The sequence below is a fragment of the Wyeomyia smithii genome, chromosome 3 (assembly GCF_029784165.1).
Source record: "Wyeomyia smithii strain HCP4-BCI-WySm-NY-G18 chromosome 3, ASM2978416v1, whole genome shotgun sequence".
Taxonomy (NCBI): Eukaryota; Metazoa; Arthropoda; class Insecta; order Diptera; family Culicidae; genus Wyeomyia; species Wyeomyia smithii.
The window spans coordinates 267,018,153-267,140,080 of NC_073696.1; the positions used below are offsets into that span (position 1 = coordinate 267,018,153).

The 121,928-nt window shown below is 39.0% G+C and overlaps 4 protein-coding genes across 4 annotated transcripts; 3 read left to right on the plus strand and 1 right to left on the minus strand.

The window, feature by feature from the left end:
- Positions 1–344: 344 nt before the first annotated feature.
- LOC129730148 (calcitonin gene-related peptide type 1 receptor-like) lies at positions 345–63,012 on the minus strand. Its single transcript, XM_055689231.1, has 10 exons — positions 62,880–63,012; positions 49,066–49,237; positions 29,530–29,695; positions 29,352–29,442; positions 20,013–20,104; positions 18,955–19,081; positions 2,487–2,588; positions 1,656–1,774; positions 1,145–1,325; positions 345–1,046 (listed from the first exon to the last, which is right to left on the minus strand). The coding sequence occupies exons 2-10, from the start codon at positions 49,217–49,219 to the stop codon at positions 777–779; spliced, it is 1,302 nt and encodes a 433-aa protein (XP_055545206.1). The 5' UTR covers positions 49,220–49,237; positions 62,880–63,012; the 3' UTR covers positions 345–776.
- A 21,450-nt stretch (positions 63,013–84,462) lies between these two features.
- Positions 84,463–86,870, plus strand: LOC129731863 (uncharacterized). Its single transcript, XM_055692221.1, has 3 exons — positions 84,463–84,603; positions 86,387–86,759; positions 86,836–86,870. Exons 1-3 carry the CDS (start codon positions 84,546–84,548, stop codon positions 86,840–86,842), a joined length of 438 nt encoding a protein of 145 aa, XP_055548196.1. The 5' UTR covers positions 84,463–84,545; the 3' UTR covers positions 86,843–86,870.
- Positions 86,871–86,957: 87 nt separating this feature from the next.
- Positions 86,958–88,600, plus strand: LOC129730475 (uncharacterized). The gene is made up of 2 exons (XM_055689820.1): positions 86,958–87,054; positions 87,119–88,600. The coding sequence occupies exons 1-2, from the start codon at positions 87,006–87,008 to the stop codon at positions 87,502–87,504; spliced, it is 435 nt and encodes a 144-aa protein (XP_055545795.1). The 5' UTR covers positions 86,958–87,005; the 3' UTR covers positions 87,505–88,600.
- Positions 88,601–96,308: 7,708 nt separating this feature from the next.
- LOC129728160 (uncharacterized) lies at positions 96,309–97,642 on the plus strand. The gene is made up of 2 exons (XM_055686576.1): positions 96,309–96,465; positions 96,547–97,642. The coding sequence occupies exons 1-2, from the start codon at positions 96,417–96,419 to the stop codon at positions 96,960–96,962; spliced, it is 465 nt and encodes a 154-aa protein (XP_055542551.1). The 5' UTR covers positions 96,309–96,416; the 3' UTR covers positions 96,963–97,642.
- Positions 97,643–121,928: the final 24,286 nt, after the last annotated feature.

Genomic DNA, 121,928 nt, shown 5'->3' on the forward strand with positions numbered 1-121,928 from the left:
ATTTACTTGTAGAGCCTTGATAAAGAATATATATTATTCGAAACGTCGGTGTAAGAGAAAAATATCGTTTTCTTTTCACATTTTAAAGACTGCGAAGCCGAAAAAAACTCCCCTGAGTAAACTAACAGTCGATAAAAAGTATAGTTTAAAAAAAAAGAAATTTAAAAAATGGACGGGCTTAAGAAAATGGGAGGCCGAGAAGTTGAGGAAAAAAATTCTTTTCAAGAGATACATGCTTAAAAAATCCGAAAATTAGTTTCAAAATCCCAAAAAAAAATGATAATATTACTGAAGCGAGCTGGAAAATATTATATAAAGTTATCAATTTCATCCCATTCCATGGTACTGGGACTATAGTTCACTCTATACTAGTAAGAAAATGTTAAAACCCAGTTTTCATTATTTTACGTTTTATCAGCGTCGCTTGATCTTTGCGATCGTTTAATATTGGAACTGTTAACTCTATCAAACTAGCACATCCTAGTATAGGAAACATTTCTTGGATGGGAACAGTAAATTTGAGAACAGTTATATCCTCTCTACTTAGTGCTCGTGGACGAATGTCGCTCATACTATAGAGCTATTTGCAATTATTACATACCATCCGCTCCCGTGTATTTCGTAATCAGTTCGCAGTCAAACCAATGATGAACCGGATCGGACGAATCATCCACAACCTGTTTGAAGCATCGTACTTTCTAGACAACCCCTTCGACGTATTCGCCAACGATCTCGTGACTTCCAGTTGTTCGCGTTCCGCGCCGGAAGCCCAACAGTCATACCACCATATCGCGGCTCTGCGTTGCCTGATGGCCACCGTTGAAACTCTCGCGGTACGGATGCTCCACCAGATCGGGCAGAAAGCGGCTCAGTTGACACTTGACTGCAAAAATCACGTCGTGATTGGCGAAGCAGAATAAACAGGACACCGCTGCACCCTGCAGGCTAATCAACACTGCCGACGTGATCTGATAGTAGCGCTCCAGCTCGCATCCCTTATCCGGCCGGAACGGTAACAATATATGCTGCAAACCGAAAAGCGGGATCTGTATATGGAAACGAGAAGAGAAAGTAAAAAACAATGACACACGCATATTAGACCATCTAATGGCCACTGTCAGGCTGTAACGGAAACCGAACTAACCAAAATGAGCGTCGCCCGGGTAGCCTTCTTCAGTCCTAGTGGGGCTGGATTGGGCGAGGTGGAGCTGAGCTTCGTCAGCAGCACCCGAACCACATTGATAAGGAATATCAGAGACGCAATGAGGGAAATGCAAACCGGTACCGTGAGTAACCACATGGCGTGACTTTCCTCCATCCAGCAGCTAGTGTCGGGGTAAAATGGAAAAGAAAGAACAAAAAACAATGCGGAAATGTGAACGAATGCGTTTCTCATTAGAAAGTATATTGTACGTGCACACATAATCGAATAAATTTTCATTTCAAGCCTCCACCGGAGTTAGTGTTGGTTAGTCGCACAATGAAGGGCAGAAAAATGGACCACAAAAACGACAGCCAGAGGCGATTTGTGCGGTAAATTATCTTACACCTAGCTCGGAGGGGGGAAACTGACTTCCCGGTACACACCAGTTACTAGTTAAACTAACTGAGCTAATTAAATGAACGCAACTTCATAAGCAAAATTGCATACTTACTGCTCGATATCCGCCGTGTATTTTTTGCGAATCGTTGCATACACCGAGACCAGCAAAATCGGTAGAATCCAGCCAACGATGAAAAACCAGCGCATTGCAATAGTATCCTTGATAAAAACCTGCGGAAAATAAATACGGCAAACTGTGAACCATTGCTTTCCGGGACGAGCACGTTTATATTTTGTTTAACCACATTCACATATATTTTCCCAACAGCGGATGGATGGCATAATCACGATGCACATGAAAAAAAACCGCTCACAGCATCAACTTCCGCCGTCTCGAAGACAGAGCGCGGCAAAATGACAAATGCGGATATCGACTCTACCTTTCTAGTAGAAGCTGAGGAGTATAAAATGCATTTTTCGTTTTATTTTTTTTTTATTCTCGCTTTCCTACTCAACTCCGCACATCCGTCTACTGCCGACAATCTCGTTTGTGGTGACTTCCGCAGCAGCGAATCTGTCTTGTCGAGTTTTTTTTTCCGAGCTAAATTGACGGAAATGATCTTATTTTCCAATCACCGATACGCTGAACGGACAATATGGGACCGATTGGTTACACTGTGACCGGGTATAATCTTTGTCGGGTAATGAATTCTATCACGCAACCGTCACTCAAAATTACGAAGTTTGCTATCCGCCATAGTGGATAAAGCGCCTCCATCGATTTTAAAGACGAAGAGGCTGCATGGTATTTTTAAATCCACAGCTTTTTTGCCTTTTGATCGCACTCGATAATTGTTCAATCCAACAATTTTAAAGTTTGACTCCCTACACAGTCGACCGACTTTTAACCTTCAACCGGAAAAGAAAGTGAAACTTTACTTACTATCACTAGCACCAGATGCAGATGGAGTCCTTCGCAAAACATCCAGAAATAGTTCACCAACATCAGATAGTTCAGCAGAATATGTAAACTAATACACCAATACTGGAGAAAAAGATTTGAAAAATAAACAATCAGTAGAAAGTCTTTAAACCGTTAAGTGGAAAGGTATGGAACAAAATGGCTGAATTTATTCTTCGTTCTGAGCTTGTATAAATAGAAACGTATAAAAACTATTGCCGAAGGTCGTGACTGAAGCAATACGCGTTAATTGAACAAACAGTCCTTAACGTGTTAAGCGAACGAAGACGACGATGGCGACATTTTTACGCTTTGTTATCCTCATCGTGCTTCGACCGTTACTGCAATTAATGGCTCGCTTTATACTATTCCATCGAACCAGTTGTACAGTAATGCGTACTTGCTCATTTACCTAATGGCTGGTGACTTTCTTCGCTACATCGCTTTTAGCAATCTAGTAAACTAAGCTGAACACAGCCAAGGTCAGAGTTAATGGAACCTTCAATAGGGAACTTTTAAATACACTAGAATGACTAATTTGCTGAAAAGTACGAGTATTTTTTCAACCTCTTGGCGACTGTCCAAGTGGAAAATGTCTCAACCCCTGAAGTTTCATAAATTCAATCGCGTGAAACTTTTTCCCGAGAAAAGCGAAAAGTAATTCAACGGCCAAACCTCCGGGACTTGTTTGTCTCGCATCGGGACTTTCCCCGAAGAAGCATGTTTTCGTTGTCATACATGATGGAGAAATCAAAGTTCACCTTCTATAGAAACGAAACATGGCTCCGCTCCATACGGTTCGGTGGCTAGTTAGACCGTAACGACAACATCGATTAACTTCCAACAGCAACGATTACGATAAGTGGATTGTAGCAGTTGGTTTTTTCGAAAGAATAATATTTTGAGTTTCGATTCGTTTTACTCTCATGAAGGTCAAGAAAATTTTGTTTTGATATCCACAGGTCTGAGGCATGAACTTTTCCCCACATATCCTTACACCACATAGGTAGAACACACACGTGTAACACATTGCTTGGCAGCTATTTTTTTTACAAAGTTAACAGGGCTGAAACAATTTCACAGCTGTGGAACCGCAGACCTGAAGATTGTTAGTATACCTCTGCATCTCTAACAACTTTAATACCCCCGTTCACACTACCTCGCATATCACCTGATATCAGGCGATTCGTGCTATCGAGGCCATATCACCATCCATATTACCTGATATCCCATACAATCGAGCTGTCAACGGATATCACCTCGACTACATGCTATCGTGGATATCATGTTCGAAAACCAATATTTTTTTTTTTGTAAGATTTGGACCACTGCGACCATTATTTTGATCTTTTGTGGTATACCTCTTTTTTAGTCTAGGTACTCGTGGCAGACATATCACTATTGATGGAAGTGATCGTCGTTGTCCTATCGCACCCTTTCTCCCAATTAGGCACTGTATTTCGTTTGAAATGTATTACCTCATTAGGATTCGCAGACCAGACCTCAAAAGGCTCCAAAGTTCCTTTTCCAAAGGCTCTTATTCTGCGCTGTATTAGTGCACTGCAGTGGCATAGCAAATGTTCTGCGGTTTCACATTCGAACCCGCAGAGACGACAAATTTCGTCATCTGACTGACCAATTTGTTTCAAGTGATGCTTACTTGGACAGTGTCCTGTAAACAGTCCGGTAATTGTCCTTAGTCCCTTTTTATTTAAACTAAGCAATTGCTGGCTTTTCTTGACGCTTGGTTTTATAAAGCGTTTAGACTGGCGTAGCCCTACTGAGCATCTCCAGTTCTCTTGTATTGTCCTATGTTCCCAGGTTTTCAATTCTGCTTTCAAGGCGCTTGATGACACCCTACAGAACGGTTCTGGGCCAATGAAATCGGTACATGACCCCTGTCTAGCTAACGTATCGGCTTTTTCATTGCCTTCCACTCCGCAGTGACCAGGAACCCAGTATAAACATACTTGGTTCCTTTCTGCCAGTTGTTTCAGTGAAAGGATGCACTCCCATACTAGCTTAGGGGTACATGTGAAGGCTTTTAGTGCTTTAAGTGTTGCTTGGCTATCAGAAAAAATGCATATGTTAGCATGCCTGTATTTCCTAGCCGAACAGACTTGTGCACATTCATAAATTGCAAATATTTCGGCCTGGAACACTGTAGGCCAACGGCCCATTGGTATCGAGATACTTATCCCAGGACCATTTATACCTGCTCCGGTTGAATCATTCATTTTTGAGCCATCTGTGTAAAAGACGACAGAGCCTTGTCGGATGTTTGGGCCACCTTGTTCCCAAACTTCCCGTTCGGTCTCTATGATTTTGAAAGGTATTTCGAAGTTTGCTTCTGTTTTCATCCAATCTTCGATACCTGGTATATGTTTGCTCAGCTGAAAATGTTTGAGGATTGCCAGCTGGCCTGTCTGATCTCCATCAGGTACTTTTTTAAGGCGTGTTAGTCTCAATGCACTTTTTTCCGCCTCTAGTTGTACTACCTGGTGGAATGGTAATAGATGCAGAATTGCATCTAAGGCTTTCGACGGAGCACTTTTCATTACTCCTGTAATTGCATTACAAATTAGCCTTTGCAACTTGCCAAGCTTGTTCTGCGTTGACCTTTCTTTTGTTTTAGGCCACCACACTAGCGAGGCATACGTTATTCTTGGTCTTATTATTGCCTGGTACAACCAATAGATCATACTTGGCCTTAGACCCCATGTTCTGCCAATAGCTTTGCTACATGCCCAGAGGGCACTCGTAGCTTTACCGATGACATATTCAATATGTGCATTCCAGCTGAGTTTCTGATCTAAAACTACTCCAAGATGTTTAGTCTCAGTGGAAAGCTGCAGTGTAGTCTCGCCCAGCTTCAGGCTATCCAAGTTGTACCTTCTTTTCCGGGTGAAGGGAATAATGGTTGTTTTAGAGGGGTTAATGGTCAGCCCCTCTTGTCTGCACCATTCTAAAGTATAGTTTAGAGCTAACTGCATTCTCTCCGATACTGTACTGTCGAATTTTCCCCTCACAAGAATCACAACATCATCGGTGAATCCGACAACTTCGAAACCTAGCTCAGTTAGGTTTCTAAGTAGCTGGTCTACAACCAATGACCACAGCAAAGGCGATAGAACTCCACCTTGCGGGCATCCCTTAGTTGTGTTCCTTGTAAGGGTAGTATTACCCAATACTGCAGTTATCTCACGACTATTCAGCATGGTTTCAATCCATTTTGAGGTATATGTATCAAACCCATGGTGTCCCATTGCGTTCAACATTGAGTGATGGGATACATTATCAAAAGCTCCCTCTATGTCTAAGAACGCAGCGAGTGCGATTTCTTTTGTATCTATAGATTTCGCTATTTTTGTCGTTAGCATATGTATTGCATCCACTGTTGACATGTTGCTTCGATATGCAAACTGATACCTACTCAGCGGAGAGGTTTTTAGGAACGTTGATTTAATGTGATAGTCAATTAGTTTTTCCATAATTTTTAACATAATGGAGGTTAGACTAATTGGTCTGAAGGCTTTTGGAAGTGTTTTGTCGCGCTTCCCAGCCTTTGGTATGAAGATCACTCTCGTTTTTCTCCAGTTGGTGGGTGTGTAATTAAGTGTCAGGCTTGCCCTAAATATCTCGGTTATGAATGGAATTATTACCCTTCCACACCGTTGAAGCATTATTGGTAATAATCCATCCAATCCCGGGGACTTATAGGGCTCGAATGAGTTGATTGTCCATTCCACTTTCGATTCTGTGAAGATATCGCAGGCTATGTAATGCGCATTTGTCCTAGCGATAGTCGAACCAGCACATGGCGCATTTGAGTCCTGCGATTCTTCTTCTAGAATGGATCGTGATTCTGGGAAATGTTTCTCCATCATAACATTGAGTGTTTCAAGAGAATCGGTAGTAAAAGTACCGTCGTCCTTCTTTATTCTGCCCAAGCCATTTGTGTGATCTTTGGAAAGGGCTTTGTGTACTCTTGCAGCTGCAGGGGTGCTTTCAATTTGTTCACACATTGATCTCCATCCCCTCCTGCGTGATTTCCTAATTTCTTTATTGTATTGCGTAAGGGACTCTCTATAAGCATCCCAATTTGAGGTTAACTTGGCCCTGTCGAACAACCTTCTAGTTAACTTCCTCAGTTTTTCTAGATTTTTGTTCCACCAAGGCGCGTCTTTGTTGGATACTCGCGTCTTGGTTGGACAGCTTTGGTTATAAAGGGCTATGATTTTATTCGTGAATTTTTGTGATGAATCCTCCAGTTCTTTTATTGTCTGGATTTGCCCTTCAAAGGTAGATTCATCACGAACTATTTTTGAATGAAAAAGCTCCCAGTTGGTTTTTCTAGGGTTTCTATAAACTTCCGTTACTAAGTCCCCTGCGTTATAGTCAAACAAAATTTGCTTGTGATCCGATAGAGAAATCTCATCAGATACATGCCAGTTGACGATTTTTTCCGATAGTTTAGCGCTCGATAAGGTTAGGTCGAGCACTTCTTGTCGAATTGCATTTACAAAAGTTGGATTATTACCTCGATTGCATATATCAATATTATTTGTTAGTATATATTCAAAAAGGCACTCACCTCTTTTGTTTATATCTGTGCTTCCCCATATTGTGTGATGGGCGTTTGCATCACACCCAACGATGAACTGCTTATTTTGCCTCTTGCAGTGTGCTATAAACTCCTGTACCTCCCTGGGAGGGGCTTCTTCTAGTTCCCCTGGGAAGTAGGCGAAGGCCACCATTATTTCTGCTTTTCCCCGTGTCGTTGGCAGTTCCACTTGCACAGCAACTATATCCCGTCCGATGAATTCTGTAATTGGCGTATAGTTGGTATTACTACTTACCAAAAGCGCTGCTCTTGGTGCATGCGCAGAATCATCATAAAGGAGCTTACCCTTATTTGTTGAAAGTCCTAAGACTTTATTTTTGTTCACCCATGGCTCTTGGACAATAGCCACGTTGATGTTCTCTTTGGTGAACCTGCGACAAAGGATTTTGCTTGCCCCTTTTGCATGATGCAGGTTCACCTGGATGAACTTAATGTTCTTGTCGTCCATCTCGGTACAGCTTTGCTCCCGGGGGCTTCTTTCGCTCCCCCTGCGTACGGTGATTATTCAAGGGTACCATTGAGTGCTTGTTTTGCTCTCCCTCGGGTGTGCTCCCTTGAACAGGCTGTTTACACCGGTTTTTGCTATCACTCGGTAGTGAAGGCAGAACTTTTTCGGCGATTACAGCATTATTTGTGGATTCAGGCCTGGCGCTTTTGAAATTTCGACCAGCTTTGATTTTCCGCGGGTATATAATTCCGAATTTATAATTCAGTTTGTAGTTCCAATCAGCGATTTTTTTCGCTGACGCTTCGTCTACTGACAGGATAAGCTGCACATGATTCTTGATGGGCTTGCGCTTTAACACCCTCCAAGAATCAGTGGCAATGTCGTTATGGCCTTCAACCAGAGCCAATATGGTTTCATTGTCGTTACTCTCAATTTTGGGAAAGAAGACAGCTAAAATTTCTGGTCTCGGGATAGATTCACTATCAACAACCATCAGATCAGCTGTTTCCCATGGCTTGATACTCGGAACAATTCCTTTCAGCCAGTCTGCAGTTTCCTGGTTCTGGACTCTTCTACTAGTTCCATCATGGTAGTCAAGAGCCGATACATCGGATAGTCCTTAGGCATCAGTCCAACCTTGAACTGGCTAAGGACTTCAGTGTAGGTAGGAGGCGCTTCAGGTTTACCGACCGGGCTATTTGCAGTCCCAGGGGTATTACCTCTGATCACCTCCATCCGCCTATTAAAAAAAACCAATAATAACCACAACTCAAACAGTTGGCAACACGGCCAAAAGACTTTTGTCGCAAGTTGCGCGACTCGCAACCCTACAAATTTCGAACTTCGCGTTGCATGCGAGAAAAAAGCAAGGAATTTTTTTTGCTATTTTCTTCCCGCACATGTTGACAATTGCATATGAGAGTTCCCGTTGCTGCGAGCCAACATCTCTATCCTAATCCCATTGCTCTTGTTGTCTTGTTTTAGCTTTGACCTGTTTTTGTTTTCTTCTCTTTTCAATTAACAAAGCAAATGTCAAATCATATCAGCTCACTCTAATGTGAACGCTCGAGGTGATATCCGATATCATCTGGCGATATCACCGATTTTTGTGCAATATGTCCCTCAATGAAAAACGTTGATTCCTATTTCAAGAGCTCGAAAAGTCCGGTCTTTTGCCTCAATTCATAAAATGTTGCGTGGCAGAGTTTAAACAAGGCCTTAAGAGCTCTGAAGAAAACGGTGAAACAGGGCTAGTAGCGGATTCAGAGTAGAACACTCTGTTCGCGATATTTGTTTTAGATTCATGTTGTAAGTGACATTTTGAAATTGATCCAGCGACCCAAAAGGATATGTTACTGGTCTCAGTTGGAGGAGCTGAGCATTTTATGAGTGTAAGTATTAGGGTGGGTAAAAGTGTACGGTTTTCCAGAACCAAGTTTTTTGTTTTTTTTTTTTTGAGGCCCCAAACAACTCTGAACTTACCGGAAGTCAATTGGTTTTGTCTCCGCTTGGCGCATTGTATTTAAAATTTTTATGAAAATTCATATGGGAAAACCTATTTTTTGCATTTACATTTCTAGACAGCTTAATAATACTCTAATAATGCACAACATCATGTAAAAGTATAGTATTTTAGATGCCTAACAACTTTGCAGAAGACTATGAAGAGCTAGGATATCCCTAAGAAGAGCTACTACAGCTGTTCGAAGTTGAATATGTCGACTTAAATGCAAAAAATCTTGTTTTCTGCCAACATTACCAATGTACCGGCGTCAGTAGGATTCCCATCAGAAATAACCTGTCGTAACGAGTTTATACACTCAGTTGGATCAAGCAAACAAATTTAGATCAATATTCTAAGCGTAGGAAGAATCTACAACGTGTTTCAGAGGTTACTTCTGCTGGAAATCTGACTGACGCCGGTACATTGGCAGTGTTGGCAGAAAACATGATTTGCAACATAAATTTCGACATAATCAATTTTGAACAGCTAGTATTTTTTTGGGTCACCCTAGCTCTTTAGTGTCTTCGGCCAAGTTGTTAGGCTTCAAAAAACCTACCATTTGAAGTCATGAAACGTATGGTTTAAGCCATTTTACAAATCTCCATATAAATTTGAAATGCAGTACGCCAAGCGGAGACAAAAGTAATCGACTTCCGAAAAATTTAGGATTGTTAGGGGCCCCAAATAAAACCCAAATGAATAATAAGGAATCTGGCTTTCTGTTATCAAATTTCTTTTTTTCCATATAACGATTCCCCACCCTAGTATGTATGTATGTTTGTGTGTGCATGTGGGTATTTGCAACTTTTCAATCTCATGGCTGGACCTAGTCTCAATCCTAGCGTCAAATGAGAGGTCTAGTTAATGAAATTTTTTTTGCAAATTTTACTATCAAAAACATAGTTTGCATCATAAATGATCAAGATAAGACAAGAAAGTAATAAAAATGACCCTAAACAGATAAAACAGTAAACAATTAGAAAAAAAACAATTTTTTTTCTTAGTTTGATATTCACTACGTAGCTTGGCTTGACCCCCCACCCTCCCCCTTGTCACATTTCGTCACAAAACTGCAAACCCTCCCACACCCTCCTTGAATGCTCTGTCATTTATAAATGTTCTCTAACTGAAATTTGACCAAAATTAGTGTCAAAGAAACAGGCTGCATCTCAAACTTTCACCTAATAAAATTTATGAAGTTGGCACTTGTGGTTCGAAAGTTACATAGATAAACGTGTAGAAAACAGTAATAAATAATATTTTTTAAGATTTATATACTTTCTAATGTAATTTAAAAAGTACTGCAAATACCTTCCAAAAGTAACCAAATTTTTAACAATTTTTGTCAAAGGTAATTAAAGTTTAAATATATGAGAATAAATCATATACCGTCGGAGTTGAAAAAAAGTAATTTGTATACCCCCATGAACACATACGATTCGCATAGATTCGCTAGTATTCCTCACATTGGATTCGTGAGCATCCTTAAAAAGGATTCCTGAAAAAAGAATCCTCAGGAATGTCTTGTATATGGCTCTAGGTTTCTTGAATAAGAATCGTGACTGGAAATCCTCTGGATCGTGTTTGCGATTCGATTCACGATTCCGTCACCGTGTTAATCGGTATCCTGGGGATTGTTACTCAGGATTCTCTGCGTGTTAGTAAGGGTATGAATATTCGCATGAATACCGTACTGCATCAAATTTAGAACACTTAAGCTATGACGTAACTTCTTGCACTGAAAAATCAACGAAAAATAAACTCTCTCATCGATCTTAAAGGTTTAGCATGTTGGTTATTTTATTGTTGTTGCAATTAGGTGCAATTTATATAGATTTAAACACGTGCTGTACAAGAAAACAAGGAGAATTTAGAAATCAGCTTTGAATCAAATTCCCAACACTTCAACGTTATCGCTGAAGCAAGTATTAGACGAAGCAAATATTTGTTATTTTTCAATACAGATTTTATTTTGTGCAAATAAAAATCGTACCAAAAATAGCAAATATTTGCGTCGTCTAATACCTGCTTAAGAGATAGATAGGAAAACCGTCTGAATACTGACTTTCCCTTTTTCAACGCCTGCTGATTCCCCGAAAGTGGCTCTACAGAAAAGAGCTATACATCACTGGGTGCAGGACATTCCGAAGAACGAAATGGTATATAAGAATCATTCTTTTTATCACACTAGCTATATAAATTTCAGTTTCAATCAAAACGGTATATCTGTATATAAGAATCTGTGTAGATATGTTTGTATGAATGAGTATGTATGTTGGTATGCGTAAGCTCCAAAAGTCATCATCACGGATTTCAAAATGGCATTTGAGGTCAATTTCTAACCTCTAGGCATCATCCCAGGTCGGACAATGAATGTGGGCACGTTGTACTCCCCGCATTTCTGCCGGAAAGTGAAGATATGATCCGCAGTAGCGTGTATTTGTGTGAAGCCCGCTTGGTACTGCCCTACGAATTCTTTTACTAGAGAAGAAAGACGGCGGAGCCAAATTTGGGAGTGGACTTTGTAGGCGACGTTGATCAGCGTTATCCCACGGTAGTGGTCCTAAGGATATCGGAAACTTTGACACGGTTATCGTCAGTAGGCATTCAAAGGCTAACTTCTCTTCCGCCTCCTTCCATTGCTCCGCCTGTCGATCACCTCGCGCTCGCTTGTGATCAGGTTTCCCTAATTGTCCCTATGCATATCTGGACTCGGTGTGTAGCCCTCACGGACTTGATTTACGTTTACTTCTTACGATCCTAATCCTTCTGCTGGCATTTCCTCCCATTCAAAATCGTGGTCAACTCAATTCGAGCTTGTCGCCCCCGTTCTCCCTCGTGACGATTCTTAGATATCTTTTTCAAGCCAGTTTTTTCCTCTCCATCGCTTGCTACTTCGTCAAGTAAATACGCTGAATTCTCGGCCGACTAATTTTTGGCCGAGGAGAACGGTTTTGTCGTGTGTGATACACTGTCGATAGTCTTGAGCGCACATGTAGTGGTATTAGGTGGAGATCTGAGTCTACAGTACTGGACAAAAAAGTACGCACCTGAGCTATGTTCAAACTTTCTTGTTTTAGGTAGAAGCTAAGGCAGATGGATAATTAAAGTGTTCTAACAAAAGACAGTACTGGAGGTGTACTTTCTGAAAATGTTGGATAAAGCGACATGAAACGATATATAACCTCAAAAAGAGCTTATATTTGGAAATTGTCATTTTTCTGGTGGACAAAATAAAGTACGCATTACAGTGATTTAACGTTCAAACTGATTTTTCTTCATTTTAGTATTTAGTTTGGCCGCCTTTAGCTTCAATCACGGATTGCAGGCGTCGAGGCATATTTTTAACGAGGTTTCCAATATGTTGGGAGTCGATATTTGTCCAAGCTTTTTCCAAAGCTTTAAACAGTTTGTCGCAGTTGGTGACATCTCCTTTGTCTTTGATCCAAAATCGATCACAAATTTTCTATCGGATTTAAGTCCGGGCTTTGTGATGGCCATTCTAATAGCTTGATACGTGAAGCACGGAGATACGAAGTGGTTTTACGGGCGGTATGCTTAGGATAATTGTCTTGTCAAAAAGTAAACTTCTTCTCTAAGAGATATTTAAATCAGCATTTTCACGAATCACTCGGCTGGTAGCGAAAGGATTTTTAGCCACTTCTCGCGAAATTCGGCGATCATCACTAGTTGTAGTTTTCCGTTTCCTTCCTTTACCGGTCCGATCGGCTACGTTTCTTTGTTCTCCATGTTTTTCGCATATATTTCGAGCTCCTACTTCACTTAAATCGTATTTCCGAGCAATTTCTCTATAAGAAAGACCTTCTTGACGGTTTTCAACTTTAAGTTTACGGATATGTACGGATATTTGCTTTTTGCCCATCTTATCCTGTTGTCCCGCGCACTAATAATGATAAACAAATAATCTAACACATTGTTCCGATGATTTTTTGCAGCAATAGGAATCTCATTGGACTTACGAGTGTCCTACAACACGATAAAAAAAATTATCTAAGCTGAGAAATTATAATCTGATGATGATATTAAGAATGCATACTTTATTTTGACCAAGCGAAAATAGAGTTTATTTACAATTATGCTTTAGTGTGATTAAATATGCAATTCTTTGCCAAAATCAAGATACCAACCGTTAGTATATTAAAAAAACTACTACTTATCCGAATTCATCGAGTTCATATACCTTATATTAAAAAAGATACAGGGAGTTCAACATTAGGATAGTGGGTGCGTACTTTATTTTGCCCAGTACTGTATGTTAGTACCACGAAAGGAGCGTTTATTTATGATGTTCGAGAAAAACCGGGTTTCAACCCTCTAGTGCCCAGTGCCGCCTTTAGACGGTAGACAATAGATTGTGTGCACACAAACGCCTCCGAAAATGGAAAACATTATGACATTCACTGGCAACGATATGGCATCGATTTCGAATCTACTGAAACGTTTGAATTGTAAAATCAACAAAAAGTTGTGTTATTTTACTACTTCACATAATGGTTATTGCGTCTACTCAAATAAGCAGAATAAAAGTTCGAACTGCCCAGCTTTTAACAAAATCACAACAACATGCACTGTTTAAATCAGCAAATAGTTAGGAGTGACCCAGAGCATATCAAAATCAACAGAACATGCTTTTGGAGTCGAAATAGAGAAAAGCTAATACGAAAAAACATCTTTCATAGCAGAACATATTCGCCGCAGAGAATAAACTTCCGCTCTCATGGTCACTGTGCCAAACAAAAGTAGCACTGACATACAAAAGATTAGATTCGTTTTAGGCAACTTGTGCGGTGTTAATCTCCCGGCAGACTCGTGACTTATCGTCACATACCGAACGAGTTTGCTCGTGGCCACAGGAACACTGTTAGTAAACTGCAGCCTTTCGGGGACAGTAGCTAGGAGGTGGGATTTTCGAGAACGTATGATGTTTGTTCAACCAATTTTTTACCCTGACGGGTCATTTCCCAGTTCACATCGATTTAATCAACCTGTGCAAGGTCGATTTTGTCCCAACTTTCGTATGGCTATTCCCTACATTACTCATCCGGAACCAACCCTGAACACCTTCGGCTTAAGGCTGCCAAAAACTCCCCATCTGCAGTGCCAAAGCTACCTAACGTATGTGAAACGGTAGTTTCTGCAGTGTCAGCTGTGCTGGTCGGTGTTAATTTAAGCGCTATCTAAATTCACACCCCCGCAAAAAATTTTAATGTTTTTCTGCTGGACGCTGAAAAATCCTCACATTTTGCTTTTGACGTAGAATACGTCTTACGGCAACAATTACAGGGACCCAATTTCAATACAGGGATCTAATTTCAAAACCGAAAACATCGAGAGCGTCACAAAAATTGTCCAATTTCAATCGTCTTAAACCCAGTCAGTTTCCAACCGATTTCTGTCATTTTTGCAGCAATCGATTGGAAAATCATTTGAGCACCCGTCCAAATGCAGAAAATCTGATTGTTTAAACTATTGTAATATTGAAAATTGTTGAACATTATCGAAACGCAAATGTCGACTTTTGATTGGTCGCTTGTTGCCTTTCCCTAAAAAGGACGACAGAATGGAGTACCTAGTTAGCCGGGAATACACGCTTTGGGCTATATAAGAGACTGTTTCTCCTCAAGCGTTTCAGTTTACTAGCAGCAGGCAGCAGCAGCGGACATCAACACCGATGGCAGTAGGCGAAGTGGATCAGCAGCGGGTAACAGCGGCGGTGGTAGTGGTCAGCTGCAGTTCTTACCTCTTTCAGCTCGGCTTCCCTTCGATTTGAGTTGGACCCCACCAGCGGTAGTCCGATTAAGATATCGTTGGGTGAATACAACCCGAAACTGAAAGAGACTTGCACCGCCAGGTGGTTTGAGAAGCCACCATCATCCAGCGTATGTATAAATAGGATGTGTGCACATAACGTGTGTGAATATTCGTAGCGTGTGTCCCTAATATATAAGGTGTAATATATAAGGTGTGCTTCTATAGAGCGTGTGGCTAGAGTGCGTGGATTGCTATATAGCGTGCGTGGCTAGCTGTATAGCATGTGTGTATGTTTATAGCGTGTATGTGCATGTCTATAGCTTGTGTGGCTTGCTATATACAGCGTTGCTAAACGAGCGAGAAGCATAACATATCCACTCCTTTCTGCTTGAGAATTAGATGTGTGCTACGCTTCTCCAGTCGTTCGCACACACACCTTCGAGACACTCTTTATTATTCACGCACTTGCCAGAGCAGCAGCCAGCATACAACCGCTCGCAAATTCTCTTCTATCTTTTTACTCACGCCGAGTACGCGAGTACTCGAATAAGAGTACTTGACTAGGAGTGCTTGAAAAAATGTGCCCGAAAACGAAAATGCTTCGTTCACCGACTCACGCATGCGGTTTGTCAATCGCTGAACTGATGCCAAGCAGTTTTGCATCGTGCACCGACAGCCGAAAGTGGGGTGATAAATCTATATAGAATCGCATGCTTGAACGTGTAGGGTATCGGAATACCTACTCGCAGTGATGCCACATTTTTATCTGTATTTCGAATCTCAGGAAATCTCCTTGGTGATATTTCAATCTGTATAAAATTCTGCATATTTACTCAACATATCCCTTAGAAGAAAAAAACGCAACATAGTTTGTTCATTGACTCATTTATGCACACGCTTACACGTAACATATAAATATAATGAAAACTCTAACACGCTCAATAGCATTTGAGTTCATTTTCGATTTTCAACTATATCGAAAAGTTCATTTCGCGACCTCATGAAAATCAAAAAAAAACTGTATAGTTCTGTACTATTTCTAGAAAATCTGTAATTTGTATATACAGATATCTGTATGAAAAATACACAAAAAATCTGTATAAGAACTGATAAATCTGTATATGTGGCATCCCTGCCTACTCGTCGAAATATTCTTTTTGCCACTCCGCTTCGTCGTGCCTTGTCACTCCGTATCGTCATAATGCGTTTTGACGGTCTTAATAATCACCTCCGCTGGTTGTGCTCGCGAGAAAGGGAGGTACTCGCGAGTGGGAAAGTACACGAGCGAGAGTGTGTGTGAGAAAACTCGCAAGCATCAACGCTCGGTAGTGTGAAATAAAAAAAGTAAAAGAGAACGAGAAACAGTACGACAGGAGTATCTCTAGTGTGAGATTTTGGTAGCGGCGAGAACGCCACTTGGAGTATCGCATGCTTTTTGCGAGCGAGTTTAACAACGCTGGCTATATAGCGTGTGTGGCTTGCTATATAACGTGCGGCTAGCGTGTGTGGCTTGCTATATAGCTTATAGCATGTGTGGCTTGTTATATAGCGTGTGTGGCTAGCAGTATAGCGATTTAAATTTTCATATATACATAATTGCTAATAAATCACCTCATGTAGAATTTAATTATCACTATAAATCATCCAAAACTGAATAAAAAATTTGCCATGTTGAAAAAATATTTACTTGTCAATAAATGGCATTGACAAACACAATTAACCTCAAAGTTTATCTGAAGAATTTCTGAGCTAGTGAGCCTGAATCACATAATTTTTCGCGCAAGTCTCACTTATTGCAGCAATCAGTTGTAAAATTATCTACGCTATCGTAAAATTCAGAAAATTGTTTTTGGAACTGTTATATAATAGATGGAGAATGCACTATTTGCCCTTGTCTATAGCCTCTTCGTAGCCACTGCCTAAATTAAGATATCTTAGTGCAACTTGATACAAAGCCACAAAACAATTCAATTTCATTCTTGTTTTGGAAGTGAAACCGCGATGCCGGCTACAGAAGTAAACGTCATCTAGAGCAAAGAGATTATTTAATTAATTAACCCCAATTGAGTGTATTCCCAAACCTATTCCAAGAAAAACATTGACATAAGACAGGCTGTCGTATTCTACGTTACCTCTGCGGTAGTGTCTTATAAACAACCTCTTCAACTTTTTTCCATCGAAGAATGATTGTGAAATTAGATATAAATTGAATTCTAGTGTTTGACCAACATCAAAGACCCCTATGAGTTAATAACATTTAATAAGTGGTTATTGGGGTTGCAGTTCTGGGAAATTTGTTTGAACACTACATTGGAAACCTGTCCGGTGGTGTGAGCATTACAATATGCATCTAAGAGCAATTATTTTCTACGTGCTTGCATTTTACAATATGACACGTTACCCGCAACTTTGCAGCTGTAAAAAGCAGTGAAACGTATAGAAGAAATGCGGGACCGCTCGTTTTTTATTATTATTCGTTTCCAGAATGGAACGAACTCATTAGCCCTTGTTCATTGTGATTTTTTTTCATCCTTTCTCCCGTTGCAATGCGACGAGCGACGGGAGTGTTTTCTTCAAGTTGGTTGCAATTTCTAAAGGATGAATATTACATTCCCGTCACGCGTTGATTTGCTGCTTTATGTAAACTGTGCAAGTTAGTGTTTTTTTTTCTGAATGCATTGCATGCATTCCGCACTGTGATGCTCGGACCACAACCGTCAGCGAGAAATAGTCGAGTATCAAATTCAAGTTCATTGAATTCATTCAATGGAAATAAAAAAAGGTCATATTCCCCCGATATCTGGAGAAAGTCTGTAGAAAAGTTGACAAAAGAAAACTTCCTGCACCTGTTGGAATGAATAAATTTATTTTATTGCTGAGATTGCCCGCTTTCGTTTTCTTCCTTTTTATATTGACTGCACAAAAGGACAATGGAATTATCTGCCGTCTGGCAAAGCTCCCGTCGAAAAGCAATTCAAAAATGCAACTTCAAACAGCTTTGCTTCACTTAGCGGTCATTTGTGTTCATTGTTGTTCTTTTTATTAAAATGCGCTTCTCTGATAGACTGCGTTAACTGTTTAACTGACTGTTTTAATGCGCTTTTAAAATGCAGTGGTGGGCACCATTCCTCTAATTCGCTAATTCGCTAATTAGCGACGCTAAAATTCAGTTAGCGATTTAGCGATTTCGCTAATTTTTGAGCTGGTTAGCGAAACTGTTAGCGTCGCTAAAATTTTGGCCTTCGAAACGCTAATCGCTAATTCGCTAAATTTTGTAGAGAAGCGACAATAGAAATATTTAGTAAAACTGTGAATTGCTGATGGCGTACGTTAATTGCTTCGAAAGATGAACAAACGAAAGTTACTTTTGTCAGTTTTTTTTTGCCTTAGAATGGAGTTCCAGTTATCGTACAAGTCACAGGAGCTTTTTGAAGAACAAGCACAAGGTCTAGATTGAACTTTCGGCACGACAACTTTGGTTCTTTTTCGATTCAGATAATAATTGAATTTTTATGAAAACATTCCTAAGAGTATCTATTTTCAATGCAAGCTAGATAACTTTTGTTATTCTTGTTTTTACAAAATCAAATATGAATACCGTTTCGTGAACCTCTTACTGTAAATAGCTTTCAAAAGTAATTGTTTTCGTTTGTTTAACCAAAACAGATCAAAGTGGTCCAAATCTTACAAAACACGAGCAATGAATATAGCGATATAACAATTTACATAATAAAAAGTTAGCGATTAGCGATTAGCGAAAGTTCCGCTAATGTGGGTTTAGCGTTTAGCGTTCAGCGATTATCGAGCTAAATTTTCCGGTTAGCGACTTAGCGATTAGCGTCGCTAAATTTTCGGTTAGCGGTGCCCACCACTGTTAAAATGCATCGCAACTTTGCAACTGGACGACTATAATTGTATATTATTATTCAGTCGGAATTAGGTAAACGATTCTTCAACCTTTGCGTCAACGTTTCGATCCTAGTTTGGTTCATGCTTATTTGCTATGGGATGTAGCGGAAATTTTTAACTTTTTCTTATCTATATTCTGATTCATAGTGGTAACTATAAAATTTATTAAGAACGTACAAAGTGCACAACTCACCCCATTCCGGTTGGCCACCTCCGGATCCTCGACGACGAATTTGTACCACACTATCCAGAAGATGCAGCTCAGCGCCAGAGATATGAACAAATTGATGTGAATACGGATGCGGGTGCACTTGAGAGTCCTGCGAAAAACGGATAAAAAAAATTGCAGTCGATTTTTCTAGCGATCCGATTTACTTAAATATTTTGTCTTGTCTAGAGAAGTTAGATCATAACAAACATGTAGCGTTCTTGGTTCATCTTCGGTGCTTCGCTTTATAACACCTTACGACCGTGTCAATTTATTCGCCTCATTCACAGTCACAGCCAATTCACCGGGATAATAAAACCAATAAAAATGAATAATAAAAAAGCACATGCATTACATAATCGTCTGTCAAAAGACTGCTCGTAGTCGGTAGGAACCTGTCTGGTATCGAAATCGAACCGACACTGACAACATATCCGTTTTCGAGCTCAACAGCATCGAAAATTTATGTGCATTTTTCATGCTGCCATTTCGGGGCAGTAGTTTTTTCCCAATTTCACAAGAACATAAAACAGTGTACGGAAAGAAAGAAAAAGAAAACAACCTTCGTGGATGAGGTTGTAAAAGAAAATCTTCGCTTGTTGCTTGGATAAGGTACCTATAGTCACTGCTTAAAAATTTTGCGAAATTACAGCCTGGGGACTATTTTCGTATTCTGAGGTGTAGCGTGAAACGGTCATAAAAGGCTATTTAAAGACGAAACAAATGTGCCTAGATTCCACCAAAGCCGAAGAACTTAATGCTGGTTCGAAACTTTTAAATCGTTTGATTCATTGATTGAAACTCTTCAACAGGAAAGAAGAAAAAAAATCAAAAGAAACTCAAATTAAAATCAGGAATCGCTCGTTCTCGATAAATTCCGCTTTCCTGAACATGCTTGTTAACCTGGCTAATGAACCTTTTTGCGCTGTTCCAGGGAAGACGAACGCAGCTGATAAAGCAAATCAAACCAAAGCGGATTCTAGGAACTAACGAACAAAGTTGCAAATGATAGCAACCGTGGAGACGCGCGGTCGCTCACTTACCTGAAGCTGAAAAAAACGCACAAGGAAACGACGAGCGTAACGAGTGACACGGTGTAACCTCCAATGTAGAGATCATTCACCAACCGACGGAACTGCGAAAGCATGGGAGGAAACAATTACAAATTAGACCTTGAGTTGAATTGTTAGATGCTATTGATTTTCACTGTTTTCTTATTTTAAATAAATAATACAACAATATTTTTTTGTATTTTGTATTTTTGATTTATAGCTGTACTATCATACAACATTTTTTGGTAAATTTTATTTTTTCTCTTTTCCTCTCTTTTTCCTGTATTCATTTATCATCTCTTCGCAACTTTTTCATCCTTACTTTCTATCTCCATACAATTTCCTCTCCTCAAATAATTAAATATAGTCGATTTCTAGAATCTAGAATCTAGAAGCTAGAATTTTTGAATTCACATTCACAATTATAATAAAATAACTTTTCAACATAACCTTTTACGTTTTTACTTTGAAGTTTCTAATATTATTCAGTCTAACATTAGTTTCTTAATTCTGTTAAACTAACTTAAACCATTTTCTCCGCTTCCTCTCCCAAATCCCATAATTTTTATTTTCCACTTTCTTTACTTTCTCCTATTTTAATTTTTCTTACAATTTCCCTTTACTGTTTTTCTTCCTTTTTTTCTCTTTTTTTTTGCTTCTTATTTTCTATTTTCCTTTCCCTTTTTCTTTCTCTCTCTCTCTTTTCCTATCATTTCACTCTCCATTTTTTCCATTTCCCATCTCTTTCCTTTTTATATCCTTTTCCTATTCTTTTCCATTTTCTTATCCTTTTTACTTTTCCGATTCGTTTTGCATTTTCCTATGTTTTTCCTGCCCCTATCGTGTTTTATTTTCCTATCCTTCCACGTTTTCATATCCTTTTCACTTTTCATATTCTTACATTTTGTAACCCTTTTCCTTTTTTTTTTCTTTTTTTCTATTTGTTTCCTTTTCCTATACCTCTTACTTTTACGTACCCTTTTTTTCTTTCCCTTCCATTTTTTTCATTTCATATCCTTTCTCTTTTTGCAATTCTCCAATTCGTATAATGTTTTCTTTTCCTATCTCTTTTACTTCTCCTATCATTCTTTTTTTCCTACCCGTTTCCTTCTTCCTATCATCTTTCCTTTCGCTATCGTATTGCTTTTCATTCCTTTATTGCTTATACAACCGTTTTCTGTTCTCTAATCCTTTCTCTTTTTCCTTTTCATAACCTTCTTCTTTTCATATATTTTTTCCTTCTCATACCCTTTTTCCTTTGCTATTTTTTTCTATTTCCTATCCTTTTTTTCTATCCCCTTTCATTTCCTAACCTTTTCATTTTTCCTGTCATTATTCCTATTCTAATATTTTTTCTATTTCTTTCTTTTTTTCTTTTCATATCCTTTTCCCTGTTTCCGTTTTATATCCTCTTTTCCTTTTCCTATTCTTTTTTCCTCTTTTTGACCCTTTTCATTTACTCTTCTTTAAACCTTTTCACATCCTTTTTTCTCTCCCTGTTCTATTTGCTATTCCTATCCTTTTTACTTTTCCTATTCCTTCTCCTCTTCTTCAATTTTTGCTATCTATTTCTTATCCCCTGTCTTATCTCTTCAAAACTTTTTCCTTTTCTTATCTCTTTCCCCTGTTTAATCGCTTTTCATTTTTCTATCCTTTTTCCAGTTTCTTCTTCTTTCCGTTTTTCTTTTCATGTTTTTTTTTCCTCTTCATTTTCATATCCTTTTTATTTTTCCTATTTGTTTACTCTTCCTATACTTATTCCTCTGCCAACTCTGTTACTTTTTCCTATTCTTTTTATTTTTTTTATCCGTTTTCATTTTCCTATCTTTTCAACTGTTCTCATCTCTTTTCCTTCCCCCATCTTTTTCCTTTTTCTATACCTTTTTTCTTTACCATTTACTAACCCTTTTCCTTTGCATTTATTTTATTTTCTTACCCTTACCCTTTGCCGTTCCCAACTTTTCTTCTTTTTCTTATCCTTCTTCCTTTTCATATCCTTGTTCTTTTTCTTATTCATCTTTCTTTCCGTATCCTTCTTTCTTTTTCTATCCCTATTTTTTCCATCCGTTTTCTTATTCTTCTCTTTTACTATTCTTAGTTCATTTTTCATCCATTTTACTTTTCCTCTTTTTTTCCTTTTCTGGTTTTTCTTTCTTTTTCCTATTCATATCCTTCTTTTCGTATAATTTTTCCTTCCTATCTTTTTTCCTTTTCCTATTCCTTTTCTTTTCACTATCCATCTTTTTTCTTTCTTTTCCTAACTCTTTTCTTTTTTTCTCTTCCTTTCATTTTGCTTTTTCCTATTCTTTTTCTTATCATTTTCCTTTTTTGTCTCTTTTCCGTTTCTTATCCTTTCTGATTTTCTTATCCCATTGCTTATTCCCATTTTATCTTTTCCATATCCTATTTCTTTTATCTATTTCACATCTTATTTTCTTTATCTGTTTCGTATTTTGTGTCCTATTCATTTTCCATTTCCTATCCATTTTCCTTTTCCCATCCTTTCTCTTTTTCTTTAATTTTCTTTTTAGATTTGGCTTCTTTTTCTTCTCAAGTTTCCTTAATTTGTTTTCCTTTACTATTTTTTTTATTCTCTACAATTTCTTTTTTTTTCAATTTTTGTCTTGCATAATTTTTCAAAGTTATTATCTCTTGCACTTTTTGCTTTTCGCTGCCGTTTTATTCCTTTATATTTTATCCTAATTTTGCTTTTAACTGTCGTCTTTTTCCTTTATATTTTATTCTAAATTTCTTCGTCATATAGTTTTTTTTCTTATTTTTTCATTGATTTTTCTTATTATTTTTTTTTTTTTTCATTTCACCTATTTTCGTTTTGCTTGTTCTTCGTTCATGTTTTCTCGTTTTCTTGTACCTCTTTTCTTATTTTGTTGTTATTTTTTCCCTCTTATCTCTCATGTTACAGTTTTTCTTGGATTTCTTTCGTTTATTGATTCTTGTTTATTTGTATCTTCAATTTTTAATCGCTCTTTTTTCCATTTTCTTGTAAAAATAATTTGTTTCTCATATTTCATATTGCTTTATGTGTCTTTTTTTTTTCTTTTATAATTTGTTTTCCCTTTTTCTTTTTCGTTATTGTTTTAGGATTAAAAAATTTTGCATATTTCTCTTTTCTCATCCTTTTTTTCCCTTTCCCTTTCCCTTTCATTTTTCTTTTCTGTACCCTTTTTCCTTTTCCTGTCCTTTTTTTCCTAGCCTTTTTCTTATTTCTATTCTGTTTTTATTCTCGTCCTTTTGCTTCTCCTTATTCTGTTTTCTTTTGTCTATCCTTTCTCAATTTCCTATTCTTCTTTTATTACCTATCCTTTCTCTCTTTTTCATCTTTCTTCCATTTCGTATCCTAATTTTACTTCCCATTTTTTTACATTTTATCCCTTTTTCCCTTTTCCCATTCTTTTTTTTTATTTGTTTTCTTGTACTCCGTTTTCCTTTCTCTTCCATTCCCACTGTCCTCCTCAATTCAATCCTCTTTTTCCAATTTTTTTCCTCTATAATTGTTAAATGTTGTTATCTCTTGCACCTTTTTTTTCTACTGTCTTCTTCTTTGTTTATCTTTCATTGATTTTTTTTTTGTCATATCATTTTTCTCTGTCATTTTCATGTCATCTGTTTTCTTTCATTAAAAGGTTGTTCTCCTCCTCTCGTTCCATGTTTCCCATTACATTAGATTTTTTTCTGTTTTTATTTTAATTTTTCTGTATTTATATCTTTAATTTTTTTCGCTGTTTCATGTTTTTTATTTTCCTTGTAAATATTGCTTTATGATTTCAATTTCTATTCTCCTGTTTTGTTATTCCTTTTTGTCTTTTTGTATCATCTTTTATCCCATTCTTTTATTATCTTTATTCTATTTTAACTCATAAATATTAATCATTTATAACCTTTTTCAAATTCTCATCCTTCTTCCTTTTCTAATCCATTTTTACTCTTTTGGGTTTCCTTTAATATTTGCTCTTGTAAACCGTTTACCGTTTACTTTTCTATTTTTCATTTTTCTTTTTCATTTTCTTTTTCTTGTCTCTTTCACTTTTAATTTTTGCAATTTTTAAAATTTTTAAATTTTTTTTTCTCTCGCACATTTTTCTTTTGACTGTCTTCCTGTTCCTGCTCCTTTCATTTTGATCCTTTTTTTTTCGTTTTTTGATTTATATCATTCCGTCGCGTTTTGTTAACAATCTTTTTGTTCATCTATATTTCATTTCATTTCAATTTTTGTCTTTCGTTTTTGTCTTTAAAATTTTGTTTTTGATATTCAATTTTCAATTTTTTCTCAATTCGTTTTTTTTGTTCGTTGATTTTTATTTTACGTCTTTTTTTTCCTTCTCCACTATTATTTTTTTCTCTTTTCTTCGTGCATTTCAAGGTTTTTTTACTGCCTATCCATTTTTTCTTCTCTTTCTTAGACCTCTTTTTTCTGTTTCCTTTTACAATCTTTTCTATTTATATCCTCATTTTCCATTCTTTTTACAAATTTGATTTTTTTTTCATGTTCAATATGTCTTTATATTTATTCTTCCAGTCTACTTTTCTGATTTACTCCGAATTCCTCATTCTGCTTTTCCCTCTATTTATGCATAATATTATTCTTTTAAAATTTATATTTTATTTTTCTTATTCCTTTTTCCTACTTTGTTACCTTATAATTTTGCATATTAGATTATTCTTCTGTATTCATTTTCTGTTCTCCTGATTCGTTGTTTCTTATCGTTTTTCTATTTTCATACTTGTCATTTTGTCCATGACATGTCATTTTGTCCAGCTGAACTCTTTTTCCCCCTTTTACTTACTTACTTACTTTACTTTTTTGGCTAACGGACCGTTCACCGGTCCAGGGCCGAACGAATTAGAGATGTCCATCTTCTTTTGTCTTGAGCAGCCGTTCTCCAGTCTCCCCGTACACCAGCAGATCGTGCATCTTCTTCCACCGCGCACATCCACCGCGTGCGAGGCCTACCACGGAGTCGACGGCCTCTTCCTGGTTCTCTACTGAAGATAGTTTTGGCGGCTCTCTCGTCAGGCATCCTGGCTACATGTCCAGCCCACTGCAGCCTGCCCCGCTGTATTACCTTTACTATATCAGCATGTTTGTATACCTGGTACAACTCGTGATTCATGCGTCTGCGCCACACTCCGTCTTCCAGTTTACCGCCAAATATCGATCGCAGAATTTTACGCTCAAAAACTCCGAGCACTCGTCGATCAGCTTCCTTCAGCGTCCATGCTTCATGTCCGTACAGGGCCACCGGGAGTATCAGCGTCCTATACAGCGCTAGTTTTGTGCGAGTTTGCAAACTACGGGACCTTAGCTGGTTACGCAGTCCGTAGAAAGCCCTGTTCGCAGCTGCAACTCGTTGTTTCACTTCACGGCTCATATCGTTGTCACATGTCACAAGCGTACCAAGAGAAACGAATTCGTCAACCACTTCAAATCGTTCCCCATCTATCTCCACCTCAGCACCAACACCACGGGGACTCCCACGCTCTCTGCCAGCTACCATGTACTTCGTTTTGGCAGAGTTAATGACAAGTCCCAATCTCGCTGCTTCTCTCTTAAAAGGTACGAAGGCCTCCTCCACGGCCTTACGGTTGATACCGATGATATCGACGTCGTCCGCAAAGCCAAGAAGCATGTGAGATTTTGTGATTATCGTACCGTTTCTTTCGACGTTTGCTCTTCGTACTGCACCCTCAAGATGTTAAACAGTAGGTTGGAGAGCGCATCCCCCTGCTTCAGTCCATCCAACGTTACGAACGCGGCTGATGTCTCGCCAGCTATCCGCACGCACGATTTTGATCCCTCCAGTGTCATACGACTCAGCTTTATTAGTTAGCATGATCTGCCACAGCTCGTTTCTTTTCACTGAGTCGTATGCCGCCCTGAAGTCCACAAAAAGATGGTGAGTCGATAAGTTGTACTCCCGGAACTTATCGAGGATCTGTCGCAGGGTGAAAATTTGATCCGTCGTGGAACGCCCTTGTCGGAAACCAGCCTGGTATTCGCCAACAAAAGATTCCGCTAGCGGTCTCAATCTGAAGAACAGGATACGGGAGAGCACTTTATATGCGGAGTTGAGCAACGTTATCCCTCGATAGTTGCCACAATCCAATCGATGACCCTTCTTATAGATAGGGCATATGAGGCCTTCCAACCAGTCGTTCGGCATTTGTTCGTCCGCCCAGATTCTTAGTATTATCTGGTGGACCGCATAGTACAGCCGCTCGCTTCCCGCTTTTAGAAGTTCGGCCGGGATACCGTCCTTACCTTTGCCATTTTTCAGCTCATTAATCGCCTTTTTCACCTCCTCCTGTGTTGGTGGCTCCACAGCTTGTTCGTCACTCATAATCGTCATCCTGTTCCTGCTCTGCTCATCCGGTACCTCACCGTTCAATAACGCCAGAAAATGCTCCTTCCACCTGGCTGCAACCGTCGGTTTATCAGTAAGCAGGTTGCCGTCCTTGTCATTACACATGACCGGCACCGGGAAATTCCTGCTTCTGACTCTGTTGACAGTTCTAGAGAATCTCCGCACGTCGTTTTGAGCATAGCTGTCCTCTGCGCTGGCGAGCACCTGCTCCTCGTACTCGCGCTTCTTCCGACGGTGGGTTCTATTTTCAGCAGCTCTTGCCACCCTGTACCTCTCTCTGTTCTGACGCGTAGCCGCAGTGAGCATGCGGCTCCTGGCACGGTTCTTCTTATCTGTCGCTCTCTGGCACTCGGCATCGAACCAGCCGTTAGGCTGCCTTCCACGCGTCGTACCTACCACCTCTTTCGCAGTCATTTCGATGGCGCCGTGAATACTGCTCCACAGCCCATTTATGTCTTCCACTCCTTCCTCCTGCTGTTCTGCGATCCGTTGATCCAGCTCTCTGGCGTATTCTGCTGCCACGCCATCAGCTTTCAACCGCTGAATGTTGAAACGCGTCGTCCTCTCTGTGCGAGATTTCAGCACGTTCGACAACCGTGCGCGGATCTTACAAACGACGAGATAATGGTCAGAGTCAATGTTTGGTCCCCGAAAGACTTAACATCAGTAACATCCGAAAAGTGCCGGCCGTCAATTAGTACGTGATCGATCTGGGAGCAGGCTTCTCCATTTGGATGCCTCCAGGTGTGTTTCCGAATATTCAAACGTGGAAAATAGGAGCCAATGACCGGACGGAAGAATTCCTCCCTCCCAACCTGTGCGTTTGCGTCTCCGATGACGACTTTTACGTCGTGTTTTGGGCACTCGTCATAGATTCGCTCAAGCTTGTCATAGAACTCATCTTTGACTTCATCGGATTTGTCGTTTGTCGGTGCGTAGGTGTTGATTAAACTGTAGTTGAAGAATTTGCCCTCAATCCTCAACACGCATATACGGTCATCTACGGGCCTCCACCGGATGACTCTTGTTTTCTGATTTCCCAGCACTACGAACTGCTTTGCCGCCACTGTAGTAGATGTGGTACTTGAAAGAAGTGCGTGCAATAGGGTCTACTGCACGGAATTCCCTTTCTCCGGAATTTGGCCACCGAACCTCCTGAATCGCTGCGATTTCGACTCCCTGCCGCTGTAGTTCTCGAGCAAGCAAGCCAGCCCGCGCCGGTTCATTGAGAGATCGGACGTTCCAAGTACCCAATTTCCAATCGTTTACCTTAATCTTTTTCCGTGTTTGTAGCCTAGGTCTTTGCCGATTGATCCGTTCCGTATTTCTAGAATCCCCCTTTTATTGTTTTTTAATCTATTTTCTGTTACTGTTACTGTTAGCTGTATACTCTGAGACAGGCTTTTGAACTGTCAACACTTTCATTTAATTTTGCTCCTTTTGCGTGAGTCATAGTACGTAAAACGATCGTCGCCTCTCACACAAAGAATTGGATTGTTAATCGACACTCGCGCATCAAAGAGATGCACACTGTCATTCGTTTGGCGATGTTATTTAATTAATTAATATTATTACAAGATCAATGATATGAGTAATTTCAAAAATCTCCGCAAACAACGAGCGTAATTCTCATTTCTAAAAAAAAAATGTAAAGATACTTTTGAAGAAAAAAATATTTAGACAGCGAGCCTTTCCACCGTCAGAGAAAAAAGAAGACGATTATCGCAGTGAAAAGTGGTTCTACCGTAACCATTTACAAGCCTGCTCTTGGATATTAATCATTCTCGAACAGTGAGGATGAAGAAACAAATGCAAATTTAATTTTCTAATTATGTTTTAACCGAGGCCATCGAATTAAAAAGAAAAAAATCCTTTGAAGTATAACTATCAAATCTTCCGGATAATCGAGTTTGTGTATTCGAAATTATCATAAAATTAAAAAAAAAATATTGAAATAAAGTAAAATACTGATACATTCAATTTTTATGGAACTAATAATATTAAGAAAAAAATTTTACTTAAGTTTCTTTTTTCTTTCCTCATTTTTCTAGTTATAATTCTCCAATCTAACTAATAACCAAACCCAATAAATCCAAGTAGTTTCCAAAAGATGTTGATTCAATCACCCTCCTAATTATACTCCGACAATAATAACAGTTAACTGACTTATGGTATTTCACCCAACAAATAATTGATAACCCCTCACCATCGCATTCTGATTGATCAACATTACCCGTACAATAAACAAATTGTCGCTGCCACCCAATGGCCTCACGGGTCGAGTGGAAGTTAGACATGCACAAATAACCTGTCCACATTAAGGGGGAAAACTCTATTCACCTTGAATAGAATATTCTTTCCCTAATGTAACCTAAATTAACCGCCGAGCCAATAACCCGAACGGTCACAATCTAACCGGAAATTTCCGAAGCACGCCTGTTAATGTGAGAAAATCATCACTCGATTTATGATGGGACTCGATGGGACGCGGTGGGTGCTTCTCAAATATATGCTCATACCAAATGCATATAATGCAAATGAAATTTATACTGGTGTTTCTTAGGCTTGGAATTTTCCAGCAAATGGTTATTTTTGCTTGCCAATTTAGACAGATTCCATGAAGTGAAACACCTTACAGCAATGTTAATTTCTGGCTTTAATCATTATTTTTATTGTGACAAGCAAACAAATATCGTGAAATGTTTATGTTACTGTTTTCTTTATGCGAAACACGCCCTCGTCGATAAAGCATTGTCTGCGAGGTGTATTTTTTTAGAGATTGCTTCTACAATTTACTCGGCGTCTCCTTCGACATTCATCTGATCGAATGAAACTTGTATTCCAACAACAGCTCCAACAGATATCAATTTTAAAATTACACGGACAGCAGATACGTGCCCCAACAGAGCCACCGACTTTAATTAAAACCAACTTTTGGTATGCTTACCTGCATGTCATCTGCATCGATGCAATTGGTATAATTGGACCATTCCCGACCGGACTCGGGATGTACGAACCAGGATCCATTCGAGTGGCAACTATAAATGATGACACGTGCCGTGGCGAAAATTAACATTTGTGATAAACAACTGAATTATAGAAACAAAAAAAAAGTACTAACTTACACGCGATATGCTAATCGATTCGAATCGAATCCCAACACGAAATTAGGACAATTGTTTTCTGCGACCGTTCCAGCTGGCTGAGAGTTCCAGCATGTCCAGCCATCGAAACGTCGGGGACAGAACAGTTGCAACGGCTCCTGGTTGCGGTTTGTACTCGTACGAGCAGCTGCAGAAAAAAGACAACAGAAATAAATTACACTCTACTTCAACTGTTACACATTGTCTCAGGTTAAGTCATTCCTCCGAAAGGATAATTCAATCTACGTGTCCTGTTCAGCTTAGATCAGTCTAAGGATGGGCTACAACTAATACAATTTTCCGCTCACAACAAACAAAGGCAAGGAGTTTAATTTCCTGTGCTCGGAAGCCCTTTTCAATCTACCGTGTTCTGAAAGCAACAGTTGATATGTTGTATCGGGGTCCGGGGATGTTCGATAACGATAACTATCACCGGATATTTCTTTTTGTCAATTGCTTTTCATTTAAAATGAAAACCTTTTTTCTCGCTAACTCGCTCTCAAGCTTTGTTTGTCGAGTGTCTAAGCAAATACTTTATTTCCGCAAGACAATTGATCTGCCAGTACTAAGCCTGCACCCCGCAGAGCATTTCCCCATCTGTTGCAGCACAAAGTTTCAGCCAATATGTAACGCTTTTCCCCGGAGTCCGGTTCGGAAAAGTTTTTACTAGATCGAGTGACTATGTGCCCAAGTGTGGTTTAGCTAGCTTTCGAATGTAACAAACGAGAAACATCCATATTTGATGGCAGTACAAAGGCAATCGGCAGCACCTCCCAGGGCAGTGCGTCTTGAACTGTCCTACAGATCAGACGTTTTTTCGGTTGCTTGTGGACTGGTCTCTGACTGCCTATAGCTTCAAAGTTTGTGTTTTGACAGTGTGTCTTTTAAAGACTACCTGAAAATTATTTCCCATCAGTCTTTCTCAAGACTACCTACTTTTGAATTTAACATTTGTTTTAACTTTTTTCGTATCACCTGAAATGGCTGGACGGAAAAAGAAACCTCGCATCGCTGCGGGGAGGAAAAGAGAGGCATCTCTTTCTGACACTTCGAGTGTCTGTAGTGACAATCCTTTTGATATTTTGCCTGAGCAAGAAGCTGGTGAAATGGAAGTTATTACTAATGAAACTATACAAAATATAAAATCTTTAAAAAAGGAGAAAGTTCCACCAATTGTGGTAACTATTTCTTCTGAATTAAATATATTCAAAAAGGAACTTTCAACGTTTGTTTCTGACGTTAAAGTTACCTATCAAATTGGCCGTAGAGGTGATTGCCGCTTATTAGCCGACTCAGTAAAGGGTCGTGATCGTCTTGTTCAGTATTTAACTGACAAGATGTACAAATTTTTTACATATGACACCAAGAACGCCAAGCCGTTCAAGGTTGTCTTGAAAGGTCTCACCAACGATCAAACCGTTGATGAGATCAAACTTACTTTAACAGAATTACTTGGCATAGCCCCTACCCAAGTAATTGTAATGAAACAAAAATCACGAGGCGAAAACAGTCAGAGAACTGGAATTTCCCTTGTTAATTATTTAATTCATTTCAACCGCAATGAGGTTAACAACTTAAAATTTTTTGAAAAAGCACATGCTTTGTATAATGTGCGTGTAAAGTGGGAAATTTATAGGAAGTATGGCGGAGGTGAAAAGCATATCACCCAATGCCGTACTTGCCAACGTTATGGCCATGGTTCCAAATTCTGTAACATGAACCAAAAATGTCTTAATTGTGGAGACTCTTCTCACAAAAAGGACACATGTCCCGTGAAAGAGAGTAAAAATTTTCGCTGTGCGAATTGTAACGGCAACCATATGTCAAATTTTTATCAATGCCCAGTCCGTTTAGCAATTGTTAAGGCAAGGCAAGGTAAACAAAATTCAATTTCTCAATTAAAACCAACTTCAAAACAAAATTCTCCAAGCGTACCAGTGACGCATAGTTTACCTACTCCTTTGCATACCCGTTTAACTTATGCACAGGTTACAGGTAGTTCGAACATTATACCGCCTAGTGTTGGTAGTTCGAAAATGACCGTTAATATGGGTAAGCAAAACAGGCTAGAAAATAATTGTACACCTATCACTCCAGCTAATATTGCTGCCGAAAATATTTTTTCTAATGTCAACTGCCTGGGGCCTATTACGGCAGGTAAACTTTCTTTTTTGCAACAGGCAATGTTCGATCTTATGAACGCCATGTTGCAGGCAAAATCAATGTTTGAAGCCATTCAAATAGGCACAAATTTTACTATTAAAATTGTTTCTAATTTAAAATTTAGCAATGATTTTAAATAAAACAATTAAAATATTAAATTGGAATGCTCGCTCATTGAAGGCCAATGAGAATGAGCTTTTTAATTTTTTAACAGTAAATAATGTGAATATTGCAATTATTACTGAAACATTTTTGAAACCTAACATAAAATTAAAATATGATCCCAATTACGTGGTTCATAGATATGATAGGATTCAGGGTTCCGGCGGTGGAGTTGCAATTGTTATTCATCGCCGAATCAAACATCGTGCTCTCCCCCATCTTGAGACGAAAGTTATTGAAACCAGCTCAAAAATGATTTTAAAGGTGATTTACAAAAACTCACCAGAAATCGTTCGAAATTTATCATAATCGGCGATTTTAACGCTAAACATCGTTCATGGAATAATTCTCAAAGTAATTCCAATGGCAAAATTTTATTCAATGATTGTGCTTCAGGATACTATTCTATTTTGTCTCCGAATAGTCCTACATGCTTTTCTTCTGTAAGAAACCCTTCAACAATTGATTTGGTGCTAACAGATCAAAGTCATGTATGTAGTGATTTGATCACACATGCTGACTTTGATTCTGACCATCTTCCAATAACTTTTTCTTTATCACATGAATCAGTTTTAAACCCTATGAGCTCTGTTTTTAATTATAACAAGGCTAATTGAGAAAGATACAAAACTCATATTGAGAGAAATTTCAATAATGAGCTTGATTTGCAAAACGGAGTGAATATTGATTCCGCTTTGGAAGCATTAAAATGTGCAATTGTTGATGCCAGGAATTATTCTGTTCCAAAGGCTCAAGTGAAATTTGATTCATCAATAATTGACGAAATCTTCAACTTCTAATTCGTTTGAAAAATGTCCGCAGACGTCAATATCAACGTTCTCGTGACCCTGTTTTTAAAACTATTTATAAAGATTTACAGAAAGAGATTAAACATAGATTTACTCTTCTGAGAAATCAAAATTTTGAGACTAAAGTTGAAAAATTGAAACCATATTCAAAACCATTTTGGAAGCTGTCGAAGATTCTTAAGAAACCTTCAAAGCCTATTCCAGTTTTAAAAGATGGTGAACGTTTTCTTGTATCCAATGAACAAAAGGCTCAAAGACTTGCTCAGCAGTTTGAGAGTGTTAATAACTCAAATTTGAATTTTGTGAGTCCAATTGAAAACGAAGTCACGCGTCAATTTGATTAAATTTCTTCCCAGAATTTTTTACCTGCAGAAATAATTGAAACTAACTTGAATGAGATTAAAACAATTATTAAAAATTTCAAAAATATGAAAGCACCTGGTGACGATGGAATCTTTAATATACTAATCAAACATCTCCCTGAGAGCACAATGGAATTTTTAGTGAAAATTTTCAATTGCTGCTTCAAAATCGCATATTTTCCCAAATTATGGAAAAATGCAAAAATTACTCCCATTTTGAAACCGGATAAGAACCCAGCTGAAGTTTCAAGTTATCGACCAATCAGTTTGCTTTCTTCAATAAGTAAACTGTTTGAGAGAATTATTCTTAACAGAATGATGTCACACATCAACGAAAATTTAATTTTTGCAAATGAACAGTTTGGATTTCGCCATGGGCATTCCACAACTCATCAATTGCTCAGAGTTACTAATATGATACGAGCTAACAAATCTGAAGGTTATTCCACTGGAGCTGCTCTTTTAGACATAGAAAAAGCATTCGACAGTGTTTGGCATAAAGGTTTGATTGCGAAATTGCAAACTTCTAATTTTCCAATTTTCCTAATCAAAATTTTAAAAAATTATCTTACTGATCGAACTCTGCAGGTTGTCTATCAGAATTCAAAATCTGATAGATTTCCTGTCAGAGCAGGTGTACCTCAAGGTTCAGTCTTGGGTCCAGTCCTGTACAACATATTCACTTCAGATCTTCCTGATTTGCCTCCAGGATGCACAAAGTCATTGTTCTGCGATGACACAAGCATTTCCGTAAAAGGAAAAAGTCTTCGTGTCATATGCAGTCGATTGCAGAAAAGTTTAGATATTTTTTCTTCCTACTTGCAAAAGTGGAAAATCTCTCCCAATGCTTCTAAAACTCAAATGATAATTTTTCCGCATAAGCCTAGGGCTTCTTTCCTCAAGCCAAACAATAATCACGTTGTCAAGATGAATGGGGTTATTTTAAGTTGGTCCGACAAGGTTAAGTACTTGGGACTAATTTATGATAAAAAACTTATTTTCAAAGAGCACATTGAGAGTATACAAGCCAAGTGCATCAAAATACGAGATGTTTATATCCTCTCATTAACAGGAATTCTAAACTTTGTTTAAAGAACAAACTTTTGATTTACAAACAAATTTTTAGACCAGCAATGCTTTATGCTGTACCGATCTGGTCAAGTTGCTGTTCAACAAGGAAGAAAACGCTCCAAAGGATTCAGAATAAAATTCTGAAAATGATTTTGAAGCGTCCTCCTTGGTTTGGCACACTCGAATTACATAGACTTACTGGTGTTGAACCATTAGAAGCTATGTCAAATAAAATTATTAACAATTTTCGACAAAAATCGTTGCAATCCTCAATTGCTACGATAAGCTCTCTTTATATCCAATAAGTTAGCAATTAAGTTAGTTGTAAGTTTACTTCCCCTTTTCTGACAAGTAGGTTTAAATCCCTACGAATGATAAGTCCTAATTGCGAAAGCAAACAAATCCTAACAATTAAAATTACAAATTTCTAACAGTGTTGAGAAGTCACCATTTGTGATTGGACACACATACTCATTATTTACTAATATTTATCATAAATACTTAAGCTACTAACAAATCCCCCCTTAAAAAAAAAAGCACCTCCCAGGGCGAGGAACTTTACTGACCACATCGAGGTCGTGTACATTTGACCTGTTCGTAGTGCGATTGTTCCTTGCAGCGTGGGCTACTTCTTCATCGGTTTATTTCGAGGAAAGTTAGCCCAGCAATGTGGTTTTGGGTAATGTACTCAGGTACGGTTGGATTTCTTAGTTTCAAGAATTTTTTTTTTTTTTAAATGTAGAGAACACGTTTCATTATTACCCTTCATTGAGCAGATAACAACGTTTTCGAACTATATTTATTTTATAATCGTTCGAAACTAATTCCCCATCAATCTGAAAACTTTCCTCATTGCAGTCGTACCGTGGCAGAAAAAAAACTTTTAAGTACGAGTTAAGAAGTTTCATTGCAAATCCTGGAAATAAAATCACGCAATTTTCACATAATCGTTTTTCATCAACACCTCGATAGAATGATTGACTTGGACATTAGTTCCAAAACGGTTGGATCTACAAATCCATCATACTCCCGAAAAAAACATGCACTTCCTTAGTGTGGTGGGCTAAAACAAAAGAGGCTACTGCGAGAACAAAGTTAGCAAAGCTTCAGTATTTCCATAACGACAGCAATGCGCAGCACTCCATTGGAAGCGTTGAACGCAATCCTTCACTTGCTGCCTCTGCATGAACTTGTGCAATTAGAAGCAGAAAGGAGTACTCTGCGGCTCAAAGCCTTGAAAATGTCTTACTGGATGAACTTGTCGGTCATCTGAGTACTCTGCAATACTTCAAAAGAGGCCCAGTAATGAGTAAGAACATAGACTGAATGAAACCTATCGATAAGACGACATTCCCTACAAACCACGTTCCTACTGGGCGTGCGGAGCTTACATGGTTCGTCAGAGGTCAACGGTATTGCACACGGATGGATCAAAAACTGGTGTGGAAATCTTTGGACCTGGAGTTCAGATATCAGTGGCAATGGGTAATTGGCCAACAGTATTTCAAGCAGAGATTTACGCCATAATCGAATGAGATAACGTTTGTCCGAATAGATTAGAAACATGCGAATGTTTGCGCATTTATCTGATAATCTATGTGCCTACTAATGATCGTTAAAAATTGTCTAGGAGTGCGTTCCCTCTCTGAGAAGGCTGTGTCGTATAAACTCTGTCAATTTGTACTGAGTTCCAGATAGATGGCAATGAAAAAGTTGACGAAGTGTCCAAAGAGGGTTCCAACTCTCAATTTATTGGTCCAAAATCTTTTTAATGTTTCTCGCATTGTAAAATAAAAATGGAACTTAAATACTGGAAGCCAACTGGATGGCTATCAGAAGACATCACCAGTCAAAAAGAGTAAGACCAAAGGCAAAAATTACAAAAAGACTTTGGGACCTTAACAAGAAGGTTCTTTGTACCTATACAAGAATATTAACTGGGCACTCTGCTCGAGTAATTAGCATTAAAAAAAAACATTAGTCGAGTTCAGGATGACACTTGTCGCTTTTGTAGCATGAAAGGTGAAATCTCGGAACATAAATAGATTTTGATTTCTCACCAAGGTTTGCTTGCAGTCGAGTGAAATGTGGTCTGCTAGGCCTGGAAAGATAGTTGGCTTTATAAATCACATTCTACCTGACTGGGAGCGTACCGAGGCAACCGGCCATCCACTCGATCAATGGTGACTGGTTATCCTATATAGTACGTATAGCAATGGGGATATACTACAAAAGTTCCAATAAAAGGACGCAGTAGTCTAATTCCACAAAAAAAAGGTTTACGAACTGAGTATTTGATTTTTAAGACGGCAAATGCATTCAATTTTTTTAGTCTTAATTCTAAAATACTTCAAAAACGGATGCAAATTGATCACTGTGAGCATTTCGAGCAAAACATTCAAGCTTTCGTGAAAAATGACAAGGACGGTGTCACACTATTTTCCCGAGTGGGTAGTAAGGAATAGAGAAGGTTCATGGGTGGTCTTCCGGCAGTTAACCGGAACAATTGCAATGGCGGACGAAAACATGCGTGTAGACATGTCTTTGAGTTTTTTTCGTTTTATTTATCAATTTTCGCGACAAAATTGTTGCAGTAGATCTTACGCTTCAGTTTTGCCATGAAACTCTCAATGGGGCCAGCTAGGGCCGACGTCAGATCCAGCCAGTATACCGCGCTTTCGCCCTTATGGTATTTCTTGATGAACGACGCAACTTCCGGCAGGCACTTCTTATCATAAATTTCCTCATTCACGGCCAGTCCGGAGCGAAAGAAGAGCGACTTTGACATCCCCTTCTCGTTGATTGTCAGCCACAGCAGCACCTTCTTGGGGAACTTAGTGTGACAAATAAAATTCACCTCGGTGGTGCTCACTTTCTTCATGGAGGAAGTAAAATACGAAGTGCCCTACCAGTCGTTGTCATCCATGTTCACCAGGTAATTTTTATAGTTTGGGCGGTGACACCAACCTCCCGACCAAGCGTACTCAGCTATGTAAACATTTTTCCCTCGGTCTTCCTCTTCAGCATCCTTTGGAGCTTCTTATCGTTCAGGGTCGTTGGCCGTTCGGAACCGGGTTTTCTTTCGATGTTTTGATTCTTGTCCAACAGTGATAAGGTATTGTAAATGCCGAAACGGACGTATCTGGTGTCCACAAAGTGTCGCACGATATCCGTTTCTGACGCGGTGGGGTTACGTTTAGTTTTTGCCATCACGGTTAGAGTTCGAGTAAAATTTTTTCTGCTGACTTATGGATTACTAAAGGTAAACCTATGTAAAATCAATGCGGTCAATGCGGTCGTCGATGCTTCTCTCGTGGAAAACAGGATATCTAGTATAAGCTGTTTATTCTGACATTTTGCTTACGGATTTTTTTCAAGACCTATTGAGTTGATTCGAAAGGTGTTTTAGGATTGATCGTTGACTAAACTACGCAACGGTTAATAAAATCAGCACGTGCGTTGCACGGTTAGCAGTATCGCTAATGATTGCAGTAAAACACTTAATCTCCTAAGTTATCTCTCTTTATTAATCTTTCGCACTCATTTCTCTAATGCAACGCAGCCTGTATTGAGGATGAGTGATGTGAGTGCGCCAAACCACTGTTTTTCTGATGCCGTTTTGTAACATGATAGCAATTGATATAGGTTACTTGCTGTCTCTCAACCTGCCTCTAGCTTCAATACTCTCAAAATTCACTTTTTTATTCATCAAAGAGTCAGAGAAAGTACCAAGATGTTTAAGCTCGCGTAAGTTAAGTAAAACCGCGCTCACTGACGACAGATAATCTTACTGTGGAGCATTCTCAGCTGTCAAATCTCCGGTTGGTAAAAAAGGCGGAATTTCTTGACCCCCTTTTCTTTTCAATTGCATACCAAGCTTGCAGCAGCAACGTCGCGACGCGTCGTAAGGGTACATAAAATATTCAACGTTTCTAGAGAAGGATGGGCCGTCTGGCAAAGCGTTGCAAACCAAAAATTTCAAGGACTATAAAGGTAAACAAACTTATATAAACTGCTCGAAATTTAGGTTTGACTGCAATTACATAAAAATAATTACAAGACATACATTTTTTGTAAGAAATGTGTTAGTCAAAAACAAAATATTTATAAGAAAAAATGTTTTGTTTTGATTCGATTATATACAGAATTTGATTGTTTACAATGCAATTCCACAAAAAATATCTCTGTATTCATATTTTGCTATCAGTTTTTGTTATTTTTTAAAATCGCGACTTATATTTGAAAAGTTGTATAAAAGTACTTTGTAAAAAAAGGTAGTGATAATTCCACGCATTTTTAGCACTAAGGCAGTTAGTAAGTAGTAGTAGACAGTAATTTTGTCCTTCCAGAAAAAGCTTACACCGTGAATCAATATTTTTTAGAAAGAACACAAAAATATAACTATAAAATTAATATCCCTTTTATTATGATTCTAATTTTTTGTCCACAAAAATCACGCATTGTGGGCTAACCAGGGTTGAAAAATTTCAACGCTTTTGCATGAAAGTGAAAAATAGCCATCTTGAATGTCAGTCCTTTTTTCTATCATCACAAGGAAACATTTCGCTTTTATGCAATATTAATTCTCTCTTACTTCTTTTTTTCATTATTCGTAAAATAATGAAAGCCAACTCATCCGTCAGGCGCAGTGAAAATGTTTTAGTTTGATATTCACTGTTTCAAATTTTCTGAAAATTTATTTCTCTGAGTTTCATTGTGCGAACTAAATGTTGTAAACTCGGTTTGTGTGCTGTACATTAGCATTTCGCGACTAGTGATCTAGAGTAGACTAAACGATTATGACAGCTCGTTCCAAGAAAGAAATTCTAGTGTGCTTGAAAGGGCGCTGCGTTCATTAGAAGTAAAAATTTAAAAAGATTGACTGTAATTTTCACAGAATACCGGCAGTGGAAATGATTTTTATCAGGCCTGGGGCTAACCAATAGTAGTTTAGTGACATATGAACAGGTCTGAAGTATTTCAACCTCTTCTTTATAAATCAATATATCTAAATAATGACGAGCGATAGAGAATCGGTGTCAATGGATAACTTTTTGAAAATTATCTGAACTTTCATTTAAAAAGATTAAAAATAAATGAATTCGAAATCCTACACTGAAAAATATAATTTTAAAAACAAAAAGGGATTTTAAAAATATGTATTATCCTGGAACTTTTTCAAATGAAGATCTTACGATATACAACAGTGGCACTCTCAAGAAAAAGTTTTTCTAACAAAAACCTTTTCGTGTACTTTATACCCAACCGCAAAAAAACAGTTAAAAACAATAATTCATATAACCGGACAATGGTGGGGAGCCCACCCAGGAGACCTTATAAGGCTTTACCAAACAACGATATTGTCTGTCATTGAGTACGGGTGTTTCTGCTTCCGCTCCGCAGCAAACACACATTTGATCAAACTGGAGCGAATACAATATCGTTGTTTGCGTATCGCCTTGGGTTGCATGCAATCGACCCATACGATGAGTTTGGAGATCTTAGCTGGAGTACTACCATTGAAAACCCGCTTCTGGAGTCTGTCTTCTCGTATTCTAATCAAATGTGAGGTCTTGAACCGTCCCGTGATTGAAAATTTTTAAAGGTTAATCGAACTTAATTCTCAAACCCGTTTTATGACATTGTATTTCAATCACATGTCCCAAAATATTAACCCTTCTACGAATATTCCAAATCGTGTCGACTTATCAAATACTTCTGATTCTACTGTGCTTTTCGATACATCCATGATAGAAGAAACTCGTGGAATCCCGGATCATTTACGCGTGCAGCAGATCCCTAAAAAATTTTCCAATAAATATCGAAACATCAACTGGGACAATATGTACTACACTGACGGATCACTTCTTGATGGGTCCACTGGCTTCGGTATCTTCAATAACAATTTAACCGTCTCCCATAAGCTCGATAATCCTGCTTCTGTTTACGTCGCAGAATTAGCTGCAATTCAGTACACCCTAGGGATTATCGAAAAAATGCCCACGGACCATTATTTCATCTTTACGGACAGTCTCAGTTCCATTGAGGCTCTCCGATCGATGAAAGATGTTAAGCACTCTCCGTATTTCCTGGGGAAAATACGGGAACATCTGAGTGCTTTATCCGAAAAATCTACTCAGATTACCTTAGCGTGGGTCCCTTCTCACTGCTCGATACCGGGTAATGAGAAAGCGGACTCTTTGGCTAAGGTGGGCGCAACAAACGGTGATATTTATGTAAGACCAATTGCCTTTAATGAATTTTTCGCATTTGTACGTCAGAATACGATCATCAGTTGGCAAAATTCTTGGACCAAGGGGGAACTGGGAAGGTGGTTACATTCCATAATCCCCAAGGAATCGACGAACCCGTGGTTCAAGGGGTTGGATGTAGGTCGGGATTTCATTTGCGTGATGTCCCGGCTTATGTCCAATCACTATAGATTTGACGCGCATCTCCGTCGTGTTGGGCTCGGGGAGAGTGGTATCTGTGCCTGTGGTGAAGGCTATCACGACATAGAGCACGTTGTTTGGTCATGCCCTGTACACCGTGACGCCAGGTCTAGATTAATAGCTTCCCTGCAGGCCGAAGGTAGGCAGCTGGCTGTTCCTGTTCGTGATGTCTTGGCGAGCCGTGACCTATCCTACATGTCCCTTATATACGTTTTCCTGAGATCCATCCACGCCCCAGTTTAGTCCTATCCCCTTCCGCCTACATCCAACCAAACGACAAGAACACGTTAAGACCCCGGATCCGGAAACAGCAATCAGACCCGCACGATACTCTCAAGGCCCGATGAAAACAACCCAATATGCCAGTCCGTAATATCTTGGCCCAGCAGCGGAACAAATTTAATACGCTGCTTACCTATGGCAATGAAAACCATCAAACAGCAAACCTGTGCTTTTAATGCAAAATATTCTAGCTTTAAGATAGATTTAGTTTCAGCTCGTAGTCGGCAGCGAGGATAAAAAATTTGCTTTTAGTTATTAAGATACTTTAGAAAGTAAGCTACCAGATATAATTGGCGCCGTTAAACATTGAATTGTATTTGTGCCGTGTCAAATAAACTATAGATGAAGAAAAAAAAAAAATTCATATCTCGATGGTTTCTTACCGCTTTTCGATCTTTAGGTCTCAACGAACTCTGAATGCATTTTAGTTTATTGGCAACAAATCAACCTTAAAGAAACTTGATGTCAAGAAAAACTCTACGCGTTGCAAAAATGTACATTTTGAAACAAACTAATAAAATCCGAGTTATTTCCAGTGTAGGTTGGTCACGCCAAGTTTTCAGGTTAAACTAGAAAACTAGAATAGTTCTAGCAGTTCTGGCCATTTACAAATAGACAAAATATTGCCTGTTTCAATCATTTTATCTACCCCCTGTAGTCGAACTTTTGGAGTGCTCTTTTTTCTCACTTTGTCGACCAGTGTTACATAGCAAAATTTCATCCAACTGACAGTACTTAGCTGTAACTTCAGCAAATTCAATTACTGGTAATTAGCATTGGAATTTTACTGCACATTTTTTCTAACAAGACATCACAGTTTAAGCGGGTTTGCTTCTAATTAAACAAACTTGTTTAATATATTTTAGTAGGTAACGCATTATGCGTTTCAGGAATCTACGATTCCATGCAAACAAATGTACTTCATTGGAACTCTCCCACAGAAGCATAAGTTAGTAGCCTTATTTTTTTCAGTGACAGGGTTGCTTATGCTTTTAGCGAGAAAGGGCTACTTGGTAAGCTATGCGGGCTACGATTCAAAATTTCGTGGGCTTCAAACTATGAAAAAGCAATGTTACGACATGTTCTCAATTTTTTCTGTTTCCTATTCGTAAACTATTCTTATTTCTACGTCGTGTTCAAAAATAAATAAGCTTCACAAAAAATCCGCGAGAGTGGACTAAATACGAAAAACCTCAAACCGACGCGATTTTCGGTTTTTTATTAAGAGGATTTTAACCAACGTGCTACTTATACCTATGCATTTATTCTCAAAGACGGTTTTATCGGAAACAAAGATTTTTTTTCTAACAAAAGAACTTTTTTGACGCTACCTATAATGCGTGTGGTAAGAAATTATACACAAGAGCGTTGTTCTCGACTCCTAAAAATGCAAATGGGACGGACTTGCAATGCGCGGCAGTTTAGGTAACCATGTATTTGAAAAGTCAATTCATTTGACTTCCAGAGAGGGAAAGAATCTAGAACCATCAGAAGAATCTTGGCTTAGTACACATATTACGTAACGCATTCGTAACGCATCGAGGTATGAGTCATACCGATATGATGCAATCGTCGTTTATTCATCACTTGTGCACTTCACGAAGTGTACAGGCCATGACTAAACTTGAATCCTCCCAACCCATAATGAAATGATGATATGGTGCATAGGTTTCTGGGAGAAAACAAACACATGACTAGACTACATCAGCTCTGAGAAGCGATTCGATCGTTGCGTTTGTCTCTCCATAGGCCGGTAGTTAGGGGAAGAAAGGATAGCAACAGGAGAATATCATGTCGCCTGAACAGCAGCAAAGGTTGGGTGTGGTGAGAGGGAATGTGTGGGGGAAGGGACTTCTTTGGCAGCGGTTGAGTTTAAGCGAGAGTAGGAGGGCATACATTGTCATTTTCTTTCTTTTTCTGACAAAAAATCATATTCATGAGTCAAATGAATAAGGATATAACAAGTTCTGATCCCTCTGTGTAACAGAGACGAACAATTTCATATACCGAGTTGTGCACATTGAGAACCACGTGTTGTGGTGCACACTAATGAATAGAAATATATCGTAAAGAGGAAAGCAAAGAGAGTGCACCAGCACCGATACTTTGTTTTTCGCATACTGACGACGATTTTAACGCATCTTAGGCTTGTTTTATGTCTATTCATTAATCGCTAGAGGTGATTTTTTCCTTCGCTGGGTATGACTGTACTAGTATTGCCATGATGATTCGTACTGCTATTGGTAATATTTTTCAGAATGCTGCTATCGTTAAAGCAGTACAAGCAGTAATCAATACTGATGGTTTTGGTACTGACTAGGTTAGGGCAAATATGAACTGATCGATTCACTATCATAAATCCGGTCATTCAAAGACATCGTCGAATCAATGACAAATAAAAAGACATTGGATTTGTTTAAAACATTTTGCATTTAACGACGATTCTGGTTTTATTCATATGCTTTCGGTTTCACGTTACTGGCACCAGCGTCAGTAAATTCTGTTGCAACAAGGCTCGCTATTGGCTGTTTCGGTTGCTGACGGTGATTAAAGATGCACGAGCCTTTGATACGCACCGACTTGCGAAAGTTACTTACCTTACCTTACCAAACAGTCCCAAGCCGTGGTGTGGCCTTTGCTGTACGTAAGAGTCGTCTCCATTCCACTCGGTCCATGGCTGCAGTTCGCCAGCTCTGCAGTCTGCGTAGGGTCCGCAGGTCGTCTTCCACCTGATCGATCCACCTTGCCCGCTGTGCACCTCTCCGTCTCGTCCCTGACGGATTGGTTTCAAGAACCATCTTTACCGGGCTGTCGTCTGACATCCTTACAACATGCCCAGCCCACCGCAACCTGCCTATCTTAGCGACGTGAACGACAGATGGCTCCCCAAGCAGCTCCTGCAGTTCGTGGTTCATTCGCCTTCTCCACACTCCGTTTTCCATCTGTAGTCCACCGAAGATGGTACGCAACACCTTCCGCTCGAAGACCGCAAGGGCGCGTTGGTCCTCCACAAGCATAGTCCATGTCTCATGCCCGTAGAGGACTACCGGTCTGATCAGCGTCTTGTAGATGGTTAACTTGGTGCGGCGACGAATTCTACTCGATCGGAGCGTCCTCCGGAGACCAAAGTATGCACGATTTCCTGCCATAATGCGCCGTTGAATTTCTCTGCTGGTATCGTTGTCGGCAGTTACCAGTGAGCCCAGGTACACGAACTCATCAACCACCTCGATTTCATCACCACCAATTTGAACTCGAGGTGGGAGGTTAGCACTGTCCTCTCGTGAATCCCTTCCTTTCATATACTTCGTCTTCGATGCATTGATGACCAGTCCAATCCGTATGGCTTCAGCCTTTAGTCCGATGTACGTATCCGCTATCTTCACAAAGGTCCGAGCCACAATGTCGATATCGTCGGCGAAACCAAACAATTGAACCGACTTTTGGAATATCGTGCCACTAGTGTTAATCCCCGCTCTTCTAATGACACCTTCCAGGGCAATGTTAAACAGTAGGCACGAGAGACCATCACCTTGCCTTAGACCTCTTCGGGTTTCGAAGGGGCTCGAGAGTGCCCCCGAAACTCGAACTACACACATCACTCGATCCATCGTCGCTTTGACCAACCGCATCAGTTTGTCCGGAAATCCGTAGTCGTGCATAATTTGCCATAGCTTGTCCCGATCGATTGTGTCGTACGCTGATTTAAAATCGATGAACAAATGATGTGTGGGCACGTTATATTCGCGGCATTTCTGCATAACCTGCCGAACCGCGAATATCTGATCCGTGGTGGCGCGAGCACCCATAAATCCCGCCTGGTAGTGCCCCACGAATTCCTTTGCAAACGGTGATAGTCGACGGCACAGAATTTGAGAAAGTACCTTGTAGGCGGCGTTCAACAGAGTGATTGCCCGGTAATTGCAGCACTCCAGTTTGTCGCCCTTTTTGTAGATGGGACACACAATACCCTCCATCCACTCCTCCGGTACTCGTTCTTGCTCCCAAACCTTGACAATGACCCAGTGCACGGCTCTAGCCAGTGTTTCTCCACCGTATTTCAATAGCTCGCTGGGAAGTTGGTCCACTCCAGCAGCTTTATTGTTTTTCAGCCGACCATTCTCCTCCTCCACCTCCAGAAGATCGGGGGCTGGAATTCTGATGTCTTCTGCTCGTGCACCAAGATCAATTGCCATACCGTCCTCGCGCTCTACTGCATCGCCGTTTAGATGCTCATCGAAGTGCTGCCTCCACCTTTCGATCACCTCACACTCGTCTGTTAGGAGGAGGTGCCATCCAAGCTCCTGCACATATCGGCTTGCGGCACAAAGCCTTTGCGGGAGCTGTTCAGCTCCTCGTAGAACTTCCGAGTGTCGTTAGCTTGGTACAGCTCTTCCATCGCTACGCGATCTCGGTCCTCGAGCTGGCGCTTCTTCCTTCGGAGGACTGAGTTTTGGCTGTTCCGTGTCTGTCGGTATCGTTCCACGTTCGCTCTCGTACGGTGTTGCAGCATTCTCGCCCGTGCTGCATTCTTCTCCTCGACTAACCGTTTGCATTCGCCGTCAAACCAGTCATTTCTATGATTCGGGGCCCTTGTACCTAGTAGCGCTACTGCAGTGTTACCTATGGCGGATCGGATGCTTTTCCAGCCATCTTCAAGAGTAGCTGCGCCAAGCTGCTCTTCCGTAGGTAGCACTGCCTCCAGCTGCTGCGCGTGTTCCTGTGCAGCCTCGGCGTCCCGCAGTTGCTCAATATTTGGTCGCGACGCTCGACTTCGGCGGGTGTTATACACCGTCGATAGTTTTGAGCGCATGCACACAGCTACTAGGTAGTGGTCCAAATCTATATTCGCACTGCGGTAGGTGCGAACGTTGATGATGTCGGAGAAAAACCTGCCGTCGATTAAAACGTGGTCGATTTGGTTCTCTGTCTGTTGGTCGAGTGATCTCCAGGTGGATTTGTGGATACCTTTGCGGGGGAAGAAGGTACTTCGGACTACCATACCACGGGAGGCCGCAAAGTTTACGCACCGATGGCCGTTATCATTAGACACGGCATGCAGGCTATCTTGTCCGATTACCGGTCTGTACATTGCCCCCCGTCCTACCTTAGCATTCAAGTCCCCAATAACGATCTTCACGTCCCGTCGCGGGCAGCTATCGTAGACCTGCTCCAGCTGCGCGTAGAACGCTTCCTTCTCGTCGTCGGGTCTTCCTTCATGTGGGCAGTGCACGTTGATGGTGCTGTAGTTGAAGAAGCGGCCCTTTATCCTCAACTTGCACATTCTTGCGTTGATCAGCTGCCACCCTATCACGCGTTGGCGCATCTTACCCAGTACTATGAAGCCGGTTCCCAGCTCGCTGGTTGTGCCACAGCTCTGGTAGAAAGTAGCCGCCCGGTGCCCGCTTCTCCATACCTTCTGTCCTGTCCAACAAAGTTCCTGCAGCGCTACGACTTCGAAAGCAGAGCGATTTGCAGTTCCATGTCCCAAGTTTCCAATCGTAGTCCTTATTTCGTTGCCTAGGTCCATGCCGATTGTTCGGATCCGTATTATCTCTTACGTTGTTTGTAACATGTTGTTTTCCGGGGCGGCTCGTTGGGCCTTCCCCAACCCCTGTCTCGCCGGGGGACCATCGTGTCAGCTCTGTTTAGAGTTCCACGCTGCCACCAGGACGTTAATCAGCTGCTCCTAACATGGAGATCAGACGCAGTTTTGAGCCGCACCATCTTGGTGAACAGACGCTCGGGTTGGCGAAGCATTTCCTCCACCGCCGGAATATGGTTAACGCGCCAATGATCGCGTCGCACCTTCTCACTTAGCTATTGTCGGATGACAACATTGCCCAGGCAACACCAACCAGTTGTATCCATGTTTCAACCGGCAGTCTAGTGTAATCATATGACTCGTGGAGGTGTGAGATAGGAACTTGTGAGGGCCGAAGCTATGTTTGACGCTCCTTCCATTTCAACTCACCATTTGATGCCCAGACTTGCGAAAGTTACCAACGGCTTTTTGAGCTCCCCAAAACTGATCGCTTGCTCAAAACCAAAGTCTACCGAAACACCACGATTTTGTGTGTATCATACATATTCTGATTTCGATCTCTGTCAATGTATTCATTGCGCAACTGTTGCGTTATCCTTTTGACACATTTGTTGTGCAAAGCCAAAGCATTTAATGTGCGATTTGAGAGGACACATCGGATGATGTAAGCTTGAGCTTTTGCGTGTACATACAAATTTTCACATCGTAATCTGTAATTTCAAAATCTTTATGGATAAGGAGATATATATCGGCTCTATTATCGTCATGTTTTACCTATTATCGTCCGGGGTATTAATGAAGTCATAGAGAACTAATATTTTGCAGAGAGGTACTCTGCATTATGAAGAACCATCATGCAAGAAATTAACGATCTAGGACATCATTTACCCCCCTGACGATAATAGGTAAAACCTGACAATAATAGAGCCGATACCCAATATGAGTGCGTGACAAATTTTAGCTGTTAATTTCAAATAGCAATTTCTCGAAATGTTTGCGGAACAAGATTCAGATAGTCTGTATGTAAGCAAATCACGTCGATTGGAGAAAGTTTAAAAAAAAACTCCTCAGTCGGTTAAAGCATCCTCATCATAGGGTAACCGCTCCTATATTCATCTCAGTACCTATATTCATTTTATCACGCCTTTTTGATCAATTTATCGTCAAATTTTACTATATTTTCAATGTAAAACTTTCAGCCACTTGAGAAAATCGGGGAACGAAGAGATTTACTTCCAAAAATTTGTAGAAATTTGACGATAAATTGGACAAATGAGAGAAATAAGATGAATATAGGTGCACCAAGCTGTTGGGATAAATAATGGAGCGATTTCCCTAATAATCCTGTATTTTTTCTCTGCTAAAGAAACTTTAATCAATCTTTTTCATGTCAAAGAAATTTTCGACTCATGTGATGCGATTTCTTTCAGCAAGGTAACTTAAGGTAACAGCCGATGCATACTTGTAGGTTCTGCAGGATGTTGTCGTCCGTGAAGAAGGTTGCTGACCGTCATTTTACTTTTCAACAGAACGGAGCAACTGCTCATAGTTTCAAGGAAACACAGAAATGGCTTTCTGAAAATGTTTTGGAGTTTTGATAGACGGAAAGTTAGTCCTTCATTGAGCGGGATACCAAGAGAATGCCTCATACCACACCTAGGCCGCTCAGAGCTAAGGTTATGAAGGTGATGGTGATCTATGAATCGGAGCATGATAAAATATGCATGCGGTAGTTTCCGAAAGTATCTATCAACAGTCATTAAAAAGGGAGACGATTTTGTAATGAATTTGTTTGGTCAAAATCGTTTCCCTGTGTTGCTTGGTATATTTAAAGCATATGATGGCTGCGTCAGGTTTTCTTTTGTATCTTTCGCTTTTCGCTATCAAAAAAGCTCCATCTTGCGTGAAAAGATACAAAAAACAAGGTTTTTGTATGTAGATTGAGCGATTACTGCCAAAATAGAATTATTTACAAAATCTCCATCCGCCCCAAATAAACTTTTTCACAACATTATTCACTTTTACAGCAGTTGTTTGCACAAATCCATAAACTCTTTCTATGGACTTAAATCCACAAATTCTGAGAAATCCTGAACAATCTCCCGCTACTGTATTTTTCTCGGAACTGTCATTTTATTTTTTTTCGTCTCAGGGTCGCCTTCGTTATCTTCTGCACTATATACAGTAAGAAAACATGAAATACTTTAGCGCAGTCATGAGCAATAAAAAAAATATTCTACACCCTCTCATCTGTTGCTGTACTCCTCAACAGAGTAGCTATCCATTTTTTCACTGTCGACGGTTGATCAAATCGTCTTCAATAACAACAATCATTTCAGCTCTTTAAGCTGAGTTTCCTTCCGAGAAAGCATAAAAGCGTTGCGAAGTATTGCCATACGCCGGTAATTGGAAGTGGGTTAATTAAACGACAAACAATGTATAATCGAAGCGTTTCATTGTTTCCAGTCTCGAGCACAACAGTATCAGCATCTGCTGAGGTAGAAACATTAATTGCTTCAGTCCTTGGAAGAATCAACGCAGCAGTGTCATATTCTGCTTTATCTGTACAAAACACTGTGCTGTTACTTTACACATCATCGCACATAGTAACAAGCAGTTGCCTAGTTATAGATGTCTATTTTAGAACAGTTTCCACCCTATCTACTATTTACCTTGCTTAATGGCCAAACCACCAGAATTGTTTCCCATGCAGCTGTAGTAGAGATGCCGCATCAGGGCTTCCGGATCGGAATACTTCAACCGATCGTACTGGATACCCTCGGCAGCAGCGTCCTGTTCGCTCATCGTTGGTTGGAATCCGTTCATTTCACTGGCTGAAATTATCTAAACAAAAAAAAAGAAGAAAGAATTGGCTTTACTAACCACTTTTTTCCGAGCAACCAAACAAACAGTGCCACTAATGACACTAGTAGGTATAAATCTTCTTCTAAAATCGGGCTTGTTTGTCACTTTAAATGGGACACCGTCCTCAATCGCTGACAGGCCTGACTGTTGCTCTTGATAAGGGATGCCCGTACCGTCGTACAATTAATGGAGAAATGTTGGCACGAGAAAAAAAACTCACACGTACCTAGATGCAAATGGAATTTCAACGTTGCCGCCTTCTCGGAAGTATTGAATCATTGCATTGATTGCAAAACGAGGAACGATTGAGGAACGCGAGAAAATCTTCTTATTTGCTTGATTTTCACGCCATCAACTGGGACAGGAGTGGGCAAATTTAAAACTTTCTTTTTAGCATATCGATCGCATTGGATCAGTGCTACTGACAATCTTGTTAGCGCCATCTCTTCTAGCCTCAGCCACTCAAAGTTTCTTGGAAAAATTAATACTATTATTGATTTGCTTCCGCTTATCCGATGGAAATATGTGGCAAGTGGCTTATAGAAAAAAAATACTGAAGACGATGGACAGAAAAAAAACTAAATGCATTAGCTGGAAGAGATCCTCATTGAAGCTTGATGTTGCCGAGCTTATTTTACACGGTCTGTGAGCCAGGCAGATTCTTTGCTCTTCAGCGTAGGGTTCCAATCTATCCTCTCACTACCGAACGGCGGCGAACAAAGTGTTTTCTCGCACTTTCCAACAAATCGTTGCCATCGATTGCTAAAGATATTTTCTAAGAGCTGGTAGAATGTGGTGGCTATCCTGTTTCCGTTTTCTTATTATACAGTTGCACCATTTTACACAATTGTTACACCAGCCGTGGGAGTGAGATTACTTCGCCGGAGTCAGCTAATGCTTACGAATGAGAATTCTCTGTTCTTTTTACAATGCGAGGGATGTAGAATTTTTTTCTGCTTTCATGGAGCATTTTTATGCAAGCTTTTTGGCTTACGAAATTGGGTAGAAATTGTAACAAAAAAATTAAATCGAGACCCGGTCATTCTCAGTTTGTTGATAATAGCAATGTTTGGTTTCCAGCAACCGTCTCATCAAAAATTTCCTTTGCAAAAAAAAAATTTCTGATCTTTGCCGAAACTGAAATTTATAGAATTACTCGATTCGAAGCTTTTTAACTCAAATCACTCAGTCCTCGATACTGTGCATGAATCTTCTGTAGATTCTCAGAATAAGCTGATCAACTGATAGATTTTGTTTCATTTTGAGTATCAGGCGAGGTGCTGCCGATTGAAATTTCTCATTCTTCCGCTCTCTCATTTTAGTTGCAGGAGAGAAAATATCTGCCATGCTATACAAAATAACCGAAAAAAAAAAGATGAACTGAACTTCGGATCTAGAGTAAAATTTAATAAACTGAAAGAAGAAAGAATAATTTCTGTTTGTTGACTTTTTCTACTGCCAGTTTTTATTAGCATATATCCAATATTTGTTATATTTTATGAATTTCACACTATTCCAAAATTTTCAAATTCTCAGTGCCCTGGCAAATTCTGAAATATCTGACTATTAGTACCCTGATATCTTGAGTTTGCTGTTGGCATTACTAATCTACAAAAGTTTTTTTTTGTTTTTTTTTTTTGCTTAAACTTTATGGATATCTTGCAAAGTATTGTGAAACGCTCGGTTCTTTACGACTCTTAAATTTTTCAAATTTTTACCTGAACTCAATTTGTAAGCTTTCTCATACATTTCATAATATTAACACTAGCCTCCTGATATTCTAATGTATCGGAGGCTAATATTATGAATTCTGGCTAATGAAATGTTATTCCCATTTTTGTGCGTGTTGTTTTTTTGTTTAGCTGAATTTTCTGCTTTCAGTTTTAGGCATATTTTTTACAGTATGCTAACTGGTAGCGCTCTGATGATTTTCAAAACTTTTAAAGATTAAACCTGACTAAAGAAGCTTTTTATTATTTATTTCCATTTATGATTGTCAATTATCTTTATTTCAATTTATTTTTTTAGTGCCTTCGAGCAAATAATTATACGGCGTACACCCTTTTTAGTCCTAACCAATAAAGTAAGATTTTCATCCCGGTTTGACAAAAAGATACAACTTAAGGGCTTCTAATTTGCTCACTTACACGGCAACATCACATTCCGCAGGCGAAGTTTTTGTGCCGAAAGCCTCACGGCATCGTACCCCCTAGCTTAGTTACTCAATGAAAAAAATTATAATTGGGTACTTCCAGGTACGGCCACATGGAGGCGCTAGGTGGGAACTTGGGACAACCAGAGCTGTGTTGGGCGCTCCTTCCAGGTTGCTGACCCCGTTTCATACCCTCAAAAATTATGCGGTGCAACAAGTTTCTCGCTCTGACTCCTGTCCAAGATCTTTTTTATGTATTTTCATGTAAAGTTAAACATTTCCGTATTTGGACTCTTTTTACCTTGATGGAAGAGAAAAGCAGCATTTTTTTTTCGTGAAATCATATTTGATTTGATTTCGTTGAAAGAAATAAGGTTCTCTCTGCCATTAAAGTGAAGAAAGCCAAAATACGCGAATTTACATTTTTGTTAGAAAGTACCTAAAAAAATCGTAGAACGAAGTGAGAGCAACTAGAGTTTCGGATATTTTGTTACACAGTGTAATTTTTGAGCCGTAAAAATAAAAGAACTTCTCCCAGGAGATTTTAGCGGATGAAGTGGAGCAAACTCTTTTATTTTATACGGCACAGTTTTTAAACAATAACAATATTAAAGATTAAATCCAAATTAACATAATGAAAGTTAATTCAACTGGGATCGCGTCCAAATACATTCACAAACTTTATATATCAGAGAAATTAGGTTTCAGACTTAAACAAAGATAGAACTTTCAGCTTTTGAGTCAATAATCAATCAAAAAGTGAGAGGATAGAAGGATAGAAGGCATACTTTTGTTTTAACCTCTAGGTTATGTATCGGTTTTGTTTTACTTGATTTAATTCATTATGGCGTAAAGGCGTTCTGAAAAATAGTCAGACAAGTGCCGTTTAGAGGATAGCTTAATGAATGATTTTCAATTTCTTCGTTGAGAAACTTTTTTGAAAAGTTAAAGTTTATTCCTAAATTTACTTATTGCTTGGAAACAGAAAATATTGCTTGAAAACTTCAAATCCGATTGAAATTGCGACGAAGATTAGTTTCTATGTAATCTTTGAAACAATAAACACACTGAAAAAAATCAAAGAAAATCATATCGTGATGATTTATTCAAACATTACTTTCATTTATCTCCTTTTAATTTTTTTAATATAAGATATTTCCTTCATTAGTACGGAATATAGAAGTTTTCAAGCATTTTCGATCATATGTCAAGTTTCAAAACAGATTCTAAACAGTATTTTCAACAAATTTGGAATCACTAATTTTTTACCAAGTGTAATTCCATAAAAAATATTGCAATTTTATCATTTTTTTCAAATTTTTATTTTTATTCGGATAAACTTTGCAAATGTTTCTATGGAATAAACATGTCAGTAATTTTTTTTCAATCACGACTAATTTTTGAAAAGGCTGAAATAGAAGTGATGATTGCAAATGTTTTAAAAACCACAATTTTTTTATCGGTGTGACGTCTTCAGCAAAGTTTTTTTTCCTCTGTGTGGACTCATCACTGCGACCAGAGACATTTTGATCTATTGTGATATTGCCCAGGTGTTTTCTGTACTCCGCACTTCACATTATTGGCAGTATCACTATTGAAGTAAATGATACGCCTTTTTATTTATGTCCGTGCTTGTGTATGAGAGTTTACCCTTTTCAAGCTTACTGCTCTACTATATCGAGCCTCCTTCTATCCTACCAATATCGCCAAATTACAATTCCCTGAACTGAGGCTACACCTAACGTTCCTCTTTGGCCAGGTTTATTCTAAGAGGGACTTATTATGTCAAGAGGAAGGAGTCTTATCGAAACCTCGTTCCTCCTACCAACACCGCGTCACAATCACAATTTCCTGAAGAGGCACTCAATGCTTCACCTCTGTTTTACTATAAGTAGGACTTATATTTTGTCAAGAGGAAGGAGTCTTATCGAAACCTCGTTCCTCCAGCCAAGACCGCGCCATAATTACAATTCCCTGAAGAGAACTATCATACGTTACGCAGAACAGTTTTATTATAAGAGGGACTTTTCTGCTAAGATGAAAGTCAGCAAGGATACTATAGAATTCAGCTTGAAGGAAAGGTATGTAATGGAGAGACTGAGAATAAACCCATGTTAAAGTCCTTTGACAACCAAATGGCCTGATTCTACTAAGATTCGAACACACGACCACTCGCTTATCAAAGCGGACTCTGTGACCTTGCGGCTGCGAAGCTCCCCCTTCAGCAAAGTTATGGGTGAATATTTTGTCTTTTCGGAAAAATGAACTCCGTAAACAAAATTTCTTTTTGAGAAAAATGAATCAAAACAATAATTAAAATTTAATTATCATAAAAAGCTATTTTATATACCCAGTCGACACCGGCTCCACAACAACAGCACCGAGTGGTACGAAAACTCAAAGCAGTCAACTTTTTTCATTTACTCTCCAAATACTGGTTTTATTGACGTTCTATCTCCAGAAGGAATTCATTATATAATTCGAGATTGAAGCGTTTGTCCTTTTCAGTCATTGCCTGATATGCAATTCAAAAAGACATATTTTTAAATTTTCGACAATAACTCGATCTATGTAGAAGCAATCTTTTTCATGTCTTCTACAAAGTTGTGTGCTTAAATGATAAAACAATACATGCTGCACATTTTTACCTTCTAAATGCTACAGTTTATTACACACGGTGCTCCCGCAGACCGTTATTATAAAAAAAAATTCACCGAAGAATCTGAGTACACCATTCGATTCGTTATGACGTCCAGTATGTCTGGTCAAAATTTCAAAATCATAGTACGGTACATTTTTGAGTAATGTCCTTTTGGAGGTTGTAAAGTACAAAATAGTGATATAAAAACGACGAAATACTTATTGTAAAGCACGTTCTGCAACCACCATTTCATGAAATAACTTCCAAAATAGTTTTACACATTCCAAGGGTTATATTTCAAGACATTACCATTTGGTGGAAAGATTTATTTGAAAATCCCACAGTGCACAGTGGTCTAAACTCGAAAAATCGTGATCGTCCTAGATTTGACTGTGAAAAATTGATTTTATGTACTCAATGTCTTCAGCAAAATTGTTTCATAGAACAAGGCCTTACTTTTAGCGTTTCTAGTTTTTCGATCAATCCACCTAACAGTTAGATAAAAAAAATATTTTTTCTAATTTTCAGTATACCAGATTGCTCCCTTCGGCAAATTTGTGGAAAATTTCAAAAGAAAAACAATTGCTGAATACTGCGATATCCTATCTGTACGTTGGACACGACAAAATAGAGTTTTTTGTGGAACACCTCTCCTCAAAATTAGTTTTTTGTTTATAATTTTGTCTGTAATGGTCAAAACAATGCAAAATGTTCTATGATTTCATTCATTCAACTAAGATTCTCTCACGACTTCATAAAATTTATTGTTTTGACAATCATCGAAAAAGTTATAGACAAAAAATCTGATTTTAAGGAGGCATTTTCCACAAAAAACTCTATTTTGTCGTATCCAACGTACAGATAGGACATCGCAGTATTCAGCAATTGTTTTTCTTTTAAAATTTTCCACAACTTCGCTGGAGAAAGCAATCTGGTATATACAAAATTAGAAAATATAATCAATAAAATAAATCTTTCCACCAATTGTTAATGTCTTGAAATATAACTCTTGGAAAGTGTGGAAACTATTTTAGAAGTTATTTCATAAAATGATGGTTGAGAAATGTGCTTTACAATAAGCATTTCGTCGTTTTAATATCACCTTTTTGTACTTTACAACCTCCAGAAGGACATTTCTCAAAAATGTACCGTACGATGATTTTGAAATTTTGACCAGACATTCTGGACGTCATAACGAATCGCATGGTGTACTCAGATTCTTTGGTGCATTTTTTTTATAATAACGGTCTGTGGGAGCACCTTGCAGATTAGTTAATCTAGAACCTGGGTTATTTTCGCATCAGAAAAGCTCAAATTTTCATTTGATGCGCATGATAATAATTCAGTAGTATTGAAGGTGTTCGTTTCTCTTTCTCGAATCTGCGTCGCTCCGCCTTCATTGCAAAAATCTACGCTCAACTCGATACAAAAGATTGCGTGTAGAAAATTCAACTTCATTCTTGTTCTTAACACGGCAAGAGGAGCCTTCATACCTGTGTTAGATAAACGGTGTATAACAGGCGTAGTTAAGTATCTTAAACAAGACTTAAAAACGATATTTATATTTGACCTACGTCACCATTTCATACAACCTCTAGGGCTGTTTACCTAGGTATACACAGGTTTACACAGGTATACATAGGTATGCACAGGTTTTTGAACCATTCTGATTTAAGGGTTATTTTTGAAAACGGGCTATTTGTTATAGTAAGTGACATTTCTAAGAAATTGTATCACTGTATGTTGTCTACAACGAGTTGCAGAAAATTGATTTCTCATTTTATCACCAGATGCAGCAAACATTATGTTTGAACTCCGCAAAAGTTTTAAATGCTAGCGAGGATTCCTAAAGTAAGTATTTGTACATAAATATAAAAAACTTAGTCTTATTTAGCTTAATATTGCTCAGAAACTTTAGAACTTGCAGTCTAATTGAAGTTCATGAAATTCGTTTCTCGCTGAATCTAACAGAAAACTAAGCAATTTTGCATACTTCTGATTCCAAAACTATATACAGGGTGTTAGGTAGCTCACCTAAAATCCTCTAAGGGGTGATAGAGGACCATATTTGATGAAAAAAATCCTTCTATGCTTATGGTCAAAATTCAACTACTGCAGAGTTATTTTTTAAAGGGGGGGATTTGTTAGTAGCTTAAGTATTTATGATAAATATTAGTAAATAATGAGTATATGTGGCCAATCACAAATGGTGACGTCTCAACACTGTTAAAAATCTGTAATTTTAATTGTTAGGATTTGTTTGCTTTCGCAGTTAGGACTTATCGTTCGTAGGGATTTAAACTTACTTGTCAGAAAAGGGGAAGTAAACTTACAACTAACTTAATCGCTAACTTATTGGCTATAAAGAGAGCTTATCGTAGCAATTGAGGATTGCAACGATTTTTGTCGAAAATTGGTAATAATTTTATTTGACATAGCTTCTAATGGTTCAACACCAGTAAGTCTATGTTATTCGAGTGTACCAAACCAAGGAGGACGCTTCAAAATCATTTTCAGAATTTTATTCTGAATCCTTTGGAGCGTTTTCTTCCTTGTTGAACAGCAACTTGACCAGATCGGTACAGCATAAAGCATTGCTAGTCTAAAAATTTGTTTGTAAATCAAAAGTTTGTTCTTTAATCAAAGTTTAGAATTCCTGTTAATGAGAGGATATAGACATCTCGTATATTTGATGCACTTGGCTTGTATGGGGCCGTTCCTAAACCACGTGATCATATTTTGATAACTTGATAACTAAACCCCCCGTACCCCCCCCCCCCCCCCCCCGTGGTCTTTCGTGGTAATTTGGCCAACCCCCCCCCCCCCTTGCAACTTTAACCACGTGGTCTTTTCATTTATCAAGTGCCAAAAATTGGCTTGAATTTTTACAATTTTATCATTAAGCTTTCAGTACATTCTATATTTCTGAAATGCAAAAGCCTCATTCTTGATTTGGTGGCTTCAATATATTATAAGTCAGAGAAAAAGACCACGTGGTCATTTCATTAACCCCCCCACCCCCGTGCGTGGTCTTTCGTGGTCTTTTGATAAACCCCCCGTCCCCCTCTTTATGACCACGTGGTTTAAGAACGGCCCCTATACTCTCAATGTGCTCTTTGAAAATAAGTTTTTTATCGTAAATTAGTCCCAAGTACTTAACCTGGTCAGACCAACTTGAAATAACCCCATTCATCTTGACAACGTGATGATTGTTGGGCTTGAGGAAATAAGCCCTATTCTTATGGGGAAAAATTATCATTTGAGTTTTAGAAGTATTGGGAGAGATATTCCTTTTGTTCCTTTTGCAAGTAGGAAGAAAAACTATCTAAACTTTTCTGCAATCGACTGCATATGACACGAAGACTTTTTCCTTTTACGGAAATGAACTACTGCAGAGTTGGTTAAGCAGACAGTATGAGCAGTAGGGAGAGCGAAAAATAAGCGGACTGGAAATATGATACAGATTTGGGAAAATATACCGCATCCCGATGGGACTTGAACCCGCAATCTTCCTGTCTTCGGCATGATGTTTTGACCAATTAAACTACGGGGCACGGTGGTACTGTTCCACAATCTATATCGTATCACATTCCACTGCCGACTTATTCTATTGCTCATCCCTAATTACACACACTGCTGTGCAAGCGTTATTTATAGACTGAAAGGAATGTCTCATCACACACAGAAAAGACATTCCTTTCAGTCTATAAACAACGCTTGTATTTTTTATTGAAAATTTCGTCAATAGTGTCTTAAAAACGTCAAACTAGAGAAAAAAAGGCACTTAGAAAGGAACAAATGTGAAATCGAATGTTTTCTGAGAACTGAAATGCAATTTTCTCTCTGAAATGTATGACAAACATGGATTTTGTTGTTAACTGAATCAAACATTGAAATCCACTCTTCAGGTTGTTTTTTGACATCAAACATCTAGCTTTATTAGTTTAGCTGCTATTTTACTTAAAAAGCAATAAGTCGCACCTTCATTCAGTGTTGTAAGGATCACATTTTTCTGCTTCACTGTGTTTACGTAGACGCGTCATTGAAAGAAGGCGCAGCTTATTGCTTTTAAAGTGAAATAGCGGCTAAACTACAAGAGTTAGGTGCTTGGTGTCAAAGAACAACTTGTAGAGTAGACTTCAATGTTTAGTTTGATTAACAACAAAATCTATGTTTATCGAACATTTCAGAGAGAAAATTGCATTTCAGTTCTCAAAAAAGTACTACCCGAACATCAGGCTTGTTGTGTTGTCTGCTTATTTCACTACTATGCGGGTTTCGTTGTTTCTCCCACGGGAAACAAGGTGTCTAGTATCAACACTTTATTCTCACGTCGGAAACCGGAGAAATACTGTTTTAGATTATGGATCGAAAGGTTGCATCGAAAGTCTATGGGAATGGATTTTTTTATCAGACCTGGCTCTAGGAACAAGGATACAGGACAATTGAGCTGAAATTTTGCATGGAGACTTTTTCGCGAGCATACGAAGCTTTTGAAAAATAACGTTGAATGAAATTCTAAAAATCGGTTTATTTATGTCATACGATAAACAACAACTCGAATATTGTTTTTGAATTGAGCATTGACAGAACTACACAAGAGTTCACCTAGACAGGACGTGCGTTGTCCGGTAAGCTGGTATCACTGGGGACAGTAGGAAAACACTTAATCTTTCACGTTGTTCCTACTATTTTCCATGATAGTCATTTATTTGGGTTACTCTCTATCTATCAAAATTCACATTTTATTCTATCAAAACAAAAAAGTTTGGTTACTCATCTGCCTTCAGTCGGGAATAATCGAACTTTCAGCTCAACTTACATACAATTTTAACATTTGATACTTAACCAAAAAGGTGAATATTAAATTGTAAAAAATATTTACCGGCTGTTTGCTAGGCTGCAAGCCTCCACTACATATTAAGAGAACTTCGATCGGTGTCTATCTCTTGCTGAAAGAAATCAGGTCAGTTTGGACACATCGATAACCACACTCACAGTATTACAAGCATAGACTAAGCAATGGGTAGATAATGGCACATCGCGAAACAACAAAAAGTGCAGTTGTCTTTGGTTGCTTCCTTGAGGCACACCACAGCAAAAATTCATAATTCTATGATCTTTTTATAGATACTGAAATTGTTTTTTTTTGTCACTTTCAATTCAAATGAAACTTTGCGATTGCTTTACCAAAAGATAACACAGAAGAAAAATATAATATGATGGTGAAATAGTAAGTTTCATTAAAATGGTTTTCTCGGTGACCGAGTGTATTTTTCTCAACATTCTGTCGCTTCATTACCCAAAAAAAACTGTTTCCGTTATTGTTGAGGTTTGTATCTCCTCCAGGTAGAGGTACACTGTAATTCAATTCCACCTGAAAGCTATTCAACATCACGAGCTTTTGGGTAAAACAACTTCCAATTCGGTACCTTTTCATCACAGACAATATCAGACAATAAGTCGTTCGGGGAAATATGTAGTAGCTAGTAATCTATTTGCAGAGAAGATTACTATTGATTCCGTCCCAGCTCTCGAGTTTCATCAGAAATCACGTAATGCTAAAATCTGCGCGCTTTCTTTCTCCAGCTGTCGAAACCAAAGGCGGGTCGTCGGTCGTTCGCCTATCAATAACAAAATGAATATAAACTGAAACGGATTCGGAGGCAACAACATTTGCCGTCCGGATTGATTTTTACCAAATAAGAAAGTGAAAATCTGGCGTGGGACACAAAAACCAAATAAGAAATGTTATTGCAACCGGTTTATTAACAGCGTGATTTGCTCCCTATCCCAACATTAATGTTTCGGTCCTTTAAGAGCCATTGGACTGAGTTGGAGTGACAGCTCGATTTTTATTACTACCGAGTCCAGGACCCGAATCGATTTGCTGCATTTTTTTTCCTCCACCCATCAAAATTCAATCTATTCTGCCGTCAAATTTTCCGCACGATGAGATATTACAATAATACAGTGCGACAAGCCCTTATTGGGCGTAGAAGAGGCTCGTCGTCCGAAACGAACAAAAGTCATCCCCTTCCTACAAGGACAGACATCCAGTTGATATTTGAATCGAAAGGATTCGCATTGATCCGTGATGGCAAATACTCGAGGTGGCAGCGTCTTGTTTTCGATATCATTGATGGCTGAGTGAACTTAATAAGCGGACCACAATTCGAAACACTTCAGTGGATATTTATTGGTAGCGGAGCTTACACGGATACGGTGTTATCACGTGCGTGTAAAAAAACCGCACTCTTTTTGTTCGATCACAGCTTAGCTTAAGCTGTCGAAACGACATAAATAAAAATGTTATTCTCACCGGCGATAACGTGCTTCGAGGGACGAGTGTGCCGGGCAAAGTGTATTGTATGTTCAAGATGTGACAGCAGCAGAGCTGTAATCTAGTGCTATACTTACACCAAGGGAAATATCAACTTCAAAATCAAAAATTAAACATGGGTTGACTACCCACAGTACATTTTATGCCATTGTTGGTCCGCGCAGTTGAATTTCAATTATGCATGAAAACCGCTTCCCTATTCAGTCAGAAATTCCCTTGGTTCAATCTAAACGACAAAACGCGGAAAATCTCGTCCGCAGAGAAACTTTATTATTTAACCCAGAGGACAAACAACTTTAATTAAGAACTGAAGATCTCTGGGTGGAAAAATCAAACATCGATAATTATTACCTGCTGTCGGTTGAATGGAATCTTAGGCGAACGCTGGCTGCATTATGCAATTAACAGCTGTGACGATAATTATTGCCTTTCTGCAACTGGGTCTGGGCCAGTTGATTGATTATTTCGTTCTTCATTGACTGTTGGCTAGACTCAATTAGTCAATTTTGGGTTTTTACTAAATTCTTGGCAACTTTCAAGTGTAAATCACGAAGCGTACACTACCCAGTAGAATTGTGCAACAAGAAGGCAGGACAATCGATCGGTTTGTCACGTTACATTCTCAACCTGTTTTGCTATGAGTAAGGGCAGAATCAACAAATTGCTGATAGGATTTTTCCTGTCTGCTTTGTGTCTTTCAGTACCCGTCTTGATATAAAGCATCTTTAAGCTATAGTCCCCAAAGTCCGCAGCAGCTGAGCAGGGCTCCAAGCCTTTGTGTGAAACCTTTTTCAGTACTGCCTTTGTTGTGTGCCATCGGTAGAATATTTACCACATTAATCAAATTACAGTCCATCGAAGGATGACTCGAATCGTTACAACCCAGCTGATAGATGCTTGCCTTATCTTTAGCGAACGCAACTGTGTGCATTTATGGCCTCAATTTCCTCGGACTGCTGGAATGTTTGTCCGGTGGCAACATGTTGCGCAGCACATTCGGAACGAACTCGAATGCACAGAAGAAAAATACCTCATTTCATTCATTAATAAATGTTGACCAAATGCTGTCCTCTGCAAGCATCAACTAGGAACGATTGACTGCAGTTAGGCAACGACCTGTCACAATCGAGCATTCCCAGTTTCCAAAATTAACCTCGTCCACTAAAATATGTGCCTTTGGCTTATGATATCGAACATAAGGTTAAAAATTTGGAGTTCAGAAATTTAGACGTGAGACCATGGTTTCAGGCTCTGGGCTAGTGTTTTACCCTGTGTGCCCAGTATAGTGGAGAAAGACAGCAAAAGGTCAGTAATCAGATTTAAGCGGTCATTAGCATCAAAATCAGCAGCAATGCTGATTTCAATTCAGACCATACCGTTATTTGAGTGGCAGTCCTAAAACTAACGAACAGTAAGCTCAAATTCAATTTCTAACGCGAATGTGCATGAACAAAAGTGCATTTCATTCGCAAAACCTCACCGGAAGTGAAGATGAAAGCTTCCCTAAAATCCAACCTGTGTAGCAGGAAATTCAATTGCTTTCACTGCACTCGCGATTATTCCCGGGATGCTGTCGACTCGAGTGGACAACAACGGCGGAAAAAAATAGTGACCCGAAACAACAATGCTAAAACCTTTTTGCACACTCCCAGATAAATCAAAGTACTTCATTGGATTGCAGCTTGTCCGTTAACGAATAGTTGCTGTTTTTCACTAGGGCAAATTGATATCAGTTAATGTTTCTAATAAGCCAATCGTCGCCGGTTCGAGTCTCGGCTTGGGAGAGGCTGTTAGTGTCAGTAGGATCGCAGAGCAAGCCCCGCAATTGTCCTGTACACTTAATAGTTGGAAACAAGAGGTCGAGTTCCGAATCTGAATGTTGCACCAAGGGTTTGCTTTTTTAGGGGATCGGTTCTATTATCGTCAGGTTTGTCCTATTACCGACTGGGTGTGTATGAAGTCATAGGAAACTAATCATCATTTACCTTCCTGACGACAATAAAACTAAGCTGATTGCAATAGAACAAATCCCCTCCATCCAATAATACTATCAGAATTATATTACAAACATCGAACGATCCGAATCACATTGAAAACACGACACAAATGGAGCAAATAAGCTGAAATAGCAAATGTAACGAAATGCCGTTTGCTTTTAGATAAAGCATTTCTAATATTTGAATTATTGTAGCGTTCAGTAATTTCATAGAATGGTTAATATATAGCAAAATACTACTCCCCCACTTCGAATTGAAAGCGAAATTTAAAAAAAATTGATGCTCTATCAATTTGAGCTGTTGTCGACATTGTATAGTAAACAAATTTTCGTACCTAGTCGCACCATTTCTACCTGTTTCGTCTCTTTTTCCTTCGATCTTGATTTTACTACCAATTGAATCCGCCTTTTAATTCCTTTTCATATAACCTGCTAAAAATTGTAAAATAAAGATTCACACTACTTTTGAACCACCCCTTTGTTGTCTACCTGAAACGTTTTTACAAAAAAACACCTTGTTTTTTGCGTCTTCTGTTGAATTCCCCTAAAATAATCACTTTCAGTAACAATCCGAACCACCGCGAACGGAAAGACCTTTCTATTTGCAACCCGAACCGGTCGGCAGACGGAGTACTACTGAATTTACTTCCTGTCGACACCCAAGATCACAGCATCCTAGAGCCAACAAGGTAAACGCCAAACTCTCCCCCTTCCCGGTTCCTGACTGAGCATCATCCATCCAGCATCATCATCTGTCCAGCAGCAGCAACTGGTGAACTTGAAGGGAAAAGCTTTCGCTCCAACGCTCTCACACACGGCGAGCAGGCGAAATATATAAAAGGATCTCTCTGTTTATGTTGCATAGCAGCCGGCATTTTCGCGGCACGTGCCACCAGTTGAAATGGCTGGCACGGCTAGACTTACGATGGATAAATCGACAAAGTTAATTGTTGGTTTCTCTCTTTTCGAGTTTAGCAGTGCCACACATACCATTTTTAATTCAAAAATTAATTTCCTCTACGTTGACGCTTTTAAAGATTCAACAAGCAGTGACTAAGACTCAAATATATACTTGTTATCGTTTCACACCTTTGTTAGCCATTTGACATTGTAACTGCTATTCGAAGCCCAATTTATTGTGGTACTACTCAAGAAAACCGATTATCAAGATCATAAATATTTCAGTGATGATAATGTTTTTCCGGACTTCTGCCAATGCATTTTATCAGCGGCTTAGCATGTGCAAATGTCACGCGTTCACTTCTTGGAAGAATGTTTTTCGACACAATCAGGATGCATTTCAATTGGTTTCCAATAGCCAAAGAGCTGCTGATTACTTTAATCCAAACAAAAAAGATCAAGACTCAGCTACATATGTCAACAGAGCTAATTGATAAAAGGCTTTGTGCTTGTCGGAGAAAAGACTTGTGGGCAGTCTCACTTCAACGGGTTTTCCTTCACTAAAGGAGAAAAATGAAAGTCATTCATTAAAAAATACAGATCAATATTAAATGTGCTTTTTTTTTGAAAGGTTGCACTTTCCCAGGCATCTACTCGGCGTGTTCCAGATCCATTAAAACTGACTTTTGTGCTTGACTCTCTTTATTCTTATAACCTCCTAGCTAACTACCTGAAGACTGGCGTGTTGGTGGTACCCGCCACGCACGTTGCAGCTCCAGAACAGTCTGAGAGGCGTCTGCAGCAGCCGCACTTCAGATATTCGGTTCGTCGCACATCCTCCAGACTAGGTTGTCCGGAGTAGTACCTGGCCCGCTCACTGCCATCATATCGCTCCTCGCACGTACAAAACTTGGCCATGCGAAGAAGACGTGCTCAGCAGTTGCTCTTGTTTACAACCACGCACTCAAGACACATGGGGAACCCAGCCTATTCGAATCTGTGTAGATTTTGCATGAAGCAACCATGGCCTGACAGGATCTGTGTCAGGTGGAAGTTCGCTTCATCATGGTGCCTCCCAACCCAACCGGAATTGGACTCTTCCCGCTGCCATCCGGACAACGAGATTGACCTTCTGGTCCTCATATGCCCTTTGTGTCACGGTGGTCGAAGCATTCTCTGTCCTCCTTAACGGCGACGCTTAGGGCATCATGCCGGATAAGACACAGATTGCGTCGTATGACACTGTACGGTACGCACTCGAAACCTCTAGGTACATGAGACTGTTGGTTACTTTCCAGTTTGCCACGATAACTATTAGTACCCAGATCTAAGTATGGACGAAACCACGCTGGTAAAAAGTTTTCGCTTGCTTATTTTTTCGACAACTTTAAGAACATATACCTAAAATAAAAAGAGGCAAGTAGAATCATGATGTTAATACCTTTCCTCGAAGTTTAGCTCGAGTCCACCTAGTCTTTGTTCTATACGTTGTGAAAGTTATCGAAAAAATATGCTGAAATGTGCTATAACTTTGCAAGGAAAAGTCCTGGAGATGTGTAGTCTTCAACAAAAACGTGTGTTTTGTATGCCCAAATGCTTCTTTAGAACAACGTTTTCTTGTAAAATGTAACTAACAAAAGTTAAGTACAAAAAACTAACTTTTAAGTAATTTTCATAGAATATACTCTGTAAATCTGAACCCAATAAAGATAGGAATTTTATTTGTTGAGCAAAGTTTCATATTTTTGCACGATCTAAAATTTTGCCGAATAAACCTCTTAACACAAAAAAGTTAGTATTTTTGATATTTGAAAACCTACTGTAATATATGCTCGTCGTACTCTAAAATGGGTGGATTGGGGCAAATGGACCCTTAAGGAGTTCATAGTACTTCAGCTTATCTTCAAGGTAAAGTATTGATAACATGATTCCACTTGCCCCTTTTCAACCTATACTAGTCATCGAAAAAATAAGCTGAAATATGATATAATTTTGTAAGGAAAAGTCCTAGAGATATATGACCTTTGGCAAAAATGTGTGTTTTGTGTGCTCCAACAATTCCTTCAAACATTACTTCCGTGTAAAATGCAACTGACGAAGGTTAAGAACAAAAAACTAACTATTAAGTAAGTTCCCTGTAATATACTTCATAACTTTGTACCGAAAGAAGATAGGATTTCCATTTGTTCAACAAAGTTGCATATTTTAGAATCTTCTACAACTTTGCTGAATAAACTATTCTTCTATCTCTTAACACAAATAAGTAATTTTTTTTATTTTCAGTATAGTAAACTCTTCATACTTTTTGACAATTTGCGATTATGCGGGTAATTCATACAAACAATTGTTCCGAAAACACTTTAAGGCTAGGATAAAGGTAAAAGGCGCTATGAAATTAAGTTCCACTTTTTTCTTGTCATTCACCGCCTTTTTCTCCTATTTACGATTTTTAACAACCGTGTTATGATGCGTTTCCTGGAGCACATCCAGTCTTCGACCTTGCATATACAGTGCGCGGGCGTCAACTCGACCTTCTCGATCAACACGCCGTAGACCTCTAGCGTTATGTTATTTGCAAAACCGACGGTCAGACAGGGAACTTGAGTTTCAACACACCGTCATGCATGACATTACACAACACCAGCGTGGACCTTCCCTTTCGGAAACCGAACTCGTTACTTGCCTGACCGTTCACACCCTCCGTGTACTTCACCAGTGTGTTGAAGATAATCCTCTCAAGCACCTTTCCCGAAGTGTCTAGCAGGCAGATCGGCCCTGGCGGTTTCCGAGCCTTCGGCAGTGAGATCAATCTTCGCCGCTTTCACCTTTCCGGGAAAAGGCAGTCATCTAAGCACCTCTTTATGACTGCCTGAAACAACCCGGTTTCATCGCCAGCGCGCCTTTGATCTTGGCCATTACCTTCTTGTAGGTGTCACTCCACGGATTCGTATTGGCACTCGCGCATAGGTTATCGAAGCAGGCCCTCTCGCTTACCCTAATCACACTCTTCATCGCCGATCTTGCAGGACTGAATGCGGCGCGGCGCTCAATCCTCTGTTCGTCTGTTCGCGCACGCTGCATCGTCCGTCTTGTACGATGGCACACACTAGGATGGTCAGCTATTGCTTCAGTCCTCCAGTAAACTGGTGACTTTCCATTCCTAGATTGGCGAGTCCTAGGCATTGTGGGGTCGCACGCCCGCGATAGTATGACAACTAGTTGGTCAGCAGTCGGTTAAAGCCAACTCCCCCCTCGCTCTCTGGTGTTGACTCTATCCGTCACTTACCGCAAACCGGCTGGTGGTCACTATTGGTGTTCTATCGTCTACCCTGTATTTCGTGATCAGTCCTGGGTTGAGCTCCTGAGTTGAGCTTTGCCAAAGCCTCCAACAGGATCTGACCCTCTGGTTCGTTGAGCGACTTCTCCACTCAACAGTTTAAGCGTTGAAGTAACTTCCACCACCAACGGTGTTAGACCCGTCAACTCCATGGATAACAGGCCGACCATCTGGGTGAACCTTCCGGTAGGCCAACACGGCAGAGCATAGCAACTGCAGTAGAACACTCCATTCACCTTGTCCACTGTATACCCTTCGTTTGAAGTTGAAACAACCTCCTGAACCGGAAACCTACTCCTCGTCCATACGGCCGCTGTACTGGACCTATCCGCGACCCAGTTACCGTTTCCGGGAGGAATACAGTTGGGGTCCGATACGATGGCGAAGTCTGACAGCGACCTAGTAACTACTTAGTATAGCAGCTGCTGAGCCGCGAAGCAGTGGTTTAGATTCAGATGCGCCGCCCTTATACCCGTGGTTTCGTAGCGGGCAGCTAGAGCCTCCCAGAAAGTGTTTGGTGTTCCGTTTTCCAGAGCATGGTATACTTGGGAGACTCCTCGCAATCCTTCGCTTTATGTCCTGCACCACCACAACGCCTGCATAACTGACTCCTTTCGAGCTCCTTGCAGGTGCAGGACTTATGTCCTCCTTCAAAGCACATGAAACAAACGTCCGGTTGCTGGAGTATACCCAGGGGGCATACTGAACAGCCGATCTTTAGCTTGCCTTTTCTCAATGCCAGGTTTGCATCTGCCGATGATAGTCGAAAAGTGGCCACCTGAGCCCTCGCTGGACCTTTTCGGAGCCGGATTGACTCAGTGGCCACCTCCAACCTGCACTTCTCTTTGAAGGCTTGTGCATCATCGCACCCCTCGGTGATTCCTTCCAGGTTTTGAACTAAAAAGTCAACTGCCTTGTGGGAAGCGCTCATGTTCTTCACATCCTTTCGAAGCTCAAGAGTCATCTTGCCAGTGCGAGATCGACGAATGCTCCGCACATCCGCCCCTTAATCCTTGAGCTCCTCATTTTCTGCAAGACTTTAAAGTACTCAGACCCGTCAGTCTTGAGTATGAGAGCGTCTTCCTTGCTCTTCGCCTTCTTGACCTTTGGTAGAGTGTGGTCACCACTCCGTCTTGGCGGTTGTTTCCGTCCTGGTCTTCTTTTCCTGCCACAGTAACCCATTGATTTCCCGCAGTCGCCGCTCCGGTCGACGTTCCGACCCTTGAGCCTGTTAGTGTGCTAGCTTGCGAGGCTAGCTCCACCAACCGTTTTTCTCCCATTATCTGCTTCATACGCTTACTGATCTGCCAGCGAATGAGGGGGCATCGTTATGAATAGATATTTTGCTGCGTGATAAAAATGATAAATTTTTTCAACATCAGACGAGCGGACGTTCTCAGTGAGAGATGCTACGCTGGATTCTGGGAGCACGAATACATCGCCTGGAGCTCTGGCTGGTTCTTTAACATTCGTTCACATGAACACTCGGGTCTAGCCCAACTCCGGCCGTCATCTCGAGAAGCCACATATGACAATCAGTGCATAAAACGTGCGAGGTGATCAGGTATTTAAAAAAAAAAAGAATCCAGGACGGGTCGGGTACGGGTCGGGTACGGGTAGTTGAAAACAAAATTTTTCGGGTTCGGGTCGGGTACGGGTATTTCAAACAAACCCGGCTTCGGGTTCGGGTCGGGTACGGGTTTGAAAATTCTCGATGAGTCGGGTACGGGTCGGGTACGGGTAACAAATTTCCCATACCCGACCATCTCTAGTAGTTAACTAGGAGGTTATAAAAGTAAAAAGGGTACTGTGGAATGGGGTGAAATTGATCAGTGGGGTGAAATTGATCACATGAAAATTCGTGATAAAAAATACTAGTCAAAAGGTATTGCTCTTACAACACTAGGCAATGTTAATGTGTCCTTAAACGCAACTTTTGCATGATTCACATACCTGTCAAAGCTAACCCTTGCATGCCCGGTGCAATTTTTCATATTCTCGAAAAATTCTTCTAACTCAGTCAAAACTCAATCATTTTTTATCAAACAAGTTTCCAAATAATAAAAAAAGTATTGAATTTACTTAAAGTAATCTTAGTTGAGGGTTAATTACGTTAAATTTGGAGAAGTGAGTGAAGTTCGATAAAAGCTCTAAAAATGTAATTTTCAACAATGATCATTCCATATCATTAAAGAAATACTGATGAATTCGCAGGAAACCAGAAAGATTTTAATTTCAAGCTAGTTTTTAAGCTTTTCCAACAAACCGAATTGAAATCGGTCTAACGGCGATCAAATAAGAGCAAATTTAGCAACAAGCAGCCCGTGAACCAAAATAAACAAATTTTAACCTGAAATATCGTTATTTTCGTTTCCAAACTAGCTTTAAATGATATTTTTCAGTACAGAAATCATCATTTATCTTCAGTAGGGCGCCAATCATCGTATGGAAAAAAGTGACCAGAAAATTTAAAAAAAAACCCTATACAAAATGTTCACCTGCTCGAAAAAACACCCTGTGCAAAATTTCAGCTCAATCGAACTTAAAATGGGGTGGCGCAAAGCGATTGAAGTTTGGCTTTTCTGAAAACCGAAAAATCACCCAAAGGGGGGGTACGTGAAATTTCGGTTTTCGAAAAAAAATTTGTTGATGCCAAATGACTTAAAAACGCATGAAACGTCGAGAATTGGTGTCATCTGAAAAAAATTTTTTTGCAAAAATTTACTCTCTGGGACTTTTTTTTAATTGTGGAAGGCGGAGTTCAAAATGTTTAGAATTTATCTTTTGAAATTGATCACTAGTCCCTCTTAATAGCTTGTATAATGATATACACTATAACTAGCATCGAATACATTATGTTTCATTAGGGTGGCTCATTTATTCGACATAGGGTGGTTCATAATATTGTGTAAAAATGAGTACATTTTTCACTTAATACCAATAGAAAAATTCCTGAAAATATAATATTTGTTATATCATTGTCGTTAGGGTGGCAATGTTGAATTGGAAAAATTATAAGTAAAATGGCAAAATATTACAAAACAAATTTACAAAATGTATCAAACTACTCTGTGCAAAAAAAAAATATCTCAACCAAAATTAAGATTTTGTCTCGTGGAAAATGTTGAATGCTTCCATGCCATATGCAAAATCACACACTGGAGCTACATGGAATTTTAATATTTGAAAAATGTTTTCGATTCCACTCGTTTTCCACTTGCACTCGTCTTTCGAATGTTGTACCTTGTACCAGACAATTTATTCGTTTTATTTACCACAATAATGTCCTTTGCCAACACTTGATTGAACACACAGTGCTCTTGCTTATATAATAGGACAAAAGACTGTATCGATGTTATTCAGTGATAATGAGAGTATAGGGATCTCAATCAGATAGGCAACACAATTGACTCGTTGTTTCTGGGTTTGCGTCGTTTTGACAGTTCGACCATAAATTTTCTGTCAAGTTTACATCATCAGAACGTGAACGTGCTCATTGGCTGAAACTTTACATAGACGTTTTCATAGGTAAAATATGTCATTTTGTGCTATTGGTTTAATTTATAGAAACACAACTCATTTTTGAAAAGATATTGGAAAATGCTATTTCGGATAGATATTGATGATTGCAAAAATTTTTAGAGCCAACACGGTTCGTTTGAGCGGTGTGACATCTTCGGCAAAGTTGTAGATAATTGTTTTGTTTTTCAAAAAAAAGATATACACACTAAAAACAAATTACTAATTTAAAAAAAAAATATAAGAAAAATATTAATTATTTATCGAAAACAGCCCATTTAAAAAAAACTGATTTTAAAAAAAAAACTACGAAAGTTTACCTGAACAACGAAACCGGTTCTGGAGAAATCAGAAAAAAAAGTTATATTTTTTAATTATTTTTTTTCACAGGGTACTTTTTTTTTGGAGGAACAAAGTTATTATTTACAACTTTGCCAGATACACTATGCCAATCAAATAAACCGTTTTGACTGTAGAAATATTCTTGATTCCTCATAGAGTGCTCTAATGGAAATAAAAAATATGTCTACAGTCGAAACGGCATAGTGTTTTCGGCAAAGTTGTAGATAATATTTTGTCCTTCCAAAAAAAATATGCCTAAAAAAAATAATTGAAAATAATTTTTTTTTTCAAAAAATATTTTTTTTTCAAAAAATGATAATTTATTTTTCTTGATTTCTATATGATCGAACTGGTTTCATTGTTTAAGTAATCTTTCGTAGATTTTATTAAAAAAATCAAGTTTTTAAAAAACGAGCCCTTTTGAATACTTAATTTTTAATCTTTCTTCTACAACTTTGTCGAAGACGTCACACCAATCAAACGAACCGAAGAGTTTTTTTTTTTATTTTATACTCATTTTTCACAATATTATGAACCACCCTATGCCGAATAAATGAACCACCCTAATGAAACATAATGTAATAGATGCTAGTTATAGTGTATATCATCCCAAATTATGGAAAAATGCAAAAATTACTCCCATTTTAAAACCGGATAAGAACCCAGCTGAAGTTTCAAGTTATCGACCAATCAGTTTGCTTTCTTCAATAAGTAAACTGTTTGAGAGAATTATTCTTAACAGAATGATGTCACACATCAACGAAAATTCAATTTTTGCAAATGAACAGTTTGGATTTCGCCATGGGCATTCCACAACTCATCAATTGCTCAGAGTTACTAATATGATACGAGCTAACAAATCTGAAGGTTATTCCACTGGAGCTGCTCTTTTAGACATAGAAAAAGCATTCGACAGTGTTTGGCATAAAGGTTTGATTGCGAAATTGCAAACTTTTAATTTTCCAATTTTCCTAATCAAAATTTTAAAAATTATCTTACTGATCGAACTCTGCAGGTTGTCTATCAGAATTCAAAATCTGATAGATTTCCTGTCAGAGCAGGTGTACCTCAAGGTTCAGTCTTGGGTCCAGTCCTGTACAACATATTCACTTCAGATCTTCCTGATTTGCCTCCAGGATGCACAAAGTCATTGTTCTGCGATGACACAAGCATTTCCGTAAAAGGAAAAAGCCTTCGTGTCATATGCAGTCGATTGCAGAAAAGTTTAGATATTTTTTCTTCCTACTTGCAAAAGTGGAAAATCTCTCCCAATGCTTCTAAAACTCAAATGATAATTTTTCCTCATAAGCCTAGGGCTTCTTTCCTCAAGCCAAACAATAATCACGTTGTCAAGATGAATGGGGTTATTTTAAGTTGGTCCGACAAGGTTAAGTACTTGGGACTAATTTATGATAAAAAACTTATTTTCAAAGAGCACATTGAGAGTATACAAGCCAAGTGCATCAAATATACGAGATGTTTATATCCTCTTATTAACAGGAATTCTAAACTTTGTTTAAAGAACAAACTTTTGATTTACAAACAAATTTTTAGACCAGCAATGCTTTATGCTGTACCGATCTGGTCAAGTTGCTGTTCAACAAGGAAGAAAACGCTCCAAAGGATTCAGAATAAAATTCTGAAAATGATTTTGAAGCGTCCTCCTTGGTTTGGTACACTCGAATTACATAGACTTACTGGTGTTGAACCATTAGAAGCTATGTCAAATAAAATTATTAACAATTTTCGACAAAAATCGTTGCAATCCTCAATTGCTACGATAAGCTCTCTTTATAGCCAATAAGTTAGCAATTAAGTTAGTTGTAAGTTTACTTCCCCTTTTCTGACAAGTAGGTTTAAATCCCTACGAATGATAAGTCCTAATTGCGAAAGCAAACAAATCCTAACAATTAAAATTACAAATTTCTAACAGTGTTGAGAAGTCACCATTTGTGATTGGACACACATACTCATTATTGAAGTAGAATACTTCTCTCAGGAAGTTCGGCTACATAGGGATGTAAAATGAAAATCCAAAACCGAAAAAAGTGAGAAATATGTCCAATTTCAAATGCTAATAAATCGATAAATTTTCGATGGATTTCCTTCGTGTTTGCAGCAATCGATTAGAAAAATTTCTAAGATTCCTACCAAATGCAGGAAATTGCAATTTTATTATTCGAACTATTGTACTATTGAAAATTGTCAAGCCTTGTCAAAACGCAAAATTCGACCTCTGATTGGTCATTAAACGATTGCGTTCCCAAGCACGATCAACAGAGTTATAGACCTAGTAAATTGGGAATGCATTATTTGGCCTATATAAGAGCCTTCGTCAGATATCAAACAGACATTTCATCAGATATTAGATTGAACAACTGAAATTTGAAGAACACAAATGAATATTTGAAGAGTTAACATTTTCTCGTTTTGCGCTATAATCCAAAATAATTATCTTCATCTACATGCTGATACTCTGACTATTATTACGTGTTTGCGCCGCTTAGTGATTGGTTACGGTTATGCAGAACGAAAATGACGGCGCGATACGATTCGGCAAGATGAAATGTGTTGAAATGTATAGTCCTACTTCGCCGTAAAAAGAGCTGTACATTTCACCACGGTAAGGCGAATCGTATCGCGCCGTCATTTGCGTTCTGCATAACTGTAGCCTTCGTTCCGTTCCTGTTTATTGATGTCGTTTTAATATAAATTACAATACTGCCAATGAACGGTCAACGTTTATTTACTAGAGAAAACACAGCCGGGTTATCTTTCTTGTAAAAGTATTCTACTTCAACCTTGCGGTCGTGGCTTTGCATACAACCCTCCTGTGATTTTTACTAATATTTATCATAAATACTTAAGCTACTAACAAATCCCCCCTTAAAAAAAAAAAAAAAAATATAGTGTATATCATTATGCAAGCTATTTCGAGAGACTAGTGATCAATTTCAAAAGATAAATTATAAACATTTTGAACCCCGCCTTCCACAATTGAAAAAACGACTAAGTCCCAGAGAGTAAATTTTTGTAAAAAAAATTTTTTTTCAGATGACACCAATTCTCGACGTTTCATGCGTTTTTAAGTCATTTGGCATCAAAAAAATTTTTTTGAAAACCGAAATTTCACGTATCCCCCCCCCCCCCTTGGGTGATTTTTCGGTTTTCAAAAAAGCCAAACTTCAATCGCTTTGCGCCACCTCATTTAAAGTCCGATTGAGCAGAAATTTTGCACAGGGTGTTTTTTCGAGCAGGTGAACATTTTGTATAGGGTTTTTTTTTTTGAAATTCGAGATGACCATTTTGGCTGGCACCCTAATCTTCAGCATATCGAAAAAAAGCACATTGCCAAAAGAATGTATGGATTTCAATGGTGATCAATTTCACCCCAAATTACCTCATAGTACCTTATAGAATTATCGAATTTATTCAGTGCGTCTTGAACTGTCCTACAGATCAGACGTTTTTTCGGTTGCTTGTGGACAGGTCTTTGACTGCCTATAGCTTCAAAGTTTGTGTTTTGTCAGTGTGTCTTTTAAAGACTACCTGAAAGTTATTTCCCATCAGTCTTTCTCAAGACTACCTACTTTTGAATTTAACATTTGTTTTAACTTTTTTCGTATCACCTGAAATGGCTGGACGGAAAAAGAAACCTCGCATCGCTGCGGGGAGGAAAAGAGAGGCATCTCTTTCTGACACATCGAGTGTCTGTAGTGACAATCCTTTTGATATTTTGCCTGAGCAAGAAGCTGGTGAAATGGAAGTTATTAATAATGGAACTATACAAAATATAAAATCTTTAAAAAAGGAGAAAGTTCCACCTATTGTGGTAACTATTTCTTCTGAATTTAATATATACAAAAAGGAACTTTCAACGTTTGTTTCTGACGTTAAAGTTACCTATAAAATTGGCCGTAGGGTTGAATGCCGCTTATTAGCCGACTCAGTAAAGGGTCGTGATCGTCTTGTTCAGTATTTAACTGACAAGGTGTACAAATTTTTTACATACGACACCAAGAACGCCAAGCCGTTCAAGGTTGTCTTGAAAGGTCTCACCAACGATCAAACCGTTGATGAGATCAAACTTACTTTAACAGAATTACTTGGCATAGCCCCTACCCAAGTAATTCTAATGAAACAAAAATCACGAGGCGAAAACAGCCAGAGAACTGGAATTTCCCTTGTTAATTATTTAATTCATTTTAACCGCAATGAGGTTAACAACTTAAAATTTTTTGAAAAGGCACATGCTTTGTATAATGTGCGTGTAAAGTGGGAAATTTATAGGAAGTATGATGGAGGTGAAGAGCATATCACCCAATGCCGTACTTGCCAACGTTATGGCCAAGGTTCCAAATTCTGTAACATGGACCAAAAATTTCTTAATTGTGGAGACTCTTCTCACAAAAAGGACACATGTCCTGTGAAAGAGAGTAAAAATTTTCGCTGTGCGAATTGTAACGGCAACCATATGTCAAATTTTTATCAATGCCCAGTCCGGTTAGCAATTGTTAAGGCAAGGCAAGGTAAACAAAATTCAAAACAAACTTCAAAACAAAATTCTCCAAGCGTACCAGTGACGCATAGTTTACCTACTCCTTTGCATACCCGTTTAACATATGCACAGGTTACAGGTAGTTCGAACATTCTACCGCCTAATGTTGGTAGTTCGAAAATGACCGCTAATATGGGTAAGCAAAACACGCTAGAAAATAATTGTACACCTATTACCCCAGCTAATATTGCTACCGAAAATATTTTTTCTAATGTCAACTACCTGGGGCCTATTACGGCAGGTAAACTTTCTTTTTTGCAACAGGCAATGTTCGATCTTATGAACGCCATGTTACAGGCAAAATCAATGTTTGAAGCCATTCAAATAGGCACAAATTTTACTATTAAAATTGTTTCTAATTTAAAATTTAGCAATGATTTTAAATAAAACAATTAAAATATTAAATTGGAATGCTCGCTCATTGAAGGCCAATGAGAATGAGCTTTTTAATTTTTTAACAGTAAATAATGTTCATATTGCAATTATTACTGAAACATTTTTGAAACCTAACATAAAATTAAAATATGATCCCAATTACGTGGTTCATAGATATGATAGGATTCAGGGTTCCGGCGGTGGAGTTGCAATTGTTATTCATCGCCGAATCAAACATCGTGCTCTTCCCCATCTTGAGACGAAAGTTATTGAAACTTTGGGAATTGAAGTTCAAACTGAACTTGGGATTTTATTTATTGCTGCAGCATATTTACCATTTCAATGCACACGCGAGCTCAAAAATTATTTTAAAGGTGATTTACAAAAACTCACCAGAAATCGTTCGAAATTTTTCATAATCGGCGATTTAAACGCTAAACATCGTTCATGGAATAATTCTCAAAGTAATTTCAATGGCAAAATTTTATTCAATGATTGTTCTTCAGGATACTATTCTGTTTTGTCTCCGAATAGTCCTACATGCTTTTCTTCTGTAAGAAACCCTTCAACAATTGATTTGGTGCTGACAGATCAAAGTCATGTATGTAGTGATTTGATCACACATGCTGACTTTGATTCTGACCATCTTCCAATAACTTTTTCTTTATCACATGAACCAGTTTTAAACCCTATGAGCTCTGTTTTTAATTATAACAAGGCTAATTGGGAAAGATACAAAACTCATATTGAGAGAAATTTCAATAATGAGCTTGATTTGCAAAACGAAGTGAATATTGACTCAGCAGATCGCACTAGAAACTATACCTTCCTTATCACTAGCTTTCGGATAGCGAGAGAAGTCGTTCTGAATAGGCTTTCTCCTATCTTTGTCAGTTGAATGTACATATAAGCCATACGCAGCTCTTTCGAGAGTTCAGTTGAAATAAATTATCACATAGATACACATCTCCGGGCTTTTTTAAGCAGAAGAATTTCGGTCAAATATAATCGTGTTCAGTAAAACGTGTCTTAGAAAATTCAACAATTTCACATTCCATCCGAGCAGCGAAGTCCGTCGCGCAATCAAAGATGGTGAACGTTTTCTTGTATCCAATGAACAAAAGGCTCAAAGACTTGCTCAGCAGTTTGAGAGTGTTCATAACTCAAATTTGAATTTTGTGAGTCCAATTGAAAATGAAGTCACACGTCAATTTGATTTAATTTCTTCCCAGAATTTTTTACCTGCAGAAATAATTGAAACTAACTTGAATGAGATTAAATCAATTATTAAAAATTTCAAAAATATGAAAGCACCTGGTGACGATGGAATCTTTAATATACTAATCAAACATCTCCCTGAGAGCACAATGGAATTTTTAGTAAAAATTTTCAATTGCTGCTTCAAAATTGCATATTTTCCCAAATTATGGAAAAATGCAAAAATTACTCCAATTTTAAAACCGGATAAGAACCCAGCAGAAATTTTAAGTTATCGACCAATCAGTTTGCTTTCTTCAATAAGTAAACTGTTTGAGAGAATTATTCTTAACAGAATGATGTCACACATCAACGAAAATTCAATTTTTGCAAATGAACAGTTTGGATTTCGCCATGGGCATTCCACAACTCATCAATTGCTCCGAGTTACTAATATGATACGAGCTAACAAATCTAAAGGTTATTCCACTGAAGCTGCTCTTTTAGATATAGAAAAAGCATTCGACAGTGTTTGGCATAAAGGTTTGATTGCGAAATTGCAAACTTTTAATTTTCCAATTTTCCTAATCAAAATTTTAAAAAATTATCTTACTGATCGAACTCTGCAGGTTGTCTATCAGAATTCCAAATCTGATAGATTTCCTGTCAGAGCAGGTGTACCTCAAGGTTCAGTCTTGGGTCCAGTCCTGTACAACATATTCACTTCAGATCTTCCTGATTTGCCTCCAGGATGCACAAAGTCATTGTTCTGCGATGACACAAGCATTTCCGTAAAAGGAAAAAGTCTTCGTGTCATATGCAGTCGATTGCAGAAAAGTTTAGATATTTTTTCTTCCTACTTGCAAAAGTGGAAAATCTCTCCCAATGCTTCTAAAACTCAAATGATAATTTTTCCGCATAAGCCTAGGGCTTCTTTCCTCAAGCCAAACAATAATCACGTTGTCAAGATGAATGGGGTTATTTTAAGTTGGTCCGACAAGGTTAAGTACTTGGGACTAATTTATGATAAAAAACTTATTTTCAAAGAGCACATTGAGAGTATACAAGCCAAGTGCATCAAATATACGAGATGTTTATATCCTCTCATTAACAGGAATTCTAAACTTTGTTTAAGGAACAAACTTTTGATTTACAAATAAATTTTTAGACCAGCAATGCTTTATGCTGTACCGATCTGGTCAAGTTGCTGTTCAACAAGGAAGAAAACGCTCCAAAGGATTCAGAATAAAATTCTGAAAATGATTTTGAAGCGTCCTCCTTGGTTTGGTACACTCGAATTACATAGACTTACTGGTGTTGAACCATTAGAAGCTATGTCAAATAAAATTATTAACAATTTTCGACAAAAATCGTTGCAATCCTCAATTGCTACGATAAGCTCTCTTTATAGCCAATAAGTTAGCAATTAAGTTAGTTGTAAGTTTACTTCCCCTTTTCTGACAAGTAGGTTTAAATCCCTACGAATGATAAGTCCTAATTGCGATCCTAAACATTAAAATTACAAATCTCTAACAGTGTTGAGAAGTCACCATTTGTGATTGGACACACATACTCATTATTTACTAATATTTATCATAAATACTTAAGCTACTAACAAATCCCCCCCATTTAAAAAAAAAATTATCGAATTTATTTCATGAAGTAGACGATAGAAATTTCACCAATAGCCATAGAGGTTTACTGGGGCACATACCAGTACTTGTTTTAAAATTATACTATTTCGGGAAAAATGTACATAAAGCTAGTTAATTGGAAATTGTTATAAAAATTGATCAATTTCACCCCGTTCCATGGTACATCACGCACAAAAGCCACTCCCCGACGTAACACTTAACCGTCGTTCCGAGAAGACCAGGGCTGGAGACTGGAGGGGTTTTAGTGGGTCGGGACAGGGGTCAGTAGGTGTCTGGAAGAGTGTAACTACCCCAGCAACTCTCTCCTAGTCTCATCCCCACACCCTGAATTCCCTTCTCAGGTGTCTGTCCGCAGATTTCCCCACCACCTTGTAAAAAAAAAAAAATTTAAAAAAAAGTACTCCACCGGAGATACTTGCGGGTAATTATTGCTTTTGCGAGGAGTCGACCACCCAGTGTCCGATCCTCACCACTCCTAGGCGATCTACCGCTAATGCGCTATCCTGAATTGTTCACCCTTTGTACAACGCCGTCTCTCCGTCCGTTTTTGTAAGTCCGCGGCATTTGTAATCACTTCGACAAAAGAATTTACTTTAAACTAACCTAACCATATCACGCTGAAAAAACTTTCCATTTTCCCCCAAACAGAACGCCTTTTCAAAAGCGGAATTCCCTACTATTTTCTATAAAACTTATCGTATACTCTAGCATACTGCAGCAATATTGCTAGTTAAATTCAATGGTGAGCCGTTCGTCAAACATACAATCAGTTTGAGGTGAATAACTTTTCTACAGGCATCGTAGCGTCTTACGGTCTTCAAAAGAGTTTTTTTCCAGGAAAGTTTCCTACAAATGTCATGTAACAATATGTTTTAAGAGCCAGTTCGCGAAGACCGTAACTAGGTCTTGTTTCGAAGTTCTCCGATCGGACTGAAACTTCCAGGGTTTGTTTATCTATATAATAGAACAATGTTTTGCATAATGTCAGATTTTTTGAAAAGGGGTAAGTGGGGTAAAAAAGCACGTCAAAAATTGATGTCCAAAAATTGCTAAAAACTTAAAATTGATATAACTTTGTGAAAACTGAATCGATTTTCATGAAAATTGGCATGTTTATTCTAATTTTTAAAGAAAACAAAATGAAAGTCATAGGAAGTTGTTATCGAGAATACATGATGAGATATTCGCATTTTTCTAAAAAAATAAGGTGATTTTCACAGCAGTTTTTCTCTTGCCAACAGATCTAAGATTAAAATCCAAATGATACGTTTTGTAGTGCAACTCAAGAGCTTTCATTAGATATATTCGGAAAATGCGCCGTTATAATGATGCCTGAGAAAATCCAGTTTTTCTATAGCATGTTATTGACCATCATTTCGAACCCATTGTGCGAGAAGCGAAACTCCGTTTTGTGTCGTTGCTCTTCCATTGGGCTATAGTTTTCAGGTTATGTTTGTTTATGGACTAATGCAATAGTTTGAAGAATTTGAGGTTTTTGGAAAAGGGGTTAGTGGGGTAAACAGGCTCTTCAAAATCTTATATGTATTCAGAAACTGCTCAAATCGTAAATAATTACGTACTAATGCAATAGTTTGCGGAAATTGAGGTTTTTGGAAAAGGGGTTAGTGGGGTAAACCGGCTCTTCAAAATCTTGTTCTGAATACACTGCTCAATCCGCAAAATCGGCTTATTCCTGAAGTTACACGATGAAATGAGAGGTTAGTTCTGGTTATTTGTTCTACCGATAAATACATTTCCGGTTTGAATTGCCTTATTCCTGCTGAAGGGTGTACTTTTGACCTCATTCCTTTATGAGTATCTTCCGGTGAAGCTTTTTTCCTTATGGTAATTTAATTTTTAAAGGGCACATTGAAAAAAAAAGCTCAACAAAAAGTATCGCGTGGCTTTGTTGACATTCGTTCATTCTTTTGTTGGATTCGAAAAAACCTCTCATTCCATCGTGTAACTTCGAATGTAAGCCGAGAGTATTTATTTTACGATTTGAGCAGTTTCTGAATATAATATTTTGAAGAGCCTGTTTACCCCACTAACCCCCTTTCCAAAAACATCAAATTCTTCAAACTATTGCATTAGTCCATAAACAAACATAACCTGAAAACTATAGCCCAATGGAAGAACAACGACACAGAACGGAGTTTCGCTTCTCGCACAATGGGTTCGAAATGATGGTCAATAACATGCTATAGAAAAACTGGATTTTCTCAGGCATCTTTATAACGGCGCATTTTCCGAATATATCTAATGAAAGCTCTTGAGTTGCACTAAAAAACGTATTATTGGGATTATAATCCTAGATCTGTTGGCAAGAGAAAAACTGCTGTGAAAATCACCCTATTTTTTTAGAAAAATGCTAATATCTCAACATGTATTCTCGATAACAACTTCCAATGACTTTCATTTTGTTCCCTTTAAAAAGTAAAATAAACATGCCAATTTTCATGAAAATCGATTCAGTTTTAACAAAGTTACATCAATTTTAAGTTTTTAGCAATTTTTGGACATCAATTTTTGACGTGCTTTTTTACCCCACATACCCCTTTTTAAAAAATCTGACATTATGCAAAACATTGTTCTATTATATGCATAAACAAACCCTGAAAGTTTCTGTCCAATCGGAGAACCTCGATACAACCTCCCTTGTAAAGGTGGTTGCGGTTCTCGCGAACTGGCTCTTAAGGAGCCAACTGAACATCTCTAGTGAATAAGTTTTGAAAAAGTTTATTTTCCCATATAGAAACTTTAAAAATCGGGCGCAAAAATATAGTTACACCGATCGATCTGAAAAGTTACACGGTTGTTATAGGACCCATAAGGAACACGAAAAGTGCATGGGAGCTGAAATTTATTTTTTCCCACCCTAATAGCGCATCCCTCACTAAATACAACACAAAGGAAAAAGGAAGAGAAATATTAAGAGACAGCGCTCTGTGCTTCTCATGATACTGAGGGAGCTTTCGATAACACGTCCTTCGTATCAATTTACATGGCTCTACGAAACAAAGGAGTTGGTAATACTACAATGAGCTGGACCAAGTAATGCTTTCGAGCAAGAAGATCACAGCTGCATTGGAAGATACGTCTGTCACAGTAGAGTCAGTGAGAGGGTGTCCTCAGGGGGGAGTTCTTTATCCACTGTTATGGTCACTGCTGGTACCAATGTACCATCAAATTCTCGTGCAGGACGGCAGCATAAAGTATAAATACAGCATTTTGAGTCTCGCGTCTTTATGTACGCTGTTTTCTGTTGCAGCTTGCGGCTTTGGCTGGGGTAATACAACATTCTAGTACATGTACCGGTAGAGGTACAGGACTTCGGACCAAAGAGCTGATCTTAAGACATATTTTAGTGCCACCAAATCCAATGCTGTGTAACGAAGAAATATTACAACTCTGCCGAAGGACGATCAATACCACCGTTACAATGCCGCCGATGAATAATCAATATTTATAGAAAATTCTTTCAGGTCAAATAACTGGCACTTTTGAGTGCCATAATTTGTTAAAGAAATGTGTCAACTTGACCTTTCGTACTTGTTTCTTGGTGTTCGTATTTGAAACATAGCTGCTTTTGACAAATATACAAATTGGAAAACCGAAAACATTTTGAGCGTCACGGAAATTGCTCACTTTCGAATGGTTAAAATTCAGTTAGTTTCCAAAGGATTTTCTTCAATCTTACAGCAATCCCTTGGAAAATTTGCTATGCGTTTACCAAGATGCGGAAAACTGTGATTTTGTGATGCTAACTATTGTATAATTGAAAAACGTAGAGCCTTGTTGAACCGGCAGAGCAGCAGCTGATTCTAGCGCAGCAAGGCTGAGCAGGCGACTCATTCGAGCGCAGCATTCCACACGAACCAACCGGCGGACCGCAGCACTGCAAAGCATTGCTGAACATGTACGGACATGTTAGTAATTTTGTCTGGATTTATCGTATCGCGTTAACTGTCAGCCATTCCGGTAACTGCTAACAGCTGTGAGTGTGCTGGTAGCAATTCTTTATAATTCGTTAAACATCCGAACAGTCAAATATGTTAAAAATGACAAAAATGTTAAAATTTTCAAAAATATCCGATACGGTCAGATTTTTTTACGCGGGTTGCCTTTGCCAAATTCAAAAACGGTACAAAATATCAACCTCATTAAAATCACGTTTTCCGTTTTGGGACCCAAGTAATCATATATCTGTTTCGAACAAAAATCACAATTTTTGGTGTAAATACTGAAAATTTATAACATTGTATTTAGGCCTTTAGAATGACCACTATCATATTTAATCGAAGATCAAACGTTCTTTCGTACGTTATTTTTTCAACATGAGTTATTCTCTTCTTACGCGTTTCCACACGAATTTGGAACGTTCTCCTCGCGTAAAAAACCTGACTGTATGCCGAAATTGTTGATAATGGTAAAAAAGTCAAAGAGGAAAAGCTTTTCAAAACTATCCAAATTGTCACAAATGTCAAAAGTTTCAAAAATAGCAGAAATTTTAACCGTAGACCTGCGTTAGGATTTCTTTAATTCTACTAATCTGGCGTCAGAGAACCGTCTTCGATCTTCAAACTCCACTGATTGTTCATTTTCTATTGCGACTTTGAAGCTCATTCGCTATTATACCATTTGAAAAATCTTCATCCCTTGATCTTTTCGAAAAACGAAAAAATAATTCGCCCGATAATTTTTGCAACCGACTCGAGATTTCAACGAAATAAAACATTTTTTTTTTGTTTAAAATAGTGCTGAAAAAAATTCGGTCTAAGATTTTCACTCAATTGGTATCTTGGCTAGAATCATACTTAACGGATCGTGCACTTCGGGTACGGATGGTTGCGTATCACGGTCATTCAAAAAATAAGTCCGGTGTCCCACAGGGCAGCAATCTTGGACCGCTACTATTTATTCTATTTCTCAAAGATGCTGTTTTAAACTGGTGAAAGTTGACGATTTAAAGTTATATGCTGTTATACAAATGCAGGAGGATTGTGACCATTTACAAACGTGTCTAAGTTTGTTTGTTGATCGGTGCCATAGAAACAAATTGATTGTTTGCGTGGAAAAATGTCAAGTCATCTCAAATCAGTAAAATAGTAAGTTGAGAGGATCGAGAGGAAAAATAGGAAATATCTACGAATCGATTCGATTAACCATGAAATTAAATATAAAGTTAAATCTATTTATTTAATTCAAACAGTGTTCAGTATTTAACAACATTCTTCGAAGTCGGAAAGAAAGCTGACGAATTCTTTTCGATAAACATAAATGGATCACTGTTGGAAGTAATTACCTTTTATACTGAATATTATCCATTATCTTCCGACGACGAACAAAACATTAATATCTATTGGATTCAGAATAAAAAATGAAAACTTCTGCACGTTACGATTTAGGTGGATTTATCGACACTGAACGATCTATAAGACATAACATAAACTAAACTGCATCCTTGATAATTAATCCGATCAGAACGCGTTTTGGTGGCTCTATTTCTCGCTGGAATTTCGTGATAAGCTGCTTCTAAATCCAACGGAATAAAACTTGTCAGATATCGGTCTCGCAGGCAACACAGTACAGCACTAGCACATGACAATTTTCGATGTACTTGTAAGTTGGAAAATATGTCATTGTCATCGCCAAGCTAACGCCAAAATTATTTTTATAATTTATGACAACCAAATTTGTTCCATCAATCAAAAGGTGGATTGTACTATAATTTAAAAGAGATAAAAATTGTTTACAGAGCAAAAGAGCTAAGGAAGTACAGACCAATCTATGCTGTATCAGTGTAGTTCAATGCTGAAGTGCATGTAAACAAATTTCAACCATGATCGATGGTTCGAATTCAAAAAATGAATCATGATGTTATGCGAGTGCTGTTGCGAAGAAACTGCATTGTTTCATCTAAATTGAACCCAACTGGACTTGGACTTGACTCATCATCATTCATTCGCTGTCAAACGGTTGGAAGTTTTATGCAAAACCCGCTAGCGTGAATCAGCGAGCTGACGTGGAACAATACAAGATTTGCCCCGCTTCTTATAATACAAAGGTGTGCCCATTTTCCCAACGGAGTCTTTGTCGGCCATCGATAAGCAATCTGGTTCAGTAATCTCCCCCAGACGGTATTTATCGGTAGCTTACGGGGCCCTTTTAATTTCGGAAAATCATTTATAGAATCAGTCGTCCCAGGATCGCGCAATAGCTAAGTTTTATTTCCAGCAAACCGGCTTTAGGTTAATCGATTATAAGAAAAAATGAAAACGGTTGCAGTTTTGCTGGTTTGCTTCGTTGTGTGTCTAAATTATGTAACAGGTACTGCAAAGAATGGATAATTGCTGATTTATCAAAAAAAAATCTTTCGTGACAAACTTTTCTATTGTGTTAAACGAAAACGTGTTCTAACATGAAAAGTCGAGTGAAGTTATAAATTTCTAATGACGCGGCGTACGCACGAGCTCTATATTTCTTTCGTCAATGCTAAGCAACGATTGAGCTCCAGAAAAAACAGCTGTTCTGGAGTGCGTTGGTCGAAATCGAAGATATCACTGGTCAACACAAATAGAAAAAAATGAAAGATTATAGGTTTTTAGCCATTCCCGCTCTGCCACTAAATTTTTTTCAGAGTCTTAAATGAGTTTTCTCGTGAACATAACGTTGAAGCGACGAACCCGGCGAGCAATACCTATGCAAACTCCCACGGGGGTTGACTCGTTTTGGTAATGGCCAGGAGCACCAAAATTCACAGGAATGGTTGAAAAACTATAGTCTTTCGAGGGCAGCTGTTTTTAGCATAAGAGCAGCTTTTTTCGCTTTTGTCGACCAGTGTTTTCAGTTCATGTTAAAATTTTCTTTGATCCAATTATTTTTGTCGTACGAAAACTACAAACAGCTCCGGACTAAGAACATCAATGGGTCAGAATTCGTGAAACGGATCACCTAAAATCGCGATGTCAAATTTTTTAAATAAGTATTAAAAACTTCAAGAGTTTCACTCGGGAAGTTGACTTTCCAATTTTCATTGAATTTGAGTAAGTTTACAAGTTGTTATTGTCATTTGAAATTTAGGTCAAAATTGTTTTTAAACAGACATAGCTTTAAAAATATTGCATCGAATTTGATGAAATTTTCACAGCAAATGCATCCTAAGTTGTAGTTTACGAAAATAATTTTTTTGGAGAAAAAAATATTTTTTCATTAGTAACTATTTAAAACAATATGTTGAAAATCTATGTTCTGGGGCACTGAAAAATTTGAAAAAAATCACAAGTATTTTTGACGAAATTTCGAAACTGCCCTGAAAATTTCGCGGTGGTGGTATTTTTTTATCAAAAGATATGGGCTTTCAAAGTTGGTGCCAAGCGCATTTTCAAGCGAGAAGCGAGTGAGCAGTACTACTATTGACAATCCCAGTTTCAGTTATATGCAAAAATTCTGTAAGGTTTGTAAAATTAGTTTAATAGAAATGATTTTTAGTCGCAAAATAGTAAAAATATGCTTAGTCTGTTACCCAACTTAATGATGAAGACAGTATATTTTACAACTCGCAAGCCTACCTACACATTTAACTAAAAAAAATAATGCAAAATTTAGTTAGGGGACAACCGTACAGAACGCATCAGCGGGTTAAGATCGCCCGTGCTATTACTTTTAGCTATTATGGTGCACTTTTTGGTATGAGAACTGAAGAAAACTTGGTTTAGAAGCATTTCTCGCTTGAAAAATTGTGTTGCGGCACCAACTTTGAAGGCCCAAATTTTTTGATCAAAAAATATCACCACCGCAAATTTTCAAAAAAATATTTTCGTAAACTTCAACTCAGGATGCATTTGCTGTGAAAATTTCATCAAATTCGATGCAATATTTTTAAAGCTATGTTTATTTAAAAACAATTTTGACCTAAATTTCAAATTACAATAACAACTTGTAAATTTACTCAAATTCAATAAAAATTGGAAAATCAACTTCCCGAGTGAAACTGTTGAAGTTTTTAATACTTATTTGAAAAAATTAGACAGCGCGATTTTTAGTGATCCGTTTCACGAATTCTGACCCCAATATAAATCTAGGTCATAACCCAAATTTCTCTCTCCAACAGCAAACGAGCTCAAATGCATTCAATGCCATAGCGAGAATGTAACCTGCTCGGAGCCAACGGTGCAGTGTACCAGTGAATATGTGGCCACCAACATAGATATACTGATTCAGCTCAAGGCAGATATTGAAATCAATAAAAAATCCGAAGACTACCGGTGCTTTGATGCAGAATTCGAAAAAGAAAAAGGAATTATCTTCGTCAGAGGTTGCATGTACGATTACGTAGACCTGTGCGCCGGCGACGCAGTGCAGGACGTGAGCCAGAACGCCTGTTCACGTTGCGATACTGACGAGTGCAACAATGGCGCCAGCAGTTTGACGCTTAGTTTTGGTCTGATGGTCGGATTAGTCATTACTGTTAAAACATTTTTACTGTGATTAAAAATGCAATAAACGCATACAAATGTAGTACCAAACTTTTAACCCAAATTACCTATACCTTCGTAACAGGCAATAGAATTCTTATCCGAAATCATATTTCTTATCTGAACTGGACTGATGACGAACCTCAATATCGCCCAGATAACAGGGTTACTTACCTGTTAATTTGATAGTCAGAATTTAGTTGTAAGTAGACCGTTGAGTTTCGTAGTTCTATCGTCCGGTAATCTTTATACACAATGCAGGTCATTCTATTCTTTGTGGCTTTTCTGTCAGTTTACTATCAAGGTGAGTGTGTACAAATTGTAGAAATTCAGGAATCTTACCCTAAAACGATTCCAACTCTCCCTAGCATCTGCTCTTTCCTGCTATCAATGCAACAGTGTGGAAGATGGCACCTGTCCCACGCAAGAGTTAATCGAATGTAATATATACTCTACGCTAGCCGGAATGACTGCGTTGGGTACTTTGAAACCAACTTTACCCATCATTCCCAGCACCACGGACTTTCAATGCTACAAATTGATCGCGGAGCAGTTGCTTACCGGTATCACGGTCACTATTAAGGGATGTGCGTACGGTACTACGGTAGTGTGCGACGGAGTGCCCTTAAATGCCTCCCAAAAGGAATGCCGCACCTGCACCGGAGATGGATGCAACTCGGCTGCACGGTTGACAACTGGCGCAACTCTCGCTCTGGCATTATTAGCTATCATTCGCTCGTTAACACCTCACTGATTTTGTTCGCTCCAAATTGTTGGTCGCTCAACAATCACTACACTTTACTCAAACTGCGCCACTGCTGCAACAATAGATAACAGACAGATAATGACACGATTGATAATTTGGAAAGTTCATTCATACCTGCCGCACCTGTCACTCCCAGGAAAACAATAATAAACTGCGGAATAATTGCCTATCAGTGCCTCCTTTGTTGACGCTTACGAATAGCGAATTGCGAAAAAACCATGATTTCAAAAGCTAACAGTCAGGCAAGAAAACAAAAAACGGATGTTCGACTGTTTAGCATGAGTTTAAATAACGAGCGCTGCAAGGAGAAAAATTAGATTAGTAAAAATAAGTCAGACCAACTAACTGATGAGAACAATGTAACAAACTATGACAGTATAAAACAAAACGCTGATGAATCTTAACCCTGGAAAGTTTGTCTGCGCCAATTTGACTCCTCGCTTTCAGCAATTTTCACTCTTTTCTTCTAACAGTGCGTCAGTTTTTTCTCGGTTTTCCGAAATCAATAATGAAATATTAAATCCTTAATTCGGAGTTTTGTTATTAATAGATGTGTTAACACCATAATAACCATTCAACGATAATTTGTGGAGAAAAAGTTGCATTTTCAATCATTTGAAAGTCGGGAGTCAATTTGACGCATGATTATCCAGTTCCGCACATCAAAATATGATTATCTTTTCAGGGTTAATGTCTTAGATGAAATTGATGAAGATATACCTAAAATCGTAGTATCATTTGTTGCACATACGACCATATGTCGACCTATTATATTACTTTTATTATTTATATTAATACGCGAAAATTTAATCGACCATTTTTGATTTGAATGAAACTTTGCACACGTATTTGGCTTAGCAAACTGAGCATTTTTCACAGATGGAGAGATTTTTTATACCCATGAGTTACATTCTAAAAGGGTGTATGTCTTCTGGCATAGGTTTTATTCGAAACATAGTAGTCCAGAAACCGTTGGTTGTATACAAAAACTGTCCGAGAATGAGTTATAGGGAATTGAAAATGCAAAATTGTTTTGACCAAAAAAAAATTAAAATAAGCATTAAATTTCTATTTAATAAAATAAGAGTTGATTTTTTTTTATTTTTTTTTAATAAACTTGATGTTAATACGCAACTTTAAAAAGTCCAGAATGGAGAAATGAGAAATATTTTTTTTTATGGAAGATTGATTTTTGATAAAAATTCTAATTCAAACATTTTTTAAAAAAAAATTTCTGATGATTTTAAAAGATGAAGAGAGTCATTTTAAATCAAAAAGCTCTTGGTAGTTAACATTCTAAAGGCATTGGTTTTCGAGTTAGTACTATAGTATATTAGAAAATGATTCAAATTTTCAATCAAAATGATGAAAATAACGGGTGACATCTAAAATTTTGGATTTTTTTTTTACTCAATAGCAAACACGATCAGAGAGAAACGGGAGTATGTAAATGTAAACTCTCTCTCTCTCTCCCCCTTTTTATGCCAGTATTTTTTGTTTTGTTTATGCATGCTCAGTTTTGTTCAAAATGGCATCGAAATAAGGAGCCGTGTGCAAGCCCATTGTACAGTTCAGTTCAACTCCACACAAATTTCAGCAAAAAGCTCACCATAAACCATTCTTCAAGCGAAAATTTTGTGGTTTCGACTGCGTATAATTTTGTGCAAACGATAACAACAATTCGCCAGGAAGGTAAGGTAGTGAATGCCGTCCTATCGAAGATTTAAAATTCCTGTTGTTTGGTAGAATCAAGAATTGCATTCGAAAAGTCAACGTTGTTTCGGCATCATGAAAAAGATTCGTCGGAAAGCCGGTTACAGACAAATGTTTTTTTTTTTTCTCTTTTATCAAGAAGATTTTCAGCCTTCGGCTGGTTCATCTCCACTCAAATGTTAATTTATATTCAATTGATAATATATGTATCTTCATAAGAAATAAATCGATTTGCTTTAAGTACATAAACCTTTTTTCGCTGCAAGAGAAAATATTCCAAAATTTCAGTTGTCACCAGTTAATAAATAACTCTAGCCCCATGTGTGAAGTGTTGATAAAACCCTGGCTCCGAGGAGCTTCTGTATTTGAGTAAATTCCGTACTGCGTTTCGAAAGTTCGAATACTTAAGCTATGATGTAATTTCTTGCTATAAAAAATCGACGGAAAATGGATTTTCTCGTTGATATCAAAGGTTCAGCTACTTGGCCATTTTATTTTTGTTATAGTAAAGTGCTATTATGAAGTGTTTCAATACTAACTGTTACCTCATGCAACTAAAAAGCTGTGCATCACTGGATGAAGGGCAATCCGATGTGAATCATTCATATTAATTTTATTGTCTTATCATAGAATTTGTATCATGATCGGAGCAGGATGAATCATGATAAGAACAAAATATGTATCATAATCGGAACAGCCTTTATATTTAAAATTGAACTAAAATTCCAAAATGAGCATTCTCTTCAATTCTCAAGAAAACAAAGTTATTCTAACAAAAACTTCTACATGAATTGTTCCTACCTGAAATTCATCATTACATCGAGCACAGGCAAAGTGAAGCGGTGAAGTCTCACAAGTAAGCAGTTGGGATTATGATTCAATGCTGCTCCAATCAGACCTTCGCATTTCATCAATGGTTCCGACTTTGAAGCAAATATTTTGCACAACAAGTGTTTCTACATAAAATTTAAATGTTATAGAAGCATTTCACGGAAAAATATATCGCAATCTTCGAATATTTGATTCCATTATCAGTGCTTGCAAACAAGGCATGGTAGCAATGAAAAACTGCTGCCTGTGTGATAACAAGAAGTGACCTGTAACTGTCAGTGACTGTCATAAACAAACTATTAGAGCGCTGAAATAAAATAATCAGACCTAGAAGAAGAGATAAAGAAACACTACAAACCTAAAACAAAACGAAAAATTATAAAAAAAAATCAACATTATGAAGCCTTGAACAGGCTTCGAAATGGTCACGGTACAACCACTTTTTACTGCGATAATCGTCTTCTTCTTCCTCTGACGCTAACTAGGCTCGCTGTCTTAATACATTCTTGAACGAAAATGTCGAACGAGCACCTCCACCACGACGTTTTTTTCCTCAAACATATTTTGACATTTTTTCTAGAAATGAGAATTACGGGTGAGGATATTTCGGAAAATATTAATATCATTGTTCTTTTTAAAATATTTCTCAACATAAATAGAACGAAGTAGACAGAAATAGGCCGAAATGACATCGCCATACGAATGACAGTGTGAATGTTTTGGGGCCATCCACATACTACGTGGACAGCTGGTGGGGAGGGGTTGGGTAATGTCCACGGTCCATACAATTTTTTTAGAATTTATATGGGCAGTTGTCCATGGAGGGGGAGGGGGGGGGTCAAAATCGTTAAAAATCTGTTCACGTGGTATGTGGATGGCCCCTTTGATGCGCGGTGCCGAATGACCATCCTCTTATTTGTTTGAGAGGCGACGGTTGTTTTACATTTATGAGCGAAAGCCGACTGTGATGCACGATACTAGGGTTTGCAATCCCGGGAACGATTTCCTGGGAATTGCCATTTCCCGGGATTCCCGGATCCCGGGAATAGAAACATTGATTCCCGGGATCCCGGGATTCCCGAGCTCCTCGAAAAATTTTCCATACAATATTACAATAAAACTAAATATCGTATCAAAACACGAAAATTACGTCGTAGAAGTGTAAAGCAGCTTCGAAGTGTGCAGTATACGAAGAAAATATTTGCTTGAAATGACGATCAATATTTGCTTGCCGTGTAATATTAAATTATTTGCTTAAGTTGTTTGTCAAGAATTTATACTGAATAATCAGGAAACGAAAAACTAAGAAATATTTACTTCGTCTTATGTCTTTTTTGCGGATAGCTGCTTGATTCTTCTTTGTTTATTGACAAAAAATTTTGAAGCCTGTGAGTTGATGCGAAAAATCCCGTAAACCCGTGAAACCCGTAAATCAATGCGACCAGAAATAAATAAATTAATAAAACTTCAACAAACTAAAAGTACTGGACTCTTCATTTTCTAATGAAATGTAGCAAGAACTGGAATCGGTGATTTAAAAGTATTCTAGAAATCAAACACCAGCGGTGATTCAGCGATCTTAAGCTAAGTTTTACAGAAGGGAATTACATCATTTGGGCTCTTTGAAAAATTGTCAGCGGATCTGAGGCGATTGTTCGACGACATAAAAACCCTGAAACCTACTATTCTGCTAACATTTGCTACAAAAATCGATCATGGATTTCTGGAGTGAACTTGAATGAGTTTTGTTTTTTAATCCATTTTCCATGCGAATTGATAATGAAATTGTAAACGGTTGTTTGATACCTTTTATTAATGAACTTTATTTGAAATATCATTTTTGCAAAGAATTTTTTTCCATTCCCGGTTCCCTGGAATTCCCGGGAAATAAGATTTTTCATTCCCGTTTCCCGGGAAATCCATTCCCGGGAATATTGCAAACCCTACACTATACTGAAGCGAGATCAAACGAAAATGTTGAACATTTCGAAGTCTGGCCTTGGTTTGTTTTGTTTTTATGTGTAGTCTTTTTTCCCGTTTTTTTCGGGAGCAGAACACCTCCTTGGGCAATAATTACGGTGGAAAAAAATTGTTCAATTCCTCGTCATTGCAAATTTCCAACTGCGGATGACGAAGGATGGCTCACGTTTTATCATCAACATTTTTGCAGCAAAGTACTCCATGACTGCTGCCATACACTTCAGCATCAACGCGCATAATTTCTATTGCGCAGCAGACGATAAAATGGGGGTACCGCGAATTGAAGCCCAGCACGAGATTAACGGGACTACGTCTTTCCCTCAACTTTACCTCTTTTGCCACGATCAGACATTGTCACATGCAAATTCGATTGAACGAAAAAGCGATGTGACGATGAACAAAATTGCTATCTGTATCCCTGTATGACAAAAAAACGGGTGTGATTGTCTCAAACACCTACGGAAAAGACTAACGCCACAAGCAACCAGCGCCGCGTAAGTGATAGAATGTAGGAATGTGAAAAAGGGGACGAACCGCGCTGCACACTCTTTTTAGGTATACAGACGAACGTTGTGCGAGAAGTACATTAGTTTTCCGTCAACTGTATAACAGTCAACAAGCATATCATTAGGGTCGCATCGATAATAAGCGGCGAAGCAGCCAAATTCAGGTACAAAGCTAAACCAAAGGTGTTACGAGTTACACTAGCTTGAAGTAAATTGTTTCATTCCTCCTGCCAAGTGCAAATTACAAGCAGCCTTTCTCAGAGCCACAAACACGTTTTTGAAGCAATTTTGAATTTCCTTACCTAAAAATTATGATTTAAAATTTATAAATAATTTCTTAAACATCAGCATCATAAACGTGCACAGCCCTCACCTCAGAAGTACCGGAGACGTCAAGGATGAATTCTACGCGCAGTTCGTGCATGATTTCGACCATTGTCTCAAACATGATATCAAGATCGTCATCGGGGATTTCAACGCTTAGGTCGGCCACGAGGAGAAATCCAGCTTTCCACGAGCGGTAATGGCAGATGGATTTGACATTTAATGTAGGTTGTCATTTTCATTGGATATTTCCACTCAACTAGAAGTAGTTGAATGGATTTGATATATAACAATACTAGTTCAATGGAAAATGACCAACGAATTGGCCTAAGACTTATCGATATAAAACAGACAGAAACACAGATCGACCGCGTTCTGATTGATTGTCGGCACTTCTCAGACATCATCGACGTCAGATCCTATAGGAGCGCTAACGTCGACTCGAACAACTACCTGTTGACGGTTAAGATGCGCCCAAAACTCTCCGTTGTTAACAACATCAGGTACCAACGCCCACCTCGGCTAGATCTCGCGTCACTGCCGAACAAGAACTAGCTGGAGGAAGCTCCTCTCGAGGACTGTTGGAACACCATCAAAACAGCCATCATCGGGCATGTGAGACGAACTCAACGAAACGAGTGGTTCGACGACGAATATAGGATGGTGATGGATTAGGAGTTCGCCGCGGGGGCGGCTTAGATGCGCAGTGGCATTCGTCAGAATGTAGAAAAACACAGACAGAAGAAGATGCAGCAAAGCCAAATTTTCCGGAAGGAAAAATGCCGCCTTGAGGAAAAGGAGTATGCAGAGCTGGAACCGCTGCATCATTTTCAGGAAACGCGAAAATTCTACCAGAAACTCAACGCATCCCGCAGAGGCTTTGTTCCGCGAGCCGAAATGTGCCGGAATATAGATAGTAGTATTCTGACGGACGATCGTGAGGTGACCGGAAGGTAGAGGCAGCACCTCGACGAACACCTGAATGGCGCCCAGGCAGAGAACCATGGCGGCGGAGGAAGCGATCCCGTCGGTGCGACAATCGTAGAAGACGTGCCAGCCCCAACGATAGGCGATGTTAAGGATGCCATCAAACAGCTGAACACAATAAATCGGCTGGGTAGTGCCTTGAAGACGAGCTTGTAAAAATGAGCCCGGAAAAGCTGGCCACCTGTTTGCTGCGGTTCAGAACAGCTGCCGGAGGAGTGGACGGATGAAGTTACCTGCCATAGAAAGGCGACAAATTTGACTGCGGGAACTATCGTGCGATCACCGTCCTGAATGCCAAAGCTGCGTATGACACTTTCGACCGAAAAGAGTTATGAAAGAATTCAAGAAGGATTGGCCGAAAGTGGTGAAAATGGTCGGGGAAAGTGTTAAGAAACAGGTAAGTCAACCCTGCCGAAAAAATTGAAATTGAATTGAAATTGGAAAGAAAACATTCTAATTAAGTACACTTAGTAATACAATGAGCAAAAAACTTTATTTTTTTTTATTTAAGAATAAAAAAAACAAAGAAAAAATTAAAAGATAAGAGAGTTTTCCAGCTCGAAACTGTCCCTGAAAGTCGGTTTTTTTTCGATTTTTTTTTCAAGAAGACGAACTTTTCAGTACTTTTTCTAAACGAAACTCGGAGGCCGAGTTTTTCCCATACAAGTCATTACCACGTGTAATTTTTTACCATTTCGAAGACTACTAAAACCAAAATAAACACACGCTACCAGCACATGCACATCGCGCTCCATCGATTTCCTCAGCAATGGAAGGCTGCAATCAAATAAACGGATGTTACAGCAAAACCATACAAACATATAAAATTTGAAATCATCGCCTGCTGCGCTGCGACTTTTCATTGCTGTGCTTGCTGCTAGGTGATTCACTTTTCAGGAAATCATCCTCTCGCAGCAGTGATCGAAAAGACAATGAAGACTTAATTTATTCATGCTAGCTTTTCTACATTACTATCGAGAATTATACTTCCGGTTGGTGTGTCGCTGTGCTTTTGAGCGAACCAAACAACGACAACAACAAGTCGTTAAGAAAGTCATTTGTATACTTAGCTGTCGGTTGTTTAGTTCTAATTGAACTGAAACTGAAAGTTTCGTCTAAGATTCTGATTGGCTCTACATTTTTCAATAGTACAATGGTTAGTGTCATAAAATCATAATATTCCACGTTTTAGTGGACGCATAACTAGTTTTCCGATTAAATATAACAATAACTTGAACTAGCATAGCGTGAAGATAAACTATATTGTTTAGGTTCATGTTGAGAAAATTGTAATTCAGAACTAAAGCAACACTGAGGTACTTAAATTGAATAATTAATGAAATATCTGTGAGAAAAAATTATTAGATTATTATATTATTAGATTATAAATGATGAAAGAAGCGCGATTAAACGACAAATTAGTAATTAGTAGGGCGATACTAATATAAAAATATTGACTATATGATTACTGTTTGAAAGTCATATCTACGATTCTTAAAGCGCTAGTAATCAGTCATAATTTATATGTGGGCCCCAATCATTTTGCACTGCCTGCTAAAGCAAAATCCACTAAACGCGACTCACACTTGTTCCGTCATCTAGCTGGAACCAATTTTGGCTAGCGCCAATTTTCTTCCAGTGCACACCAAGCTAACCAGGACCAACCCACCAATCACCCAAAAAAAAACAACGACTGGCGTCATGCGGTCGCCAAACGACGAGTGTCGACGTTGCTACTACTACACCCCGCGTGTCGCGGGTGCGATTGTCTGGATGTGGGGATGCTGCTGTTGGCCACCAAAGGACACGACCATCGACGAAGGAGAACCGCCAAGAGTGGTAGCGATTCTTGGTGTTAATACGCAGGCGCCGGGTCTGGAATAGAGGAACACAATTGAGAGAATTATTTGATAACAACTAGTAAGTAATATATATTAATTTTATTTTGAAAGAAAATGAAGTCAGTAAAAATATCTGCTTAAATTGGGGAGTTGGGAATGATTTTTATTTTACTAATTAAATCACAAGCAAGCTCAAATCGCAACCCAAAAGAAACCTCTATTAAACTGACTCACCCGATGTAAACACCTTTCAATTTTGCCGGTTATCGTGATGTTGGTACGAGTTTTGTTTGCAATTTTTACACCTCCTCTCCATCAACTCAACCGCCAAACTCAATCAGCGTGACTCCACATCAAACATAAACATTATATATATTTACACATGTATGCTTAATAAACCTTCGAGAGCGGTTAGCTAGTTAGTTAGTAGGAAAGGGGAAAAATAAGCAAGCTTGAATCGTTACGTCATGTTGCCAGTAGCGAAAGCGGTGCCGACGGAGAGCGCCACAGAATGACTCGGAAGGGGGGGGGGGGGGGGGCAGAGGTTCTTCCACCCTTTCCACCGAAGCCAAACCAACAACTTAATGCGCGTCGGTCTGGCTGTCTTGTCAACCGGTTAGCGTACGGATCAGCATTTGTACGCCAGCTAGCACCAAGTGAACAAGTGTAATTTTTTCGCTCTCAGCACGGCACAGTAAAAGCAATAAAAACCTCTACAATGAAATACCTAGCAGTGGGAGTCATTCTAGCCGCTTTAAGCTTCCAAGGTTGGTACGAGACCGGCGACTCCGTCATGCTAATTTTCGTTAATTAAAATTTACTAATGGTTTGTTTTCTCTACGTGTTAGCAATCGACGCCCTGAAGTGTATGCAAGGCATTGAAGCCAAGAAGAACAACGGCGGCAATGAAGCTCAGAAAAATGACAAACCACTGGAAATCACCGAATGTGGTGCGGCCACTGCAGTCGCCTCGACCGCTCTCCTGGCTTTGGTCAAACCGAGCAGCTTCAATATTCCTTCAGGGGGCTACAAGTGCTACCACCTGAAATACCAAGAGAAGAACTCGGAAAGTTCGACCATCATCAAGGGCTGTATCTACAGCTCACTGAACGTCTGCGATGGCAAGTTTTCCTCCAGCAACATCAACGAAGTGTTCTGCAGTCAGTGCGATGAGGATGGTTGCAATTCAGGGGGCCGCTTTGGTTTCGATGTAAAATTGCTGGGCTTAACACTAGCGGCCTTAATTGCCTACTTGCTACAGTAGGCAGATGCTGAACCAAGCAAAAGTGATTCATCTTAACATCTACTATTAGTGCTCTCGCTCGAAACGCTTTAGTGTGCGTGTTTCTTATTTTAAAACAGTTGCTATGCATAACGTCATTTAATTCCGATACCAAAAAATAACAAAAAAACGAAACAAAGATACTACAAATAGTTCAAAACATAACCCAAGTGCTTAAACAGAAACAACAATCTCGCAGGAGACGACCGAGGCCAAAGAAGTTTTCGTTTTATGGAAAATCAATACGGCTTCGCAGCGAAAAAATCAGCAACGACGACACACACAACAAGAACAGTGAATCTCGTTTCATTTTACACTCAGTCTCAGGATCTGATGCTAACCATTTATTAAAGTATAAGCCGTGCGTGGCTGCTTTAGTGAATATTTTCCACGTATGAAAGCTACGCGGATGCGGAACAAATTTTTTTTTCTACTGATCGTTTGAATTGAATTAGCGTATAATAAAGATAATCGTCCAACCGAAATAGTATGGCTCGTAGTGACACGCACAAAAAACAAGGCAGGAAAAAAAAAGAAACACTGATAAATTGTGCCACTTTGTCATTTGAGGCTTTTTCACAAATTGTAATGATGTTGTTGTTGGTCGAAAAATAAATGATAGCGTCTAGGGAGAAAGAAAAATATATTCAAAATCGATGAAGCGCGTTCATTATTATTATTAGCATTCTGGAGACGACACTCCCCGAGGCCGCTGCGGTATGGGTTAACTTACATTTTCGTGCGTGATGTCATGCCCGAAACGAACGAAGGAATGTATTTCGTGTTTTTTTTCTTCGTCCCATAGAATGAATGATTTATCATCGAGATTCGCCGTAGGATAGACAGGGAGTAATCTTAACAAGGGGTAATAAATCGAAATAACAATAGTGTATTAGAGGCATGGATTTAGATATTTGTTCGTTCTATTACGGTGCTCAGAACCAAGTTTGGTCAGTGGACAAAATGTAATTATTTAATGTCTGCACCCTGGCAATTTACCATTCTTGAGAATTGTTGGACATTTTCATTAGTTAGAGTTTTGATTATTTAGCCTTATGACTCAGTGCCCTATAAAAAAATTTTTATTTTTAATGCACAATATAAAAAAATCGGAATTAATAGCTCCTTGCTACCGCTTTACTTCTGTCAAAACTGAATATCAAGAGCGCATAACTAATTGCGTAATCTTAATTCGTTTTTGGTTTCAAAGGCAAATTTTGGCGTTCAACTTGATACACCCGAAAAAAGACATCACAAAATCTGTCCCTATCGCACTTCGAATGCCTTAAATTCCAAAAGAGTGAAATGGAACAATCGAAATGCGGAATTTCATAGAATTTCAGAGCTTGAGAATAAAATTTTAGATTTACTATTTGAAATGAATTAGAAATTTGGGCTCAAAAATTTTGAACTTTAAAATAGTAATTTTAATTAAATAACTTGTGGTTCCACCCCAAGTGAAAAAATAATACAAAATGAAAGATTTAATTCAAAAATATGAAAGTGATAATATGAAAGAACATTGGTTTTTTAAAATCTTAACTACAAAATGAAGAATGTAAAAAACTTATTATGTACAATATATTGTGGGTGCAGGATTTCGATGTTTTATTCTTTATATTGGATCGCAGATTTTCGATTTTAATAGTAATACCGAATGAGGCCTCCCCAGCTGGTCTTGAGGTACGATGCTGGCCTAACAAGCCAGTCGTCGTAGGTTCGAATCTTGACTCGGGAGAGACTGTTGGTGCCATTAGGATCGTAGCGCTAGCCCCGCAATTGTCCTGTACACTTAACGGTTGGCTGCGAAGTCTGTGTATAGTAAAACAGAAGGTCCAGTTCTGAATCGGAAGGTAGCACCAAGGCTTTGCTTTGCTTTGCTTTACCGAATGAGGCAGAATAAAATGCTTGTGTTTGTATATCTAATGATTTATTTTGTTGGACGGTGTATTTGTTCACATTAACTTTAAAGTGCTGCATCGAGAGCGGTTTATTGCAAACAGGTGAAAATGTACGCCAAAGAAGTGATTATCATTTTACTGTTCGCCCAAAAGACGCCGAAGAAAATTGCCGAGGCCGGTTAATGTCATTTGGCCACAGTTTATCGTACCAAAAAGTCTCTACAGGATGGCACTAAGCAGCGAAAGCAAAGAAGTGGACATCCTCGATTTGCACGTGCGCAAATCGTGATCAAATCGGTCCGTGCAAAGATTTCAACCCGGTACGTTCCATAAGGAAATATGCCAAGAGTCCCAACATTTCTGAAAAATCCATGTGAAGAATCATCAAAGGAGACTTGCACGCATCTTCCATAGCTAGAATGGAACACCCCTGGAGCGGATCCTGGAGCGGATGAAGGGCTACAAGTAACTCGTTCGAAAAAATTTCTTTCTTTACTGGAAAAGGAAAAATGATAATCCAGTAATCCAACGAAAAGCTGTTCAGTATCGATGCTGTGTTCAACGGCCACACAGACCAGTTTATTCCACCGAAGAAAGTTGAGGATGTTGCAAACCAAACATCCGGCTGGTGTTGTGAGGTTTGGCTTGGTGGCGCCCAAAGGTTTAAAAATGCCACCTGGTTTCATTAATACTGGGGTTAAAATCCATACCAAAGCGTATATTGGTATTTTGAAGGACCGAATGCTTCCCTGGCTGCAGGCCAACTTCTATGAGGATCAATACGTTGTTCTACAACAAGATGGAGCACCATGTCATACGTCTATTCGGAACACTTAAAAGTCTAACATAGCGCGCATATGGCGGTCGATGCCGGAGGACTACGTTCGAAAAGCATGTTCTAGCTTCCTGCGTCGTCTCGAGGATGTCATTGCTAAAAATGGAGGAGACGTAAAGAAGATCTCGGTTGACTGCCTTCCGCAGCTACGCAGCGAAACTAATATGAGACTAATTCACGATATTTCGATAGAGATAGCTGTGTTGCATCCTGCGGCGTGGTCTCTTCTAAAACCATTCACCGCATGAAGTCATCCACACCTTTACACATTTATTCCTTACCAAAGCCCACTGGCAGTGGCAAGAAGTCGAAAAATCCAGATGCGACAGTCAAAAGTTTGAAAACAATTCACACGCGCACAACGTTAGCCGTGCTGCCAGAGCCCCAGTAATTTTCATTTTCGTCTGAATGAATGATAAATCGATTTCGCAAATAATCACAGTTTTATGAGCCTTCTTATTATCAGACGGAAGCACAAACATAAAGGTGGTCGCGACTAAAATGTATGGAGGAACTGAAAGTCATTGATATTTCTCTAAACATCTTTGTTATCAGCCAACTAATACAGAAATCTTCAATATATTGAAATTCGAGTTTAAAAATATTACTTCCTAAATTTGTGAGTGGAATCTGCAATCTAAAATGGGAAATTAGAAATTCTCGCTCGCAGTTCAAAGCTAGGCATCAAAGCCCAGAATTCAAAATCCTCAAAATCTCCAAACAAGCACAGTATAAATCCGAATATTATGTCGAAATCTATAATATGAATTAAGGAGAGAGACAGAAATGTGCGTACCTCCATAACTTTGTAATGGATTTTCTGATTTGAATGCAGTTTTGCCTTTCTCCTAGAAAGGTATAGCAATCACTGGAAAAACCGAAGGTATAAAAGTGGTCCCAATGGCCGAATGTCATATACCACTCGACTACTTTCGACGAACTGAGCATTTTCTGTATGTATGTATGTATGTGTGTATGTGTGTGTGTGTGTGTATGTATGTGCAACTTTTTTTTCTCACTCACTTTTCTCAGAGATGGCTGGACCGATTTTCATAAAATTAAATGCAAATGAAAGGTCTAGTTGCGCCATAGGTTGCTATTGAATTTCATTGTAATCGGATTTTTAGTTTAGAGGTTATGTATCAAAATGTAAAAATCACGAAACATCAATATCTCAGAAACCGCACAACCGATTTCAATAAAATTGGTTTCAAATGATTGGGCTGTCCCCAGAACCCTTAACTTTTGAATTACGTTATTATTGAACATATGGTTTAAAAGTTATGTAAAAAAAAGTTATCCTGAGGTTGTTTAAACTCACTCATTTTTCTCAGTGATGGCTGAACCGATTTTCACAAAATTAGTGTCAAATGAAAGGTCTAGTTGCCCCATAGGTTGCTATTGAATTTCACTGCAATCGGATTGTAACTTTGTCCGTTGTTAATAAAAATGTGAAATCACATAATGAAAGTAAATATATTGACTTTCTCCTAACGATCACTGGCTAATTAAAAGGTAGAAAAATGATTGAAATGGCCGAATGTCAAATACTGCTCTACTCAGTTTGACGAATCGAGCATTTTCTGCATATATGCATGTATAGGTGTTTGTGTTTGTGTGTGGGTGTGTACGTGTGTATGTGACCTTTCTTTCGCATTCACTTTTCTCGGAGATGGTCTGACCGATTCTTTCTATCTTGGTGTCAAATTAAGGGTCTATTTGCCGCTTAGGTTGCTATTAAATTTCATTGTAATCAAACTTTCAGTTTTGGCGCTGCGTCAGAATGTGAAAAACGCTCTTATATCTCAGAAGCGATGAACATAGTTGAATTCAAATAAATGGGCTTTCAAACCCTTAAACAATGAATTTCATAATGTTTAAACATGTGGTTTGAAAGTTATAGAAAGAAAAGAAACTCGCAGGCTGTTTAAAACTATAGCTACGATCAAAATATGTGGCCTCAACATCATTTAAATTTAATATTGTACTATTTCAATGTTTGCGGCCTTGCTCGGGATTGAAGTTGAAATTAAAAGTCATTTCTATCATTTCACTTTTTGCCTTTCTCCTAGAAAGGTATAGCAATCACTGCAAAACCTAAAGGTATGAAAGTGCTCAAAAGGGCCGAAAGTCGTATACCCAGTGTTATGAAAATGACTGCAAGACATGACAGCAAATTTTCAACTGATCCGGCTCTCATTGTATTGCACAGCTCTCACTGCTCCCCACACGTTCGGTGAACAGTTCGACAGCAACTGACGACAGTACACATGCAACTCCATACGGACTGTTATTTTTCATCTTAATATGTGTGTTGGTATTTCCAAGCTGTCGTAAATGACAGCCTATAATCTTCCGACATCCTTCAACACGGATCCGAGCGGGCTGTCAGGTGATTATGATCACGACAGTGAGGCCGATGAAAAAATGATAGAGAGATGGTGCGAAGCACGTTTTTTCTTACGTGGGAAATAATATCAACAATGGAAACGGTTTGCTTTGTATTCAATATGCCACCGGCCTGTGAAAAAGGAGAAACGAAAAAATGCAAGTCGACGACAGCCGCAGCCGATCAGCAGGCTGTCAACAGGAACAGGACATCCTCAAAATGAGCAAACTAGGCTGTCATGTCCGAACGAACAAAATACATGCGCAAGAATGAGCTGTCGTACGCAACACAACACCGTTTCTTTGCCTTGTTTAAGCTGTAGCTGTATGTGAGCTCTCATGAATAGCGCATTCATGAGGCTGTTAGAGTGAAGAGAGGGAAAAGTCGTCAGTCGCTCTCCAGTCATTCTCCTAAGCTTGCGTATACCACTCGACTCAGTTCGACGAGCTGAGCATTTTCTGCATGTGTGTGTGTGTAACGCACTCCCAATCTCACTCGATTTTCTCAGAGATGGCTGAATCGATTTCAATGAAATCAATTGCAAATGAAAGGTCTAGTTGCCCTTTAAGACCCCATTGAATTTTATTGTAATCTGATTTCTAGTTTAGAGGTTATGTATCAAAATGTAAAAATCACGAAACATCAATATCTCAGAAACTACACAACCGATTTGAACAAAATTGGTTTCAAATGAACGAGCTACCTAAAAACCCTCAACTTTTGAATTTTATGAAGATTGAACATATGGTTCAGAAGTTATGGAAAGAAACGTGTTCTGGAGACTGTTTAATCTCATCAGAGTCATATGGAAAGTCTTGTTGCCCCATAAGACCCAATGATTTTTTTTGCGAACGGATTATTGCTTTTCCTGTTATGTTTAAAAATGTGAAATCCAGCTATGAAAAGGAACATATTCCGAAGACTACATAAACTCACTCACTTTTCTCAGGGATGGTTGAACCGATTTCTACAAAATTAGTGTCAAATGAAAGGTCAAGCTGCCTCATAACACCCTATTAAATTTTGCTGTAATCGGACTGTAACTTCGTCTGTAATGTATTGAAACGTGAAAATCACGAAACTTCATTATCTTTGAAACTACACAACCGATCTGAACAATATTGATATCAGATGAACGGGCTAGTGAGGGATATACTGATGAATTATGATTGAACACGTGGTTTCAAAGCTTGGCTCCCCCATACGTTCCCTTTTCATTTGATTGTAATCAAACTTAAGCAACCATTATGTTTCAATTTGTAAAAGAACGAAAGTCTTTTATCTCAAGTATTACACGACTTATTTGAACATAACTAGTGTCATACAAACGAGTCATCTCTCAAACTTACAAATAACAAACTTCATAAAAATTTGATACACTGTTCAAAACTTTTGTAAAGAAAAGAAATTCAAAGACTATTAAACACTATAGCTGCTTTGATCAATATATATGGCCTCAGCATGATTTAAATGTGGTATCGTACTATTTGAACGTTCCCGATATCGCTCGTGATTAAATTGTTTAAAATTAAGAGTCATTTCTTATATTTCGCTATTTCTGAAGCACTAACATTACGTCAAATTTCATATTTTATACTTTAATTACAACATCAATATTTTAGAACCCAAAGAGTGAATATACCTTTTTGGATTTAAGCATTCATGTGAATCTATTTTTACAAATAATAAGTTTGAATGAGAAAGGCTGAGACTGACCGCTAGGTGGATTAATTTAGGTTTTTTTTTTGTTTTGTTTGTCTTTATACAAAGAAAGTTTGTACGAAGAGAAAACCTGGAAAATATTGAAGAAAAAACATTGAGGAGAAAAATAGTGTTTCTACAGAAAGCATTCGTAAGGAGAGAAAGCCATACATCGCGCATTGTCAGAAGGCTTTGACAAATTTTCAGTTGTTTGTTTATCAGTTGACAGCTTCTGCTTTTAATTTAATAAAACGTTATTAATAGGTTGTTGGACGGTGAAAAATAATTACGAGGTTCGTTTATCAATTTAAAGTCCATTTTTTAATTTATTGTGAAAATTTCGGTGAGAAAGGTGAAGGGAGAGTTTGATTGGCTCAGGTAAGTAATGACCGGTGCTGATTTCTTCTGATTATCTGATTACTCCAAGGTATTTGATTTATTCAGCTCAACAGCTACAATATTTGAAAAGCAGTATGCCGAAAAGCAGTAGCAATTCTCCGTGAAACTAGAAGCTCTGAGCAAAACACTGCAGCAAATGAACAGCTTCGGGAACGGATGACGAGAATTCGTGCACGACGAACTCAGGTGGAAGCAGAAGCACAGGTGAATGCTGGACCGCAGGACGAACACAATTTGAGATCTAACGCCAATCGCCGAAGAACAATAAGCGCTTTGAACATCCAATTGCATCGCGCTGCGTTCCAATATGACTGCACAACTGACTACAGCAAACTGCCATGCGTTACTATTGGACCCATGGATTTGGTATGCCAACATTGCAATGCTCTGAAATTTCACTCGGAAACAGCAGGATTCTGTTGTGCAGGTGGCAAAGTGAAGTTGCCACCACTGGCTCAACCACCATTGCTATCATTGTTGACTCAAGACTCGCTGGAAGCAAAACATTTTTTAACGAATGTTCATAAGTATAATAGCTGCTTTCAAATGACGTCTTTCGGAGCGAATATCGTTGAAGAAAGTGGATTCAACCCAACGTTTAAGGTATATTTTCATTGAAATAATCTATCTTTGAACAGTGGACAGTGAAAATATAATATATAATCGAAACGTTGTTAGTTGGTTAACGTTTTAACGGAATTATGATTTCCTCTGTGCTAGGATTATCTCACCTATTTTTATCTTAATCAAAAACCGTTTCAGATTCAAGGTCAAATTCACCATAGAACAGGATCGTTATTGCCACCGATAAATGAAGATCATAAATTCCTTCAAATATATTTCCTTGGAAATTTTGAAACAGAAATTGATAAGCGTTGTGCCATCAACCGTGCTATGAAGCGTCACATCATTGGAGAACTACAAGAACTTCTCCACGAACATAACGCTTTGATTCGGCTATTTAAAACGGCCTTGCAGGTTATGCCTTCTGATGATCATAGAATTGTCATCAAAGCAGATAAACGTCCAACTGGAAGTCATGAACGGCAATTTAATGCACCTACTATGGATGAAATAGCTGTTGTGATTTCTGGTGAAAACGCAGAATCCCGTGATATCGTTCTAAACCGCACTGATGGCCAATTGCAACGTGTCTATGAAACCCATCGTTCGTACGACTCATTGCAATATCCACTTATGTTCTGCTATGGAGAGGATGGATATCATTTCCAAATAAGAATGATTAATCCATCGACAGGTGAGTACCTATTTAAATCATGTTTAATAAGTTTGAGTACAATACTAATGTATTTTGTTAAAGGCGAAGAATCAAACAAGAAGGTCAGTTCAATGAATTTCTACTCATACCGATTGATGATAAGGAAGGATAGTGATAATCATTTACTGCGATATCATCGACTGTTTCAACAGTATGCGGTGGACATGTACGTCAAAATTGAGACTGAGCGCTTGAACTTCATAAAATTCAATCAAGTCAAACTGCGGTCCGAGGAGTACGTTCATTTGCGAGATGCAATAAGTTCAGATGGGAATGTCCACGATATTGGTCGATTGACAATTCTTCCATCCACTTATGTCGGAAGTCAAGATATGTGCAAGAACATTCCCAAGATGCCATGACGTATGTGAGTCATTACGGCCGCCCAGACCTTTTCATAACGTTTACATGTAACCCGAAATGGACGGAAATATCTCAGTTCTTACTACCCGGCCAGACATCGAGCGATAGGCATGATATCACCGCACGGGTATTCCGGCAGAAGGAAAAATGTCTCATGGATTTCATTGTTTAGCAGAGGGTGTTTGGCGAAGTGAGATGCTGGATGTACTCCATCGAATGGCAGAAACGAGGTCTTCCGCATTCACATACGCTTATATGGTTGGTATATTATTATTTTTATTTACTATTTGTAACATTTCACCTACTAACAGGTTGGTTGACAAAATACGTCCTGAACATATCGATAACATAATACATGCGGAAATCCCGGACACAAATATAGATGCAGGACTATTTGAAATTGTTAAATCACATATGGTCCAAGGACCTTGCGGTCAACACAATCCAAGATGACCGTGTATGGTTGGTGATAAATGCACGAAACGATATCCCCGTCCATTGCTCGCCGAAACTATTTCCGGAAATGATGGATACCCCCTGTACCGGCGGCGTTCCCCCGAGGACAATGGCCAGTCGTTTATAATGAACCTAAAAGGAAGTAACGTTGTTGTTGACAACAGCTGGATTGTTCCAATTTCACCGCTACTCTCCAAAACCTTCAAAACTCACTGCAATGTTGAATTATGCAACTCGATCAAATCAATCAAGTATGTTTGTAAATATGTGAACAAGGGCAGCGACATGACCGTTTTTGGAATTGCTGCTCCAGATGCGAACGACGAAGTGACACGATATCAATTGGGCCGTTATGTGAGTTGCAATGAAGCAATTTGGAGGATTTTTTCATTTCCGATTCAAGAACGCTTCCCTACTGTCGTCCACTTGGCTGTCCATTTAGAAAACGGACAACGTGTCTATTTCACGGAAGCAAACGCAGCTCAAAGGGCCGAACGTGCCCCGCACACAACATTGACAAGTTTTTTCACTATCGGCCAGAGCGATCCATTTGCCCAAACACTCCTATACTCCGAAATCCCGCGGTATTATACATGGAATGCGTCATCAAAAATGTTCCAGAGGAGAAAGCAAGGGCAAGAAGTTCCCGGATACGACAATGTTTTTTCCACCGACGCACTAGGACGAATCTATACTGTGAATCCGAAAAACGATGAGTGTTTTTATCTTCGTCTGCTGTCCATGGATTGCTTCGTCTGCAAATATAATGATTATATAGCTGACGATATTTTGCATCGAGTTCGTACAACCACTCTAAATTACCAACTTGAAATGGACGATGGGATACACAACGAGGCGTTGCTCTTGATTGAAGACATGTGTTTGCTCATGAGCGGCAGTTCGTTGGACAAACTAGGCATGGTTGTACCGAATCGTGCAATGCACGATGCATTGAACCGAGAGTTAGAACGTGAACGAGAATACGGTCGAGACGCATTGAACCAGGCAGTTAGAACAAAAATTCCGTTATTGACTAACCAGCGAAAGGAAGTATACGACACATTGCTGAAAGCGGTTGACGAGGGAAACGGAGGCATTTACTTCATCGACGCGCCTGGCGGAACTGGCAAGACGTTTCTGATTTCATTGTTGTTGGATTCAGTAAGATCGAGATCGGAAGTTGCAGTGGCTGTTGCATCCTCAGGGATTGCAGCAACATTGTTAGAAGGTGGTCGTACAGCTTTTTTTTTTAAGGGGGGATTTGTTAGTAGCTTAAGTATTTATGATAAATAATTAGTATGTGTGTCCAATCACAAATGGTGACTTCTCAACACTGTTAGAAATTTGTAATTTTAATTGTTGGGATTTGTTTGCTTTCGCAATTAGGACTTATCATTCGTAGGGATTTAAACCTACTTGTCAGGAAAGCGGAAGTAAACTCACAACTAACTTAATTGCTAACTTATTGGCTATAAAGAGAGCTTATCGTAGCAATTGAGGATTGCAACGATTTTTGTCGAAAATTGTTAATAATTTTATTTGACATAGCTTCTAATGGTTCAACACCAGTAAGTCTATGTAATTCGAGTGTACCAAACCAAGGAGGACGCTTCAAAATCATTTTCAGAATTTTATTCTGAATCCTTCGGAGCGTTTTCTTCCTTGTTGAACAGCAACTTGACTAGATCGGTACAGCATAAAGCATTGCTGGTCTAAAAATTTGTTTGTAAATCAAAAGTTTGTTCTCTAAACAAAGTTTAGAATTCCTGTTAATGAGAGGATATAAACATCTCGTATATTTGATGCACTTGGCTTGTATACTCTCAATGTGCTCTTTGAAAATAAGTTTTTTATCATAAATTAGTCCCAAGTACTTAACCTTGTCGGACCAACTTAAAATAACCCCATTCATCTTGACAACGTGATTATTGTTTGGCTTGAGGAAAGAAGCCCTAGGCTTATGCGGAAAAATTATCATTTGAGTTTTAGAAGCATTGGGAGAGATTTTCCACTTTTGCAAGTAGGAAGAAAAAATATCTAAACTTTTCTGCAATCGACTGCTTATGACACGAAGACTTTTTCCTTTTACGGAAATGCTTGTGTCATCGCAACAATGACTTTGTGCATCCTGGAGGCAAATCAGGAAGATCTGAAGTGAATATGTTGTACAGGACTGGACCCGAGACTGAACCTTGAGGTACACCTGCTCTGACAGGAAATCTATCAGATTTTGAATTCTGATAGACAACCTGCAGAGTTCGATCAGTAAGATAATTTTTTAAAATTTTGATTAGGAAAATTGGAAAATTAAAAGTTTGCAATTTCGCAATCAAACCTTTATGCCAAACACTGTCGAATGCTTTTTCTATGTCTAAAAGAGCAGCTCCAGTGGAATAACCTTCAGATTTGTTAGCTCGTATCATATTAGTAACTCTGAGCAATTGATGAGTTGTGGAATGCCCATGGCGAAATCCAAACTGTTCATTTGCAAAAATTGAATTTTCGTTGATGTGTGACATCATTCTGTTAAGAATAATTCTCTCAAACAGTTTACTTATTGAAGAAAGCAAACTGATTGGTCGATAACTTGAAATTTCAGCTGGGCTCTTATCCGGTTTTAAAATGGGAGTAATTTTTGCATTTTTCCATAATTTGGGAAAATATGCAATTTTGAAGCAGCAATTGAAAATTTTTACTAAAAATTCCATTGTGCTCTCAGGGAGATGTTTGATTAGTATATTAAAGATTCCATCGTCACCAGGTGCTTTCATATTTTTGAAATTTTTAATAATTGTTTTAATCTCATTCAAGTTAGTTTCAATTATTTCTGCAGGTAAAAAATTCTGGGAAGAAATTAAATCAAATTGACGTGTGACTTCATTTTCAATTGGACTCACAAAATTCAAATTTGAGTTATAAACACTCTCAAACTGCTGAGCAAGTCTTTGAGCCTTTTGTTCATTGGATACAAGAAAACGTTCACCATCTTTTAAAACTGGAATAGGCTTTGAAGGTTTCTTAAGAATCTTCGACAGCTTCCAAAATGGTTTTGAATATGGTTTCAATTTTTCAACTTTAGTCTCAAAATTTTGATTTCTCAGAAGAGTAAATCTATGTTTAATCTCTTTCTGTAAATCTTTATAAATAGTTTTAAAAACAGGGTCACGAGAACGTTGATATTGACGTCTGCGGACATTTTTCAAATGAATTTGAAGCTGAAGATTTTCGTCAATTATTGATGAATCAAATTTCACTTGAGCCTTTGGAACAGAATAATTCCTGGCATCAACAATTGCACATTTTAATGCTTCCAAAGCGGAATCAATATTCACTTCGTTTTGCAAATCAAGCTCATTATTGAAATTTCTCTCAATATGAGTTTTGTATCTTTCCCAATTAGCCTTGTTATAATTAAAAACAGAGCTCATAGGGTTTAAAGCTGATTCATGTGATAAAGAAAAAGTTATTGGAAGATGGTCAGAATCAAAGTCAGCATGTGTGATCAAATCACTACACACATGACTTTGATCTGTTAGCACCAAATCAATTGTTGAAGGGTTTCTTACAGAAGAAAAGCATGTAGGACTATTCGGAGACAAAATAGAATAGTATCCTGAAGAACAATCATTGAATAAAATTTTGCCATTGAATTACTTTGAGAATTATTCCATGAACGATGTTTAGCGTTAAAATCGCCGATTATGAAAAATTTCGAACGATTTCTGGTGAGTTTTTGTAAATCACCTTTAAAATAATTTTTGAGCTCGCGTGTGCATTGAAATGGTAAATATGCTGCGGCAATATATAAAATCCCAAGTTCAGTTTGAACTTCAATTCCCAAAGTTTCAATAACTTTCGTCTCAAGATGGGGAAGAGCACGATGTTTGATTCGGCGATGAATAACAATTGCAACTCCACCGCCGGAACCCTGAATCCTATCATATCTATGAACCACGTAACTGGGATCATATTTTAATTTTATGTTAGGTTTCAAAAATGTTTTAGTAATAATTGCAATATGCACATTATTTACTGTTAAAAAATTAAAAAGCTCATTCTCATTGGCCTTCAATGAGCGAGCATTCCAATTCAATATTTTAGTTGTTTTATTTAAAATCATTGCTAAATTTTAAATTAGAAACAATTTTAATAGTAAAATTTGTGCCTATTTGAATGGCTTCAAACATTGATTTTGCCTGCAACATGGCGTTCATAAGATCGAACATTACCTGTTGCAAAAAAGAAAGTTTACCTGCCGTAATAGGCCCCAGGCAGTTGACATTAGAAAAAATATTTTCGGCAGCAATATTACCTGGAGTAATAGGTGTACAATTATTTCTAGCGTGTTTTGCTTACCCATATTAACGGTCATTTCGAACTACCAACACGAGGCGGTATAATGTTCGAACTTCCTGTAACCTGTGCATAAGTTAAACGGGTATGCAAAGGAGTAGGTAAACTATGCGTCACTGGTACGCTTGGAGAATTTTGTTTTGAAGTTGGTTTTAATTGAGAAATTGAATTTTGTTTACCTTGCCTTACCTTAACAATTGCTAAACGGACTGGGCATTGATAAAATTTGACATATGGTTGCCGTTACTATTCGCACAGCGAAAATTTTTACTTTCTTTCACAGAACATGTGTCCTTTTTGTGAGAAGAGTCTCCACAATTAAGACATTTTTGGTCCGTGTTACAGAATTTGGAACCATGGCCATAACGTTGGCAAGTACGGCATTGGGTGATATGGTTTTCACCTCCGCCATACTTCCTATAAATTTCCCACTTTACACGCACATTATACAAAGCATGTGCTTTTTCGAAAAATTTTAAGTTGTTAACCTCATTGCGGTTAAAATGAATTAAATAATTAACAAGGGAAATTCCAGTTCTCTGACTGTTTTCGCCTCGTGATTTTTGTTTCATTAGAATTACTTGGGTAGGGGCTGTGCCAAGTAATTCTGTTAAAGTAAGTTTGATCTCATCAACGGTTTGATCGTTGGTGAGACCTTTCAAGACAACCTTGAACGGCTTGGCAACCTTGAATATATTAAATTCAGAAGAAATAGTTACCACAATAGGTGGAACTTTCTCCTTTTTTAAAGATTTTATATTTTGTATAGTTTCATTATTGGTAACTTCCATTTCACCAGCTTCTTGCTCAGGAAAAATATCAAAAGGATTGTCACTACAGACACTCGAAGTGTCAGAAAGAGATGCCTCTCTTTTCCTCCCCGCAGCGATGCGAGGTTTCTTTTTCCGTCCAGCCATTTCATGTGATACGAAAAAAGTTAAAACAAATGTTAAATTCAAAAGTAGGTAGTCTTGAGAAAGACTGATGGGAAATAATTTTCAGGTAGTCTTTAAAAGACACAATGTCAAAACACAAACTTTGAAGCTATAGGCAGTCAGAGACCAGTCCACAAGCAACCGAAAAAACGTCTGATCTGTAGGACAGTTCAAGACGCACGGGTGGTCGTACAGCTCATTCCGCGTTCAAGCTGCCATTGAATCTCCAACTGAATGACGAACCGACATGCAATATTTCGAAAAATTCAGTCATGGCAAAAGTGTTGCAGAATTGTAAAATTATCAGCTGGGACGAATGCACAATGGCAAACAAACGAGCATTGGAGGCACTAGATAGAACAATGAGAGATCTACGAAGCAACGCAAGACACTTTGGAGGGGCACTTATTGTGTTGGCAGGTGATTTTTCTTTTATTTCATCAATCAAGTAGGTATAGAACTAATATTCAGGAACATAACTTCTAGGCGATTTTCGACAAACGCTTCCCGTTATTCCGCCATCAACGGCAGCAGATGCAATCAACGCTTGCCTTAAACTCTCTCATTCGGGCGTTTTGTGAAGAAGCTGAAATTGACAACCAACATGCGAGTACTGATGCAAAATGATTCGTCCGCAGATGTGTTCTCAAATCCATTGTTAGCCATTGGTAATGGGGAAATACCAATCGATGTTTGCAACGGATTGATTACACTGCCGCCGAATTTCTGCCATTACACAACGACGAAAGAGGAACTGATTAATAATGTATTTCCAAATATCGTACACAATTATACAAATTACGATTGGTTGAGTGCACGTGCTATTTTGGCAGCAAAAAATAAAGGTGTCGATGAGTTGAACTTCGCAATTCAAAATGCAATTCCTGGACATTTGTGTCAATTCAAGTCAGTAGATTGTGTGACTAATCCTGAAGAAGTGACCAATTATCCAACGGAGTTCCTAAATTCATTGGATTTGTAAAAAAAGATGATGATGTAGAATGTAATTATATTAAAACAACATTTTATTCAATAACAAATAAAAACTAGGATGCAATTATAAGAAACCAAAATAGACGGAATGACTCATTTGAATGAGCATCATGTCCCATTTTGCGGCATTTGAGTAGTTAGAAATATTAACGATATGTTGAGGAAGGGGTATTTTTATTTTTTCTGTCCTGATTTTTGGTGTTAATACTTAATTTAATACTTTTCATGTAGATTAGATGTAAATAAGTTACTCAATTAGTTATTCAACATTCAGCAATTTGGAGGAAATTCGCCACAAAATGTGAATCTATCTAATAAAGTATTCTGTCATATGGAAGTGGTAACACCGTTGATAAAATGTCCTTCAGCAAGTCGTGTTGAAAAATTGCGAATAAATTAAGAATGCAACAATAGAAACACAAACTGTGATTAATGGATTGCTTACCCTATATTTGAAATTAAAACCATTTTTTGGCGAAATGAAATTTGCCGGGTCAGCTAGTAATGTACTTACTTTACTTTACTTTTTTGGCTAACGGACCGTTCACCGGTCCAGGGCCGAACGAATTAGAGATGTCCATCTTCTTCTGTCTTGAGCAGCCGTTCTCCAGTCTCCCCGTACACCAGCAGATCGTGCACCTTCTTCCACCGCGCACATCCACCGCGTGCGAGGCCTACCACGGAGTCGACGGCCTCTTTCTGGTTCTCTACTGAAGATAGTTTTGGCGGCTCTCTCGTCAGGCATCCTGGCTACATGTCCAGCCCACTGCAGCCTGCCCCGCTGTATTACCTTCACTATATCAGCATGTTTGTATACCTGGTACAACTCGTGATTCATGCGTCTGCGCCACACTCCGTCTTCCAGTTAACCGCCAAGTATCGATCGCAGAATTTTACGCTCAAAAACTCCGAGCACTCGTCGATCAGCTTCCTTCAGCGTCCATGCTTCATGTCCGTAAAGGGCCACCGGGAGTATCAGCGTCCTATACAGCGCTAGTTTTGTGCGAGTTTGCAAACTACGGGACCTTAGCTGGTTACGCAGTCCGTAGGAAGCCCTGTTCGCAGCTGCAACTCGTTGTTTCACTTCACGGCTCATATCGTTGTCACATGTCACAAGCGTGCCAAGATAAACGAATTCGTCAACCACTTCAAATCGTTCCCCATCTATCTCCACCTCAGCACCAACACCACGGGGACTCCCACGCTCTCTGCCAGCTACCATGTACTTCGTTTTGGCAGAGTTAATGACAAGTCCCAATCTCGCTGCTTCTCTCTTAAAAGGTACGAAGGCCTCCTCCACGGCCTTACGGTTGATACCGATGATATCGACGTCGTCCGCAAAGCCAAGAAGCATGTGAGATTTTGTGATGATCGTACCGTTTCTTTCGACGTTTGCTCTTCGTACTGCACCCTCAAGAGCGATGTTAAACAGTTGGTTGGAGAGCGCATCCCCCTGCTTCAGTCCATCCAACGTTACGAACGTGGCTGATGTCTCGCCAGCTATCCGCACGCACGATTTTGATCCCTCCTGTGTCATACGACTCAGCTTTATTAGTTTCGCAGGGAAACCGTGTTCCAGCATGATCTGCCACAGCTCGTTTCTTTTCACTGAGTCGTATGCCGCCCTGAAGTCCACAAAAAGATGGTGAGTCGATAAGTTGTACTCCCGGAACTTATCGAGGATCTGTCGCAGGGTGAAAATTTGATCCGTCGTGGAACGCCCTTGTCGGAAACCAGCCTGGTATTCGCCAACAAAAGATTCCGCTAGCGGTCTCAATCTGAAGAACAGGATACGGGAGAGCACTTTATATGCGGAGTTGAGCAACGTTATCCCTCGATAGTTGCCACAATCCAATCGATGACCCTTCTTATAGATAGGGCATATGAGGCCTTCCAACCAGTCGTTCGGCATTTATTCGTCCGCCCAGATTCTTAGTATTATCTGGTGGACCGCATAGTACAGCCGCTCGCTTCCCGCTTTTAGAAGTTCGGCCGGGATACCGTCCTTACCAGCGGCCTTGCCGTTTTTCAGCTCATTAATCGCCTTTTTCACCTCCTCCTGTGTTGGTGGCTCCACAGCTTGTTCGTCACTCATAATCGTCATCCTGTTCCTGCTCTGCTCATCCGGTACCTCACCGTTCAATAGCGCCTGAAAATGCTCCTTCCACCTGGCTGCAACCGTCGGTTTATCAGTAAGCAGGTTGCCGTCCTTGTCATTACACATGACCGGCACCGGGAAATTCCTGCTTCTGACTCTGTTGACAGTTCTAGAGAATCTCCGCACGTCGTTTTGAGCATAGCTGTCCTCTGCGCTGGCGAGCACCTGCTCCTCGTACTCGCGCTTCTACCGACGGTGGGTTCTATTTTTAGCAGCTCTTGCCACCCTGTACCCCTCTCTGTTCTGACGCGTAGCCGCAGTGAGCATGCGGCTCCTGGCACGGTTCTTCTCATCTGTCGCTCTCTGGCACTCGGCATCGAACCAGCCGTTAGGCTGCCTTCCACGCGTCGTACCTACCACCTCTCTCGCAGTCGTTTCGATGGCGCCGTGAATACTGCTCCACAGCCCATTTATGTCTTCCACTCCTTCCTCCTGCTGTTCTGCGATCCGTTGATCCAGCTCTCTGGCGTGTTCTGCTGCCACGCCATCAGCTTTCAACCGCTGAAACGCGTCGTCCTCTCTGTGCGAGATTTCAGCACGTTCGACAACCGTGCGCGGATCTTACAAACGACGAGATAATGGTCAGAGTCAATGTTTGGTCCCCGAAAAGACCTAACATCAGTAACATCCGAAAAGTGCCGACCGTCAATCAGTACGTGATCGATCTGGGAGCAGGCTTCTCCATTTGGATGCCTCCAGGTGTGTTTCCGAATATTCAAACGTGGAAAATAGGAGCTACATATGGCCATTCCTCTGACCGCGGCAAAGTTTATCAGCCTCAGGCCGTTTTCATTCGTGACGAGTGGAGGCTATGCCTTCCAATGACCGGACGGAAGAATTCCTCCCTCCCAACCTGTGCGTTTGCGACTCCGATGACGACTTTTACGTCGTGTTTTGGGCACTCGTCATAGATTCGCTCAAGTTTGTCATAGAACTCATCTTTGACTTCATCGGATTTGTCGTTTGTCGGTGCGTAGGTGTTGATTAAACTGTAGTTGAAGAATTTGCCCTTAATCCTCAACACGCATATACGGTCATCTACGGGCCTCCACCGGATGACTCTTGTTTTCTGATTTCCCAGCACTACGAAACCGACGCCCCGTTCCGCTGCTTTGCCGCCACTGTAGTAGATGTGGTACTTGAAAGAAGTGCGTGCAATAGGGTCTACTGCACGGAATTCCCTTTCTCCGGAATTTGGCCACCGAACCTCCTGAATCGCTGCGATTTCGACTCCCTGCCGCTGTAGTTCTTGAGCAAGCAAGCCAGCCCGCGCCGGTTCATTGAGAGATCGGACGTTCCAAGTACCCAATTTCCAATCGATTACCTCAATCTTTTTCCGTGTTCGTAGCCTAGGTCCTTGCCGATTGATCCGTTCCGTATTTCTAAAATCGTTGTTCGTGGTTGATGAAAGGTTTCGGTATGCTACCTTACCAGGGTCGCGATACCTACATCCTGCTGATGGGGCTGCCATCTTAGGTGTAGCTGGTGGGATACAGCATTCCATAATTCAGCCGCCCGCTTCTGGTCAGACGCTGTTGCACGCCGCCCCTATGGGGATACAGCCGCGTACGACCCCCTTCCCAGTCAGCATAAGACCATAGTTTCCACCGGGGTTGGTTACCCGATCTCCGCTAAGGTTACTCGTATTCCGGTCGGCACCACGTGTCCAGCCATTTGCCAACCCAGCTAGTAATGTATATAACCCAAATTATAAAGTATGTATTAGGGTGGGGAATCGTTATATAGAAAAAACGAAACTTGATAGCAGAAAGCCAGAACAAGTTTTTTTGTTATTTTCGGGGCCCCAAACTATCTCAAATTTATCGGAAGTCGATTGGTTTCGTCTCCGCTTAGCGCATTGCATTTCAAATTTGTATGAAAATTTATATAGAAAAACCAACTTTTTGTATTTTCCATTCTTAAGAGCTCAAAATGGCTCAAACCATAGGTTTCATGACTTCAAATGGTAGGTTTTTTGATGCCTAACAACTTGGCCAAAGACACTAAAGAGCTAGGGTATCCCAAATAAAATACTAGAGCTGTTCGAAATCTATGTTGCAAATCATGTTTTCTGACAACACTGCCAGTGTACCGGCGTCAGGCAGATTTCCATCAGAAGTAACCACTGAAACACGTTGTAGATTCTACCTACGCCCAGAATATTGACCTGAATTTGTTTGTTTGATCCAACTGAGTGTATAAACTCGTAACGACAGGTTACTTCTGATGGGAATCCTACTGAAGGCTCGAATACACACACGGTGTGACAACGCCTTCCTGACGAAAATTGTCAGTACCTTCTTGAAACCTTCTAATATGCCTTTAGACATGTGCCACCTTCCACTCATTTACACACAAGGCGCAATCGCGCCGTCTCAAGCTTCGCCGTGTGCTCACCTTCTTGTCGTCATGCCACCCAATTTAGGTTTATTTATGTTTGTTGGAGGAAAAAAATAAGGCAGCAAACTTATCGAATCACCAGCAAGCGGAAATTGATACAACACGGCGTTGCCAACGCCTTCGCCAAAAGCAACACGAGACCGTGTAGAAGGCACAATGCATCTGCACGGAAGGCAGTCGAGTGCGCAGTAGAAGGCGGCAAACCACCAGAAGGCGAAGCTAGAGGGTTTTGGTTGAAAGGTGTCCCAACGGGAGGCGCAATTACGCCTTCTAATTTGTATGGAGAAGGCGTCATTACGCCGTGTGTGTGTGTATTCGGGCCTTGACGCCGGTACATTGGTAATGTTGGCAGAAAACAAGATTTTCTGCATTTAAATTGACATACTCAACTTTGAATAGCTGTAGCTCTTCTCAGGGATATCCTAGCTCTTCAGTGTCTCCTGCAAAGTTGTTAGGCATCTAAAATACTATGCTTCAACATAATGTAGTGCATTATTTAAGGATTATTGAGCTCTCTAGAAAGGTAAAAACAAAACAGTAAGTTTTCCCATATGAATTTTCATACAAATTTGAAATGCAATGCGCCAAGCGGAGACTAAATCAATCGACTTCCGGTAAGTTCAGGGTGGTTTGGGGCCCCAAAAAGAACCCAAAAAACAGGGTTCTGAAAATTCGGTCACTTTGCCCCACCCTAGTATGTATACTATTTTGTGCAGAAGAGGAGCTTAAGTGCTACTGAACTGCAATTTGCACAAAAAATACGACACTACTGAACAAGTTTTAACAGTCAGAGTGTGCAGATAGAGATAATTAACTTTTGATCCTAGCGCAAAACTATAAAATATCAAATCTGCAATAATTTGTTTCTTGTCCTTATAAGGAAAATTGTTGTTCAATTAAATATTGGATATAATGTTGATCTCATTCCGTGTCGAGGAGCTCGACGGTGTTGTGACCGATCCGAGTCTGTCCGTCGAGTGCGTCTGGAAGGATGCTATTGGTTGTTTTAAGAACAGCAGCCTTCCTGAGGAAAAAAATATCGACTGTAAGTAATTGCGGTCCGTGTCACTTGTAGAGGGTAAGAAAATCTACACTCCGTTTGACCCGAGTAACATTTGCTGGATCTGCATACTACACATACACACACGCATACATGCATACATACACACACTTACCACATAGCGAAAGATTTTGTCAAAACGACGCGATCTTTTTTAGACGATTTGTTCCAAATTACGCCATTTTTATCGCGATTTGTTCAATAATCCGCGATTTTTTTCACGCGATTCCTTTTTTACGCGCACGCCTCAATCACGTGAAAAGAGAATCCAGTGTATGATAAATGGATTAGAATAGAAAACAAATAAGAATCTTGCACCTGCAAGGATTGACTAACATCGAGATCAGGAGGAAGCTGTCACATCTGAATTTAAGTAGATTATTCGTCTACAGGACCATCAAGCGTTTCGAGAATACGGGCACAGTTGTTCCCAAGAAGAAACCTGGTAAAAAAACGGAGTGTTCGGATTCCAGCGGTCATCAAAGCAGTGAAGGAACGTTCTCATCCAGCCCGTTCGGCAAGATTAACTCGTAAAAATATTGCCGACAGGGTTGCTAGATCGGTTGCTGTAGCAGTGTTTGGAAAATTTCGATGGTGAGCCGTCCGTCGACATTCAATCAGTTTGTGGTGAATAGTTGTTTCTACAAGCATCGTAGCGCCTTACGGTCTTCAGAAGAGTTTTTCCCAGGAAAACTTCCTACAAAAATCATGTATTTATATTTTTTTAAGAAGGTTGATGAGCGGATCGAGGATCAAGTTGAAGGTAACCTGAATGAACAGTGGAGGCATATCCACAGTGCAATCAGCACCACAGCGGGAGAAGTGTTGAGTACATCTACGACAGCCACGTCCAATGAGTGGTTTGATTTTTTGATTTTAATTTGATTTATTAAATTCATCCAACCTTTTGTGGTCTTAATAAATATAGGGATGGGAAAAAGCCCATATATTTGAACAACACGTTCATTTTCAAACGAGGCTAAAAAACCCATCATCTTTTCAAACAGCTGTACCGTGCTTTACACCGGATCATGCTGAGAGTGTGGTCCGATGAAGAATTATCCTTGGACTGGTTGGAGTGTCTCATATGTCCGAACTACAAGAAAGGCCACCGCCTGGACTGTAGTAATTATCGAGCCATAACACTTCTCAACAACTTTTGCAAAATTCTCTCCCGTATTCTGTTCAATAGACTGAGGCCGTTGCAGGAGACCTGTGTTGACGAATACCAATGTGGTTTTCGAGTAGGACGCTCCACTACGGACCAAATGTTCACCCCACGACAGATTCTCGATAAATTTTGAGAATTCTACTTGCAGACTCACCATCTGTTCATAGACTTTAGGGCAGAATACGACGCAGTTAAGGGAAATGAGTTATGGCCAATTATGCTCAAACATGATTTCCCAACAAAATCAATTAGGCTGATACGTGCCACCCTTGAAGGCTGCAGTGGAAGAGACCTTCGAGCCTCTCAGCTCATCATTAACTCTGCCAAAACGAAATACATAATTGCAGATAGCGAACGTGGTAGTCCGACGGATGTTGGTGCTGAGGTGGTGTTAGATGGGGAAACTTTCAAAGTAGTCGACGAATTTATTTACCTGGGTACATTAGTGAATGAGACATCGAGGTTAGCCGTGTGATAAAAAAGCGGATAGCAGCTGCAAACAGGGCCTTTCACAGATTACGTAACCAGCTGAGGTCCTGCAGTCTGCAGCCTCGTACTAAACTTGCACTCTACAAAACACTAATCCGTCCCGTGGCCCTCTCACTATTTCACACTATTTTCCCGAGTGGGTGGTAAGGAATAGGGAAGGCTCATGGGTAGCATTCCGGCGGTTAACCGGAACAATCGCCATGGTGGACGAAAACATGCGTGTAGGCATGTTTTTGAGTTCTTTCATCGTTTTATTTATCAAGGAGTAGATTTTACGGTTCAGTTTTGCCCAGAAACTCTCGATGGGGCCAGCTAGGGGACGCTCCTCCAACGATTGCTTCGAGTAGTGGGCCGACGGCAGATGTAGCCAGTACACAGTGTTTTTTTTTACCCTTATTGTATTTCTTGATGAACGACGCAACTTCCGGAAGACATTTTTTATTATAAATTTTTCCTTCTATGGCCAGTCCAGAGCGAAAGAAGAGGGGCTTTGGCTCCTTCAGCTTATAGGATTTTCTACCACATCCAGGTTCATAGGCTGAGGCTGCTGCGAGAAGCCTTTGCTAGAGAGTACCAGAGATCTTGGGTCAAATCCTTGACAAGTTCAGATCGGAAAACTTGCACCTATTCATAAACTTCAAGGCGGCATACGATTTAGTTAAGCGCAACGAGTTATGGCATATTATGCTTGAACACGGTTTCTCAACCAAACTGATCAAGCGGGTTTTCGTCATACGTAAGAACAGCGGACTTAATTTCGAGCCCGTTGGTATCGTTGGACGGTCTGAGCAAGGTGACTGGTAATCCGGAATAGACCCCGTACTCGTTGAATGTGTGGTTTGGGGGAAGACGCCCGATCGACGAACTAGACCTCTCGTCATAAAAGTAAGTTAGATACATGAAGCCCCGATAGTACGGATTGACCAATCTTTACCAGAGATATTTGACATTTCCAACATTATTGTCATTTTTGACAGTTTTATTATTTACTAGCGTCATACGGAATAAGTTTATACAGAGAATGCTTTCTTTGTTGTCATACGTTGACATCTAGCAAACCGTATTCAATGGTGGGACGAAAACTCATCACCAGAAGTAGTCCCTTTGTACCCCAACAAAAGCCAGTGTTGCTGCTTCAATAAAACTTGATTGACGGATATATCTTGATTTTTCAACAATGAATGCTGCATTTCCCGCAAGTATTCTCGATGCTGCTGATAACAAAGACTGTTGACTTAGTTTTGTAATGCCAGGGTTTAGTTTAGTTTTCGCTATAATAACCAACAGACTGAAGGATGAAATATTATCGCTTCCGGTTGTTCGAAGTTACGTTTCAGTTTTTTACCTTCTTTCTACGCTGTTTTGGTCTATTTCCTTACTATTATAACAAGATCGATCGTAAATTTCATCTATCAAACCGCTGCCTACTGTACAGCTTGGGTTTCGTCCTACCATACAATTTTTTTTTGTTCCAACATTTTAAGGAAAGCTTTGAGGCTATAGTCCGAGAACATCCTGAATTGAACATCTACATGCTAGGAGCCTCGTTTGTAACTATGCAATTTGGAGGGCTTGTAACCTGCTTGATGAGTCTGATTTACCGAAATAGAACAAGCAATTTATACAACCGTTGGGTGCGGGTTTGGTATTTGCTCGCAAATCCAAATATTCCCAATGGTTATGACAGAAAAATGCTTTATCGGCTGTTGTTTAAATTGGTTTGTATTGATGGGACAAGTATACTAGGTGCTATTATAATCCGTACATGGCAATGTATTAAAGAGAGGAACATATACTTACTATTGGATGTGTTATGTAATGCTTTAGTCTACACGATGAATGCTATGATAACTAATCTGTTTGTTGCGGTTGGTTATTTGGGTGCGCATTTCTATCGGCTGCTGAACTACAGAATCCAAGCTGTGAACAGGAGGCTTGCGAAGTTTAACCATAATCAGCCCGATTGGCGGTTGAAGTATGTAAAAGAAACGTTGGAATATAAACGTCTTATTTGTGAGCTTCACCTATTGGGGCACTTGCATGGTGAAATCAGTCGCACAGTTAGA

Excerpts from the sequence above, each read along its gene's own strand:
- LOC129731863 (XM_055692221.1), top strand. The coding sequence starts at position 84,546 with ATGAAAACGGTTGCAGTTTTGCTGGTTTGCTTCGTTGTGTGTCTAAAT. Across the intron at positions 84,604-86,386 it reads GTGTCTAAATTATGTAACAG|CAAACGAGCTCAAATGCATT; the intron begins GTACTGCAAAGA and ends TCTCTCCAACAG.
- LOC129728160 (XM_055686576.1), top strand. The coding sequence starts at position 96,417 with ATGAAATACCTAGCAGTGGGAGTCATTCTAGCCGCTTTAAGCTTCCAA. Across the intron at positions 96,466-96,546 it reads AGCCGCTTTAAGCTTCCAAG|CAATCGACGCCCTGAAGTGT; the intron begins GTTGGTACGAGA and ends TCTACGTGTTAG.
- LOC129730148 (XM_055689231.1), bottom strand. The coding sequence starts at position 49,219 with ATGAACGGATTCCAACCAACGATGAGCGAACAGGACGCTGCTGCCGAG. Across the intron at positions 20,105-29,351 it reads TCGATGCAGATGACATGCAG|TTCCGTCGGTTGGTGAATGA; the intron begins GTAAGCATACCA and ends ATGCTTTCGCAG. Across the intron at positions 1,047-1,144 it reads CCCGGGCGACGCTCATTTTG|ATCCCGCTTTTCGGTTTGCA; the intron begins GTTAGTTCGGTT and ends TTCCATATACAG.
- LOC129730475 (XM_055689820.1), top strand. The coding sequence starts at position 87,006 with ATGCAGGTCATTCTATTCTTTGTGGCTTTTCTGTCAGTTTACTATCAA. Across the intron at positions 87,055-87,118 it reads TCTGTCAGTTTACTATCAAG|CATCTGCTCTTTCCTGCTAT; the intron begins GTGAGTGTGTAC and ends AACTCTCCCTAG.